This window comes from Plectropomus leopardus, chromosome 8 (assembly GCF_026936395.1).
Source record: "Plectropomus leopardus strain MGB_pleo_1.0 chromosome 8, ASM2693639v1, whole genome shotgun sequence".
Lineage (NCBI taxonomy): Eukaryota > Metazoa > Chordata > Actinopteri > Perciformes > Serranidae > Plectropomus > Plectropomus leopardus.
This window is the reverse complement of record NC_142183.1, coordinates 37,177,049-37,321,227: the sequence shown is the minus strand read 5'-3', so window position 1 is coordinate 37,321,227 and position 144,179 is coordinate 37,177,049. Positions and strand designations below refer to the sequence as shown.

The 144,179-nt window shown below is 40.7% G+C and overlaps 1 protein-coding gene and 2 pseudogenes across 1 annotated transcript in view; all 3 read right to left on the bottom strand.

Annotated features, from left to right (window-relative positions):
• The window catches only part of slitrk2 (SLIT and NTRK-like family, member 2), a 4,454-nt gene extending 4,002 nt beyond the window's left edge, over positions 1–452 (bottom strand). Inside the window, exon 1 of the mRNA XM_042493343.2 lies at positions 1–452. This exon is cut by the window's left edge and continues 4,002 nt beyond it. The gene's annotated coding sequence lies outside the window, so the exon portion shown is untranslated.
• Positions 453–46,815: 46,363 nt separating this feature from the next.
• On the bottom strand, positions 46,816–104,982 carry LOC148189032 (uncharacterized; annotated as a pseudogene).
• LOC148189033 (uncharacterized) lies at positions 60,056–63,264 on the bottom strand (annotated as a pseudogene).
• Positions 104,983–144,179: the final 39,197 nt, after the last annotated feature.

The following is a 144,179-nucleotide window of genomic DNA, read 5'->3' as shown; positions in this document are numbered from 1 at the left end:
GAAGAAAAAGCCGCTTACTGCACCTTTTTTTTTCCTTATAGAGTGCGCCGATTTAGTCAGTGTTTTCACGCAGATCAGCAGCGGCTGCAGCGAAATATTCAGAGAAAGACCCGGTCTGCGGAACGCCGCCTCTCTTCTCCACACAGGGAAGGCGCTTCATTTTAGTCCAGGCAGAGAAACACCACTTTCACTCAAAGATCCTGAAATTATGCGCAAAGACGCACCATGACGCACGGCTGGCTTTCCTCAGCGCCTTCTCCCACAGACAGGAGGCAGGCGAAAGTGAGCTCGATGGGGGAAGAAACGAGAGAAAAGCAGCGCGATGACTGAGAGACAGAGAGGGGAGATAGATATTCCCGGAGCTGAGGCATAACTACTGTGCCGTCGGTCCTCCTCCCCCGCTCCGCTCCGCACACTGAGAGCAGCACCGAGCGTCTGCTGCTGCCTCACTGCGTGTGTGTGCGTGTGTGTGAGAGCGCGCGCGCCCGCGTTCGTGTGTGTGTGTGTGTGTGTGTGTGACAGAGAGAGAGAGGAAACCAGGGGCAGTTACGTCACAGACACAGTCAACATGAACACGCGCGCACAGGGTCTTGGGTGTGAGGTCCACTACACTGCAAAATGATACATTTGCAAAAATCCTTATATCGAATGAAACCTGCAGTGACAGATTCCATCTGTCCCCAAATGATCTGCATTCACCTGTTTTTGTTTGTTTTTTTTTCCTTTTCAGATCATTATTCTTTTTAAGATACTGCAGCATCGTTTCTGTCTGGTGTCCCAGTAGAACACACAACAATAACAACAACAACAACAACAACAACAAAAACAGTTTCAAACACTTTCATTGTTACTGAGATGTTTCCCGTTTTGTGACCGCTCACACAGAGCTCCGGTGCATCGCTTAGTTCCTTTACACACTGAATAACTTCACTGTAAACAAACCGTGATGCCTGACGGCAATTAATTTGCATAAAAGCCTTTCGATAAGCATCTGCTCAAACAGCGAATTGATGTGATATAATCAGTGTAATATCATGCAGATGTAATGCTACACACACACAAACACACACACACACACACACACACATCAATCGGATTGCTGCCACCCCAGCAGTCAGTTTAGCACGAGTTCTTTGCTCTCCTTGTTTTTATACCCATGACGCCACTAGGAGGCAGGAAAGACCTCTTTTCAAGCTATCTCTCTCTATCTCTCTTTGTCTCTGTCTCTCTCTTTCTCTCTCTCTTCCCCCGTTTTTTGTCTTCAGTCTTACTCTCACTCATATACACTCTCCTTATCTTCTTATTTCTCATGTATATATATATATATATATATATATATATTGCTTATATTGCTTGGTTTTTTCAATTTCTTTAAAGCAATATATATATATATATATTTCTTGAAAGCAATATATATATATATATATATATTGCTTTCAAGCAATTGAAAAAAATCAATTATATGCTCTGCATTTAATTGATCGCATACATAAAATTTTGCTGTAAAATTTTTTAAAAAATTCAATTCACATTTTCTAAGCACAAATTCCACTCATTTTTTAAGTCATGCAAGCTCCTGCATTGTCAATAACACAATCCTGAAAATATTTCGAAAATAATATGCTTATGGTCAGCAATTGATGGGATTCCGTCCACAGAGACATTATCAAAGGAATTTTATTTTGAAATAGAAGCAGGGTAGTTGGAGTCAAACAAACATCTTTGTTTTCCCTCATCTCTGTGAGAGAGACTTTTAAACTGAAGTAAAAGTTGGTATAGAGTCTATATAATCATCAAAACACCATTTTCAATGTCTATTTTGCTTACAATCACAGAGATTAATCAGCATTAAGTGTTATTTTATTCAGTGATTAATTATTCAAAATTAACACATAATTTATATACATATATGCCTATAAAATTTATTAACAGATTTTTACAAAGTTATGTCAGTTAAACAAAACTATGTAATGTAAAAAGTGACTGTATAAATATTCACCCCCTTTTAAGCGACTGACCTAATTCAACAGAGGTCCAGCCAGTTGGTGCTAGTAGTCTCACATTTAGTGAAATTGGGATCACCTGAGTGCAGTAAATGTGTCTCAAGTGATTGTAGTATAAAGACACCTGTGTCCGGAAGGTACAGTTACTAGTTAATAAGTATCCTGGCTACCATTATACCATGAAGACAAAAGAACACTCCAAGCAACTAAGAGAAAAGGTTACTGAAAAGTATGACTTAGGGGATAGATACAAAAAAATTCCAAGGCACTGAACATTCCCCAGAGTTCAGTTAAATCCATCATCAAGATGGAAGGAATATGGCACATGTGTAAATCTGCCTACATCAGGCCACCCTCACAAACTGAGTGACCATGCAAGATGGAGACTTGTGAGAGAGGCCACCAAGACACCTATGACCACTCTGAAGGAGTTACAAGCTTCAGCAGCTGAAATGGGGGAGACTCTGCATACAACAACTAGTGCCCGGGTTCCTCACCAGTCAAAGCTTTATGAGAGCATACATTTGACCAAATGTATAAATATGTTGCTTCTGCTACATATATCTATTTCTCTAAAGGCAAAACTGACATAACTTATCCTACCCAGCATTTGACTGACTTCCACTGGAGAATAGAAGGTTTTTCTCATAGCAGACAATATGTCTTGTTATAGTAGTAAACGCAGATAAATGCATTTGGCTTTTTTCTATTCAAATGTCTCACGACAGTGTGACAGTGAGTCAGCATGCCTAGAACCAAGAGCCTGAATCAGAAGCAGCCAAATGAAATGATGCCATCATTCATTTTATTACTTACACCTGTGATTTTCCTAATCTGACATGTCAAGTGTCTTCAGAGAAAAAAGACGTTCAGGGCTGCCAAAACAGCTCACAGTTTTTTCTCCTTAAATAATTATTTCTTATGCACATCTGAAACCTCAAATGTGGTAATGTTGGCAAATCTTTCTGCATTAAGTTTTCTTTTGTCCACAATTAAAGTTTCATCACCTTTTGATTGGAGTCTAAGATATGACAGCAGTCCTGAGATGACCTGTGAGCTGCAGTCTAGGTGAATAATGGCCAAAGCAATTCCCTTATGGAACTTAAAGCAACCCATGTCAAGCCTGATTTGTGATTTGTGAAGGAGTACCTTAACTTAACTCTGGAAGTCAAGTCCGGAGGCAACGTTCTCAGCAGCTGCAGTGGCCTTACTGCAGCCTGACTGAGGCATGACAACAGGCTGTGACAGCAAGCCAGGCGGGCAGGACCAATCCAGTCCCTGAGTTTGTAAAATTACTGTGCCATTAGCATGTTCTATCGGAGGATTTAAATAATTGCATTTCAACATATTAGTGAGTTTATTTCCACTGAGGCAGACCTGTCAATTTATAACACGTTCTGATCCCAACTCATCACATTGCACTGGACTTCCACGTCTACATAAAATTCCCTTCCAGGATGCTGCTACCGTGATGTCGACAAATGCACATGTTGGGATGATACTGCACTTGGTTATGTTTAGGCAACAAAATCACATGGTAACCAATGCCGGGACTTCAACAACCACACACGTTGCCATGGATGGTTAGGATGAGAGGAAGAAGGCACATGGTAAGATGTAGAAAAAAAACATCAGATTCAGACTGGAAGCAAACACCAGACTTCCTCATAAAAGTCCAGGGTTTGTTGTACCAATCCACCACCGTTCCTTCCTGCAGTATAGGCATCTTTGCTATCCATATTTTTTGTTGTTACCAGCAGCGTTTCAACCTTCAAAAAAAAAACTGATTGGTAAATATTGGTTATACATAAACTACTTTCTCCTCTGATGCCCTTTCCCGGGGGCTTTTTTTTTGAGCTTATCGTTTTGTTTTTTGTTTTGTTTTTTTTACTATTCACTGTAGGTAGTTGTGTTCTTTTAATGAAATGTGTCCATTTGTTATGTGTTGTCTGTGGACTGTTTGTGTCATGTCCTGTGGACTGTTCTAAGAGCTGTATGTGTAGCAGTTTGTTATGGTGCCTGTTTTAGGACTACGGATGAAATTCAGCAATTGCGCTAATTCTGGCATATTAACATAGATGCTCAGTACTGATATGTTGATTAATTTGCACTGTCCTTAAATGTACTGAACTGAACTGAACCTGACGCTGACCTGACCTGACCTGACCAGTTCTGTTGGGCCCCATTCTCAAGTGAGACCACCCATGTGCATATCAGGTGGACATGCAAGCTGCCATGCAGCTGTCCACTGGCGTATAATAACCCTGCAAATGGTTCCGTCTGGCAGCGCTGTTAGCTGACGCTATCCAGCAGCATTCCATGCACATTTGAAAGGTGCATTTTGGCACCACATAGTTTAGCTGAAAGCACTGGTAGAGCAGTGCTCACAAGTTTGCAATGAGAAAAAGCTGAAATATAGCATCCTAGCAACAACAACAACAACAACAACAATAATAATAATAATAATAATAATAATAATAATAATAATAATAATAATAATAATAAAACTTTACTTAATTGCACATTTCCAAAATAAAATCCAAAATAAAAACAGCAATCAACAGAATCAAAAGGTAAACAAAAACAACAACAGACGCACCTTCAATTAAACAAGAATTAAAATACAGCAAGGCCAGACTGAGCCATTCTAATCTCTTCTGAAAGGTTGTTCCACAGTCTGGGGACACTGATGGCTAATGCTCTGTTACCTTTGGTCTGTAGTGTGGATTTAGGAACCACGAGGAGAGCAGCACTGCAGGACCTCAGGGCACATGACAGCACATGGAGGGTTAAAAACTCATAAATATAGATTGGGGCCAAACCCTCCAAAGCTTTAAAAGTGATAAGTAACATTTTAAAATCAACTCAAACGCTGACAGGCAGCCAGTGCAAGGATGGCAACATTGCTGGAATGTGTTCTTGTTTTCTGGTACTCATTTCAAATTTTGGCAGTTTCATTTTGGATTAACTGTAGACAGGAGAGACTTTTTTAAGATTATTTTTTGGCATATTTGGCTTTGTTACATAGGACAGTTTTTCAGCATGAAAGGAGTAGAGAAGTGGGATGACATGCAGCAAAGGGCCACAGCGTGGAATCATACCAGCTGCTACAGCGAGGACATAGCCTCAGTACATGGGCCTCCTGCTCTAACAGGTGAGCATTAGGGGCATCACATGAGACTTCGTATTGCAGACGGAGAAAAGGCAGTTGCAATAATCTTGCCACAAAACACTAAAATCATGAATGATTGTTTCAGTTGTTTTAGTAGAAAAAAAGGCATAACTTTATAAACTGTATTAATTAAGAAAAAAACAAAAAAACATGACTCTTGCTTGATTTGATGTGGCTGATCAAAGTGAGGTTCAAATAACACACTGACATTTCTGAAAAGGGGTTAGTAAATTTAGAGTATGAATAATAATAACAATAAACTTTATCAGCATAGCACTTGTAAAAACACAGTCACAAAATGCCATACAGAACAAGATATAAGAGTATACCCTGCCAAGTCTAGCAAAAACATAAATAAAAAGAAAGAAACATAGGCTACAGCCAGATAGAACACAGCATGTATTAAAAATAACATTGATAAAGGAAGAATAAAATAAAAACAATCAACAAATTTAATGTAAAATATCTGTAAAAATAAGTGATGAAATAATTTAATAATTAAAAAAAGTGATTCCAGAGTGATTTAAAAAGAAGGAGTTCTATAAGTTCCTCAGGGAAGGAGCTCCACAGCTGCGTAGCTCTGACAGAAAATGCCCGGTTTCTTTTTGTAATGAGTTGGGCAGTGGGAACAATTAAGACTCAGACTTTATGAATTTAACATCTGCGAACAACTGTGGTCACATATACACAGACGCACACACAGTTGCATTTATAGTACAGTTGCAATCCATGTCAGCAGTGGGCAGTAATGGGAGGCTGCTGACATCAGCAACAGCAGCATACGACAACCAACACCCCGACGTCAACAAACACTCATGCTGACACGGAATGTTAGGATTAGGGGAAGGAGGCACATGGTCAGGTGTAGAACCCCCCCTCCCAAAAAAAAAACCATTCAGAGAGATTCTTTCGGAGATGAAAACTGAAACTTGTTGTAAAATGTTGTTCTAACTATTAATGATCCTGGCCTTTTAGCCCTGCCCTGTGAGCACCCAAAAGCTCCGTCGGCACCTGTTGGTTCTTTATTCCGTTTACTACCAATAACATCGGCTATTATTATCAAAATTCACAACCTGTACCTGATGTTCTTCTGCAATAATCAAATTGTTTTAATTTGTTGTTTGTTATAGTTTATTTGTGTATTGATACATTTTTAAAAGTAGCCTATTTTGAAATGTGTCTTTTTTATCTGTAGTGAAATAAAGCCATTGTAAAATTATTAAAACTTAAAAAACTGAAAGGTATTTTGTCAAGTCTTACTTATTATTGAAAAGCAATAGATGAAAATGAACAACTTACCTGCTTCAAGAAATGGCATATTTTGGCTTATTGTTGCATCAGTGGGTCAAAATGACCCCTCTTGGCAAGATGGTGGTTGTAGTGTTGAAAAGAGATATTTCTGTACTGTGGTGGGCTCTAAAAGCTGATTTAAAAGATTCGAACATTGAGTTGTCATTTATAGCTGAAAGTTAATTTGCATGACTACTCAAGGACTAATGTACGTAAATTTGTTTTTTAAACTTTGTTTAAAAATGACCTACCTTCTTACCTTCTACCTTCTACCTTGTACCCTCTAAAATCTTGACTTTAACTTAGAAAAGGTAGATTATGGGGCATCATTGGCTGAGTGGATAAACATGCACCCCATGAATAAAGGCAGTTTCCTTGCCACAGCAGCCTGGGTTCATTTCCTCCTCAAGGCCCTTTGCTGCATGCCATCCCCACTCTCTCTCCCCCTTTCACGCTATTAATCTGTACTATCTAATAAAGGCAAAAATGCCAAAAAAATAACCTTAAAGAAAAGGTAGATTATATTGTTGAAATCATCTGATGATGCAACAGTGATAATGATGATAAAGAATGATGCCTGTAATGATGAGAGTGACATTCAGCCTTTTATTTGTTTATTTTATTTGATTGAGAATGATGATCGCCTCAGATTTCAGCAATGATTGATGGCGAGAGGGACTGTTGAAGGGAAAAGCCTGCAGGTTTCCACATGAGACCAGGTGGGTATATATGTTGTCAGAGCATTGCTCCACAACACATTTCTCAAGTCAATCACAGGCCTCTGAGGACACGTGTACCTCAAGCATGTGTGTGTGTGTGTGTGTGTGTGTGTGTGTGTGTGTGTGTGAGAGAGAGAGAGAGAGAGAGAGAGAGAGAGAGAGAAGCTTTTCAAAATTGACATGTCTGTATTTGATGAATATATGGATGTGGAACACAATAAGCTTCATCACACCAGCTTTCAAAACAGCAACATCTTATTTATTTATTTTATTTTGGTGGTGGGGGTATTGCCTTTAATTGACAGGACAGTGTGATGGTGAAAGCGGGAGAGAGGAGGAGGCATGCAGCATCGGGCCAAAGCTGGTTACCTACACCGCTGCAGCGAGGACACAGCGTTTATAAATGGGGCGCTGCTCTATTCATGGAGCCACCAGACGCCCCCAAAAAAAGCAACATCTTCGAGAGAGAATATCATTTATCTCACTGGAAATCTCTGTGATCAGTGGATCTGCTAAGTAAACTCATAAATATTTTATGTAAATTTCAACTATCAGTTCGTTCTGTTATTTACCAATAGCATACAACCCTGACAATGATGACCTTTGTGAAAATGGGAGCTGCAGAGAACAAAAAAGAGAAACCTGTTTTGCCACATTATGAGTGAAAAGAACTCAACACATTTCCCTTGTGTCTGGGTTCCTCACACCCCATCACTGCCCCCTCTGACCAGGGCTGGATGAACCTGTTAGTAGGGGTCAGGGCAAAATGTGAGCCTTGAGCCTCGATCAAGCCCCCATGTTCCCTAACTTAGTTAATTAAACATGAATTTGTTGAAAAAATCCACGACGGGTGTGTCTCTTGATCAGTTGTATACTCTTTGTGTCCATGGGGCAGAGGTAGTGGGCTATAGGAAAATGCAGACGTGCAGCCTGTAGCTCAAGCAACAGGCCAAGAGCCAGAAATGGCCTAAATTACATCATTTGGAGTTTTGTCAGGGAGGGAGGAGAGATATCTCAGCACTGGATAGATGGAGGAAAGATAACCACAGCTTATCTACATAACTACACACATTGTTTTGATACAAAGCTGGTTGAAAATCAGCAAAGTATCCCTTTAAGTTTATTACAGAGCCCCTCCATCAAGACAAGACTTCAAGATTAGATGACCTTTCAGAAGACACCTCAAGGCCTTTTCCATCTCAGTTTATATGAATCAGTTCCAGAAACTCATTGACACAGTACATATATTTACAAGAAATTAGTAAAAGATGAAACAATCAAGTGGTAAGTTGATTTTGATGACTGGTTGAGTGTTGATCAGGGAGAGGAAGTATCAGGCCTCATGCAAGAAACTATATACTATATACTACTATACAAATGTTCTTTTTACTTTTTGCTCGTATCGAAGATTTGTACTTACCTTGTTAGTAGCCATTGATTTTTGCTACTCATCAATGTTTTCTAATTTTTGCTTTTCTCTTAGGTAAGAGATAATTTTAGGAGTGGTCAGGATCTTTTATACTAAGATAAGAGAAAAACATCTCGCTTTCACAGTCCACAAATTATTGTCCAACACAAGAAAAAAATTTCATTTTAAATTTAAAAAATGCAATATCATTAAATCAAATTTATATGGGGTTTTGGAGGAATTATAATGACTAGATTATTAAATTTCAGGAGTAAAGGATACGACTGTACTCAGTCTATTGATCCCAGTAGCAGTAATTTCAGTTCTCTCTACCGACCAGAGGTAAACTGTAATTAAGATTTAACATTAACATTTACTCAAGTGCTGTACTTAAGTACAAATCAGCAGTGTTTTGTGGTTACTGTGAGCAGCGAGCATGGGAATAAATGACAGTATATTTCCTCCCTGTTCCCTGATGATCTAAATAAATCGCTGAAAGTTATCTTATTCTGTTTTTTAAAATAACGCTGCTAAGAGGGTATGCAAAGCCATAAATAGTGATAAAGTAGGCAAGTTAGTAGTCCTCTCCTTCCATCACCCTTGGACATTAGATCATCTTGTTTGTTTGATTTTGGACGTGGAAATGTTATTTTATTGTACAACAGCCGTAACAGTGTCCCCTACACTATAACAGTGAAAACACAGATTGACAGAAAATCTCATCAAAGGCGGGGAAAGAGTTAATATAAGGAGCACAAGGGCACCTAACTGGTGGGCAGGAGGGGCAGTGGATGGATGCAACAAACTTGGACTTTCATTCCTGAGTCTGGTGTTTGCTTCCCATCTGAATGTGACATTTTTTTCTACACCTTACCATGTGCCTCCTTTCCCTAATCCTAACCATCCATGCATTTGTTAACATCCCAGTGTTGGTTGCCATGTGCTTGTGGTGTCTATAAATAATGACTCACTAACATGTACTGTGTCTTGGGCATGCTGCAAAGAATGTAACAAGGCTTCCATATGAACTGTTTAAAGTAACTTTTTAGAATCTTTTTTGTTTGTTTGTTTTTGAAGTTCATTGTTGGAACAAATGACAGCAGCAATGCCTGAAAAACACACCTAACCATTTATCAAAACCAGAATAAATCACAATGAAAACATAATGATGGCTGTTTGTTTGCTTTTGCCAACAATCTGGACTTGAATTTAACATGCTCTGTTTTCGGTCAATGGTACAAATACATCTTTTAAATAACCTGTATTGATCCATTATTTGAGTTTGCATACCAGCTTGGGGAGCTCGTTAATGACACTGGGCTTGTTCCTGTCCTAGCATTTTAGCTGTTAGCTCAACAGCGACAGTAGTTTGCCAGTCAGCCCTGTGAATGGAATGTGTGAATCAATGTCAGTTTGCGGTGTGACCAGTACTTTTAAGTGCTGTAATTTATACAGAATAGGCTCATTATTAAGTGTCAGAAATTACTATTGTTTTTGTTATACACACACACACACACACACACGTATATATATATATAGTTTTTTTCCCAGATTGGTGGCTGTGTGCATACCAATGATCAGCTACAGGTCTCCCTTCCTTTGATTTAACACTCCATCACTGCGTAATCCTTTTAGTGTGTGGGAGTGTGTTTGGGAGGGACACAGAGTCAGACTGAGGTGATGGAGAAGTGGACGAGATGAGAACTGGGATTGGAAGGAGAAAGAGAGTTCTCAAAAAAAGAGATTGAAGGATTGCTGTTTTAATGATTTTGACATATGTCTGTGAGTGTAGCCACCGTGCGTGGGTTCACTGAGTGACTGTCAAGGAATAAGCTTTCATAAATGTTTCAAAAGAATAATTTTTGAAAAAAAAGAGAAAGCCACCATAAAACAGAATTTACATGTGCTCTTTGCTAATCATCATGCTATGTCAAAAACATTATAAATGGAACATTTTATTTGAAAAATAACATAATAGTAATATATTTGAAAAATGCTATTTGAAATAATCTACCCTTCATTATTTTTAATGAAAGGTTCAATTTGATTGGACTCTGGGAAATGACAAAAATAGGTCTTTGCTTTAGAATGACTTTATATTTCAGTAGCATGTACTTATGAGAGAAAACTGATGAAAACAAATTCACATTATGAATATTAATTCACTTTAAGACATTTGTGTTAACAACACAACAAATAATGAATATATTTATATGTTCTCTTTTATCTGCACAATAATAACTATTGTCACTGCGTTTCCCTACTTGGTGTCATAGCATCCCTGCCCTATGTGCTGTCAGGTTTAGTCGCACACTGGATAAGCAGAGTACTTCATTTCTGATTGTCTGTTTTGATTGTCGTTGGATTGTTGCACTGTGTCCTAACTGGATGACAGCGTCAAACATTGTGCCACATGGTTTTACATTGCACGCTCTCCGTCCACGCTGCATTTGTTAAAGTGGAGCACTTTGAGGTCATGTAAACTAAACACTTACCTATCAGCTGTGCGCTCAGAGACATAACCACTGAAAAGATGGGTGTGTACTGGTGTGATGGGTGTGAAGTCGTGCTGGACTGAGTAGTTTACAGGTAAGTTTACTATTTTATATTCCCAAACACAAATGTTGTTTTCTGTCATTGTTTATAATGTGCCTATTCAGAACATAATGGTTTGTGTTGGTTATTGTCACTTTTCTCGTTAGTTTATTACATGCACCAATTAAAACTCCAAAAGGTGGAGGGTCTCATGACGTGTGACAGCCAACTCACTGGCTGTCACACGTCATGAGACCCGCCACCTTTTTCCACTCCAGATCTCCACTCTACTGAGTGCACTTTTCTATTTATTTCCTTTCTGCTCAGGTTTGCTTCCTGTAATTGCCATGCTGGCATCTGTGAAACGTGCAAACACATGCATGCCTCGATGCTGGTAAGACCAGACTGCTGCATACTGTGTCGCATCAACAAAAAGTCAAGTACTAGCAGATGCTGATGGTTCCTTGCTCATGGACACCTTTGGCAGAATTCTTTTAAAAATTTTTAAAAAGTTTTTTCCTATATTGATATTACGGCTTGAGACAGACAGGAAAGGTGGGAGAGAAAAGCGGAATAAGACGCAGCAAAGGGCTAAAGGCACTGAGAAGCCTCAGCCATATGGGGCGCACCAGCAAAGCTAGAGGTCGTCCTTGGCAGGATTTATTTAACCCATCAACACTTTACTCGCAAACCCAGTTCGACATTTTTCCACACTAAGTTTAATCATGGGACTCAGCTGTATTCTGTTGTTTTTTTTAATATGGAATCTCACTTCGTGAGTGTCGTACAATTCAAATGCATTTGCTTTAAACTCCTGCTTTCACCTGCTGGCTCGCCTATTGATAAATCCAGTAATTGTTTGTCTAAGCTGGAGTTTCTGCTGGGCTCCCACATGAAAAGAGAACTAATATGTTGTAATGAGACTGAGCTCCAGGGCAACAAAATCAAATTTTCATTTTGGTCCCAGGCTGAATTTCATTTGGATCCCAGACTAAAACATGTGTAAGAGCCTGTGTGCTGAGTGATCCCCCAGCTTGACGCTCAGACACAGAAAAACTTCCTCCTGACTCTCATAACACGGCACTTGCAAACAGGCATGACAGGCTTGCTTTCCACTTGAACTTTAAATGATATGAAGGTGAATTTATTATAGTCACAACATGTTTAAGATGGCATTTATCTTGACTCTCAAGATCACAGGGTCTCTTTTTCAATCTTTTCATTTTTTTCACAATTGTACATGAGCACGCCTGGTGTGGCAGAGCAAACAGTGTGTGTGATTTGAAGGCAGATGAGCAGAAAGCTAAAAATATGCAGAGTGAGCTGACACAGACAAAAAGATTAAATGTCAGGATCAGGAGGAAAAGAATCAGAGCAAAGATAGAAATGTTGAAACAGAGAAAAAGACTTAAGACCAGATTAAAGATAAAAGGATGATGGGAAGAGGCACGCAGGTGACAAACAGAACAAAAGTGAAAAAGAAAAAAAAATAGGAAAATCACTTGCTGAATCAAATAATGACACAACTAAAACCATTTCTCATTATTACTGAAAACTCAAAATAAATGAGTGAAAAATATATTAAAAATTTGGAAATACGGTTGCTTTATCTCAAATATAAAGAAAAAAATATTACAGATATGTGGTGAAAAAAAGATTTCATGATTTTGGAAAACACGTAGGTAATTTATTGTTTTAAAGAACTCCAATTATTATATTGATTTGCCTTATTCCCATTAACCCTTAGTTATCTGCAGGTCAAAATCAAAATCATGGCCTTATCAATATGTATAGACCTTTTAAATGGAGCTTGTAAATGGACCTGCACTGGTATTGAGCTTTTCTAGTCAACCACTCACATTCACATTCACCCATTCACACACTCACAGTCAGACTGGTGGCTGAGGCTACCGCACAAGGTGCCACCTGCTACTCAGTTTTTAATCATTCATACACATTCACAAAACAATGGAACAACGATCTGGAGCACTGATAGGTTCAGTATCTTGCCCAAGGATAAGTCAGCATGTTGACAAGAGGGATCAAACTACCAACCATCTGATTAGAGGATGACCCGCTCTTCCTCTGAGCCCCAGACAAAAAGCATCATGTATCTCAAATACAGAACAGAATATCTTAGATTGTAGCCTAAAGTGGAAAAGCGAATTGGACATAGTAACTGACCCTGATCAATGGAGGGAAATATTAAAATGTGACTTTTTACCCCAAATTAATATGGTAAATGTACTGTACTTCTATAGCGCTTTTCTAGTCTTTTCGACTACTCAAAAAGCTTTCACAGGACATGACACATTAACCCATTCACACACACATTCACACAGTAGTGGCAGAGGCTACCATACAAGGTGCCACTTACTAGGTAGTAAGCATTCATACGCATGCACACTCTGATGACAGGGCATTCGGAGCAAATTGGGGTTCAGTATCTTGCCCAAGGATACTTCGACATGAGGACATGAAGAGCCAGGATTAAACCACTGACCTCGCGATCAGAGGATGACCATTCTACCTATGAGCCACAGCCGCCCCCATTATGATTAAGCACACACGTTTTGCTTTGTTTGAAATAATCACATTAGAATGGCTTTCAAAGGGAAATATATGTTTTATGGAAATTTCTATCAGTCTACTTCAATGACTGTGTAGGTGTAATGCCTCCTGAAATAATAGCTAGATATTTCAGCCAGTCAACGTTACAAAATGTTGGCCGTGACCATTTCAGCTTCAGATTTACACATTTCATATGCATCATTCTTCTAAAGTACATGAGCTGCCTTTGTCATCAGGACATGGAGGGGATGGTGGATGGCACGAAAAATAGGAGATGGAAAACTGCAGACCAATGACTGAGACCAACAAACGACTGTGATTTAACCAGTCATCACTGTTTATCCAGCAGATATCCAGTAACTTATTCAATACAGAAGACAGGTATGATGTGAGCATTTCCTTCTGGTGAGTTGGTTTTATATATACGTAGAATATTGAAAGCAAATTCTTCCAAAGTAATTACAAGAAACTGGAGGCTAAAGAGAAGGCTAACTACAGAGAAACTGAAAAAAACTAGTGGAGCAAATTAAAAGCATGGAGAAAATCATCAAGACTGTCTGTTTTGATGAAAAATTGACTAGATGTGTGTGTGACAGTGCAGCCCAGTCTTGTTTAAAACATGACTGAAACTGATACATAACCCAAAAAGGAGATGGAAGTTAGATGTGTATTACACCTTATTAACTAATATCTATATTTCACTTGATGCTGAAAACATTTTGTATAACAAAGTCTGTCATTTTGTTGTCATTTTGTAAAAGGTCCCTACACAAGGAAACAGTTTCTCTCCAGTCATTTCTCAGTCTTGGAGTACATAATTGAGTCTTTGTTATGTAACAGTGTCAGTTGGATAACTCACAGTGGGTTTTTTTTTCTGTGCCCATAAAGCTGAAATTTGAAGCTCAGGGATTCAATTTCCAATCATCCTTTCCCATAGGGGACATGATTATTAAAGGAGCATTAAATTATTTTCCAATGGGTTTTTCCCGAGGGCCCTTATTAGCCATTAAAGTCAAATAATCAGATGCCAATAGGCTTAGTGACCCATGCCATTATAGTTGCACTTAATAAGGCTAGTTGAAAATAATTTATTGGGTTAGTTAGTCCATCTGTCCAACAGAAAACTGGCAACTTTGGTGTCAACTGTGAATCTTTTGCCTGTCTTTAATGCTTTTTTTCTTATTTTTTTAAAAAGCCACACCAGACTTTATTATAGTTTTCTCCAGTTAAAAAAGTATTTTCTATTTCCCTTTTCAGGCTGACCTGTTTCAGTTTCTATATAATCTTGAATATTTGACATGAGAGCAGAAACAGCATGCTTCAAACTTTGCATCAACCGATTGTGTTTGGCTCCTCACTGTTTCAGTATGGAAGCGCCCCCATGCAAAATTCAGGTCCATAAAGAAATGTTTTTCATGTTTGATTATAAAGAACTTGACTGTCCTCCACAATACTCTAGAATGATCTGGAATGTTGACTGAAATTAGTTACCTTTTTTATTTCACTTCAGTTCATTTAATCTGATGTGTGGGGTTATTTTTCTTTGTCTAATTTTGACCCAAACAGTCAGTAGTTGACATACAACAACCCGTTGCAATAGCTGTTTCAATGTTACACACACTTATCTCCACCTGTGTGGCCATTTTTCTGTCATTTCTTTCATGGGTCTAGCAAGGTAGCTTGCTAGATATGAACGAAGATGATATCACCATTCTTGATCCTGCCTAAAAAGATATAATTGTTAAATGGTTTCTCTGTCTGGTCATAACTGCCTTGAATGGGTACAACAACTCACCTATTGTAGCAGCCGAAGAAATCAGAGATGTGATTGGCAATTCCAGAGCACTGGAACAGACTGGGAGTGTAACCAACATGTCTTCATCCAAAGTTGATATATTATGTTTTAGGTATCCTTCTGCATCAACTCTTTACCTTCTGAGGTGCCACCACCATGATGTCAACACAAGCACATGGTGGAATGATGCAGCATGTGGTTATGTTTTGACAGCACAAGCATATGACAACCCATGTCAAACAAATGGAAGATCAACAAACCCATATGCTGGCACAGGTGGTTAGGATTAGGGGAAAGTAGCACATGGTAAGGTGTAGAAAAAAACCCATCACATTCAGACAGAAGGCAAACACCGAACTCCTGCATGAAAGTCTGCAGTTCCCGCCACCCCATAGATACCCTTGTGCTCCTTATGGCGGAGTTTCAACCTGACGCTGTCCTGTTGTGTTTCATGCAGATTTGACAAGTGCTGTCTGGGTTCTCAAGTGATGCCACCCATGCCTGCAATGGACGTAGCAGATGCCTTTTGGAATTGTGAAATTATGCCAAAAGCACTGTCAAAGTTATGGTATTTTTTGTCAAACTGCTGAGTTTGAAATGAGAACGGGCGGGTGTAATGAGTGTGACTGAATCCAGATGCAGCACCACTAACAAAAAAGAGGTAGGTGCCAGGAAGGTGGGGAATGGGGTGGTTAGGGGTGGAGACATGATTGTGTGATATCAAGTGAAAGACCTCTGTAATTTTCTTTGTTTGTGTATCATGTCAGACAGCATAGTGCTGGGAAGAAGAAAATCAAGAGGAGGGATTCCAAACTGTATACGGAAATTCAGGATCTGAAGGCAAAACTCAAAAAAGAGAAAAGAAAAACTGACAAATTCAGAAAAAGACTTAAAATACAACAGCAAGATTCAGAATCACCCAGATCAAAAACCCGGCACTTGTTAAGAAGGTTGCCTGTGCCTAGAGAAGTACACAAAATGTTAATTTTCCACCATGCTCTGCTGGACAACATACACACAAAGTTCACCTTGACCAAAAACAAAAAACATAGACAGGTAATTGCAGCTGCAGTTTCAGGAAAGATTTTGAAAAAATCTAAGTTCAAGAAAAGAATTCAGGAAACCCTTGCAATTTCTAGAAAACAACAGAAACACAGTGAGTCCTCCCCTCCATCATCAACAAGGTGAAGTACAAATCTCAAACAATTACAAGAGGGAAGTTCAAGAAACAGAAAAGGTTCCTGAATGACAATTTGAGAAAGTTACATAGGAAATTCCTTTTTGAGAACCCTAACTGTAGCATCTCATACTCTTTGTTCTGCTGTATGTGGCCCTTTTGGGTGGTCCAACCACCCACTGCAGACAGGAAGACATGCCTTTGCAAGGTACATGAAAACCTCTCTTTTCTTGTAGAGAAGCTACATTCTTTACTACTTGGTAAGAACACAAACTTGGATGAAATGGCAGAGTCAATATCCTTTTACTCAAACTTGAAGGACTGCATGTACAATGAATGTCCCAGCTGCAAAGATAGAGACTTTTCAGTTGCAAATGCTGGGGATATGCAAGCGTTTTTATCAAAAAGTGGACAACTGAGACTGTAGAGAGAAAAAAAAAACAAGGAAGGCGAAAAGGAAAAAGTGGCTGTCAAAATGACAGTGAAAGAAAGGACAGAGACGACTTTGCATTATCTGCTGGAGCTCTTCCAAGGCCAACTTAAAAACTTCAGAAGGCACCTCTTTAAAATAAAACAACAATGTGCTTACCACCGTGAACTAAAGAGGAACATGAAAGACCATGAATGCTTAATTTATGTTGACTTTTCTGAAAACTGTGCCTGTAAGTACCACTCTGAAATTCAAACTCTTCACTTTGCATCAAACCAGCAGCATGCAACACTTCACACGGAGTTTTACATTTTAGAGGAATGGAAGACCACGTGTGCTTTGGCACAATCAGCTTTTCAAAAGAGAAAGGCAATACAGCAATATGGATCCATCTTGACCCACTTTTCAATCTGGTCAAGGCTGCCTATCCTAATGTGACTGTGGTGCATTTTTTTTAGTAATGGGCCATGTACACAGTACAGACAGAAGGGCAATTTCTATTTGCTTTGTACCAAGTTGCAGGAGTACGGCTTCCAATTGGGCACCTGGAACTTTTTTGAGGCCTCCCATGGCAAGGGTGCTCCAGATGGAGTTGGAGGCCTCCTCAAAAGGACCACAGACAGACTTGTCAGCCACGGGGTAGTAATACCAAATGCTGAGCTCTTCTTCAAGAAACTGGTGGATGCACAGACCTCAGTAAAGCTGTTCTATGTAAGTGAGGATGAAGCCTTAAAGAACAGGTCTCCTAGTGATGCCATCGATCATACGCATTCATCAGCTGGTCACAGTCACTCGGGAACAAATTAGTTACCGTGATGTAAGCTGCCTTTGCTCAACAAGACAGATCCTGGAGTGCCAGTATTACAAACCCAAAACCTTTACCTTTCAAGTTCAGACAACCGCACCCACATAGCAGGATAAGGGTTAGAACGAGTCAGAAATTCCAGGGCAAAACTCAGATATCATCGGCCAGTGGTGTGCTTTGAAATATGATGATGACATTTATCCTGGAATCATACAAGAGGTGAATGAAACTCTGTTCAGGTAAAATGTATGCATCGAATTGGAATCAACCGTTTTTACTGGCCAACACGGGACGATGTCCTGTGGTACTTGTATGAAGATATACGAAGAATGACCCCACCCCCAACTCCTGTGGGCACACATGATGTGGAGATTGACAGAGACATATAGTCCAAGATCTCAGAGCTGTGAACTGTTGGAAAGCAAAATAAGCAGGGAAGAGCTAAAGAGTCTGGAAAATGAAATATACTGCAGGTGATGAGTTGGAACAACAGCATGTTTTTAAAGAAATGTGAACTGAAATCGAAAAAAACATACATATAAGTAAATGTACAAGTATTGGAAACTGACAACAAAGGAAACATGAAATAAACAAGTATTGGACACTGACAACAAAGGAAACAACTATACAAGTATTGGACAAGTTATGAATGTAAATAATTCAGCATTAATGGTACATGATGTTTTTTTTCTTATATATTGTTACATAAATAATTGTTCAATAACTTGGAAGTGGGGAAATAACAAAGGAAGGAATGAAAGGAAAGGAGGAGGGATGGAAGGAAGCATGGACAGATATAACTGAGAAAGATGAAAGGGTTTTCAATTGTCTCACTAATTGTTGAAGGACTGTTGATGAAGGGAAGTAAGGAGAAAGAGAGAGAGGGCTGAAAGGAATGACAGAGGGATGGAGAGAAGAAAGAAAGGAAGAAATGACAAAGGGGAGAATGAAAAGAATAAAGGAAGAATGAAAGGAGAGGATTGAGATGAAAGGAAGAAGGGGAGAAATGACGATGGGAAAAATGAGAGGAGGAAGGACAGATTGAAGGAAGAGTGGACAGAAGGGACTGATGAGAGAATGGGGGGAATGTTAAAAAATGTTGCAATGTTAAAAAGCTTTCTTGATGCAAAGAAAGTACCCCTAATTATAGGGTTAACGCAAGGAAATAAATGGCCTAAATAATTATAACTCTGATCCCTATAGGAATTAGATTTTAAAGGATTCTTCTCTCCCTGTCAGTCTGACAGCTGATAAGCTGTGCAGCATGTCATCTGTTACTGACGTCGCTTTGGACTGACGCTGTGGGACCGAGGATTTCCCAATTCACAGCTTCCCCTCCCCTCTGTCTCCTCCTCGACTCCTCCGCCCGCATACTCTGTGGGAGGGACTACAACAAGAGGAAGGAGGCGAGTGGAGGATGCTTGGAATTGGGTTAACGTATTGGAAAGGACCCATGGTATATCTGCCAGAGATTGTTTTCCTAATACTTTTTTTGTTTTCTTGCTCAAATGCCTTTTTTTACCTACCAGAATCGACATACAGGCAAACTGTTAGCACAGCAAATTGATACTCATGGTTTTAGATTGTTTAGTTAAATCATTTGTTTGCTTTAATTTTTGCTGGTTACTGATTACTGGATTAAATTTATTTTAAAAAATCACCATTGATAAGCAACCTCTATTGCTGATAGAAGTAAAGTGATCGCCATCCATCCATCCATTTTCTACCGCTTACCCGGGGTCAGGTCGCAGGGCAGCAGCCTAAGCAGGGAAGTCCAGGCTTCCCTCTCCCTGGCCACTTTGTCAAGCTCTTCCCGGGGGATCCTGAGGCATTCCCAGTCCAGCTGAGAGACATAGTCTCTCCAGCGTGTCCTGGGTCTTCCCCGGGGTCTCCTACTGGTTGGACGTGCCCTGAACACCTCACCAGGGAGGCGTCTGGGAGGCATCCTAATTAGATGCCTGAGCCACCTCATCTGGCTCTTCTCAACGTGGAGAAGCAGCAGCTGTACTTCAAGGAAGCTCATTTCGGCCGCTTGTACCTGCGATCTTGTTCTTTCAGTCAGTCAATGCCCAAAGCTTGTGAGTATAGGTGAGGGTAGGAATGAAGATCGAAATCGAGAGCTCTGCCTTTCGGCACAGCTCCCTTTTCACCATGACAGATCGGTGCAAAGTCCGCATTACTGCGGATGCTGCACCGATCTGCCTGTCGATCTCCCACTCCATCCTTGCCTCACTCGTGAACAAGACCCCAAGGTACTTAAACTCTTTCACTTGGGGCAGGATCCCTTCCCTGATCTGAAGAGTGCATTCCACCCTTTTCCGGCTGAGAACCATGGCCTCGGATTTGGAGGTGCTGATTCTCATCCCGGCCGCTTCACACTTGGAACCCATCCAGTGAGAGCTGAAGGTCACGGCCTGATGAAGTCAACAGGACCACATAATCTGCAAAAAGCAGCGACCCAATCCTGAGATCACCAAACCGGACCCCCTCAATGCCCTGGCTTAGCCTAGATATTCTGTCCATAAAAGTTATGAACAGAATCGGTGACAAAGGGCAGTCCTGGTGGAGTCCAACCCTCACTGGAAACAGGTCCGACTTAGTACCCTATATTCCTGCAGAACCCCCCGTAGGACTCCCCATGGGACACGGTCGAATGCCTTCTCCAAGTCCACAAGAGGCACTGCCCCCGATGTCCACGCAATGTTGCAGAGTCGTGTCAACCATGACAGCCCCACAACATCCAGGGCTTTAAGAAACTCTGGGGAGGATCTCATCCACGCCCGGGGCCCTGCCAGAGAGGATCTTTTTGACCACCTTACCAACCTCAGCCCCACAGATGGGAGAGCCTACTCTCGAGTCCCAAGCCCTGCTTCCTCACTGTAAGGTGTGTTGGTGGGATTGAGGAGGTATTCCTTCCACCGATCCACAATGTCCCGAGTCGAGGTCAGCAGCACACCGCCCCCACCATACACAGTGTTGACAGAGCACTGCTTCCACCTCCTGAGACGCTGGATGGTGGTCCAGAACCTCTTAGAAGCCTTCCGGAAGTCGTTCTCATGGCCTCACTGAACTCCTCCCACGCCCAGGTTTTCACCTCTGCAACTGCCGTAGCTGCGCTCCTCTTGGCCTGTTTGTACCTGTCTGCTGCCTCCGTAGTCCCACAGGCCAAGAAGGCGCGATAGGACTCCTTCTTCAGCTTCAGCATCCCTCCTCGGCAGTGTCCACCAACAGGTTCCAGTGTTGCCGCCACGAAAAGCACCGACCACATTACAACCACAGCTCCGATCTCCCACCTCAACAACGGAGGCATGGAACATGGCCCACTCGGACTCAGTGTCCCCCGCCTCCACCGGGACATGGTTGAAGCCCTCCCGGAGGTGGGAGTTAAGGCTCCTTCTGACGAGAGACTTTGCCAGACGTTCCCAGCAGACCCTCACAATGCGTTTCCGTCTGCCAGTTCTGACCAGCATCCTCCCCCACCATAGGAGCCAACTCACCACCAGGGGGTGATCAGTTGATAGCTCCACCCCTCTCTTTACCCAAGTGTCCAAGACATGCGGCCGTAAATCCGACGATATGACTACAAAGTTGATCATCAAACTGCAACTCCAGGTTCAGGCATAAGGGTGTCCTGATGCCAAGTGCACATATGGACACCCTTATGCCTGAACATGGAGTTTGTTATGAATAATCTGTGATGAACACAGAAGTTCAATCAAAACACCACTCGGGTTCAGATCGGGGGAGCATTCCTCCCGATCACACCCCTCCAGGTCTCACTGTTGTTGAGCTGCCATTTGGACCATAGACACAAACAACAGTCAGGATCCATCCCCCCACCCAAAGGCAGAAGGAGGCTACCCTCTCATCCATCGGGGTAAACTCCAACATACAGGCACTGAGCCGGGGGGCAATAAGTATTACAGCCCCTGCCTGGCGCCTCTCACCAGTGGCAACTCCAGAGTGGAAGAGAGTACAACCCTCCTCGAGAAGACTGGTTCCAGAGCCCATGCTATGTGTCGAGGTGAGGCCGACTATATCTAGTCGGAACTTCTCAACTCCGTGCGCCAGCTCAGGCTCCATCCCCACCAGAGAGGTGACATTCCACGGATCAGACCGCCAAGGTCCCCGCCTTCAGCTGCCGCCTAACTCACATTGCACCCGACCGTTTGGCCCTTCCTATGGGTGATGAGGCCACGGGAAGGAGGTCCCACGTTACGTCTTCGGGCTGTGCCCGGCCAGGCCCCATTGGTAAAGGCCCAGCCACCAGGCACTCGCCATTGAGCCCCATCCCCAGGCCTGGCTTGAGGGGGCGGTGACCTGCGTCTGGGAGAGGGAAACTTTGAACCATTTATGTAACTCATCATAAGGGGTCTGGTGAGCTACGCTTTGTCTGGTCCCTCCCTTAGGACCTGTTTGCCATGGGTGACCGTACCAGGGACATAAAGCCCCCAACAACTGAGCTCCTAGGATCATTGGGACACGCAAACCCCTCCACCACGATAAGGTGGTAGCTGAGGGAGGGATCTAACTTTTGAAATGGGGTGACTTCTGAATATAGTTTTATGTGATTAATTTCCCTGCTGGATGGTTCATATGAATGTTTCAGATGAGGTGGCTCTGAAATGAAAATGAATGGAAAATGCATCTCTAAAACCATGGCTATATTGAAAGGAAATAAATTCAGTTTTAATGAAGTTTGCCTTAATAAAATGATGTTTACCCCGAGGGCATCTTGCCTGCAAGAATTCCATGAATTGGTGAAAATACAGAGATAGAGAAAGACACGTGAGTGGCCACAGCAATGGACAAGAGGACTTAATTACGAAATGTATGGGGAGATACTAAATCCTGTGTCTGTTGGATCAAACTAATACCATCCCTGTATGTACACAGGAAGCCTTAATCCCCACACTGAGCAGACTGAGAATCTAATCCTTTGGAGTCATTGTAGATGGGTGGCTGCGCTTGCCGGCTTTTCACTGTCAATTTATCAGTCTGCACAAACATGAAGAAGGGTGTTGATGCATCAAAGAGTCTCCATACCCCCCCCAAACACAAGGTCAGATGTGTGATTTTCTTCTGTCCTGTCACATTAAACTGAAGAGGTACAAGAGGTTGGTATCTGTGATTATATGCTATAGGTGAAGCATGGCTAGTAATAACTTATAACTAACATTTGTCCTGTCTGGTTTCATGCGTCTTCTTGGGAGGAAGAATATCCGATGCATGAAGGGTCTGTAAAGTGGATACAATGTGAGCACTCATTCACACAGAATGCTAATTGGCACAAGACCTGTTTGTTGAGGATTTTGTTATAAACCATTGGTCCATGGTCTAATAAACCATTTTTGTCTTTGAGAGATCAAGAGCTTTACTCCCAGTTGTGAAACAGCTAAATAAAGTTAACAATCACTGTAACCACAGGTGATACCAACAGGTTCCCATCAAAACTCACTACTACTATTGTAGCTTCGTCAGTGGACTTTTGCATCTAAATGTTATGTTTTAGGTATCATTCTGCATCTGCTCCTTATGTTCCAAGATGCTGCTACCATGATCTTAACAAATGCACATTGTGGGTTGATAGGCTCAGGTTTTGGCAACAAGGTCACCACGTTTCATGACCTACTCGTCAAATACGTCCGCTCTGGCGTTATTTTCAGCATATGAGCATGACATCAAAAATCACCGTCCGCATCCAACCAGAACACAGCTGGACAGTATCAGATGAGAACGCTCTCTAACAGAGCCTGTGTTGTTGTTTTTATATTTCAGCAGACATTGGACAGCAGTGGGTGTGTCCACATGCAATGCACAAAGACAGCGTCAGATGATAATGTTGCCAGTAACAATGTAATATGAGGTGCATAAATGCGCTTACAAGGGCTGAAAGGGAGGTAAATGGGTCCCACAAACAACTAACTTTTGTGCTGGGGTCGGGAGTATGCTTTTTGTGTGGATGTGTCTGTGTGTTTCTTCTACACCTTACCATGTGTCTCTTTTGCCTAAATTTAACCATCCATGACTTTGTTGCCTAATTTCAACCATAGTGATGTCCGCATTGGTTGCCATGTGTTGTGGTGTAAACTGGACTGTGCTGCTTTATCCCACCATGTGAATCTGTTGACATTACTGCACCAGCATCCCGGAGCGCAAACACCTGATGCAGAAGGATACCTAAAAAGTACACATGGAAGGTCACTGAAAGAGTGGCACCATGTGACGAGTTTGGATTTATTTATTTATTTATTTGTTTATTTGACATGGACATATACTAACATTGGCACTGCTTTGAGTGTTTATAGCAAAATGCTAATTTGCAACACCTGTCCATGAGAGGCTTTTAGAAATTACAAATTAAAATACAGAGAAAGAAGAAGAAGAGAATAAAAATAAAAGAAATATAGGTCATTCTAAATACAGTATAATTATAAGTGGTAGATAAAATACAGATATAAAAGGCTGTGTGAGGAGAATAAACACACATGATCCTATACCTGTTATAAGTGTGGGAACAGAGTTGTTTCTCCTTCAGCAATAAAATTGTTTTGCATTTTTAGCTCAGTGGGTTGATTATTCCAAAGTTCTGCTCCAGTAACAAAAAAGGGTGATTGTCCAAATGATGATGAGAAGGTGTTGAAGTCACAGATGGCTATGATTAGGGAAATGCGGCACATGGGTAGGTTTAGAAAAAAACATGGGGAAGCAAACGCCAGACTCCAGCATTAAAACCCCCTACCTATTAAGTTGTTACTGGCAGTGTTTCAACCTAATGCCAGCCAATGTGGTCTCATGTGCATGTGACAGCTTTCAAGTGAAGCCTCCTATGCATGTATTGGGCAGATGCGGCACATGGTTGTTCTCCATTCTGTCTGGCCATGTTCTCACCTGATGCAATCCAAAAGATGCCTTTTGGTGTTGCTCACTTACGCCAAAAACACTGAGAGAGCTATGGGAAGAATATGGACTGAGAATGGCCTAGGCAAGTACATAGTTTTAGAACACGGGCTGCCTGCTCTATTAGGTGAGCTACTGGGCGCTCCATTTAGCCTTTATTTAACCAGGTCAGTCCCGCTGAGATACAACGACCTCTTTTTCAAGGGAAGCCTGGCCAAGACAGTGGCCTAAATAATATAAAAGTTGCAACAATTAAAGACAAACACCAATTCACACAACAAAACAAATAAGATACATACTAGTTAAAAGCAACAGGATTAAGATTTAGGATTTACATCAAAACAAGAATAAGTGCGGTATGTAGCTGCTTCAAAGACTCTCATATGTTTTTTAAAAGTTCTTAGGGTGATGAGTTCCTTTAAATTCAACGTGTTCTGCATTAAGTTCCACGCAGAAGGTGCAGAGTGCCGAAAAGAGTGCTTACCAAATTCAGAATGAACTTTTGAAATCACATAAATAGTGAGGGAGTAGGCCTAACATTGCTTTACAAATAAAAGTGTACCAATGCGCAAGGCGGTGTGCCGCCAAAGAGGGCCATTGAACTCGAGCATCTGAGGTGCAGTGGTGAATGAGGGCTCTACAGCCCGTGACAAACCTTAAGGCACCGTGATACCAGAGATTGCAGACAATTTGCAGGGACATTCGTGTATGAAAGGTCACCATAATCAAGCGCAGGGAGGAAGGTGGCAGCAACCAACTTCTTTCTGCCAGCAGAAGAAAAATAAGACCTGTGACGAAAAAAGGCATGTTATGAGTTATGAGACAGGCGTCAATGGTTGAAATACATCTCTTGAGTAAACTCTGTGTACATGTCCTTTTAGCATCCAAGCTAGTGTTAAAGTCTGCTAAGTCAATGGATCTAGCTTGGAAAGGTGTTCTATAATTAACACCGTTCCAGCTTCTTGCACCACCAGGAGGTCTGTTGATGCTTTGACAATGTCATGCTGGGACAAAGGTCATTTTGATAAAATGCCAGCTTGTTCTAAAAGGGAGTACTGTCCTGCAGACAATTTTGCATCAGAAAGTACAGTTTGTTTAAACAGTTGAAGGGTTTAAACCAGCAACCTGTGAGTCAGCCATTTTAGAAATAATCTTTTCTCAGACACTGTAAAAAATTTTTAAGGGATGGCAGGACACAGTACAGAGAAGACTTCTGCTGCATGGCTTCTGCTTATATTAGCAACATCACTTCACTGTCTGAAAAAGATGGTAATATCTTAAAAGTCATAAACTAAAACAACTGTCTGACTCTGCTACACCTGACCTGACAGGAAGACAGCAGTAGTAGGGAGGATGAGTGAGTATTAATAAAATTAAATGTAAGCTACAGTATAGATATCAACAAATACTTGTCACAAACATATGCTAATTCAGTTGAAGTAATCTTGTTACGTATTTCCACCCTTTGCCATATTCAGATATATTTTGATTAACTGCTGGATATGGCTTGGCAGTGCAAAATAAGATGGCAAAACATTTTTAAGGGATTTAGAGGTTCAGTAAATCTCATTCCTAACCCTTCATGGCACAGCACTGATCCACACATTGCTGTCTGAACAAGAAAGGAGTCAAATTTTCATCCATTTTATAAACTTATTGTTTTCCCCCTGCATACATTTTAGATAAACCAAGGATAAAATTGAAAGAGACAAAGCAGGGGAAGTAGACATTCCCGTCCCAATCTTTTGGACACACACTTGCTTACTACACAAAATGTAAATTATATGGAAATAGAGATGACAAGAAGTGAATACAATTGCATTTGTTTCACCTGCATTGATAACACCACTGTAATACAAGATAAGAGGAAGAGGACATTATACACCAGACAGGGAGCTGGACTTTGTTAGTAGGTAGGTTTGCAATGATAATACAAAGAGAAATGACCAGCAAATTTGCTTTGTAAAAATATTTCACATCATTATAATAGGACATAGGTCAATTAAGGTCCTAAATAGGCACTCACCATTATACAAATACAAGTAAAAATCAATTTGTTCTTATTCCCAAGTTGTCAAATGCTGATGCTTTTTTTACACCCCTTGGCATCTGATAGCGATGCACATGGCAACCTATAGGATGCCTTTGTGACACAGCTAAAACACACTGTAACATGTAGAGAGGTTTAAAATAAATAACTTTGTTTTATAATATAACATGTAATTATACTGACATCAGTGTGAGACCTCCAGTAAAACAAGGTTTATTTTTGGTTTCACAAGTGACACAAACTGTGGGCTCCTGGGTGAAAGTCTTATTTTGTTTGAGCCATTCGAACACTTTCTCATCCCAAGTCGTCACATGTTGAAACTTTGCAGTGGATTTCATTTACATATTACTAGATATCCTTCTGAATCTGCTCTTTATGCTACAAGATGCCACTACCATGATGTCAGCATGGTTGGATGATGCTGCACATGGTCATGTTTAGGCAGCAAAAGCACAAGGTAACCAACGGCAGGACATTAACAAATGCACAGGCTAGCAGGGATGGTTAAGATTAGGCAACACAATCAGGATTACATTAGATTATGATTAGAATCAGATGAAGGAGGCACATGGTAAGGTGTGGGGAAAATAATCGCATTTGGACAGGGAGCAAATCCCGGACTCCTTTATGAAGGTCCAGGGTTTGTTGGATCCATCCACAGCCCCTCCTGCGTGCCCTATAGGCACCCTTGCATATGCATATGTGGATGCGAAAGGTGGCTTTTGGTGTTGTGATCCACCTCCCCTTTATCCCATCTTATTCAAACTTTGTCAGTCTTGACACAAAGTCAGTTGTTCTCTGCAACAAGTATTACGGTAGATGGTGTAGCGGTTATTAATAACTACGTTAAAATTTGGATTTTGCACTCATTAAAGTAAAAGGGGCACCATTCTCCATTCAGAAGAAAATTAAATCTTAAATTTTGACAGTGTTAAGACATGTCATTACTTTAATCAATCTCATAGTCTGTACCGTTTATTCTGTATACATTGATCTTGTTTCTCTCATGAAATAATATCCACAGACAACGACTTGGCGATAAATGAGGATAATTTATTTAGACTAATAAAATGAAGAGTAAATAGATGAAATAATATGACATATAAAAAGACAGAGAATACATAAAAGGGAACCTACATGATGTATGTTCAGGTGATGTAAATAATTAATTATGGATGATAGTGGAGGAAATACGTGACCATCTAAAGCGTGGATGTGCTCTGAACGGTGACGTAGAATTTAGAAATTTGGTAGACAGCTTCGCTTATACGACATCAACTCTGATCACAAGAAAATTTTATTCTGCCTACTTTTTGTCGACTCTGATAAGACTCCCTCCGGGAGGTCCAGGTCCTCGCGCCACTCCAGCGGAGAGCTGCGCGCTCTTCCAGACGAGGTGACCTGCTGGTGAAACATGGGCGGCCGGGCAGGTGGAGTCGGTGGGCGGTCTTTAACTGGCCTCGGTGTTCGCCTCAGCGAACCGGTAAAAGTCTTTAAACAAAGTCCTTAAGGGCAGGCAACGGATGCTGATAGTTTGGGCAGCAGGTGTTGCTTCTAGATCCGTGGCAGAGTTGATGGCGAATCGCGGAGTGTCCTTCTCAATTAAAACTCGCAGAAATAATCAAAGTAATCCCACTGGTCTGAGGGAGTCACTTTAAATTATTAATTTGATTTTACTTAAAAAACGAATTACCAAAAGTGTCTTTACCAAAAACTGGTATAAAGAAAAGCGTCAAAGAGATTTAAAAGAAAATGGCTTCAAAAGTTAAAGTTCAGCAAAGCTCTGGTGAGCTGTTGCGGCTCCGCTTATAAGGTGGAGAAAAGAAAAGTCACGAGCGCGGATGCACGAGACGCACCGCTGTAAAAAGGAGCGAAGAAAAACTTCAGAAGAGAGAAGAGGAGAAGCCTTGAGAAGAGTGAGCTTAGAGAGAGAGAGAGAGCTCTGAGCTGACTTTAGAGAGAGTCACTCAGTTTTTATCTTTCGATTTGGGGGTGCGGATGGAAGGCAGAGTTAGCGAACTTTTGCACCGAGTGATTGCGCATCTGGTATAAGTTTCTAAAAGACCTAATGTAATTTATGAGACATTTATGTCTCTGAACATATGACTTAATTACGTTAATCTAACCCGTGGTGTATAAATTCACGTATCTCCTCACCACTATAGTCTCGTTACAGTAACTTCAAATGCACGTTAGGAGACCCAAAAGTAATTTGTAACGTAACACATGATTCTGAAGATCCTTTGCTCAATTATGTGAAATATGTGACCACACATAACATAACATTGTACCATGGATCCTAAGAAACTTGTGATTATTTAGATATAGGATTACTTTTAACATTATACAATGAATTCAAAATACAATATAACTACAAAGTTGGTTACGAGCTTACTAATAACTAAGACCACTAGATGGCAGTATAGCTCCATTATAACAAAAGGGAATAAAACGTACTTTACCTAACTCATTCAAATTACATGAGATGACAGGAATGGGAGGTGCTCCTATCTGTTTACTGAAGCATGGAGACAACCTCACCCCCAGTCACAAAGACTAGGGAAAAAGGGAAATTTTAACTTACAACCTTGGTCCAAGTCATTCTGTCAGATGTTTATCACAACACAGGGTTATATAATGGCTTTACCCAATGTTCGACCAATTGGTTATCTCAGCAGGGGAGGCAATACAATGGTTGTTTGGTATTGCTTGGGTGATCCCAGGAGGTCATTCAGATGCCTTACATCCTGTGACATGCTGATGGGACCTTCGAGTGCTTACCTTCCACCATATGTCAGGATGGAGGGTGTCAGATACTAACACTTTCCCTGCGGGCTTAAGAAGCCAGAGCTGCAGTTATAGACATCCCCAGGGAGTATAAGTTAAGTTAATTAACAACCCCTGTTGGATGTTTTGGGTTCAGAAACAGTGTCTCTTGACGTGTCCCCCACTTGCCCAGGGGACATTGAGCTCTGGAGTTCCTCAGAGGGACAAATGTAATGACCACGCCAAGGCAGTCCACTACAATGGGTTTACATTAGAGTTAGTTAGAAGTCTTGTGTATCTCATAAAGAAACTAAAGGGAGCCTTTGGTGGTATTATCACCTGCCAAGGGGCATTAAAAAAGTACAACCTGGGGATGACAACAGACTGGTAAAAATATACTTACAAAAATACTTCATAATTACTTAAATGAAATAAATGAGGTCGCTACACTGCTTGATTACCGGCAGTACTGGTTGTTTACCACAGAGGAGATTTTGTGCTAACTCAAAGAGAGTTTGCCAGTATGTGGCAGCACATTGCCTTCGTAGATCAGAGTGGTGGAAATAAATCTACAGAGAAGTGACACTTCACAGATTAGGAGGTGAGGAGAGATTGACTGCAACACCAACACATATTACATTAATAATAATAATAATAATAATAATTATTATTATTATTATTATTATTATTATTATTATTATTATTATTATTATTATATTAGTAATATTAATGGGAGGGGCAAACCACCATACATATGTCCCAAAGATGGCCAATGAGTAAGGGATTTATTGTCCAATCATGTGTTTCGTGATTTTCATTTTGAAATGTCTGTGGTTTCATCCACTGGTTGTCTGTGGGAGACCAGCCAGGTCAGACGCGAGTGTCAATCAAATGCTAATTAGAGCCATTCAGCGGATGTGCAACGGGATGTGCTCACTCCGGACCTCGATCCCCACCCCTGCAGGAGTCTGTTTCCGACAATTTCTGGCCCTGTCAACCTCAGCAGTGAATGGCCGAAAACGTTTACGGGCCCTTATAGTAACATTGCTAAAAGTACTGATTCTGCAGAAAGATGTCAGTATTTTGATATTATGTAATGTGGTTTTAGGTTATCAATGTGTATTTTACCTTTTACTGTTGTAGCTGTTTAAGTTTGTGCTCATTTTAACTCCCTAATATCCTGTTGGTTAGTTTAATCAACAGTAATACATGACATTCTATCAGATCATCACATGTTTGTAATGTGACTGTACTGTGAGAACCACGAATCTCTAAAAAGTCAACAATAAGTTTTCTCAGCCCATTCTAATTATAAAGTCACCAAATACTGCAGCTTTTGCAATGATATCAGCTTAAGATCCCAATGCCAAAAGCCACCTTTTGCGGTGTTACGATACACTGCTGAATAGACAGATAACACCTGCCATTGCAGTATGATATGCAGATGCATGGCGTCATGTCGAAACACAGCCAGCAAGGACGTCATATAAGGAACATGAAGGTCCTTCTAAGGGGTGGTGGATGGGACTGACAAACCCCGCACTTTCACCCAGGAGGTTGGTGTTTGCTTCTGTAGCGGTTAACCACATTTGGAATTTGGATTTTGCACTTGTTAAAGTAAAAGGGGCACCATTCTCCATTTAGGAGAAAATTAAATTTTAAATTATGACAGTTTCAAAACATGTCATTACTTTAATCAATCTCACAATCTGGACCGTTTATCCTGTATACATTGATCTTGTTTCTGTCATGAAATAATATTCATTATTTATTTTTTTTATTTTTACTTATACCTACCACATGCCTCCTTCCCCAAATTGTAATCATCCATGCCTTTGATTCTTAATCTGAAGAATGTGCTTTTGTTGACATCCCAGTGTTGGTTGGCATGTGATTTTGTTGCAATAACATAACCCTGTGCTTTTGTTGTTTGACGTCTTTGCATCAGTAAACGCATCTTGGAATGTCAACAGCAGATGCAATGGGATACATAGAGCATAATATGAAGATGCAGAAGTCCAGTGCAAAGCTGTGACGTGATGACTTGGGATGAGAACATGTTGAGTTTTCAGCTTTGTGACAATGCATTTTCAAACTGATCCAAGAGGGTTTTTAAAGAGTTGATTCAGCCTTAGAAGTCATTCAGTTCATCACAAACATTTAACATCAACACAGCTGGAAGCACATGGAAATGAAAAATAATGCACTCTGATAAGTACATAAAACTGTCAGAATGTAGAGCAGGAAAAAGTAAAATATTTACTTCTAAGAATCTGAAGTACAAGTATAAAGTAGCACACAATGTTCCTTGAATTTGTACAGTAATGAGTACAGTATTTGATCAAATGTATTAAAAGACATTCCAAAACTGCAAACAGGATCTGCTCGTTGTTTGTGTTTGTCTTTTTATTTTATATAGTTTTATGGCTGGTTGAAACATATTTTGGCCAGTCTTCCCAGCCACTGGTAGACAAACCAAGATGTTAATCTGGATGTTATTGCAGAATGAGTGTTTATTCAGAGGAACATGGAAAGGCAATAATTTATATATCACTGTCCTTACAAAAAGAGTATTATGTATAATATACACCCCCAGTCCTGACCTCTTTTGTTAAAGTGGTGTATAAAATAGCTAAACAAGGGAACACACCATTTTATTCCTGCATAGGCAAAACAAACTTATCCCAAATAAAAAAAACAAAACAAAAACAGAATCAGCAACTCTGCAATCAAACCAACAATGGAAAGTGCCGAGTGGTTCAACTCACTAGTCTGTAAACTCTTCCTTCTTCATGGAAAAGTTGGAGAATGTGAGCACCAGCTGAACTAGCATCTTGTTAGCCATTGTACATGCATTAGAATATAAACTGGACACCCTGATATCATAAACTGTAATATCTTTTGATTTATACAAATTTAGCTTAACAGCATCATTCAACAAGAGGACTCCTTCTCTACATGCCAATCTGACAGAGCAAATGACTCTGCCAAAGAAGTAGAGGAGGAGAGTATTTTACAGTAGATAAGGTACAAGGTAACTTTTTTGTCATTCAAGAAATTAAATATTAAGGTGATCCTAAATCCTGCTACATCTTTGGCGTTGAAGGAGCAGTTGAGGAGCCTCACAGCCTCTGGAAAGAGGAAGTCTCTGTAGTCTGGTGGTTCTGCATACTTCTGTATCTTTTTCCAGATGGCAGCAGGGTGAACAGACTGTGGCTTGGTGGCTGCTGTCTTTCAGTAGTCTTTGGGCTCTGTGCAGACACCTCACTTCACTGAGGTCACTGATGGGATGACTGGAACCAGGGCAGTTTTAATCACCCGCTGCAGAGCCTTCCTGTTCTGGGCCGTGCAACCAGGATCTGGAACCATTGCTCTGGAATTTAGCCTTCCTAAGTTTCCATAGGAAGTAGAGCCTTTTCTGTGCTTTTTTAACCTGGGTAGTGATGTGCGATGATCAAGAAAGGTTCTCAGTGATAGAAATTCCAAAGAACCTATAGCTGTTCACCTGCTTCACCTCAGCTCCACCAATGTAGGGCTGTGTATCTTTGCCTCTTTCTTCCTAAAATCAACAATTAGCTCCTTGGTTTTACTGACGTTGAGCAGTAGGTCCTTTCAGTATGAACTCTCATTGTTGTTTGTAATATGACCAATGATGGTGTTGTCATCAGCATTCTTCACAATAGAGTTCTCTTGATGTCTGGGAGTGTAGTCATGGGTGCATAGTATAAACAGAAGGGGGCTGAGCACATAGCTCTGGGGGGCTCCAGTGTTGAGCACTAATGCAGAGGAGGTGTGAATGCCAATCCTAACTCTCTTGGGTCTACATGTGAGGAAGGCCAGTCCAGTTGCAGAGTGCTGTGCTGAAGCTGAGTGTTACGTTTTCCAATCAGCTTCATGGGAGAGACTGTGTTGAATGCTGAGCTGAAGTCAGCAAACAGCATCCTGATGTAGCTGTTCTTATTCTCCAGGTGAGTGAAGACTGAGTGAAGAGGAGTAGATATGGCATCCTCTGTGGATCTGTTGGTTCTGTGAAAGCATACTGGTGAGGGTCCAGGCTGGCAGGGATGTTGTCTTTGATGTGCTGGATAACTAGTTTCTCAAAGCACCTCAGACTTTCTGGGTACAGGAACGATGATGGCTGTCTTGAGGCAGGAGGGAACAGTCTTGTGAGAGCGAGATGTTAAAAATTTCAGTTATAACATTACAAGCTGATCAGCACAAGTTTTTAGTACTCGTCCTGGAATGTTGTCTTGGCCTGTGGACTTGTTTATATTCACTCTCAGCAGGAGTTTTCTCACATCTGCTGTGCTCACTGAGAGTGGCCGGTCCTTTGAAGGCAGAGTAGACTTCACAGCTGAGTCCTCCTGAGGTCAAAGCGTGCATAAAATGTGTTCAGCTGGTCCAGCAGCATAATCTCACATATGATGGGGGCGCTGCTACTTTTGTAGCCATTTTGAATTGCCTGCCACATATCTTTTGTGCTCTTGCTGTTGAGGTCTCTCTCCAGTCTCTGCTGGTGTCTCCTCTTAGCCTCCTTAATGCCAGCTCTTAGTCGTGCTCTGGCAATGATGTACGCCAGAGACACAAAAGGAAACAAAAGCCATCAGCATATTTGCTGATTTATGATGTCACAGAAGATGCATATTCCTCAAGATTGCTCTTGTTATCTTGAGTGGCAGCATCTTCAGCTGGCAATATGTCAGCAGAAGGAGCAGAGAGATATGTCTGACAGGCTAAAGTGAGGCTGTGGGAGGGCTTTGTAGCTGTCAGGAATATTCGTATACAGGTGGTCCAGGATGTGTCTTCCTCTGGTGGGGATCTGGACATGCTGGTGGAATTTAGGTAGGACAGATTTGAGGTCTGTTTGATTAAAATTAGTGCACTAGAACAAACACAGTACTGACAACTGAAGTTCAAAATGCTTGGGTGTCACGTGACACATGGAGGCTTAGAATAGTTCCCGGAAGTGTCTGGCGGGCCATTTGAATACATTATATGGAGAGACGAAACTCCGATTTTCGCTAAATAGCAGTCAATAACCGCATTGATTTACAATATACACGAAGCGCATTGTATGTAGTTTCATTATTATATTGTTTTTTAAAGTAAAACATGCTTATATTTGAAGATTAATATTAATAGCCAGGGCTAGATTAGACTGATTAATGTCACACTCGAGAGATTCACACATTTCAGCAGCTCAAGAGTCAGAGGCAATAGAAAAGAAGCAACTGCGTGCTAAATATGGGTTAAATATGTTTAAAATACAAAAAATAAAATATATTTTAAAATGCAAAATATATCAAATCTATACACACACACACACACACACATATATATATATATATATACTGTATATGTATTGTACTAAAATGTATAATTACATAATATAAATATGAGTGATGTGGATATGACATATATGGTTATGCTGACATCTTTTAGACTTACCATGGTAAAGGAGCAGGTTGCTGTTTATTGCTTATATATATGTAAATGTGTATTTTATTTATCTTTGTCTACTGACTCACTGCAATTAATTAAATTCATTAATATCTAATAAACTCAGAAACATAAATAGCACATCAAGCAGTTGGTATATGTCCTTCTTTTGTGGTGTCCTCTCAGATAGTCTCCACCACGTTTTGCTGTGCTGCACAGGGACAATCCAGGTGTGAAGAGAAAGGCACGCTGACACAGATGAGTAAAATGTTGTTGAGTAATGCCAGCAGAAGTAGTCTTACACTCACCACAGATTACAACTACAAAAAATATGTAAAGTTATCATTTTCAGAAACTGCATTAGAACATTTTACCCAAACAAAGACCACACCATTGGGAAGCCTTGTACATGGCTTACTAAAAATAAGGAACAGGGAAAGGCTTTCAGAAGACAGGGGCCAGACCAGCTACTATAAAGATTCCATCTGGTTGCTTGGTGGTGTTGCTGCTGATGGCATCTTACAATTCTTGCAGTATGTTTTTTTTAATTTGCATCCGGGGGTATGTATACAGCAACAATATAAACCCTGGTGAATTCTCTGGGCAGATAATATAGACGACATCTTAGCATAAAGAACTCAACATTTGATGAGCACAGTCCATCCACTTTAACTTTGTTTGAGCACCAAGCATCATTTATATAAACACAAAGCCCTCCTCCTCTCCTCTTACTGGAGTCTTGTGACCTGTCTGCTCTGAATTAAGAGCCAGTGCAACAGCTTGATCCAGGATGTCAGGGTTAACCATATCTCTGTAAAGATGTGCACAGAGCAGTCTCTGATCTCCCACTGCTGAGTGAGCCTCTGTCGTATCTCATCCATTTCATTCTCCTGCCACTGGACATTAGTCAGAAGAAGGCTTGGTAGAGGAACAGCTCTTGGTCCAAGATGAGTCAGCCTCGCTTTTATACTGGCTCTCATCCCTCTCTTCATCTGGCGTTTTCTGTTTTGTTTCTCCCCTCTGCTTTGAGCTCAGCGTATGCCGTTTGTGCAGATCCTTTCACGGTCTGCTGCACTCAGTCCGAGCCCCACACAACTTTTCCCAATGTTGATGAGTGCTTCTCTATCGTAGGAAAGTCGTGCTTCAGCAGAAGGGGCCATGGAATTGAAAAAAAATATTGCAAAAGTAGCAAGAATTGAAATAAGAACTGGTTTGACAGAGAGAACGTGAGGTATTGTCCTGTTCCTGCTGTGGATCACTGCTATACACCAGGGTTTCAAAGGCGCCATTCTGTTGAGATCAAGATGCGTGGTTAAATCACTCCACATCCAGATCCAATTGATTAGAACCATCCAGAAACATTGACAATTACAAAGCAGCAGCCAACGATATAAAAAGATACAAAAAACCCCATTAAATTACAGAACACAAGTTAAAGGACCTGATGGTATCACATTTCACTGGAGTTTGATTGATTGATTGATTGATTGTAGATTTATTCATTAATTGATTAGTTCCACCAAAAGTTACAGCATAAGAATGGACAAAGAAAAGATATTTCCATTTCTTTAGTCCAGAGTAGAATAACCTGGATGACCATAAACAAAGTATGAATTCCCCCATTGAGTGCAAAAGATCTTTGGGGCTGCTGACCTTCCAGGTTGCACTGATTTCCAATTACATTTTCATGTTTGCATACCAAATATTAAAGATGCATGGGCTACTTTCATATGATTTACCAAACACATTAACAATGGGCTCACCTTTCAACAAGGCTTTACAAGAAGCAAAAGGTAGATATTTACTGTTTTTTAACTAAAACAAGACTATACTAGAACTGAGATTTCCTTCAGATATTTCCTCCAAAAACCTACTTTGATCAAACTATAACACCCTCATACTTCAGAGTGGAGCTCCGGGAGCTTTAGACTTTCAGCCTTGCTGAGTTTATGCTTTACGCACAGGGTTAATCGGAGTCTTGCTGTAGATGCTTACAGCATAAGTTTTCATTCACAGTTCAGTGAGTCCCTTCAGCTATTGATGGCCCCTCCACACACTTGATGGATGAATTATTCGTGATCAGGCTGAATTATGCTTTAATTATATTCCCCACAGTATCTGTGCTTACGTTCTTTCATTTACTTTCATATTTAATAATGAAACAATCCCACTGTTGCTCATATCACAGACTATTCTGCACAGTTGCTGTATCGATGTTTCAATCATTGTGATAGAAAGCAAGTGAAGATTCGCAGTGGAGGTGGCTGACATTTTTTTTTTAATAAAAAGAAGAAGATTACTGGGCTTTACTGATTACCTAGCTCTTGAAAGTGTTACCCCAAACCTCAGCACAGTAGGTTAAATATGGAATGGTATGTATGGAACTGTACAGAATGTGAAGTAACTTATTATCTAGAACCTGTTTTGCTTTATTTAGTACTGCAATCGTTTTTGAGACCTTGGACTGTAGATGTTTTATGTGAGGTTTCCAATTAAGATTTTCATCAATTATTACTCTAGAAAGTTGGTTTCTGTTACCCTTTCAATGTCCATCCTATCAATTTGAACCTATGTTTGCGTTATTTTTCTGCCATTCCTGAATAGCATTATTTTTGTTTTGCTCAGATTTGATGGTAGTTTATTTATATTGAACCATGATTTTAATTTACTCATTTTTGAGTTAACCAATGAAAGTACTTCATTCAGATCATGACTGGAACAAAATATATTTGTGTCATCTGCAAACAAAACAGGTTTTAAAACATCTGAAATATTGCATATATCATTAATGTATAAAATAAACAGTTTGGGTCCAAAATGTCCAAACATGATGGGAAACTATCTCCTAGCTGGACATAATATTTTCTGTTATCCAAATAGCTGCTAACCCAGTTCAGAACTACCCCCATGATTCCATATAATTCAAGTTTTTTAATTCATATTTTGTGATCTATGGTGTCAAATGCTTTTTTTAATCAATGAATTATCCTGTTGCATATGCTTTTTGATCGATGGCGTTTGTCACATGTTCAACTAGTATTGCAAGTGATGTTGACCTTCTTTCCCTAAATCCATACTGGCGGTCTGTGAGTAGATGATATTTTTCTATAAATTTTTCTAATCTGCTATTGAAAAGTTTTTCAAGAAACTTAGGGAATTGTGGGAGTAGTGAGGCAGGTCTGTAGTTTGTGAATAAATGTTTGTTGCCAGCTTTGTACAGAGGAAAAACTTTTGCTATTTTCATCTTGTGTGGAAATGTACCAGTTTGAAATGATAAGTTACAGATGTATGATAGTGGTTTTGCAATGCATATAACCACCTTTTTTAGTATGATCATATCAATATCATCACAATCAGTAGATTTTTTATTTTTTACATTTTGTAGTTGTTTTAATAATTTCCCTTTCATCTACTGCTATGAGGAACATCGAGTGTTGATTTCTTTCAATAAACCTTCCCACATCTTCCAGTCTACCCTGGTCAGGAATTTCCCTTGCAAGGTCAGGTCCAATATTTACAAAGAATTCATATATGTTATTTGCAGCAACATCCATATCATATTTCTCTCTATCATTGTCCATAAAGTAGTTGGGATAACTCATCTTTCTAGGCCCATTTTTTTCATGGAGTTTTTCTTCAGTTTACCATGTGCCTAAACCGAACCATACGTGCCAGCATGTGTGTTTGTTGATGTCCTGGCGTTAGTTGCCATGCGATTTTGTTTTGTAAATATAACCACATGCAGCGCAGTCCAACCATGTGCATTTGTTGACATAAAGGTAGTTCTATCTTGGAACATAAAGAGCAGATACAGAAGGATAGGTAGAGCATACTATGGAGAAGCAGAAGTCCACTGCAAAGCGGCAATATGTGACGACTTGGGATGATAACGTTTTAGTAAGACAAAATACATCACACAGAACTATGTAACACAAGCTCAGATTGTAAATTGGTCATTACATGTCATAATATAGTTATGACATGTTATGTGTATGAGTTCTAATAATACACACAGAATTCATAACCCACTACTATGCACTGTGTTCTCATATAGGCTGACTGCACTTTAATCCCTTTTATAAAGTATACTGTTATTACAGTAGTTTCCTGAAGGGCAGCAAACATTTGCTTTAATTATTCTGTTATGGGTATAAAACATTGATAGTCTATATCAATTTTTTAAAGTTCTCAATCTGACTTTAATGCAATTACCGACAACTTTCTGAGGCTTTGGACCTCCTCTGAAATCTTTGGAGCCCCCGCAAAGGCCAGCACTGCAGGTTAAATACCAGCGGCCAAATAAATCTGTTCCATCCATCAAATATTGACTTCATGGCTCACATTAAAGGGTGAGTCCTGAATTTTAAGAAGGCTGCTGTATTGATCAGTGTTCAACCAAGACTCTTTGAGGCCATGCAAAGAAGTCTATTTTGCTGTAATATTACTGTTTTTGAGAAACTGGCAGCAGTTTCCTGTTGACATTTTTACCATGGTGTGACTTAAATCATCAATAAAGGCACACTGTTCCATAGAGTTTATTCATCTTATGCCCAGAGCTTTTAGAGGTTGATTTGCTGTGCTGAAAAACGAGTCTTGGAGCAAAATAACTGGTTTCCTTTGACTTGCATCTGAATTGCCATGGCTGTTGAGGCTGCCTGAAACATCAACACAAAAGATGGATTGTCAGGAAGCAGTGTATCTTATATTTCTCTGATTGTCAACAAATCCAATAAAAATTCCATTACTTTGTACCTCTTAATTTTTTCTCCCCTCTGTGGCGCTCAGCCCCAAGCCCATTGGTACTGCTGAATACATACATCTTTGAAAAGGGTCAGGCTGACTGCATGACTCAGTGGTTACAACAGCTGCTTCCCAACCAAAAGGTCCAAGTTCAAACCCTCAGACACCTCACTCAGCATTCTTGTTGGAGTGTCTTGGTGGCCTCAGGCTTTGAGATGCTGACGCTGGTTTGGCATGTCATCCCCCACCTTTCTCCTGACAGCTCTCCACTGTCACTATCTAATAAAAGCAAAAACGCTGCCCAGCTGTGGATAAATACACATTTGGTGAATGGGTTTGTGTATGTGGGGTTGAATCAGGGAAATGCACAGTGTCTCATATATAGCAAATTCTCACATATTCAGTGAAACATCTACTCAATAGATTATCAAAATGAATTTGTACTGACAGTCATGGTTATCAATTAATGTCTTTAAATAACTTTGGAAATCCCTCTGACTTTTCATCATTTCCCATTATCAGGTCAATATTTTACTTAATGACCAAATACCTATAGAAATAATGAAATTCCTTTCAATCTCAGCTGAACTTTTGTTCCTGACAGGCAGACCCCAGGTGATGAGAGGGGGTGGGCACACCTCTTTCACCCTCATCCTTAACACAGGAGCAACCCAGAGCTGCATTCTGAGCCCCCTGCTGTACTCCCTGTACACACACAACTGTGTAACCACTTCCATCACCATCATCCTGTTTCCTGCCGACACAGCTGCAGTAGGCCTGATCACAGATAACGATGAAAAGGTCTAACTGAAAAGCAGAGGACCTGACCCGCTGGTGTCAGGACAACAACCTACAACTGCTGAATGTTAGTAAAACTAAAGAGATGATAGTGGACTTTGGGAAGAAGCAACCAAGGAACTATGCACCCCTTAATATCAACAGGTCCTCCAAGGAGAGGGTGGACAGCACCAAATACCTTGGTGACCTCACTGAGAGTCTGACCTGGGTGCAGCATACTGACTCAGTGGTGAGAAAAGCAAGGCAGACTCTTTACCTGAGACACCATAGGAAATTTAGGGTATCCCCTTAAATACTGAGGAATTTCTACTTCTGCACCATGGGCAGCGTCCTTACGGGGAAGATCACTGCCTAGTACAGAAAAGCTCCAAGCAGGACCACAAGACCCTGCAAAGAGTGGTTCGTTTAGCTGATCACACCATAGGTGCTGCTCTACCCTACACATGGGATATTTATACCAAACACCACAAAAATAAGGCCAGGAGTATCATTAAAGACTCCAGCCACCTGCATATCTACCTTCTCAACTTATTGAGGGTTGGAAGACGGTACTCGTTATACCAGGCAGCACTGAGATGCTCAGAGGGAGCTTCTTCCCTCAGAACACAAGGATCCTAAATGAAGACACTGCCTAAGACTGCCCAGTCTTAAATACATTATGACACTCTTTTTTTGATGCACTAATTGAAGAAGGTGATCAGAATTACACTTCACTGAATTGGATTATATAGTTTTATATTTGTATGATTACATGTGAAAAAATGAATTGATTGATACTTTTGTGCTCATTACAGAGCAAATGTTAGAATGCTTGATGGTGAACATGGTAAACATGTCTAAACATCGCCATATCAATGTAGCATTTAAGGTAAGGTCAGGTAAGGTGGATTTGTTGGTCATTTTTTAAAACAAAGTCTAAAAAACAAAATACCATTGGTCCTTTAACCTTAAAGCATCACTATATCTAAGTTAATGTCACAGAGCTGCTAGCATGACTGTACATTATTAAGGCCCTATTTAAACTCTCTGTAGTGCACAGACTAAAGTTCATGGTTTAATTTCGTACACGTCTAACTCTACTTTGCTAGATGAACGGCACATAATCTGGGAGCAAAGTAAGGCACAAGGGGCAAAGAGATTTTATTTAGTGTAATTATAAGTGTATTTTGGGAATAACATACATTTAGCCAATCAGAGTGTCATCTTACGTTCCCTTTCAAATCTAGGTGTGCCTGTACCTGGTGCATTGCTATTTACAAACTGAAGAAGTGAGCAGTTTTCTGCTCAGAGTATTGCAGTAAAAGCAGTGATGTCACTACAGCAAATCCGGCAAATCCAGCATCAGAGAACATGGACGGACAAAACTGTTGGCGGTGTTCTTATGTGTTGGTGGACAGCACATCCTGCGCCAGCATGACTGATTCACGGAGGGCAGCGCCAGATAAGAACACTGGGCAGAACCTGTTGTGCCACATGATACGCTGCTGGACAATGTCAGTCTGAACCCCGCCAGTAATGACGAATGTAAGGAACACAAAGGTTCCTATAGGGCAGGAGGGGTGGTGGATGGATCCAACAAACCCTGGACTTTCATGTGGGAGTCCAATGTTTGTATACTGGCTTGGGGGGGGGGGGGTTTCTACACCTTACCATGTGCCTCGTTCTACTAAACGTAACCATATGTGCCAGCATGGTTTGATGTCCCAACAGCGGTTGCCATGTGCATATGCTGTCTAAAAATAACCATGTGCAGTGTAATTACAATCCTATGTGCTTGTCTTGACATCATGCTAGTGGCATCCTGGAACGTCAACACCACATGCAGAAAGATACTTAGGGTACATCCCATTTCCTTATCTCGCATCCATGTTTCCCTTACTCGCGTCTCTTCCTCGTGTCTTAATCCCACCCACAAGAGATGTGAGCGGAGGAGCCAAGGATGAGATTCGAGGAAAGGGGAATCTCCAGCTGGGCAATGAGACATCCTTGTCGCTCAAGCGTTGTTGTTAAACGTCACCTGCATATGATGTGTGCACAGCTGTATCAACTGTCACTGTGCTCAACACAAGAGAAATCCTGCAGAGGATGTTATTATAACTTGTTCTTTTTTAGATGCACTTCTGTATTGGATCTTGTAGTCCATGTAGGCATAATTGTACATTGTCACTACACTCTTGTCTTATAATTGTAATTCTATGTCCTTCACATAAGAATGACAGACATTACAATATTGTTTAGGCAAATGTTGGCTTCTGTTTATTCTCTCACATTGAACCATTTGGCATTTGTCATCTACACATGCCCCACAAACCACTATTAAGATCAGTGAGTTATGATCAATCAAACCATTACTGATGATGTAGGCCTAACCATACAAGGTACAAGGTAACCATATTTCACTAGTTAGATGAACTCCCACTTATCAAAGCAGGCCTATAATCCAGCTATAATCCATTAAATTCATGCACATCGAACTCTTCCTAACCTTGGCCATCCTTCTACAGTCCAAACAGCTGATGAGCTAATATCTTGCTGGTCCATTCAACAGCTGATGCCATTTAATGGATTAAGTAGCATGCCTCATTAAATGGTATGTATGTATGTATGTATGTATGTATATATATATATATATATATATATATATATATATATATATATATATATATATATATATATATATATATATATATATATATATATATATATATATGTGTGTGTGTGTGTGTGTGTGTGTGTGTGTGTGTGTGTGTGTGTATAGTGTAACTTAGATCCCCAATGTCCGTGACCCCAACTACCGTGATTGACCATTGTCATAGAATATCATATGTTGTGGACATTTAAACACAGGATCCAGGAAGCTGTACCAATAAGTCACTGTGGTAGGGGTGGGCTGAAATGATCATCAGGTGGGTGGTTGATGACTTGCAACTATGCTAAGAAATGGTGATTGTTACTATTTTGACTCTGTGACTTAGCCTATTAATTATTAATGCATCCAGAACCTGGCACGTCAATCCTGTATTCTAATTAACATATGATCAGACTCAGGAATCTGTCATAATAACAATAATAATACAAAACAAACTAACTTTCTAACAATGCATGCCATATCAACCAAAATACATTTTATAACAGTAAAAGGTCACATTAAACACACATTGTATATCTTTGTTCTGCTTGGTGTGGTTGCAGGGGGAGGTGAGGGAAGTCACAGGCCTGCAGAGCAGAGTGTGTCTGGACCTAACATTATTGTGGGTGTCGTAGAAATCCCATAGATTTTTAAATGTAGAGCTCACAACAAAGAATTAAACTGCAAAAGTGGTAGTAGTAACCTCAAAATAAGGTAAGGCAAGGCAAGGCAGCTTTATTTGTATAGCAAATACACGGGGCAATTCAAAGTGCTCTGAAGAGTAATAAAATATAAAAACATAATAGAAGATACAGATTTACAATAAAAGAGAAAGAGATAAGATAAACAAGTTCAAATCAATTACTAAATTATTTTAAAAAAGTGCAGACAAGAGGTGCAAAAGTAAAAAGATAATTTAAAATGATTTAAAATCAAGTTTAAAAATAAGTTGGTAGTCAGCAGGTGGAGCAGGCAGTGTGAAAAAGGTATGTTTTGTAGCTTTGACTTAAAAGTGGTCAGAGTCTGGGCTTGTCAAACCTCATCTGGGAGGTTATTCCAGGTTTGTGCTGCATAATAACAGGTTTGTGCTGCTTCAGCATGTTTAGTTCTGACTCTTGGAACGCTCAGTAGGCCGGGCCCTGATGTTCTGAGGGTCCTTGAGGGTTCATATGTTACAAGCATGTCAGAGATATATTTTGGCACTGAGCCACAGATTGATTTATAGACAAGCAGTGACAGGTAGCCAGTGTAAGGATTTCAGGGCTGGAGTAATGTGGTCATATTTCCTAGGTTTTGTCAGGACCCTCGCAGCAGCATTCTGAATAAGCTGAGGTTGCCGAACAGCTTGTTTTGAAAGCCCTACAAACAGACCGTTGCAGTAATCTAACCTTCTGGAAATAAAGACATGGTGAGGCTTTCAAGATCTTGCTGTGACATTATTCCTCTGACTCTGGCAATGTTTTTAAATGATAGTAGGCAGATGAAGTTACTGATTTGATGTGACTTTGGAAATTTAAATCAGAGTCCAGGATAACCCTGAGGTTTTTTGCTTTTTGCTTGACTCTGAATTATGAGGATTCAAGGTGAGAGCGGACACTCTGCCTTTCTTTCCGTGGCCCAAAGACAATGATATCGGTCTTATCTCTATTGAGTTGGAAAAAAATTTGATGCATCCAATCATTGATTTGCTCAATACAGTGACACAGATGTTCTACACCTTCATAATCACCTGGTGAAAGTGATATGTATATCTGTGTGTCATCTGCATAATTGTGGTAGGCTACTTTGTTATTTTGCATAATCTGGCCTAATGGAAGCATATAGAGATTAAACAAGAGGGGTACCAAAATGGACCCCTGTGGGACCCAACATGTCATAGTCATCTTCTCTGACTTACAGTTTCCTATTGAGACAAAGTACTTCCTGTCATGAAGGTATGACTTGAACCATATAAGGACAGTGCCAGAGAGTCCGACCCAGTTTTCTAGTCTTTCTAAAAAAATTGTGTGGTCCACTGCGTCAAAGGCAGCACTTAGATCCAGGAGCACTAAAATAGAGACTTTGCTGGAATCGGTGTTAAGGCAGATGTCATTTATTACCTTTATGAGTGCAGTCTCAGTGCTGTGACGGGACCGAAAACCTGACTGAAAGTTATCATAGCAATTGTTTAGTTTTAAAAAGCTGCTAAGTTGCTGGTGGACAACTTTTTCATTAACTTAATTGAAAAATGGCATCCAGGCTGCTCTTCTTTAGGAGAGGCTTGATGACTTCAGTTTTCAAAGCATTTGGAAAAGAGCCATACTGGAGAGTCAGATGAACTATAAGAGTGAGTTGTTTTACCAGATTGCTCAGAACAGTTTTAAGGAAGCTAGTGGGTAAAACATCAAGGCAGCAGGGGGAGGAACTGAGACTGGAGATAATTTCTTCTAGTGATTTGTCACTGATGGCCTTAAGTTGTTCCATACTTAGTAAGTTACCTTGGAAAGTCTGCAGTGATGGCACATTATTCTTTGGCATTGAAGAGTTAATTGCAAGTCTGATGCCTTGAATCTTAATATTAAAAAAGTCTGCAAACTCGTTACATTTGCTGGTGGAAACTAGTTCTGGAGATATTGGAACAGGAGGGTTAGTTAATCTGTCCATGGTAGCAAATAACACATGTGAATTGTTACTGTTTCTGTTGACGATCTCAGAGAAAAATGACTGCCTTGCACTTCTCAAGGTCAAATTATAAATGCATACATTTTCTTTATAGATACCAAAATGAACGTAAAGCTTTGACTTACGCCATTTTCATTCTCCTTTCCGGCACTCCCTTTTCTGGACTGTTACAGAAGGAGTGTTTCTCACCGGTGCCTTTTACTTATTAAGTTCACCTTAACAGGAGCAATGGCGTCATTACATTTGCAATGTCAGCAGTGCAGGAGTTCAAGAGATCATCAACATGGTTTGAGATTGTGTCAGTTTTAAATTTGATGGATTTCTTGAAAAGTTTTAGGAGTTACTAACAGATCAAAAATTACACATAAATGGTCTGACAGAGCAAATCCAGCACAGTGACATTTGAAATATTAACACCTCTAGTGATGACTAGATCTAGAGTGTGTCCTCTGACAAAGATCAAATGTTTCAGGTATTGCAGAAAGTTGTAACGCATTTTTCTCGCAGACATTATCCACGTGTATATTAAAATCACCAGTGATGACTACACAGTCTGTGCAAATAATTTAAAGCATCTCAGTAAAATCATCAAGAAAATTTTGAGAGTATTTTGGTGTAGCTGTAAATCACTGTATAAAAGATACATGGAGAGAATTTCACTTCCATTTTCAATTGCATATATTCAAAAGATAAAAACTCACCAAATGAGAGCTTCTTACCAAGAAATCTGTCTCTGAAAAAGGCACAGACACCACCTCCTTTTTTGTTTTGTCATGCTTCAAACTCAAACCTAAATTTGCTGGGGTGGATTCAATAAGAGCAGCATTTCCATTTTTGTTGTCCAACCAAATATCAGTTAAAAACATAAAATCAAGCTAATAGAGGTTATAAAATCATTGATTAAAAGTAATTTATTACCCAAGTGTCTCATATTAAGTGGGTTTTGAGTCTGGCTTTGAACATGTGTAATGAATCAATGTTTCTGATCTCTGGTGGGAGTGAATTCCAGAGTTGGGGAGCAGAGCGACTGCAAGCTCTGCTCCCCGTGGTACTGAAACGCTCAGAGGGCACTATGAGGTGGAGGGAGAAGGAAGACCTGAGGGGGTTGCAATGCAAATGAGATCAGAAAGATATTGGGGGCTGAGGTTATGGATGGCCTTAAATGTATATAGCAGGATTTTGAAAGAGATTCTATATTTGACCAGGAGCCAGTGAAGCTTTTGGAGGAAGGGGGTAATATGGTGGGAGGAGGGAGTCCTGGTGATGATGCGGGCTGCAGAGTTTTGGACCAGTTTAAGTTTATGGAGGGACTTATGAGGGACACCGAAAAGGAGTGAATTACAGTAGTCAAGGCAGGTGACGAGGCTATGGACCAGGATAGCAGCGGAGTGAGGGGTGAGAGAGGGATGGAGATGATTTATATGGCGTAAATGGAAATATGCAGACCGGGTTATGTTATTAATGTGCGAGTGGAAAAAGTGAGCTGTCGAGGATGACACCCAGACTCTTAACCTGATGGGAGAGGGACACTGTGGAGCTATCAGTACTGAGCGAGAAACTGTCAGTTTTGGATAGGGTGGATTTAGTTCCAATCAGAAGAACTTCTGTTTTATCATTGTTACGTTTAAGAAAGTTAGAGGTGAACCAGGATTTAATCTCTGAGAGGCAGAGGGTGAGGGAGGAGGGTGGAAGAGTGGAGTTTGGTTTACCGGACAGATAGATCTGGGTGTCATCCACGAAGCAGTGAAAATTGATACCAAATTTACGGAAAATATTGTCAAGTGGGAGGAGATAGATCATGAAGAGAAGAGGCCCCAGGACAGAGCCCTGGGGCACACCAGAGGAGACGGGGGAGGTCTGGGAAGTAAAGGATTTGAGCTGGATGAACTGAGTGCGGCCTGTGAGGTAGGAGGGAAACCAGTGCAGGGGGGTGTTAGTGATGCCTATGGAAGAGAGTCTGTTGAGGAGGATGGGGTGAGAAATGGTGTCGAAGGCCGCAACAAGTATTACAAAGAAAATTTTGACACTGTCGATCCAGTAGGTTACATTCTTGACTCAAAAACAAGACGAACCTTCCAGTATATTCCTGTTCTTAAAACCTTAGAGCAGTTACTCAAACAGAAAGATATTCTTAATAAAGTTGTTGATAGTCATTCAGACCAGCATTCAGTACATGGGGAGTATAGATGTTATCAAGATGGTTGTCACTTTAAAAATAACTGGTTTCTTGCAGGTGAGGAATTAAGACTGTCATTGTACCTTTACATAGATGACTTTGACATTTGTAATCCTTTAGGGATGTCACGAAAAAAGCATAAACTTTGTGGAGTTTATTGGATTTTAGGGAACTTGCTGCCAGTCTGTCAGTCATCACGGAACTCAATTTATCTTGCATTGCTTTGTAAAAGTGAAGATGTGAAAACATTTGGCTATAAAGAAATATTTTAGCCTTTTCTGTGTGATCTTGTCACATTAGAGCAACAGGGGATTTTCATTGATCATCTAGGTGTCACGGTTCCTGCCTCTCATCCACCTCCTGCCTCTCTGCCAGTACTTTTCCACTCACCCTCTCTACCTGCTAGCCACGCCCACCTCCTTTGCCAGCTCGACTCACTCACCTCTCAGCTGCAGCTCATCAGCAATCAGTCCAGTATATAAGCCTCTTCAGCACACACACTCGTCACCAGATTGTTCTACCGCATTATGCAAGACTTTCCAGCGTTCTTCTGCCTGAACTCACGAAGCCGACTCTGCCTGTCCCCGACCTGCTCTCCTCGCCTGATCCCCGGTAAACCTACCTGCCTTCTGTCCCCGACCACGAGTTCTGCTTCAGCGTTTCTGGAATTGATCTGCTCCACTGGTAACGACTCCTTCGCCTGGCCCCGACGATTCTCCTGCCTGATCCCTGTCGGTACTGCTGCATTAATGGACTGCTCAGCTGGCTATGAAACCTCCGCCTGTCCCCGACCACTCTTCCGCTCTCTCCTCGACGGTACCTCCACACGTGCCGCCGACTCATCGGACTACGGGGTTTCCTCCTCGCTGACGTCGTTTGCAGTAAGCTTCATCTCTTCCCACCGTCCATTCCCCAGAGACTGTGTTTGGGCGTTCCGCTCGAAGAACGAACACTATTCAGTACTGCTTCACTTTGATTCGTGCCTTGCCTGTGTTGGTTTAAATAAACGTCGTTACCAACTAATCCTGTTTGCCGGTGTACTGCATCTGGGTCCACACCCCACCCGTTACACTAGGAACATTCATCAGAGGTACTGTTCTGTGTGTAGTTGCCGACAACCTTGGAGCGCATGGATTAGCTGGGTTCGTGGAGAGTTTTTCTGGAGATTTTGTTGGTTTTGTACTGCTACACGCGGTGAAATTCAGTCACAGTGTCATGGTGTATACCTACCTGCCTGCCTCCTCCTCCTTCTCTGCTGCCAGTACTTTTCCACTCACCCTCCCTCTGCTCACTCCACCTGCAAACCACGCCCACCTCCTCAGCCTGCTCACCTCACAGCTGCAACTGATCACCAATCATCCATGCATATAAGCCACTCCAGCACACTCACTCTCTGCCAGATTGTTCTTCAGCATTATGTGAGACTCTCCAGCGTTATTCTGCCAGATCTTCCGACGCCGACTCTGCCTGTCCCCGACAATCCCTCCTCGCCTGATTCCTCGTGTACCTACCTGCCTTCCGTCCCTGACCACGTGCTCTGCTTCGGCGCTTTGGAATCCTGACTGCTCTCCTGGTTACGTCTCCTCCGCCTGGCTTCGACAATCCATCTGCTCTCTCCTCATCGGTGCTGCTGCCTTCATGGACTGCTTTCACGGTTATGGAACTCCTGCCTGCCCTCGACTATCCCTGTGCTCAACCGACGACGCTCATTCACCACGTGTTGTCGGCTCGACGGGCTACGGGGCTTCCTGCTCTCCAGCTGCAGCAACTGCAAGGTTCGTGTCTTCTCTTCGTGGGATTCCCAAAGACTGTGTTTGGGCTCTCAGCCTGAAGAACGAACTTTCCACACCGTTGACTCTGAGCAATATTGACTTTGATTGTGTTAGGTTAAATAAAGTTTATTACCAACCGTCCCTGAGCATCAGAGTACTGCATCTGGGTCCAACACTCACCCGTTACACACAGGATGTCAAAGAGGGTGGCTTCAGTCTCAGAACTAAAGAGCTACATTATGCACACGTAGCAAGTGCACGTGAACAAGGTAAGCCTTGTTTTGGAGTCAAAACTACATGTGCTTTAACTGAGAGCCTTTCGTTTTTTGAGGTTACAGCAGGTTTCCCCCAGATCTGGCACATGACCTTTTTGAGGGGATAGTACCTGTTGAGCTTGCTGAATGCTTTGGATTGTTGTTGGCCAAAAAGTACTTCACTTTTTATCATTTAAATGATCTAATTCAGACTTTCCCATACAAGTGGGGGGATAAAACCAATCGGCCTCAGTTATTGCCATGTGACTTCCAAATTAAAAAAAAATATTGGTGGCAACTCACACGAGAATTGGTGTTTCTTAAGACTAATACCACTGATTGTTGGAAAAATAATTCCAGAAGACAAACCAGCTTGGCAGCTAATTTTAGATTTGAAGGATATTGCAGATCTTGTTGTTTGCCCTGTACATACCAATGAGTCAATTGCATACTTGGAGACTAAAATATCAGCGCACAGATACAGGTATTGCACACTTTTCCCAGAAAGAAAACTGTTACCAAAGCACCACTATTTGGAACATTATCCAGCACTGATCCTTCTCTTTGGTCCACTTGTTTCTTTCTGGAATCTGAGGTTTAAATCAAAGCACAGTTATTTTAAACAAGTTGTGAGGCATACCAACTGTTTTAAAAACATAACACTGTCTTTGGTCACTAAACATCAGCCCATGATTGGCCATAGTATGTTTTCATCAAGCTGTGAAAAAAACTCTCTCGAGGTTGCACAAGTCTCAACAGTCCCTCTTGATGTCCTTAAAGAGGAGGTAGCAGTTAGCCTCCATCAGAAGTACCCTGATCTTACTGTTGTTAATCTAGCACACAATGTATCTGTTAATGGCATCAACTTCAGAAGTGGCATGACAACAATGCATGGATTTGTGGGTGGACTGCCAGACTTTGCCGAAATTGTACAGATGTGTGTTTTGAAAGATGGACTTGTCTTCATAGTAAAGAAAATAAGCTCATGGTACAGAGAACACTATAGATCCTTCGCGTTGGATCCTTCTCCAAGGGATGTTTGTGTGATTGAACTGAGTCAACTTCTGGATCGTTACCCCCTCTGTGATCACAAAGTTGGCACTTTACAGATGGTGACTTTGAAAAGATACATACATTCTTCAAGTAATACAAAGGAATCCTTGGGTGTTTTGAACAAAATGTTTTTCTGACTAACCCAAATGTATACAATATATTTAGATACCATTTTCTCATCTGTACATCCATTGATTGATTGACTGATTTGATACTGGTTAGCATTCCATGTAGCTTGGCATAAAGTCAGCAAATCTATAGGTGGCAGTAGCATACCTCTGACAAAGTGAAAAAATAAATCTTCCATATCACTTGAAACATTTGTGTCTCAGCTTTTCATGATTTAGCTAAGTTTGTAAAGATGTCACAATACCTGTTAGTTAGCGACCTGAGCCGCAAGGTTTGCAAATGTGAATAAACCCCGGAGGGGTAGAGTCATTAAGTTGGGAAAAGTCACCAGGAAGTTGCCAAGTCTCAGTTAAACAAAGAAAGTCAAGCTTGTGGTCCGTAAGGATATCCTGGACGAGATGTCTATTGCTTGTGAGGGAGCGGATGTTCAACAGACCAAAGTTGACACTGCTGAGAGAAGGATTAGCCAACTGAGCCAGGCTGGCAAACACACCACTTGGCCACTTTAACTGCCACCATTCAAAAGCTCAGACCATCATCGAGTAGGCCTTAGGAATGCTGAAGGCATGCTGGAGGTGTCTGCTCTTCAAGACTGTGGAAGAGAGGCACACTTTTGCCCCCACTGGACAGCGGGGGACATCCTGAATCCAGTTAATGATGTTGACGTCTGTGTGCCTCGAGCACGTCTAGTAAGGGAGGGAGAACTGCAGAAAGGGCTGGCGAGACAGATTTTTCTCGCCCAACTGTCTGCTCCAACTGGCCAGCCTGAAGAGTTACAGGACCATGATTATTTGTGATTTAGGTCTGTTGTTATTATTCTCTTTTGGCACATGGATCTTGAGTGTATTAAAAAAATGTGATTTCAAAATAAAATGTCTGTGCTCAAGTAGCCTACTGAACCCCTACAAGACTCCAGACCATTATTTCATTTTGTAATGCTCATATACTGTTCATGTGTTCCATTTCAATTCATGTAAGATAACATGTTTCATGTTCAGACTTTGGCTTTGTTGCTTTTCAAGTTTTCAGTGTCATAGCCCTGTGTTTAAAACCCTTTCACATGTCCATTGTGTTGATCTTTGATCCTTAAAGTGATCAATTCCCCTGTCTGAGTCAATAAGACGGCTTCATATATTTAAATGGTAGCACTAAACTCAATCTGGCAGCGTCGTGTAGTGAGGAACAGTCACACAAACCCAATATACATTACATGAATAAAAGGAACAAACTAATTTGAAATTAGGGTGTTTATACCGGGGTGGCGATGACACTTCAACGTAGGCTGCTCTCTTGTATTCTTGCTTCCCTCTACTCCGAGGGACTTCTCCTTCCTCAACTCCCCGACTCCTGCCAGTGCATTTGAGAAGTTGGGATGTCCTTATGTCCATCGGTCTTGATCAATTTCCGGGTCAAGTGATGGAGGATGTTGAGGAGGGACATTGGGACACGCTTAGAGTTTAAGACATGACTGCTTGGGAACAAACCATCGACATTCCGATCAAAGGGTGACCCTGAGCCACAGCCGCTCAGTGCTTAATGTAAAGTAGGGCCTTTAGTCTTCGGCAGTATTCAGCTAACACTGAAAGGGTTTTTAAAAGGGTTGTCTTCCTTTTTTCTGATTATCATATATAAAATACCTGAAAATACCCAAATCCACCAAAAATGTGTCCTATGAACAATGCTGTATCTCTACACAATACTGATAATAGAATACTCTGTGTAGTCAGAACTTTATATGCTATGCAACAAAACTTGTTAGCTTATGACATGAGAAACTAACAATAAGTAAACTAACAGTAAGTTCCCATACTCAATGATCCACATATAATGTTTATGTTAAGAATGGCTGAACGCATTCAGCTGTACTCAGCCACTGCTGCCCAGAAGCTATGAGCCTCCAATATGGCTGTCAAAGTGTGTGCTAGAGTAAGAGAAAGGCTCATATAAGCAAAATACATTTAAACACAGCAGTTCAGTGACACGGCTCTCTGAGGGTAAACACAGTGTACAGCATCTGTAACCTCTGCTGGGCCCTTCATCACATTCAGTGTCAAGCCTCTCCTGGGCTGCTTCACGGTAATAACTCTCCTATCCCATGGCAATCTGTGTGAAATGGCCTTGACAGCAGTGTGTGTGTGTGTGTGTGCGTGTGTGCGTGTTCGTGTGTGTGTGTTTGAGATTCAATTCTAACTGCAGAGAAAGATTTGGGAAAAAACTTTAGCCTTTGTGCACCTCAGCGTGTGTGTGTTTATATGTGTGTGTTTGTTTTGGGACTAACTTTTATTCAGATTGTGCAGATCCTTTGTACACAAACACAAATGCAAACAAGCAAAACTCACTAAGTCACGTTAATTCCTCAGTAGCAAGTATATTGTGGACAACTGTGATATGCTGGCTGCTAGGGGTGATAAATTGTGACACACACACACACACACACACACACACACACACAAACATACGCGCACACACACACACACACACACATGCTAGTCATCTTCAGCATGTTAGTAGTGGAACTCAGGATTGGTGGTGGCTTGGTTGATGGATAGCAGCTTTATGATGCTCCTGTGTGTGTGTGTGTGTGTGTGTGTGTGCGCGTGCGTGCGTGCGTATGTGTGTGTGTGTGTGTGACAGCTCTGTAACTCGTGGGGTCTTGGGGATACTTCCATAGCGAGTTGATGTATAGTCTGGGGAATGGCCAATAGGAAAAGTGCTGAGGTTCAGTGTGTGTATGTGTTTGTGTGAGAGAGAGAAAGAGAGAAAGCAATACCCTGCAGAGGAGAGCAGGCAACATGAGTGATGGACAGAACCCCTCGGTTACATCAATCTGCTTTACTTACATACACACAAGTGTGCACGCACACACACACACACACACACACACACACACACACACACACACACTCCTCCCACTTAAACACACACACTTGCTAGTCTTGCATTTCTTACTTCCTACCCTCTTGTTCTCTTGCTGCACAAGCTCCTAGGAAGTGTGCCATGCATTGATGCAAAATTTACATAATGGCCGAAAGTGGAATTACACCGTTTGAGTCGGTCACGTGATGACACTGGCCCAGAAAGACTTTTCCCCATTGATTAAAATGGGGAAAGAGATGTCTGTAAATCAGTACATTTTTTTGTAAGCATCAAAACCCCTGCGAAACATCTTCTATCCCTATCTAGATGTAAACCATCCAGTTCGATATTATTCGGAAATCTAAAAGAGCTGCAAGTAAAAATGTTTTAAGCCGCCATTCAAGCTAGCCAAGGCGCTAATCCGGAAGTCGGTTGCTCCACTGACAGAAGTTAACCACTCAGCAGCGCTCAGCCACACTTGTCCATGCTCGGCAGCGTTCGCTGCTGTTAATCTCTACTACCTGTGCTCTATGGGCCAGTAGATCTAGGTATTTTACACATTTCAAAACCTTGAAAAAGATTTTTCTCTGCTTCATGCGCCACTGACTGTGCAGCTCTCATAGGAATGAACAAGGCCTGCCCCATGGCTGTATCCAGATTTCACTATAATACATCCATGTTGCTGCAGTCTTCTCCTTCTTGAGCCCTCTCTCACACACACACACACACACACACACACACACACACACACCGTGGGATAAGCAGCTGTAGAGCTCCTGCTCCATCGCTGTGGCCTCTATTCTCTTGGCCATTGAAGTGAATGTGATACAATGATAGAGCAACACTCCCTCAGCCTCTACTTCTCTCTGTCTCGGGCTTGGTGACTAAACAGGCCATGAGGACAGGAGCAGCAGGAACACAAAGTCTCTTCAGTATAAAGTGGAATGGGGCAGAATGACAAAAAAAGGAAAAAGATAGTATTCTTTAAGGGGAGGCATTCAGTCATATATCAATATGGTGCTGTTAAATGAAATTATCACTTCACAAATCAGACAATGAAAGTGTTTCTTTGGGAATATCCACTGGCTGTCAATCCATGAGTGAGATAAGAACATCAATAAAACTCGGATGTCTGTGCATTAAACCTGTACAAATGATTATTGGACATATCATCAGCTTTTAGGTTATAGGGCAACCTTTTCATTGCGTATTTACACAACAAGTAGTTACACAGCAAAGTTTTTGTTTATTGGGATTTGTGTTTACATTTATCCCCACTGAACGTAAGGACAATATTTTAGCTCTGTTTTTGGTCTCCACCAATTCTTGTGGGAATAGCCAGCCTACTCACATCACAAAGTCATCAAATACCGACACTTTGTTAGTGTCTTCAGCATAAGATCCTGACGCCGAAAGCCACCTTTCCCATCTGCATGATACACGGCTGGATGGCGTCAGCTGAGTACAAGTGCAGCCAAGATTGCAGCCAAGATTGCAGCCAAGATCTGGGAAAACTATGAAACAAGGGAGCACGAATGCTCTGGAGAGGCAACCGAGTTAGTGTAGTGCAGTAAAAAGACAAGGGTGTTTGCAGATGGAGGGAGCAAGAGAAGGAAACAGAAGCTCAGTGTATCATAGAAAGTTCCCCGGCAGACTAAACCTATGTCAGCCTAACTAGGGTCTGTTCCAGGCAACATGAGCCCTAATAATAGGTTTTATCAAAGAGGAAGGTCTTAAGTCTATCCTTAAAAGTGGAAACGATGTCTGCCTCCCTGACTGAAACTGGAAGATGGTTCCATAAAAGAGGAGCGTGGTAGCTGAAGGCTCTGGCTCCCATCCTACTTTTGGAGACTTTGGGAACCACAAGTAACCCAAAGCAGCAGCATGTGATGAGTTGGGATGAGGACATGCTGGAATATCAGTCTCTTTAGCTGCTAAATGCTCCACTATTGTGACCAGCGAGTCTCTAGCTGTGTTTGTGTAAACAGCTTTTTCAGTAAAAACAGACTCTTTTATGTGCAATAATAATTATTTTTACTAATACTAATTAAAAGTTATTTGTACTGTTACATTTGTATTGTTTTCTGTACCTTATTTGTCGATTGTTTTATTTCATCATATTTACCTTTTGCCTCTACTGTTTTAGTGGTGTCCTATTTTGTTGTTGTTTTTACCTGGACCGCAGCACTTAGTTTCGTTCCCCCTCACGTACCCCATGTTTTAGAATGAAAATAAAATGTCTTGAATCTTGAAAACAACTGCCTGCTGCAGCCAAAAAAAGATGCTATGAGAGCTTTGATTGAGTCACATCGTCAATATATACATTGTCATTATGAGTCCAGTATAACTTCTCTCAGTAATTAGCTGGAGTAAGCATGTTTCTCAGGACAAGAAAAAAGACTGGAGGCAGGGAGGAAAATCTAGGTTAGCTCGCTCCTAAATGACAAACAAACATATCAACACCTCTGGAGCTGTCTTACACTTTAAATTTAGTTTGTTTAACCATTCATGAACTGAAATGACAATTTATAGTTTAAAGTGGTAGCTTGACAAACTACAACTCATCCATGCACACCTTCAACATCAGTGAACTTTTTTTGGAGCATCCCCGGCAACAGTGGCGGTTGCCCAGTAATGTGTGGTCAGTGAATACAGGTTTTCTGTTCTCTATGCAGGAACAATGTCACACACCTTATGGCCGCACTGTGACAAGAAGACTCCAGGAAGCTGCTTATCCTCTGTGCCCAGCTGTTCCATGCCACTAAACAGTTAGCACTTATCCACCTCTAAAACTACAAGTTGTTGACGTGTTATTAATTAGTTAGATCTGCCAGCAGACATGTCTTTAAAACATGAGACAATGCCACGGTAGCTGCTTTGGTTCCAGTGGTAACTAATGGCGCTTTTTCACAACATGGTACCGGCTCTACTCTACGCAACGCTACTCACCTTTTTTTGGTTTTCCATGAGGAAAAAGTACCTGGTACCACCATTTTAAGTACCTGCTCTCCCTGGGTTCCAAAAGCAGCCAAGCGGGTACTAAGAGGTACAAAAAAAGATGACATAAATACACTGCAGACCACTGATTGGTCAGACAGAAACGTCAGTGTGTCATCAATGCACGGCACACACAGAATACCCTGAACAGTGCAAACAGCAAAGCTATTGTAGCAGCCAAAGTTTTGTATCATTTTTATCTTTCCCAAAATGGTAACCAGAAAGATCACGCCATGGTCGCTTGAGGAGGCGCAAAAGTTCCTTAACGAACGTATTCAGCGAGTGTGAGTCTATGCATATGCATAGTTCAAGTTACAGAGAAGCTAAGGGAAGCTCGGATCCCCTGAAAGCCTCCCTCGAGACGCTCAGGGGGAGCACTAAAAAATGGTTCACTTTTGTGTTACAGATTATGTATTTTTTGCACATAATGGTTCCCGAAAAAATAAAAAAAATAGAAGTGTTTATTCGCTCATTCCATTCCATTTCTGAACATCTGTCTCCACTATTTAACTTTTGTGTCTATTCCTGCTGTAGACATCTGTGCATGAAAAAGTGCTGCGCAGTCACCTGAACTCCTCATCATCTGACAGAAGGGACAGAGAGGTAATGTTACTTGTGGTGTTAACTGCTTACAGTGGTATTAGAAGAATCTTTTTCGCAGTAACCTTGTTGTTGACTTTAAGCATGTGACATGTTTTAGTAGTGGTGTTTACCGGAAAATGGGGCTCTGATGAAAGCCACTGTGTAATTTGAACCCAGTGTGTATGTGTGTGTCACGTTGAAACTGACGTGTCATGTCTAGGAAATTATCTTGATTTGCTTTTTGTCGTGTCTATGTTGTCTCGTGATTTCCTGTTTTATTTTGTAATTCTAACTCTCCTCTCGTTTCAGGTGACTTACTTCCTCTCTTTGTGTGTTTTCCTGCCAGTGTGAATGTCGGCCCTGCCCTGATTGTCTCCACCTGTAGCCCCTTACCTTGTGTATATATAGTCAGCGTCTCCCTTTGTCCTGTGCTAGTTCGTCTTGTCTTGTCAGTCAGAGAACCAGTGCCATTTCCATGCTCAAAATCTATGTCAAGTCATGTTTTGTTTGTTGCTCAGGTCAAGTACCTTGTTTTGTTTGTTACTTTGTTGGTCTTTTGTTCTCTTTGCTAGTAGTTTATTCTTCGTCAGAGTGATTTTTTTGTTGTAACTTTTGCCTCCTTGTCTGAGTGATTTTTTGTTGTAATTTTTTGCTGCCTCATCTGACTGATTTTTTTGTTACTTTTTCCTACCTCTTCAGAGTGATTTTGATTTTGCTTTCCTCTGTGAAAAACTTTTGTTGCCTTTTAATTAACTTATTTTTTGATACTTTGATCTCATGTGTCATGCATTTGGGTTCAGCTCCAAGTTCAGTCTTGTCATGATGTCATGGCAGTGTCCCCTGGCGTTGCTATGACGGCCAGCTATAGTGAGGTGGTATTATCTTCTAACGGAAAATGACCTCCAGAAAAGTACCCAATACCAATAGCGTAGAGTAGAATAGCGGTGGTACCATGTAGTGGAAATGCGCCATAACTCACTGACACTAAACATGCCCTGACTTCTCAGTTAATGCACAGACATGAGATTGATATTCATTTTCTCTCTATTCAAAAGACTACGCAACACATATCTTTTCTAAAACGTTGCTTCTTGTCTTCTCCTTTTCTCAATCTGCTTTCAGATCAAGAACTACACTTGACTGCCCATCAGCTAATAGCAATTAGATTTGGTAAGAACTGAAGAGCTTTCCATATAATAGAACCATTCAGCCATATTGCCATAGATCTAGTTGTGCAGTGCCGGGAAGCTTTAGCTTTTTCAGAATTTGCCAAATACAAAATATACAGACACTGACAGAAAATAACTAAAAATCAACAACAAAAACAAACCTTTCGATTGCTTCTCTGGGCAACCTGAGATCCTGAGGGATGAACCATCCAAAATTACACCAGGTTACACCAAAATATTAAAATCTCAGCTTCTGGCCAACTCTCGAGGGCCTAATGCTGTAAAGCTGTTAGCTTTACATTGATCCAGCAGATTCCAAAACCTTGGATTTAACTTGTGGCTGGACAGTTGTACAGACAGAGCAAACACTTTTTTCACAAGCTGATAACAGCCAAATCTTTTTACAAAGCAATATGAGGGTGGATCTTTTGGTCAGAGAGTTCAGAGAACACACAGATCAGCACGCAACTTCAGAATATTAAAGTGTGCTTTTGGCCCATACACAAGGGTGGGATGGGGGAACGTTGGTATTTAATTAATATAATTCAATGTTGAGTCAAACAAAAGCCAGACAACACCACCCCAGAATTTTACAGAGAGAATAATTATGTTTCGCCAGTACCAATATGAAAAAAGGCACTCGGGTTACAATGGAGCCAGAGACATGGTTCAATTTAAGTTTTGCTTTATTTAAACATACCAAAATAGTAACATTTGTTAAATGACATTTACACCAAAAATCTAAGGGGAAAGAAGAAGGGAGGGCCGATCAGAGATCAGGCCTACCGGTAGAGTACTGGGTCAGCGGGTTAGGACAGGGTTTATACAGCAATCCTTAAGTTAAATTTAATACCTTTTAATACCTTTTTCACTACCTTCAGATTTTTTTTAATAACTGTCACGGCACTTAGTGTCAAGTGTTAATCAGGGACCTTTTTAACATTTATACAGATTTTGACATATATAACACTATACAAAACAGATTTATAGACTCACTGATGTTGACCAGATATTTCACATTTATTTCACTTTGTGAATGAAAATAAAACAGACTGCATAAAATGTGCAATATAGATAATTCCAGCACACTGGCGGGCATTCACTGCATGAACAATTCATGCATTACAAACTGGTATCTGCTTTCTGAACTGGTGAACTGCTAATTAACATAAACCTGTGCTATAGGGCTAATATGACCTCAAGAGTGAAAAAACAAAAAAAAAAATATGGCAAGTGTCTTAGTTGCATTGCCTTTTCTTCAATAGTTTTGTCCATTTTAATCAGTTCCTCTTTTTTCTCTTTGTATCTCTTTCTGAGTGTATTGGATTTAGTGATTAGCTGGGCCATTTTTGACCGAGCCTTCCCCTCTGCCTCCTCGGCCAACTTGTTGGCATCATTTTCAAGAATGGTGCAGACATCACTCTGCGTTGATGTCTGAGCTCCTCCAGTTCTTCCTCTGCAGCCTTCCTTTTCACTGTCTGAGCAGCACTTTCTTTCTTTTTGCGTTCTTGCTCAAGGTATAGTCTGTACTGGGATCTTGCTGAGGCCACAGAGGCCAGCAGGTCCTTGGTTAAGGGCATTTTGAGGACACCACCACAGCTACTGACATTGTCACAGATTAACCTCAGTGCCACCAAAGATTCACCTAGAAGGTTACAGGTTTCCACCTCCTTATTTATGGAGAAGCCTCTCTCCACAGTGGCTTGTCCATGTGACAGAAGCAAAAGGCTCTGGCAGAACCTTAAGAGGTCAGCATAGGATGTGCTGAGCGTTGAGTGTAGAAACACATCTACACGCTGCTTCAAGGGCTGAAAAGAGCGGAAGCGTTCATCTCTGCCCTCAAGAGACAGCAATGACGAGAACTGCTGAATGATCACATCACCTACAACATTGACACAGAAATTAAGGTAACTAATAGGGCATTTAAATTCAGTAGTCACCCATTTGACATATATCACAGTATCATGTTATGACATCTACATAGAGCTAGGAATGTGTAAGACCTTTTCAGAACGTATTAAGCATTGACACTTCCTTACTATTGAAATGAGAATGCAGAAAACCAGCTTACTAATGAGACTTCTGACACACGGCTAATCAACCTGAATAACCTATGCACTTTGACTGTCCCTATGCAATATTTTCTTACCAGCTGGGATGCCACCTGCCAGCCGCTTGCCCTGGAGAAATGTTTGCACTATGCCCTTCATCTGTCTAATGCATCAATCAGGATCTCTGTGCATGTTTGCTGGATCCAAGCAAGCAATATGCCTGACCACTGGGAATTTCAGGGGGCTTTTCTCCTGTAGCTTCACAACCACCTTAACCAGGCCCTGCAAGCATTCTCGCCTGAAGTTAAGCACAGAAAGCTCACCAACCTGCTCTGAAGGTCCTAACAAATGATGAACATTAATCATTGTTCACTGCAAATGCTCTAGAAAATCATCTGTTTTACTTTTTTATCCCCATTTCTTTTTCTTAGTACTATTATTATCATTATCAGTAGTAGTAGTAGTACTAAATGACGAAAGTTAATTTTACAACATACATCCTGGTTCATTGTACAGGCAACCCAAAACAGATGTGCATCTCTGAAAAAAATAAAATAGGATGTCAAAATTACCTTGATGGCAGATTCAGCACCCAGGCCTATTTCTACACTCTTGGGGGAGAGCAAGTTCTTTTCATCCGTCAGGTCTTTTTTGATCAGCTGCAGGGGTGTGAGGTCCTGGAGGTGCTCTTGTTGAACAAACCGCCTCAGTAGACTCTTAAAATAGCAAAACAAGCAGTCAGTAATCAAGTTATTTACATACAGATTCATTAAATGCATTAAATTCATTAAATCAATTATATAAAACATTTGCAGTGATCATTACCATCAGCAGCTCAGTCAAATCTTTGGCCAAGTAGGGCAGCACTGGTTCATTAGTTTGGAACTTTGTCAAGAAGGGGTTGAAAGTCCTTGCAATTGCCAGAAAGAACTGGAGTTTTGCAATAATGAAAGGATCCTTTTATGCTGCTACTATGGTGTCATATGAGGCTGTGCAGGGGGCTGGAACTCTCTTTTTCTCTGCAGCATCCACATACGCCTTAAGCACTGGCCAAACTTCAACTGCTCTCTCTGCCACAGGAAGGTTTTCGACCCATCTATGGCCACAAAATGGTAAGGGAAAGCAGGTGGACCCTGTCAGGCTAGTAAAATCTTCTCTCCTAGCGGGAACATTATGAAAGAGGAAGTGCATGGCTCGCAGAAGTTCTTCCAACTGCCACATAATGAAGCCTGCCTTTAAAGCATTGTGACAATCTGAGCACCTCCGTAGAGCTCTGCGTGCTCTTCCTGGAGAAGATCCACCAACATGAAATTCATAGTAGTTCCCTCATATTCAGTTGTTTGACACATTCCTGTGAATCGACACAGGAGAAAGTCTGTTTCAAAAATATCAGATACAATAAAATGGATCAACATTCACAAAGCTTGGCACTTGGGGCTAAGGAGTAGCATTACTGCATGCACATTTGATTTAAATTATTAGTTGTTATATTAACAATTAATTATTTTGTGGTGTTTTTCCCCAACAGCAAAACTTGAGTCAAATATTACATTTCTGTTAATGTGATAGGTTACTGAACTTAACAAATTTCTAAAAATGTGTTTAATAAATGCAGGTATGCCTGCTCAGTTTTTATTCAGGCATTTGGTCAATTTAATCCTTTTTTGTAGCTAACAATAAATTTGCCAGCATTGTGCTATAAGACATAAAAATAATAAATATCTCTTCAAATGAGTAACCACAGGATATCACATAAATAGGCTTTTTTCATCGATGTTTCGAGGGTTTAAAAGCAAAAAAAATCTTCTGATTGATGACAACATCCACTCTCATAAGTTTGCATCTGCCACTGATTTTATCTTTTATTTTTATAAATATGAAAAGAAAATCAAACTACAGAGAGAGAGAGGGGTGTGTGAAGAATATTACCTTACCTTGATATGATGATATGAAGTCATTGGCCCGTCCATGTCCAAAGAACTGTGATCCAAAATATCTGGATTGAACACACTGATTGAGACTCTCATCGAACATCAACATGTATGGCCCGGCTTTGTTGATCCTGTCGACAAGCTGTTTTTTGAAAAACGGCGCTAATCCAAACTTGACCACGTACCCGGTTTTGTCTTTGCCACAAATAAACGTCTTCACAATGTCGGAGTCGGGAAACAATGCTTTGAATAGATCCGCAACTCCTTCATTCGAGTGGAAGGAGTGGTGTTTGACAGCTGTGTTCAGACACCACAGAGCCTCCGCGTGCAATGTTGGTGTGGTGCCCATAGTCACCCGAAGGTCAGACGAAGTTGCAGGAGGAGCAGTAATGCTGGCTTGACCCATGGCACTAGCTTGTGATGGTTGTGGTGGTGGTGCAGCAGCACACAAAGTTGAAACATCCAGAGTTGACTGCTGTCGCCGACCGCGCATTGCATTTGTGTGTTTCGAGGATTGCATGTGTGACCTAAGTGCGTTAACTCCCATCCAGTTGACGTTTATTGTTTTTTTTACAAACTGAACAATAAGCTTGCCAGTTATTTCCAAGAACAGGCCTCAGCCATTCCTTAAATGTTGGGTCTTGCATCCAGCTGTGCGCAAATTTGCATTTCCCCATCACGACGACTAGGTTGTCTGGCTGTTGAAGTAAAAAGCGTGAGCCAGTCCACCCTTGCTGGTGAGCCGAGCGCGCGCGGAGTGAATCGACCACAGAATATAACGTCAGCATCAAACATACAAAGTAGATCTTTGATCTTTGATAAGATCTTTGATTATGTGCTGAAGCCCTCTCTAACGCGAACTTTAACAGAAAGAATTTCAATCAAAATAGGACACATCGTAGTCTGAAAAAAATACTACCTATTTTTTTTTAAAAATAATACCTCTAAAACTAAATTTAACACTTTCAATGGCCTTAAATTTGGCAATTTCGATTTATCACTTTTTACTACTCTCTCAGTTTCTGAAAGACAAGGGACAAAACATCAATCAGCAGGGTCACAACAACAACTAAAAAAACCCCAACAACAAATGTAACTGAAAAGAAAATAAAGCAAATTTACCACTAAAAGAAAATAACTAAACAAAATAAGAAAAATCAATTCAGAGCAAAATAATTATCTGAAACAAAATAATTACAAAAACACAATGGCAAGCAGCTTGCTCAAAATAATGACTATAAACTCAGTAAAGTTAAAACAACAAAAAGAAAAACAAAAAGTAATCAACTATACAACAAAATAATTAAATAATTTAGTCACAGAACACAAACAAATTGATGAATGTAAGTCAACCCCACATTCACATTCACACAGTTTAAGGCGGCTCAGGGTAAGAAAACTACAAAATTGCTGCTTCCATAGGCCACCATACAATGGAAAGTCAATACTGCAGCACAGAGCAAAGCAACACGAAGCAGAGCATGTGAAGCAGCAGAGCAAGCAAAGCAGAAACAAGGCTAACCCTGGGCCAAAACAGGCCACTCCAGGCAAAGCAGCAGAGTTTCTATAGGGGGCTTAGCGTAGCCATAGGCGACGGCACGGTAAGGCTTGGTTGTGCTACAACCCTATCAGAAATTGCCTTCGCCCCACCTTAGCCCTACCATTGAACAACCAAGAAAAGTACCATATCAGCTCCTTTCATTTTCATCGATGTTTGCCTGTACACTCTGTTCTCCCACTGACAAGGTCCAACAGCACCTCCGTATCCTAGCAGCATGATGCAGTGTTGTGTTGTGATGGTGACAGCTTCACACATTAAACTGATCCAAATTCAGGAGTAGAATCGTCCTTCATTCATTAAATTTCCTGGTTGGTAACTAGTGTAAGGTTTTCACTGACTTGAGATCAGTTGGAAAGCTCGGACACGTGTCACTGATGTCACTCGAGTCCGGCTGCGCCTTTACAAGCTAACATTTACCACTTACCACCAGCATAACTAGCTAGTGGCTAACTGAATTTAAGTTTTTGAAACTGAACTGTCAAAATGGACTGTTTCATTTTCAAACGCCCGCGGACAGAAAATGTGCCGGGCATGTTGTATAACTTCCCTCGGGGAGGAGCCCGCTTCCTCCACCTGCCAGAGTGAGTGAGTTTGAATGTATTTAAATGTATATAGAATGTATCTGTCTCTCTCGCTCTCGTTTTGTGTGTGTGTGAGTGTGACACATGATTTAAAAAGGTTTAGGGACTGGTGTGTACCTAATTGCCCAAAGAATAAACCGTCCACATCTGTTGCACTCGGTGTTGTTTGTGAAAAAGAAGTCACTGCAATAATCTCAATTTGTGTATTATTTCTGGCTGTTTTCATGCATTCACTAAAATTTTGCCATTGATTTGAGTCCCACCAGTGTATGGATTAGCCAAAAAAGAATTGCCTGCCATCACCACTGAGTATAGCCGCCACACAGCGTAGCCACCACGTAGCATAGCCGTCACGTAGCATAGCCGCTGTTCCCCAATGTTACGATTACCTGCAGACTGTCATACATAAAAGAAACATAGGCTATTAAACTTAAGAAAAGTGGCTAGAAATTAATAGAAATGCCATATGGCTCACATACGGGGCAAGGGGAAGCATTTGTGGTCGTACTGCCACAATAATGCGCGGACCGCCCATAACAGCCGTTTGGCACACGTGCAGCATTGTAATAGCACAACACAGGAGAGAAAGAGGACCTACTGGCACAGTTAGCATCCAGGACCACAGAATCCCACTCAAGGATCTTTAACAAACAGTACAGCCCATTTAATCAGTATCGTGCTAGACAACATGTGATCATAAACAGCGCAGCCAAAGCTAACATACCTGCTGCCAGTGCGGAAGAGAAACATCTGCATCTGCTCTTTATGTTCCACAATGCCGCTACATTAATGTCACCACAAGCACAAGTGGTAATGTTTAAGCATCACCAGCACATAGCAGCCAATGGTGGGATGTCAACAAAAGCACATGCTGGCACAGATTGTTAGGTTTAGGCAAAAGAGCCACATGGTAGGGTGTAGAACAAAACACCACCTTATGGTCTTGGGAAAATATGTGAAATGAGTTCTTGCAAAGTTACATAAGTGAAAATTTCTGAATCAATCCTGATTCGATAAACTGAATTTAGTTTTTTGGTTGTCAAAACTTCCATACAATTCATCACAGTAGAGATTGTTAAAAGAGACAAGGCCCTTCTCCCTCCATAACCTAAAAACTGGATCAAGAGTAGAGGGTTAAAATGAGTGATTGTTGCAGATAGGAGAAAACAGAACAAAGTTTTAATCCAAAATGTTATCTAAACGGCTTCTAGATTGTTAGTGAAGAAAGGACAACTGGGTTGCTAGTGTATTGGGATGGACACATTGCGAGAGGAGCAAACGGAAATGCAGGAAGAGAAGATGAAATGCATGAGTTGGCTTCTACAATACATCAATCAATGTCAGGGGAATAACACCAATTTTTGTGAGTTGGCAGCCCAGTAATACAGCAACATGTTGGGTAAGGCAAAGCCCCCATCCTGTTCGGGCCTCTGAGGGGTTGCTTTTTGAATCCTAGCGGGCTTGCCAACCCAAATAAATGATAACATAGTGGTGTTAAGTAAGTAAAAAAAGACTTAGGGAGAAAAAGTGGAAGAGTCTGAAAAAGAAATAGGATTCGAGGTAGCACGTTCATTTTGATTTTTTCAATTTGGCCCACAAGAGAAAGAGGTAATGTTTTCCATCTCTAATCGTCCATTTTATCTGTTCAGTCAACTTCAAAAAGTTTGTCTTATGGAGTTAGTTAAGAGAATACAAGATGTTGACACCTAAGTATTTGAGGCGGCTAGGAGATAAGTGAAAAGGCAGCAAACCTTGAGAGATTATTTGGCTGATTGATTGACAGGATAGCAAACACTTTTGGCAATACTTAGTTTGTAACCTGAAAATATTCCAAAGGTCTTTAACACATTCACTATTTTCTCAACGTAATATAACTGGATCTTGTACATATAATAACAAATCATCAGCATACAATGCCAATCTGTGTTCAATACCTCCTCTGTGTATGCCTGAGAACAATGTCGAACATTTCAAAGCTGTAGACAGGGGTTCTTTAGCTAGCACAAATGGAAGAGGTTATGGGGGCACCCAAGGTGGAGAAATTTCAGAATTAGTTTTAACACTTGCTAATGTAAATAAATACTGCCATTCTACACGGTCAAACGCCTTCTCTGCAACCAGCGAAATGACCATTTCAGGAATTGGAGAGGTGGAGGGAGACAAAATAACATTCAAAAGTCTGCAGACACTAGATGACAACTGACGACCTAGAATAAAACCTGTCTGGTCCTCTAATATGATATTAGGGTGGCAGGTCTCAAGTCGGTGTGCCAGCACCTTTGCTAAAAGCTTGACAGTAAAGTAAACTGATGCGCCTATAACTTGCACGTAAGTTAGGGTCCTTATCTTTCTCTAATATTAGAGCAATCAGGGCCTGGTTCAGTGTTAGTGGTAAAACACTCTGCTCTAGAGAATCATTAAAAACATCTAATAACAATGGAGCAAGTTTTGTGGCAAACTTCTTAAAAAACTCCACCAGGAAACCGTCCAGGCTGGGAGATTTACTGTTCTGCATCAAAGAGATGCAGGTAATAATTTCTTTCAAGCCCAGAGGTTCAACTAGCCTCGCTGCCATTTCTTCACTTACAATTGGTATGTCAAGATTTGTAAGAAATGACTAGCTGATGGACACGTAAAAAGTTGCTCCCTGCCGGTCGACTAAAACCCCCTAAATTCAACAAGCTTTCCAAACTAAAATTGGCCTAAATAACCCGGGAGATGGAAGGGGGGAAGGAGAAGGGTCGTGGTAGGTCACAAAGAAAAACTAAGAAGGTAGAGTTTGACCGAGACGACGACGCCATGGAAAACACGAGTGCAGGAGAAGATGGTGGCGAGGAGGTACTAGCTAACAAGCTAGGAGAAGAGTCCGCAATATTGACTACCATAAGAGAAGTGATGAAAGGCATGATAACGGAAATCAGGACGGATATCGCAAAACAACTGTCTGACTTTCAACATAGCTTCCAGTCGGATATTAAGAAACAGTTGAACGAACTGAGAACCGACATGAATCAAGAGATAGAGGAGGCAACAGGGAAAATCGACCTCGCAAATGAAAGACTCGAAGAAGCTGAACAACGCATCGGGGATATGGAGACATGGAGTGCTGATGCAAAAGATGCAGTGACCTCATTATTGAAAACGCAACATGCCCTCCAAGCTAAAGTCACGGAGCTAGAAGGCCACTCACGCAGGAATAACATCAGGCTATACGGCGTAAGAGAAACAGCAGAGGGCACCTCCGTGACCAACTTTGTGGAGAAACTTCTCAAGACCGAATTGGGTGAAGACATCGCACCTGACATGGACTTGGGCATTGAGCGGGCGCACAGAGCCCTGGGCTCGCGGCCCCCGGACAACGCAACACCAAGATCCATAATCATAAAATTCCTGAAATTTACAATTAAGGAGAAAGTTATTCACGCCGCCTGGAAGAAGCCTATCACATTTGAGGGCAAACGGTTAACTTTTGATCACGACTACGCAACTGAAGTGCTGTCAAAACGAAAGGAATACACGACAACAACAAAACATTAAAAGAAAAAGGCATACGATTCCAAACTCCACTAACGAGGATGCGCGTATTCCTCAAAGATGGAACTGTCATATACCACAGTGCTGACCAAGCGGCGAAGGATTTACACGCAAGAGGTATTGCAGTGCCCCACACCCGGCTGGCCAGGGAGACGCTGTACACCCCTCTCCCATCGTGGGAGAACGCGAAGGACCGCCGCCGCAGAGACTCGGCAAAATTTCAACGAAGCGTCCGAGAGAAACTGCGGGGATTTCAAAGACGCACCGGAGAGGAGGACACTACACCTGCCGGCGACTGAGAGAGCTCGGCTGCTTCACTCTTGACATGACCTGCTTCTTTTTTGGGATTTCGTTTGGACTGCAAAACGGGGAAACGTAAGTTAAAATAAATGACTGATTATATATACGGCCCCGTGGATACTAAGATTTAAGTTCTGAACTTTTACTCGACTCATGGTGCCAGTGTCGTTTAATTATAGAGGGATCTTTTTTCTTTATCCCCACTGTTAATTATTGATGTTTCTTTTTTCTTTGGGGACAGAATAATAACGGACCCTAATGGAGCAAATTCACTTTAAAAAAAAACACCGGTCAACATAGAGCAAGCCACCAGTGAACTACTAGTCGTAACTAGTCTGGGGCCCCACCTAGTGGCTGGAATATACCCCACCTCAGAGGTTGGATTAGTCTGTACCTCCAAGTTGGAAGCCCACTCATTTAACATGTATTATAGTTATGTTTGTTCTCATTCTTCAGTTGTCTTTCTCTGTTACTGTATTTTGAGGTCTCAGAGGGCATTGTCACAGGAAACAAGATGGTTTATGGTTGTCGGTTATGAGTAATAGGGAATTTCAAGTTGTCACACTCAATGTAAATGGACTTACTAGCCCCATTAAGAGGGCTAAGATGATAGCTAAGGTGAAGAAGGAGAAATCACAAATTGCATTCTGGCAAGAAACACACTTAACACATTCTGAACATGAAAAGTTGAAGAAAATGGGATTCAGAAATACATTTCATTCCTCTTACAAAAGAGGCCGCAAACGCGGAGTTGCAATTTTGATTTCCAATTCAGCTAACTTCGAATTTATATCAGAGATTAAAGATAAGGAGGGAAGATTTATTCTGGTTAAGGGTAAATTGGACCACAAAGAAGTGACCTTATTCAATATATACGCCCCTCCTGGGAGCAACAAGGTTTTTTTCAAGAAAATCTTTGACCTGATCACTTGTGAAACCCTGGGTGTTCTCATATGTGCAGGGGACTTAAATATGATACTTAATCCCAAATTGGACACAACTAGCCAAAAAAGGAAAAAAACTAATTTAGAAACGTGGGTTAAAAAAAGATTACAGGAAATAGGTCTAGTAGATGTATGGCGAGATTTCCATAAACAAGATAAACAATACACCTTCTATTCTGCACGCCACAATGTGCATTCTAGAATTGATTACTTTTTTATGTACTGTACAATTCTGAAAAACACAGAGTAAAAGAGTGTAAGATGGGCACAAGGGATCTTTCAGATCATTCTAGTTTATACTTAAAGTTACACGTAGATAGCAAGCATGAAATACTCTGTGGAGAATAAACACAAGTTTATTAAATAATCCAGAATTCAAAACAACTATAAAAGAAGAACTAAAAATATACCTGGAGAACAATGACAACGGGCAGGTAAACCCAGCGACACTATGGGACGCTGCAAAAGCTGTCCTTAGAGGTAAAATTATTTCAATAACTGCCTTTTTAAAGAAGGCAAAAGCCCAAAGACTGATTGATCTGCAAAATAAACTCCTAGAATTAGAGCAGCTACATAGTAAGCAGAAAACGCCCCTCCTACAGCAACAGATGAGGCCAATTAAGCAGGAAATAGATAAAATCCACAGTGAAGAGTTAGAGAAAAAGCTTCGGTTTATGAGGCAAAAATATTATGAGACAGGTTCAAAAGCAACAAAGCTCTTAGCCTGGAGATTGCGTAAACAACAAGCTGAAAACACTATTCATGAGATAAGAATTCCCAATACCAATAAGACAACTTGTACACTGGATGGCATTCAAAAAGCATTTGAGACATATTATGAGTCCTTGTACACTCAACCAGACAGAGCGGAGACATACACTGTAGAACAGTTTTTAAATCAGCTAGATCTTCCTTCCATTGGAAAAATACACAACGAAGATCTTACAAAAGAAATAACTATTGAGGAAGTTGATAAAGCAATCTCCAGTCTGAAAGCAGGTAAATCACCAGGTACCGACGGGTTTCCGGGCGAGTGGTACAGGTCAATGAGAGAACAAATAACTCCCCTACTTTGCGAATGCTTTAATTATACCCTAAAAGAGGGTCTCCCACCCCCATCATGGAGAGAAGCTATCATATCTATAATCCCAAAAGAAGGCAAAGATAGAAAGAAATGCAGTGGATACAGGCCAATTAGCGTCCTTAACCAAGATTACAAATTATATGCATCCATACTGACTAAAAGGATGGAGAAGGTGTTACCACTATTGATAAATGAAGACCAAACTGGCTTTATAAGCAATAGACAGACCCAAGATAATATAAGGAGATGTCTACATATCATAGAACAAATAAACCATGAAAAGACTAGTGCCATCCTGGTGAGTCTAGACGCTGAAAAAGCGTTCGACTCAGTGGGGTGGGAGTATCTCTACCAGGTAATGGAAAAATTCGGCTTCTGCAAGAAATTTATACAGAGTATTAAAACATTATATACATCGCCAACAGCTAGAATTAAGATTAACGGACATTTGTCCAAGACTATACACCTACAACGAGGATGCCGTCAGGGCTGCCCCACCAGCCCTGGACTCTTTCATTTGTTTATTGAACCATTAGCACAATTAATAAGACAGGAGACAGCCCTTGAGGGCATCACAATAGGAGGAACTGAACACAAAATATGTTTGTACGCGGATGACGTCCTAGTAGCTTTGAAAACACCAGCATCAAGTATACCATTACTTATGGTTCTACTAATAATGTATGGTACGTTTTCAGGTTATACCCTTAACATAGAGAAAACTCAAGCTTTGGTTTTTAACTTTGACCCCCCACAGGCCCTTGAAAACAGGTACAACTTTAAATGGAATTCTGCAAACATAAAATATCTGGGAGTAAAATTGACAAAGGATACATCTCATCTCTACAACGAGAATTATGCAATGGTTAACAAAAACATAGGTGATGACTTTAACAGGTGGGGCTCACTCCCTCTTGACTTTGGCAGCCGAATAATGACTATCAAAATGAATATTTTACCTCGATTACTATACTTATTTCAGTCATTACCAGTCAAAATTCCCGACACTCAATTCAAACTATGGGATAAACAAATATCAAGGTTCATTTGGGAGGGGAAAAAACCACGCATAAGATACAATACATTGCAGCTGCCGAAGGAAGGAGGGGGGATGGGCCTACCATGTTTGAGGGATTATTTTGTAGCAGCACAATTAAGACCCTTGATTCTTTGGTGTAACCCTGAATATGAAGCCAATTGGAAAAACATTGAATTGTCGATATCCAGTAGACCTGTACAGTCCTCGTTGGGCTGCCCTTTCATTATCAAAGACTTGTTTGATTCACAGAATCAATGGGTCTGTTTCTCTTTGAATGTGTGGCTAGACTTTGTGAAGAAATCCCAGATCCAGAAGGAAATAAAAATATTGAGGTGGCCTGCATATGACCCAGACTTTAAGCCAGCATCTCTAGACTTAAAATATAGACAGTGGATAGGGTATGGAATTACATCTTACTCTTCATTAGTAAAGGACAGGAAATTAATGGACTTCCAGTCAATGTCTGCAAAATATGGTCTGGGAAGACAAGATCTTTATAGACACAGGCAAATCCAACACTACTTCCAAAACGAGATGAAGGGACAGTTAATGGAAGAACAATCTGGGGTTATACAAATGTTTATGAAAGCATACAACTCAGAGTCCACAGGACGAATTATTGGGAAACTGTACTCAAGTATTTTATTGATCAAGAATCATTCAACAGATTACATAAAACAAAAATGGGAAAGAGAGCTGGACATTGCAATCTCCCCAGAGGATTGGACTGCCATAATACACACCCAGATGACGACCACAAACTCACAGAACTGGAGAAACTTTTGTTGGAAAAACTGTGTGAGGTTCTTCATTACCCCACAAATAAAATCAAAACAAACTGGCCAACAGACTCACTGCTGGAGACAATGTGGACAATTAAGGGCAGACCACACACATATTTTTTGGTCTTGCCCTGCCTTGCAACCCTTCTGGACTCAAGTAGAAGCTGCAACAAAGAAGATTCTGGGATTTGATTTCGATTTTACTTGTCTAACATTTTACCTGGGGAAAATACCTGAGGACCTATTCAACAGTGATCGCTACTTATTAAAAATTCTCATGGCAGCAAGTAAAAAAGCAGTCACCAGATGTTGGCTTTTAAGAGAACCCCCCACCCTGAAACAATGGAAAAACATAATAAACACTATACACAGTATGGAATGCATAACTTTTACTTTGAGATTACAGGAGGAAAAGGGAGAAGAATACTGGGCTAAATGGGCCTCATACTTAGATGCAGAGTGTGATGACTGAAATTGTCGTTTTTTTTTTTACCTTGAACTTTGAGTTTCTGAACCAGAGTGAATTACCCTGTGACTGGTACCCTCTATACGTCTGTTTTATTTAATGTGAATTTAATATGTGTTAATGACCTCATGTTTGTGTTATAAAAAGGAAAAACTAAAGTTTAAAAAAAAAAAAGATTTGTAAGAAATGACTCAGTAACAGAAGTATCAGAAGGCTGTGATTTGTAAAGGTTGGAATAAAAAGAAGAAAACTCAGAATTTATGGTTACTGGATCTGTGATCAGGTTATGAGATGGGTCATATATTTGTGATATGAATTTACAGGAGCTTTGATGCCTTAGCTATGAGGGTAATAGTCAACTCGTCCTGTCCCCATGCTCATAGTAAGTTGCCCTTGTCCGTTGTAGTAGATGTTCTGCTTTACTTGTTGACAACAAGTCAAATTCAATTTGCAATTTAAGGTGTTTAGCCACAAAAGCAGAATCTGGTGAAGCGATCAGTTGTTTGTCTATGTCTAGAATGGCGTCTGTGAGTTGTTGCTGTCTCTCTACTCTTCTTGTTTTAGCCAAAGTGCACTAAAATAAATTATACGTCCATGTACCAAGCCTTTAGCGTTTCCCATAAAAGAGATGGAGATACTGAGTCAGATCTGTTGGTATCTAAAAAGAAATGAATGTTTGAGGATACGTAGTCACAAAATTCTGTGTTTGCCAGTAGTCCAGTATTTAATTTCCATCCTCCTTGATGTCTATGTGTACTTGAGGGGAGATTTTTGGATCTGGTTAACGCATTTGGTTCAGTGCCACATAGCCTTATTTGGAGTGCTTTTGAGTATTTTAGGGTGCCAGGAATAGTTGTCAACTTAGTGAAAGCATATTTTCACGACAGACTGGCAGAGGCTAGAGATAGGTATTATGGCAGGATGTACAATTTTGCCATTGGCATTTACAGTGGCGATGGAGGTAATTATCAGGGCATCCAAGTGGGTTGTAGGTGGAGAGAGACGTCAGAATGGGACGTGTCTTCCACCAGTTAGGGCTTGCATGGATGACATGACACTAGTTACTGGAACGGTGCCATGTACAAAGAGGCTATTAGAGAAGGTAAATAAGAACCTCAAGTGGGCCAGCATGAAAATCAAGTCAATTAAGTCTAGAAGAAGCTCATTATGTAGAGGGAAATTAAATGATAGGAAATTTATCATAGATGATGAGGAAATTCCAACAATTAGGGAAAAGTCAGTGAAGAGCCTAGGTAAGTGGGACAATGTGGATTTGAATGATGTGCAGATTGTGCAATTTAGAAAAGATGGATAGAATAGATGGCTCCCAGGAAAGTTGAAGTTGTGGTGTTTGCAGTTTGGGTTATTTCCTAGGTTAATGTGGCCATCTATGAAGTCCCAGTATCTGTTGTGGAGAGAATGGAAAGGGTGGTTAGCTCATATATTAGATAGTGGTTAGGCACTCCCAGGTCTCTAAGTAGTGTGGCATTGTATGGGAAAGGAATACTTCAGCTGCCAGTATCTAGCTTAACAGAGGAGTTCAAGTGCACCAAGGTTAGGGCAGAGTTGTTGTTAGCCGGGAGTAAGGATGTAATATTTTAGAATGTGGCTCCAAATCCTTCCAAGGGGAGAAAATGGAACCCAAGAGTGGCTGTTCAGGACGCAGAGGCTGCTCTTAGGCATGCAGAGATAGTAGGTAATGTTCAGTTTGGCCGGGGAGGCTTGGGGCTTGGGCCAGGCAAACCGGTGTGGAATACAGTAGGCCCCAAGGATAGAAGAAAACTGGTAGTGGAACAGGTACGTAAGCAGGAGGAGACTGTAAGGTTTGCTAAGGCAGTGACTCAGGCTAAACAGGCTCAGTGGTTGAATTGAGAAAGTGTAGAGAGGGGGAAGCTTAGCTGGAGGGACCTGTGGAGTATGGAGGAGAGCCGCATTCGATTTCTGATAAGGGCTACATATGATGTGTTGCCAACCCCCCAGAACTTGAAGCTCTGGGTAAATGGCAACCCATCATGCCCATTGTGTTCAGGTACTGCAACATTAAGACATATTTTGTCAAGCTGCAAAATTATTTTATCACAGGGTCGATATACTTGGAGACATAATCAGGTGCTGAGAAGCTTAGCTGCAGGTATTGAGGTGAGAAGACAACACGTGAATTCAGGTTTTGAAAAAGAGAGTCTAGATATCCAGTTTGTATGTGAGAGGGAGAAACATAGAGGCAGTGTCATGGTTCCTGCATTCTCCTCCTCCCCCTCCCTGCCAGTAACTTTCCATTCACCTTCCTCTGACCTGCTCTACCTCCAAGCCACGCCCACTGCTGCAGCCTGCTCTCCCACAGCTGCAGCTCATCAGCAATCAACCCGGTATTTAAGACACTCCTGTTCAGACACTCATTGCCAGATCGTACTCTGCAGCATGCATGTCTTTCCAACACTCTCCAAACAGACCCTCTGGTCCCGACCTGCTCTCCTCGCCTGACTCCTCGTGAACCTACCCGCCTTCTGTCCCCGACCACGTGCTCAGTTTCGGCATTCTGGAAATCTGACAGATTCCCTGGTAAAGACCTTTCTGCTCTGCTTCGACGATCCTCCTGCCTGATCCCTGCTGGTGCTGTTGTTTCCGTGGACGGACCTCCCGGTAACCGAACCCCTGCCTGCCCTCGACCACTCCTCTGCTCGATCCCAGATAACGCTCACACACGTGTTGTCGGCTCGCGGAGCTACGGGGTTTTCTCGTCACCAGCCACAGTGGGTACAAGTTTCGTGTCTTCGCTTCGTGTGATTCCCAGAGACATTGCTTGGGCTCACAGCCCGAAGAACGAACTCTCAATCTGTGTTCTGTTTACCATTTGTGTTGGTTTGAATAAAAGTTATTACCAACTGCCAGTGAAGCGTACTGTACTGCATCTGGGTCCGCCATACACCCGTTACAGGCAGTAAGTTAGGGAGGAGGCAGGGGTGTGGTCGTCTGGCGGGAGCTTGTGATTGGGAAATGCAGGTAGGTTTAGGAGGAAAGCTTGTTATACCCCAGGAAATAGTCTGTACTAATTTGAGGCCTGACATAGTGCTGTGGTTGGTGTGTCAACAGATTTATTTCATTGAGCTTACAGTCCCTTGGGAAGCTCCAGTCGAAGAAGCCTATGAAAGGAAGAAACTGAGGTACATAGACTTACAGGCAGAAGCTGAGCAGAAAGGATAAAAAAGCTAGGATTCACCCAGTTGAAGTGGGATTCTGATCCTGATCCTGCTGGATCAGCTATCTCTCTACTGGGGGAACTGGTAATGCGGGGACAGAGGTTGAGGAAGACAGTGAGGGAAATGTCAGATGAGGCAGTTAAATCCAGTCAGTGGATTTGGATTGGGAGGAACAATGGTAGTTGGGGACCAGCAGGGGGACCCACTGAACGGACAACTCCTTGAGATCAGAAGGAGAGATCCACTAATCAGTCCTCTCAGGAGAAAATCCAGGAAGTGTGAGGGTATTTAGGAGTGGGAGTGGCCTGTTTGAGTGTCTCTTTGTGTGAGACCATGCTGCCATCCAAGTAAGTGTGTTTGTAGATCCAATTCACTCTTATTTCCCTTAGCTTGAGTCTTGTATGTGAGTTGTAGCATATTGGCAATTGTGATGCATGTGCTAGGGAAGGTAGCATGAGCACAGTCATTACTTGGAGTCTGCATAAATAGAGCCTGGGCCTGTTGAAGGTGGTATTGCTGTTTGGACTGTGATAGCATGTGATAGCCAGCCTAGCTAGCTTAGTTAGCTCAATTTAGCCTCCTGGGGGATAGCCTTGTGTTAGCTTAACCTGAGCCTTGTATCTGTGATAGCCATGTTTTAGTGTAGCTTAGCCTTGTGACTGCGATAGCTTTGTAGTAGTTTAGCTTGTATCTGTGAGAGCTTTGTAGTAGTTTAGCTTAGCCTTGTATCTGTGATAGTCAGGTGGTACTGCCACTACCTGGAGTTTGCATAAACGGAGCCTAGGTCTGTTGAAGGTGGCAGGGCTGTTTGGGCTGCATAGGAGCAGTGAGGGCTGGCACTAGGGGAGTTGCTTTGGGACACCGGAGTTCACTGCCTAGCCTCCTGGAGGTGTTGTTGGACCAACTAGGTGAAACACTGATGAAAGGAGGTTCCCACCTGATGACCCCAAAGATGTGTTAGTCTTCACTGCTCTCTGATCTTTGTATTTAAGCCATAATAGCTGATTGGTGACCCTAGTTTCTTTAGTGTGTATATTCCTGTAGCACGAGTTTCTTGTACAAGTTTCTTGTGCTCAGTTGAAATCCCTGTCCGTGTGACCACCCCTGCCCGATCCGGCAGGGGTGGTTTTTAGTCAGAACTGCCACCCTGGCTCTGCTTCCTGTTTCCTTTGTTTGTTTTTTTTCTTTTTCTATTACTGCTCTCTGGCATTCATATTTAAGTCATAATTGCTGATCAGTGACCCTAGGATCCTCCTGCTTATCCTTTTCTGGAGCACAAGTCTCTTGTGTTTTAGTTGAAGTATGTCAGCAGCATGATTAGAGATAACTATGGCAGTGTATTCTGAGGATCTGACTGAAAGTAGAAGCGCCCTATCAATACAGAAAAAAAGCAACATGTGAATAGACTTGATAGATAGCAGAGAAATAAGAAAAATCTTTAGTGGAAGGGAGAAAGAGGCGTCAGGGGTCAACACACCCCATCTGGTCCATAAGTGCAGATAGGGTCTTAGACATTGCTGTTGGTGTGGTTGATTTGAACTGAGAACGGTCAAGGCTTGGGTTAATCACACAGTTGAAATCTCCGCCTACTATTAAATGATGAGTGTCCAAATTTGGTAAATGGGAAAATAATGTGGACATGAAGCTTGGATTGTCCCAGTTGGGAGCATACACACTAACTAGTACAACTGGTGTTTGGTGAAGAGAACCCGAAACTATGATATTATGACCACCGGGATCCGAAAATAGGTGATCTGGAGTGAATATGACTCGTTTGTGTGTTAAAATTACGATGCCTCTGGATTTACCGTTGAAGTCGGTGGAATATTTGTCTGAACCATGGTTTGAGGAGCCTGACAAGGTCATCTATACGCAGGTGTGTCTGCTGTAGTAAAGCAATATCGGAAGAGAGGTGTTTTAAGTTTGAGAACACTCTAGATCTCTTAATCTGCCCCCCAGGGCCACGAACATTGCAGGTAATAATCTTAATAGGGTGACCGTTAATTCCACCTGACATTAAAATAGCTTTTGTCAATTATTATACACGAAGCAGACTGAGCATAATTCTTCTAACTTGGGACCATTCAAGGTAATAATAATAACATCCCTGTATCACAAACAAACCTTGAGTGAAGTGTGAAGAAACTGAATGGAGATAGGAAAAATAAATAATTTTAAAAAAGTTAAAAAATAATAAATCATATAAATAAATAATAATGACATAAAAAAGAGAAAAAAAACAAGAGAAGGACAAGAGAAAGACGAGAGAGAGAAGAGAAAAAAATCCTCCTTAGGACATGTCCACCACCTCCCGACCCCCAAATATTCCCCCCTAATATTCCCAGAAAAATCACATACATCAACTGAGAAAATATAAAACAGCTTGTCCATTCAAAAACTGCGAGTATAGCCAGAGCCAATGTCCATACAACCGATTTATCATGTAGTGTTATCTGCTTCTTATATTGTAATTTCTATACCCTGTATTTACAACCTTACCACAGAAGGGAGAAGAGAGAGTAAGCTGACTGTGAAAAATAAAGTCCATCGCAACCACAGGCCACAAGGTGGAGATAAATTACAGCAGATAGCTGCATAGAGGTGCTTTCACGTGTCAGGCTGTACTGTAGTAAGTTAGGGCATTTAATAATAACCAAATCCAACCTAACCTGTAATAAAAACAAAACGTTTTAAGGGCAGTGTTAACACTATAGAGGAAATGGTAAGATTAAACGATAAGGCCCACCGCTACCGTAATTGTAACAACAAATCGTCAAAATAACAATTTTTACAGTAGACCGAACATGTCCCATTGCATGGTAATAGTTAGCTGGTTAGGCAAAATAGTGTCACCTGAAGAAGATAAAATTTTACTTTGCAGCTGAATCTGCCTGAGATGAAAAGTGCTGTTGGTAGAGGGTCTCCGCGGCCCCGGGGGAGTTGAAGATGTGCTCCCGGTTGTTGTAGGTGACCCAGAGCTGGGTACAGTGTACCAAACTTCACTCCCTGCCAGTAGAGAGGCCGTTTTATCAGGTTGAATGCTGCTCGCCTCTTTGCCAACACTGCGCTGAAATGTAGGAAGAGTCCCACTTCAAGACAATTTCTTTTTCTATATATCGATGAAATCTGATGATGACAGGTCGCGGGGGTTCCTCTGGTCGCGGCTTCAGCTGCAGACTGCGGTGGGCACGGTCTGACTCAAGTGGCCCAGAGAGCAGGTCTCCCAGCAGGTCGGAGAAAAACCTGGCCATGAAATCTCTAGCATCCTTCCCCTCACTATTTTCCGGCAGTCCCAGTACTTGGAGATTTTGATGTTTTGAGCGGGATTCTAAATCTTCCACTTAAGCTTTGAGCATTGTGTTCTCCTGTTTTGCTGAGCCAAGGTCGGACTGGAGCCTACTCACATCAAGTTCAAGCTGTGTTATCCTGTTGCTGTAGTCGGTTAAGCTGGTCTCCATCTCCATGATAGTGGAGGCTTGAGTCATCAAGGTGTGCTGAAATGACTCAACTGAGGACTGTAATGGTTCCAATGAGCTGTTCAGTAGAGCTGTGAGTTTGCTGGTCATACTCTTCCTCAGTTTTCCAAGCTCTTCCACAAGCCTCTCCGTTGTTAGCGGTGGTGCAGCGTTATCCGCCATGTTGCTAACATTAGCGCCTTGGTTTGAGGCCCACTTTTGATGATCTGCTCATTCTGTCTGTCAAAAAGGCAATGGCTTTAAAGTGAGGATACAATATAAGGTGGTGAATGGTATTTTCTGACAAAAATGGTATTGAGCTTGGACAATGTGCCTCTTAACACCACATCACATAACCTGAAGTCCAGCCCGCTGTGTGCTTGTGCTGACATCATGATATTGGCATCCACAAACATAAAGAGCAGATGCAAAAGGATTACTAAAGCAGTATATGTAGACCCAGAAGTCCACTGCAAAGCAGAAACATATGATGACTTGGGATGAGAACTTGCTTGTGATGTTGACGCCCTTGGTGATTACAGTTTGCAGATCATACAGTTTACACCATACAGTGTGAAGATTGACTTTTTAAGCCCTTTTTTGTCAGGGTACTGCTCTGGACCTCATCAACCTGATGCAAAAAATGGTTTATCTAGACATGGATGTATTATAGTGAAGTCTGGATACAGCCATGGGGTCGGGGCCTTGTTCATTCCTATGAGAGCTGCTCAGTGGCGCATGAGGCAGAAAAAGCTATTTTTTTGGGTTTGGAAGTGTTAAATACCTGGATCTATTAGCCCATAAAGCATGCGTACTAGAGATTACCGGCAGCCAAACTCAGCCGAGTGTGACTGAGTGCGGCCGAGCACGTAACTTCCTCTGGTGGAGTGACAGAAATCTGGATTAGTTCCTCGGGTAGCTTGACTCGCGATCTAAAAAATTTAAAGTTGTGGCTCTTTTAGACTGTCCAAATGATATTGAACTGGATGGTTTACATCTAGGTAGTGATAGGGGTAGGGTTTTGACACTTACAAAAAATTGTTTACTTCTATACAGATGTCTCTTTTCCCATGTTAGTCAATGGGGAAAAGTCTTTCTGGGCTAATGTCATCACATGACTGACTCAAACGGTGTCATTCCACTTTTGACCACTATGTAAATTTTGCATCAACGCATAGCACACTTCCTGGGGGCGTGAGACGAGTTCACAAAAATCTGAACAGTTAACACACTTCCTGGTGTAATACTCTTTGGCTTAAAAGCTATCTCATGCAAAGTTTTTAGGGGTGACATATATTGACATTCTATGATACAAATATTTGGGTCTGGAACTAACACTCTAGAAAGGAAATCATATTTCATTAGCAGTGGGCAAATATGACATTCAGGGACCTGTAAATGTTTTAAACACTAGAGTTGTTTGTGTATGAGTGGAAAATGTATGATTATGAGTCAGTCTTTGTGCCTGTTGGTTTGCCTGCCTAATCCTTTAGCCTAATACAATGCCATGAGGGGCATGGGGTATGTCCTTATTTGGATCAGACGTTTAATGTTACCAGTGAAGGACCCAGAGGTCAGCAAAGGCATTGAAATTCTAGTGGCATTATGTGAAATGTGTCCCAGAGAGTCCAATTTTTGATAAGGAGCGGAAACATTCTTGTTCAGTCTTTCTATAAAAGTGATGGCCTTTTGTCATTCAGACACAGGGCATAACCACTGTAATGTTCCTTATGTTCCTTTTTTTCCACAGATGACAGCACATGTACACAAAGAGCCTCAATACTTGCATATTTGTCAACAGAACAGCAGTAGTGTTGCCTGTTCTCTCACAGGCTGCGGATTATGGATTTTAAAACATATGTTGTTGCTGAAGCCTTTTTCCTAAAAAGCATACCTCGGGTCTTCAGAGTCCCAGGACTAATTCCCTTATTTTATTCAACATAAAGCCTCTTGGAAGCCAAATCACCAAAAACTTTCTTAATATGTACTTACATGTAAAATAAAATGCATCAAAAATAATTAGACAATAACCTCAATCCAAATTTGAAATCTTGTCACTTTAGTTTTTTTCACAGTTTCACAGCATTCAGAAACACTCACTCTGACACAAACTGGACTGTTGGTAAATTCAGAACACTGTTGGAATGTACCATTCTGTTATCCAGAGCAATGCACTCTGGGAGTGTCAGAGAGCACTCTGTCTGAGAAGAAGAAGCAGCAAAGCGCCTAACGGACTGAATGTGCGATGTACTTAACCGTTGGTTAATTCATGGATAAACAGAATGCTCTGTGGCTTTGATCAACAGTTCTCTCATGTTAGTGTTGGATTTAGGAATGCAGCCAGAGTCAGAGGGCTGGACCAGATAGAGCTGTACCACGCTGACTCTGCTTTGCTCCATGACTGTCGTCATGGAGACGAGAGACAGTTGACAAAGGTTGAATCCAAGGAGCTGTCAATCAAAATCTGATCTGCCATGCCCACACAGTCTGGAGAAACACTGATATCTTCAAAATGAGCTGTTTTTTCACTTGGTTTTCTAATATTTGGGAGAATTTATTTTCACACTGAATTTTGTAGATACTTAATGAGACACTCTGTCAACTTTGATATAATATGTGCATTCTTACTATTTCAAGCCACATTTCCAGAGGCTTTAAGCAACTTAATGTAGAGTCACCAGTCGGTTAAACACTATTTGTTTTTATGTGATATTGTAATTGAGTGATAAAAGTATATCTGTGCTTTTAATAAGGCAAACAAGACATGCATTAATTGTGTGTTTAATCTCCGTGTATTTAAGCTACTGTGGCCATTATGTTCATCTGATACTTCTGCTGTGTTGAAAGTGATATGGTAATGTCACTATCTCAGAGCAAGTGAAATTGCTATTATTACCTTATTATTACCTTCGCAAAAAGTACCTTGGTTGCTTTTTCAGATAAGAGCCACATCCAAGATTAGCAACAAAATTATGGAAGCAGGTGCATGGCTGAAAGGAGCCAAAAGATGTCAGAGTGCAGTAACGTAATAGAGGAGACACTATACACCATTCCCCCAACCAGCATGCACATTGGTTTTTCAAACAGGGTAAACACTAAGCTACAGACGGCTTTCCCATTGACAGTAGAGCAGAGTTGTGTACACGGCTCTGCAGCAGACAACTGTGCCTTTTGTGTATGTGTGGGTTGTTTTGGTGTGTCCGTGTGACATCACAGACTGGCCAGAGAACAGGTAAATGGTAGACAGCATCATGTACAGAAGTCTGTTAAAACTTTACAGTGGTTACCTCTCTTTATATATTGCTAACTTTTTCATTCTCTCTTTCAAACTCTGTGTAGACTTAATTTGGTAATCAGTGTTTTAGTGCTGCTTAGGAGGAGACGCAGGGTAATTAGTGGTGGTGCGTCATTGAATCTCCCGGTTAAGGAGGTGCGTTAAGTGTTGTGTTTCCTTCAATGCCAATCAGAGCCAGAGAGGATACATTTCTGGGCTTCTGTAGAGTCATTTGACCCAGGTGTGAATGACCAGCCAAGTCAAGTCAAGTTAAGTCTTTATTTAAATAGCCCATAATCAAAAATCACAGTTTGCCTCAGAGGGATTTACAGCAGGTGACATCCCTCTATCCTTAGACCCTTACATTGTTCACAGCCTGTTCTCATGCCAAACTTGCATGAGAGTGCTGCTTTGGCACCTTTCACATGTGCACGAAATGCCGCTGGATGGCGTGTTATTATACACCAGTGGACAGCCCCTCCCGCATAACTTGACATCTTGGCCAGACAGAACTTGTCTCGCACATATGAAACACTGCCGGTAACAACGTAATATAAGTATCGTCCATAGGGCAGGCAGATCAGGGTGGTGGATGGACCATACATATGTGATGTGTTTTTTTTTTTTTTGCTGCACCTTACCATGTGCCCCCTTCCATCCATGGCATCCGCGGTAGCAGCATTCTAGAACATAAGGAGTAGACGCAGAGAGATACCTAAAGCGTGCTATGTAGACCCAGAAATCCACTGCAAAGTGGCAATATGATGACTTGAGATGATAATGTGTTGGAATGTGGGGTGTACACATTACCATTGCAATAAAAAGGTAGATGTTAATGTCTGTTAGCAGGTTTTTTATGCAGTCCAAATGAGGCTTTAGAATGCAAACCCAGTGGTGTCTTTTACATTATAGCGTCTATAGACTAGCCTGAAGAACTCCGGTTCTGCAGTTTGTCAAACTCAGCACTAAAAAGTGAAGCTTTGCAGCTTTCTATTTCATTCATGGGTGAGCTGACAAAGCATTACAAAGTAGTCAGACAGTCAAAGTAGCCCTGAGGTGATTCAAATAAACATGCCTGTACATGATGACTTTAAATCTTATCCCATCATCTATGAGAAAGCTTTTCTTTTTAAACATTTCCTTGATGTAGATGCAGTTTTATACAGAGTTGGAAAAGAGCTCAAATTAGAAATGATGAGTAAGCTTTGAATCCATGCATTTACCTCAAATAAACCTTGATGAATCTGGAAAAATCTTGGTGGACAGTATAGTTCATGCATGATGTATTAGCAAATGCAGATCCAGTTAGTTAGAGTGTAAGCTGTGCTTTAAGATTGCCCTCCTTTTGCTGCCCTTTTACAAGGAACAAGACAGACTCTCATTCACCAATATAAATAATTTATTTGCCGATGTAATTACTTTCCTGTTTATTGGGTTTGCACCAATTGTATACAAATGAGAGAACTTGACTTGAACATGATTTTATCTCATTGTGAAACCATGTCTGATAGAGGTTAGTGTTTTGTTGTCAAATAACTCAGCAAAACTGTAGCAAATTAAAAAAAATAAAAAAGTATGTAGATGGCAGTAAGATACATGATCAGTTAACCCTTGCTTTACTTTTCAGTCAGTTCAGACAGTTATCAAGCTTTTTAAAAAAGGCTTTCTTCATAGTGGATTTAGATCACAGCTGTGATCATTTAGGAGATGGAGTGAGCTGTAACTAAAGACTAGAAAGATGGATCACAGTCAGAATCACAAATGGTTCATTGCAGACTACAGTCAGAGGGAATTCTGCTCATTTGATGCATAACAACATATATATATATGAGTAAGTAAGAACATTAAGTACTCCTGGAGGAGCCGGGGATCAAAGTGACAACCTTCCAATCAGTGGACGACTGACTCTACTTACTGATAAAAATTTGCTCTGTTTTTAAAATTGTGCAGGGATGTGCAAATGCTTGTTCATGGGATGTAAAAGTCCACAGTGTATGTATAAAAATAACATGTAAGAGGGGACACAGTAAAGATGTTTGTTAATGTAATGTCAGGGGTGGATCTAGAGATGAGTCTGTGGCCTTGTTGATGAGCTGACCAGCTGTAGTCAGGAAGAAACTGCTCCTGTTGCCTAAGGTCCCCCTCTTCCATATTTTGTAGAAGTAAAAGTTAAAGTTGAGAGAAATGTAAAAACTCAAGTAGTCCCAAAATAAACAGTACTGAAAGTACTGTAATGAAGTTTTACTTGTTAATTTACACCACCAAGATTCAGCTGTTACCTAAAAAGATACAACTCCCAACCACTGACAAGATCTTTTTTTCAGACATATTAACATTTGATGAAATCAAAAGGAACATTGTACACATGCATTAATGCAGTGCTGGGCAACACTTCCACGTTAACTATCTCACTCTGCAATCGGAAACACGTGATTAAAGGCTATGGCAAAATTAAAACGACAATAATGGCATCATTTTGGATATATGATATGTGTGCATAGAGCTATTATTTGACAGTATTACTTGCAGAAAGCTGGAGTTTTTGTTTACCACCACACCCCTCCACTGCTGCTTTCCAGGTTTTGTTTTTGTCCAGGTTCTGCCCAGGGGAATACATTGTTTCTCTCACTTCCCTGTAGCTCACTCTGTTCCAGGATACTGTTGTACTCCACTCCAGTCACGGTCTTCAGTCTGGTCTTGAGGTCAGTGGTTTTGAAGTCTTGCTCTTGACTTGTGCCCTGTTGGACTTGGAATTTTTTTTTGAGTTTTCCAATGTAAGAACACTACATACCAGAAACCTGCTTAGAATCAGTATGTTACAGGAAATAGGGACATGATGTACAATTTTAACAGACCCATGCGCACAGTGTGACATGCAATACACCTGCAAAAGGTGGAATGTGGATCTTACATCAAAAGCGTGGCAAAAGTGGTGGTTATTTGATGACTTTGGAACAAGAAGAGGTTGCAGTGGCAGAGGAGATGCAAAGCTAGGACAAGGCTGGTTACTCTAATGTAGTAAGAGAGAGAGTCAAAACAGTTTTTTGTTCCTTTATCTTTTCAGATAGGATATAGAGGAATATGCTGTCAGAAATATATATATATATATATATATATAAAAAATTCAATTCAATTCAATTTATTCCAGTTCAATTCAATTCAGTTTTATTTATAAAGCCCATAATCACAAAACACAGTTGCCTCAGAGGGCTTTACAGCATACGACATCCCTCTGTTCATAGACCCTCAAATTGACTAAGGAAAAACACCCCCCAAAAAAACCCTGTAATGGGGAAAAAATGGTTGAAAACTCAGGAAGAATGATCCTCCTCCTCCTCCTCCTCCTCCTCCAGGATGGACAGACGTGCAATAGATGTTATAGTGGAGTAGATTAATAGTGAGGCATGACACATAAAAATGGCAGTAGACACAGGTGCAGCCTCAAACAGGATCACAGCAATAGCACAACCAAGACCACGATCCAGGCTGAGCTGGAGGTACAGCATCAGTGGAGCCACAGCACAAGCATGGCCAAAGGCAGGGTCACAGCATCACCACAGCCATCACCATGATCCAGGTGCAGCCAAGATTGCAGCCAAGTTTGCTGCCAAGATCTGGGAAAACCACGAAACAAGGGAGCACAAATGCTGTGGAAAGGCAACCAAGTTAGTGTAATGCAGTAAAAAGAGAAGAGTGTTTGCAGATGGAGGGAACAAGAGAAGGAAAAAGGAGCTCAATGTATCATAGAAAGTCCCCCAGTAGACTAAACCTATGTCAGCCTAACTCAGGGCTGGTCCAGACAACCTGAGCCAGCTCTAATTATAGGCTTTATCAAAGAGGAAGGTCTTGAGTCTCCCCTTAAAAGTGGAGACGGTGTCTGCTTCCCTGACCGAAACTGGAAGATGGTTCCATAAAAGAGGAGCATGGTAACTCAAGGCTCTGGCTAATAGTCTGGGACTTTTGTGGCAACCGGAAAATAGGGAGTTACAGTAATCCAACAAATGCATGCACTAATTTTTCAGCATCTCTTTGAGACAGGATATGTCTAATTTTTGTAATGTTATGCAAGTGAAATAAAGCAGTCCTTTAAGTTGGTTTTATATGGGAGGCAAAAGATAGATCTTGATCAAATATAACTGAGGTTCCTTACAGTTGTGCCAGAGGCCAAGGCAATGCCATCTAAAGAAATTATTTCCTTAGAAAAAGAGTTCAACATCAGAAAATCGTGGGCTTCCTGGCTTTTGAAGGCATGCTTTAGTCTAGATAACTGATTAGTTTCATCTGGCTTCATAGATAGATGGAAATTGATTAAGGTGATTTCTAGTGATGTTGCCTTGGGGAAGCATATTTAAAGTGAGAAGCACTGGTCCAAGCACAGAACCTTGTGCTACTCCAAAGCAGACCTTAGTATGCATGGATGATTGATCATTAATATGAAAAAACTGGTAACGATCTGATAAGTATGATTTCTACCAGCTTAGTGCTGATCCAAGGCCAATTAAGTGTTCCAGTCTGTGGAGAAAGATTTGATGGTCAATGGTGTAAAATGCGGCACTAAGATCTAGTAGGATTAATACAGAGACCAGTCCTTTATCAGAGGCAATCAATAAGTCATTAGTAATTTTTACTAGGTCGTCTCTGTACTATGATGAACTCTGAATCCTGACTGAAAATCCCTGAATAAACTATAATCTTGGAGAAAGTCGCAAAGCTGATTAGCAACTACTTTCTCAAGGATTTTACAAATAAAGGGGAGTTTAGATATTGGTCTATACTTTGCTAAAACTTCTGGATCGAGAGTGGGCTTCTTTAGAAGGGGTTTATTTTTTTTGTAATGTTTTATTTACATTATTCAACATTTATACAGTACACATCCCCACAGCACAAAACAGAATCCCCCTACCAAACAAAAAATAAATTAAAAAAAACAACAAAAAATGACAGCTACTTTAAAAGGACTGTGGTATAAAGCCTGCTAATAGAGACAATTGATTATATCTAACTTAGATTATATCTAAGAGTTCTCAGTTAGGTAAAACTTTCTTAAGTAGCCTCGTTGGGATGGGGTCTAAACAGGCATGTTGATGGCTTGGATGTGGAAATTAAGTTGGTGAAGGTCAATGAAAAAAAGTCTAAATAAATTTCAGGCCCTACTGCCATATCCAAATTACCTGTGTCAGAGGTCAGATCGGTTGAGGGTAAGAGGTGATGGATTTTATCTCTAATAGTTAATAATTTTATCATTAAAGAAACTCATAAAGTCATCACTACTGAGGCCCAAAGGAATACAAGGCTCTATAGAGCTGTGATTCTGAGTCATTGTCAAAAAGAAACCTGGGATTGTTTTTATTTTCCTCAATTAATGATGAGTAAGAGTTCACTCTGGCATGGCAGAGGGCTTTTCTATATGTTTTAAGACTGTCTTGCCAGACTAACTGAGACTCTTCCAGGTTGGTTGAACACAAATTTCTTTCAAATTTTCACAATATTTGTTTTAATTTGCGGGTCTGGGGGTTAAACCATGCAGCTAATTTGTTTCATTTTTGTTCTTAAACGGTGAAATGGAGTCAAGAGCTGATCACAGTGAGCCAGTAGCACTGTCAACAAGACAATCAATTAGAGAGTGACTTAAATTAGTATAAGTGTTCTCAGTCTCATTGAGACATGGTAATGAGTTCACACAGAAGGAATCAATTACTTAAATTTAGCTACCGCACCATCGGACAGAAATCTAGTATAGCTCTTGCTGAGAAGCGTGTAATCGACTAACAAAAAATCGAAAGTTATTAAATAATGGTTTGACCAAGTGGGATTCTCAGGGAAGACTATTAAATCTTCAATTTCGATGCCATATGCAAGGACAAGATCTAAGGTGTGGTTGAAGCAGTGTGTGGGTTTATGTACACACTGACTGAAGTCAATTGAATCCAATAGTAGGAAAATGCAACACTGAGGCTATCATAATTAATATCCACGTGAATTTTAAAATCACCTATGATAATAACTTTGTCTGATGTAAGCACTAAACTTGATATAAACTCTGAGAATTCAGATAAAAATTCAGAGTATGGGCCAGGGCCGTGGTAAGTGTACCACGGCCCTGGTACACTTAGAATGGGCTGTAGAGTTTTCAAGGATGGGTGAGAAAGACTAAAAAAAGGCTTTCAAATGACTTATAATTTAGGTTAGCTTTAGGATGAATTGCAAAGCTTGAATCAAAATTAGCAGCAACTCCCCCTCTTCGGCCAGTGTCTTGAACAACGTGACTATTAATATGAGCGGGAGGAGTGGATTCATTCAGGCCAACATAATCATCAGGAACCAAGCCAGGTCTCCATGCAGCAAAATAAATCAATATGATTGTCCAATATTAAATCGTTGACTAAAAGAGCTTTAGACGATGGGGATCCAATGTTCAAAAATCTGCATTTGATTCTTTTGTAAGGATGCTCTTTGACAGCAGATGTGTTAATTTTTATGAGATTTTCTTGAACAACTCCCCTTTTTCTTTATTTTAGATTTAAAAATTTAAGTTGCCGGGGAACAGACACCGTTTTTATTACACTATGCTGAATTTTAAGTCAAGTCAATTTTATTTGTAGAGCCCATTATCATGAAACACTCTCGAAAAAGAACCCCTGAAACAGGGAAAAAAAAAAGGAAGAAACCTCAGGAAGAGCAGCAGAGGATGATGAGGGATCCCTCTTCCAGGACGGACTGACGTGCAATAGATGTCATAAATAGCAAATGAAATACAATTGTGGCAAAAAGGAAAGAGAAAGAGAGAGGGGAGAGGGGGAGAGAGGCACAGTAATAATGTAAACAGATTCATGTCATAATACAATAACGATAGGTGCGAAATTATCAAATGCACTCTATGATGATATTATGGGTCATTGTGGGTCTATGATGATATTGATAAGAGTCTCATGCATATATTGATATGGAGGTGTCCAAAGTCATGATCACAGGAGGGAATGTTCCGGAGAGGCAACGGGATTAGCTTAGTGCAGTTCAACAGAAACAAGGTGGTGAACAGTAAAAAAGTGGTACATAGCCCGTTAATAAAGACACATTCATTATATCTAATAAAGAATTGTCTAATAAGGGTAAAGCTTCCTTAAGTAGCCTAGTTGGGAAGGGGTCTAGCAGGCATGTTGATGGCTTAGATGCAGAAATCAAAGTAGAGAATCGGCGAAGGTCAATGGAGGAAAAATGGTCCCAATAAATTCCAGGCTTTGCCGCCATATGCAAGCTACCTGAGTCCGGGGTCAGGTCAGTTAAGAGCAAGAGGTGATGGATTCTATCTCTAATAGTTATAATTTTATCATTAAAGAAAGTCATAAAGTCGTCACTGCTTAGGGCCAAAGGAATACAAGGCTCTATGGAGCTGTGACTCTGAGTCAGCTGGCTACAGTGTTAAAAGAAACCTGGGATTGTTTTTGTTTTCCTCAATTAATGATGAGTAATATTTTGCTCTGGCATGGCGGAGGGCCTTCTTATACATTTTAAGACTATCCAGCCAGACTAAACGGGACTCTCTGGGGTTTGTTGAACACCAATTTCTTTCAAATTGTTTTCGCAATGTTTGTTTCAGTTTGCGGATCTGGGGGTTAAACTATGGGGCTAATTTTCTTTGTTTCATTAATTTCTTCTTAAAAGGTGCAACAGAGTCGAGAGCTGATCGCAGTGAGCCAGTAGCACTATCAACGAGACAATCAATGTGAAAATGAGAATGAAGTTAGTAAGAGCATTGTCAGTCACTGTGAGACATGGTAATGATGTCAATGCAGAAGGAATCAGTTTCTTAAACTTAGCCACTGCTGAATCAGATAGACATCTAGAGTAGTAACTATTGCTGAGAGGCCTGTAGTCGAGTAGTAAAAAATGAAAAGTTGTTGAATAATGGTCTGACAGAGCGGAATTCTCAGGGAAGACTTATAAATCTTCAATGTCGATGCTGTATTCTAGGAGAAGATCTAGGGTGTGGTTGTAGTGGTGGATGGGTTTATGTACACACTGACTGAAGCCAATTGAATCCAAAAGTGTGGCAAAAGCAGAACTAAGGCTATCACTATTAATATCCATGTGAATGTTAAAATCCCCTATGATAATTACTTACTGAGTTGCACTAAACTTGTTATAAGCTCAGAAAACTCGGATAGAAATTCAGAGTATGGGCCGGGGGCGTTTTTCGGGATGGGTGAGAAAGACTAAGGAAAAGGCTTTCAAATGAACTATAGTTTAGCTTAGCTTTAGGGTGAGCTAAGCTTGAATCATGAATAGCAGCAACTCCCCCTCCTCGGCCAGTGTCGCGCGCAACGTGACTATTTGTATGACCAGGAGGAGTGGATTCATTCAGGCTAATGTAACGACAAAGCCAGGTCTCAGTGAGGCATAATAAATCAATATGATTATCCAGTATTAAATCAGAGACTAAAAGAGCTTTGGTTGATAGGGATCTAATGTTTAAGAGTCCACATTTAATTCTCCTGTTATGATGCTGTTTGACAGGAGATGTATTAATTTTTATGAGATTTTTTTGTACAACTCCCCTTTTATTTATTTTAGATTTAAACAAATAAACAAAAACAGTTTTTATGACATCTACATTATGGATGTGTGACTGTGCTAGAGGAAGCTCAGAGAAGCGTGTAAGACTGCGACTCTGCCCCCGATCCCATCTCTGGTTTGTCATGGCTTTGAGCCTCTAATAAACTCGGCCAGATTCCGAAAGGAGAGTGGCTCCATCCCACTTTGGATGTCCATCCCACTTTGGAAGTGGAATGGACATCCAAAGTGGGATGGAGCCCCTCTGCCATCCCTCCTGATAAGACCAGGTTTTCCCCAAAAAGAGTGCCAATTATCTTCAAAGCCCACAACCGCCAGCTGTTGAATGACATGCGGCTAAACATGTCATCACGAGTCAGACTAAATATATATATATATATATATATATATATATATATATATATATATATATGCGTGTGTAAATACACATATAACAATGTTTTCACAAGTGTATATTCACATGAAAGACTGAAGAATTGTCACTTAGTCCTGCACATCCACTGAGTGTCCTTCACACTAGACTTTTAACTTCACCGACCTTAATTACTGTTTCTTTATTTCTGCTGATTTTCATGCTTTGGTTATGGAGTTAGATCAGTCTCATAATGAATGAATGCACACAGAAGGATTCACAAATGTATATTGGGATTTATTTATAAACATCTCTCAACACACAAATATTTTTCAATGCACACACAAATATTTCTCATTCTATGTAAATGTAAAACTAATACACATAAAGTGCTATAGTGCCTGTTGATGGTAGGGTGAGACCGGCCATGAAAAGGTGATTACTTGTATTTATCCTGCTATAAGAACTTATGGTGTTCCACACTCTTATTAAGCATTTAAAGCATTTAAACAGGCACTGCCCCCAGCACTGACTGATGTGCTCTCTCTAGATGTGGTTGGGGCAGAAGACAGCTCCCGGGCCAATAACTGGACAAAAGTCTGAGCTGCTACATCGGCTTGAGGCGACAGACCTTGTCAAACAGTCATTACATTTACTATAACTTCAACTTAATTGCAAGATGTTAACTTAACCTTATTAGCATGCGGGAATGCTAGCATAGCCCGTAGGCATAGCGCGTTAGCATACGCTGCTAGCTGACGCTATTATAGCTCGTTAGCTCATGAGGCTAGATACACAGTTAAACCGCATAATTATTTGCACATTTCATACAATTCTCTATCTGCGCAAACCTCACAACTTAGGAAAACTAAGTAAACCTGTATAATGTTTCACATACACCTCGCGCATCATCACCACCGGACACCATGTTCACGTTGAAGGGCAACCTGTCTGTTGCTCTGGTAGGCATGTATAGCACTGTGCGTTCAGATGCGTTCATATGATTGGCTGAAAAGTACATCCCACCCCCACATGGGATACATTCTTGTGATTGGCTGAGAGGAGGTAGACATCTGATTGGCTACAGATTCTTCCCTGTTGAAAAAAATGCATTTGTGGATCCAGACATGGCAAGTGTCTCAAAAAGATTCACACACAAATGCAGTGAAAATCACAAATCTCAACCAGTTTGTAAATGCAGATTCAACAATTTCTGAATAAATGTCACAATATACATATATGATTTATTCTTTTAAATTCTTTTTGAATTCTTTGAATTTTAAATAGAGATATTTATTTTACGATTTCCATTATATATATTTAAAACAAGTTATATTTGTCTGTGCATCAGAAATACATGTAACCATTTAAAATTAATACTTTATTAATTTATATGTGGATTATTTTTACATTTATATAGAATGAGAAATATTTGTGTGTGCATTGAAAAATATTTGTGTGTTGAGAGACATTTATATATAAATCCCAATATACATTTGTGAATCCTTCTGTGTGCATTCATTCATTATGAGACTGATCTAACTCCATATTCGGTACTCAGAGGAAAACCATGTTGTAAACCTAATCATTATGTAAAGCAACTACCAAAGGAGGAGCTTCAACATTTTCATTTCTGCATTTTTATATATGCAGAAATGCAAGGAATGTATTTCTCTTCCCTTCTTTCCAATTGTATGTATAGACTTGACATTTTGGGAATTAACTTTTCAAGGCATGAAGCAGATCACCGTCAAAATATTTGACATCCAAATTGATGGAGTGTAAACTAAAAGGCTTGAGGCTTACAAAAGCTCAGCTTTGATAGTATCTTGCTGGCGCTCTTGTGACCACTATGATTTGAGAGAATCACATGTCTCTGTGTAGGGTAACAGAGACTAGAAGCAGATTAGATTCCCAGTTCATTGTAGACTGCAGGCCCTCGGCTAGCTCTGGGAAATCATTACAGTAAATTAACTGTGCAGCGGAAAGTACCTCCAACAGATGAGACATCCAAGTCCTCACAAGATTGTTAGCGACCAATAATGTCCCCTCCAATTTATTTTGGATATTGAATAACTGCTGATCTTTGCAGTCGGTGTTCTTATTCCTTTTCAGTGTGATGTCTTCCCCCTATACTTTATTTATCTTTCCGTCATGTCTTTCTCCAAGGCCTGTGGGAGCAAAAAGGGATTATTGATATTTTGAGTTTGTGAAATGATGAATGAAATAATTTTACAGCCTACAGTTATATATCAACTTTTGTGTGCATGTCAAAACAAATGCATGCATGTATCTGGATAAGTAAATAAAGTTTTATTTAACACTTTTTTTTTTTGCACAGATATGTATTTTGCATGCGTGAAAAGTTTTTGTAGCTGTAAAAATATTTTGTGTATTGTAATTAAAAGTTTTGCAGAATATCAACATTGAGGTTTTACAAAGACTGAGAGTTGTTCACAAATGTCCTATCTGGAGCACGTTGCCCACTGACCATCCGATGAGCTAGCTATCCAGTTAGCAGAATGTTCTTTCGTGTTGGGAATTTAGTATTCCTGTAGTCACATCGAGTCAATGTTTGATTTAGACAAAGGAACACCTGCAAGAGTGGCAAACTGTGGCTTCAACTTCCTGTTCGCCTTTGTAGGTTTAGGTCTTTAACACGTTTTATAGCTATTTGGCATTTACTTCTTTCCAAATACACAATCAATAAATCAATCAGTCAGTGTATTTGACACATGAAATACGACACACCAGTGTCTGAATGCTGACTTAATTTCAGCTTGATATGTATGGCTGGGGTGGGGGGTTGCTTGTGACAATAAATTCAAAACTGTTCAAATTTTTTAAAAAGTTATTAACGTATAAAATAAATATAATGTATAAATAAATATTTTTGAATTATTTTATTGCTTTTGTTTTTCTGTCTTTCTGTTTCAGTTTATTTTTTGTTTATTCATTTTTCATATATTTCATTTTTTCTCTTGCATAACTTAAACTTTGTAGTAATGAGTTGCTGATGATAATATGCTCAGGAAAAGGGTAGGTATAATAAGCCCACACCTTTCTGATCTGTACTTTTTGTTTTCCTTTGGTTTTCCATTTAATTTAATATTTAAATGTTTTTATTCTTTTAAAGCGTATTCCTCTTGGAAAATTGTTAATGATGACCAAAATAAATTACCATAAAAAACAACAATAGTTGGTGATGGACTTGGCATTATCAGTGGAGTTTGTTTACCATTGTCATTAAACACACCTATTCCCCAAAGTCATAATTGCTCTCTCTAATTTCCAAAAGCCTCTGAATACATTTGGGATGCAAGTATTGTTTTACCATCCATCCATACATCCATCCATCCATCCATCCAACCATTGTCTGCTGCTTATTCGGGGTCGGGTTGTGGGGGCAGCAGCCTATGCAGAGAAGCCCAGACTTCCCTCTCCCTGGCCACTTCGTCCAGCTCTTCCCAGGGAATCCTTCGTTCTCAGGCCAGCTGAGAGACACAGTCTCTCCAGCGTGTCCTGGGTCTTCCCCGGGGCCTCCTACCAGTGGGACGTGCCCTGAACACCTCACTATGGAGGCATCCGGGAGGCATCCTAATTAGATGCCCAAGCCACCTCATCTGGCTCTTCTCAACGCGGAGGAGCAGTGGCTCTACTCCGAGCCCCTCCCGGACAACCGGGCCTTTTGCTGCATGACGTCCCCTCTCTCTCCCCCTTAATGCTTAAGTTGTACTATCAAATAAAGGCAAAAAACCCTCAAAAATCTCTAAGGGAGAGCCCAGCCACCCTACGGAGGAAGCTCATTTCAGCCACTTGTACCTGCAATCTTGTTCTTTCGGTCACTACCCAAAGCTCATGACTATAGGTGAGGGTAGGAATGAAGATAGACCGGTAAATCGAGAGCTTTGCCTTTCAGCTCAGCTCCCTCTTCACCACGACGGATCGGTGCAGACCAATCTGCCTGTCGATCTCCCGCTCCATCCACCCCTCACTCGTGAACAAGACTCCGAGGTACTTAAACTTACTCACTTGGGGCAGGATCTCCTCCCCAAGCTACGCTTTGTCTGGTCCCTCCCCTAGGACCTGTTTGCCATGGGTGACCCTACCAGGGGCATAAAGCCCCCAACAACTGAGCTCCTAGGATCATTGGGACATGCAAACCCCTTCACCACGATAAGGTGGTACCTCAGGGAGGGTGGTTATAATGTTTTACCTTGCACATTATTTTATTTTAAAATCGACTATATAACAACATTTCAAGCATGTTTGTCAATAAGTAGAGTGTTGGTGGGTTCATTTGATTTGATTGATTTATAATTCTTAAAGCTCTCTTCTGCAGTATGAAAAATTGATTAGCATTGTTCTGTATGTGTTTCCCCATAACCTCCACACAGTATGGAACTATGAGAGCATAATACACTATATACTATAGTGACTCTGCATCAAGATGTCTTCAGTTTTACATAATATTTCAGTGGTTTTATACATTTTTGTCTTAACATTATATGTGGTTTCCAACAACATTTATGATTGTCACTGAATGTATGGATATGTTTTCAGACAGTTGTTCTACTTCAACGTCATATTATTTTTACTTTTTTTAGTGACTACATGTTCCAGTATGAATTGCTAATGAGTTTCTCAGTGGTAAACCCTCCGTACCAGTCCAGATGGGGGACCATCCATGTTTTCCAGTATGTGACACTCCGAACAGACCAAACACTCAGTCTGCTGTCCTCAGGGGCGAGGTCACACAGCGCCTTGTACAGCTACACTTTGATGTTTGAGTCTGACAGCTTGTTATGAAACGTGAAGTTCTTCATAATGTGTGCAGATATTCTGGGACGTCTTTTTGGCTGACGGAAATGTTCTCAGATACAATGGCTGACTGAGATCTAGTACATAACATCCCTGGCTCCCTGGAGGCTGAGAGAAGACAACAGAGCTCGTCTCAGCCAAAGTCTCTGCTGTCCTCATTGTAGTTCACACAAGGCTGCCATAGCCTGGCAACTGCTGAGGAGAAAAGGTTGTAAACTGGCAAAATGTCCCTGAAGGGAGTCTCAATCAGTCCATCATTTATTTGTCACATGAAATCAAACAAGAGACGGCTCCAGTGAAGTGAGATCCCATCAGCCCCTTTCACTTGTGCAATCTAATTTCTCATTTTTTGCCTCCTTACACCTTTTGGGCTGCTGCTTTGTGTTTGTTCATGATTCCAGACTGGCTGCAGTGTGATGGTTCTGGTAACGCATGGTTTCAAGGTGAGGAATGACTTGACTGTAGTTGCTTCTGTTGTTTTACAAATTAAATCCACCACAGACTCAGTGAATTTGTTTATGTCATTGCTAACGTCAACAGAGGTGTCCTGAAACATGCTCCAGCCTCTGATTGGCTCCATCTTTTGCATCACTGGAGGCATGCATCATATTAGCTACTCTGTAACCAATAGTGTCTAGCATTGGGTTTTGATGAAGAAGTCCAGACTAGGATATCTTTGGAGGCGTTCTCCATTTATACTGATAAAAGAGTCAAATAACAAAATTCTCTGTCTCCAAAGATGTGCCCTGTGCCCCACTTCCATGGAGTACAACAGCGAAGTAAATTAAATGAAACTGCAATGTGTTAACGTGCCAACTAGCAGGTGCACTTGTTAATGTAGTTGATGTAGTTCAACAAAAAGTCTAAAATGTGGAAATTTCTACGACAGCAATGTTGTTTACTTCTTCCATGGAGTACAACAGCATATATATATATATATATATTTGTATGAGTATATATATTTGTATGAATTGTATGAGTCTCCTGGTCTGCTCATGAATCCCTGTGTTGTTACAGCAGAATTTTAACATTAGAGCAAACTCATAAACCTGGTGCTTGGTGCTATCATTAGCTGACGTAAAAATAAAAACAATTAATGAACAACTTAACACTAGAACTAACAAGGCAGTCATTTTGACTGCTTTCAAAATTTGCGACGTCATAACTTGGTTTAAAAAAACCCTGACTTTTCCTAAATGTGTGTATATTTTATTCTAACATTGTTTTATCATTAAAATCCAAAACACAAAAGAGATCTGAGTATTACTACCTCGAATGACCATAGCAGTCAAATTGACTGCATGTTTTTTACAGGGGGTGTCATATTTCACTATTTGCTACATTTTCCCGCCCTTTCTCCTGATCTATTGTCTGTTTGTTTTTTATGCTCTGTGAAGCTAAAACCTAGTTATAGCTTCACTCTAAACCCAAGAGAGACAAAAATGACAAGTAGAAAGAAAATGTCTGTTATGGAGGCTTTAGCCTTGCTTCAGAGTCTTGATGAGGAAGAATCCGACAGAGGAGCAGGTTCAGAGAGTGATGTCTCTTAGTGTTTGGAAGAAGCTTCATCTAGCTCTGAGAGTGATTCAGAAATCATTTCAGAGATGCCCACTAGCAAAAAAAGACGACTGGAAACATCGAATTCCACACTTGCTGACATCCCATCTGCTAATTTTCAAGGTATGAGGTCTACAGGAGGACTCCTTATTATCATCATTATTATTAGGCTATTGTTTGCTATAATGCATATTTCTGTAATGAAAGCCTGTGCTAGTTTTATGTGATCTTGTGAGCCTTTAGCCTTAGCCTTAGCCTTTATTTAGGTATTGCAGGGGGCCTCCAAATAATTTACAAAACAGCATGATTTTCTGATAGACAGCTTTTTGGTCTATCAAGTGTGCCATAAATTGGAAAAGGTCAATTAAATAAATAAAACACTGATTCATTATAGTTTTCATTTAGTGTCTTGATGTGTTTTTTACCTATTCCACCAATTTATTCTTAGATGTTTTTAATGATAATCCAAATTATAATCAAATAATGTCCGAGCAGTCAAAATGACTGCTATGGTCATTCTAGTAGTTGCAGAATTCTGGTAGACCGAGTGTTAATATAATGCCAGCCACTAATGTTACCATAACTGACATTATTGTAGCGGCAGATATGATCACTTCATAGGACAGAACTTTACCACAATCAGTTAAAATATGTTGACACATTATTCCAGTGTACCATCAGTCACACCCATATAAATTACTGCCTGCACTGACAACTCTGTAACATGCAGGAATGTATAAAAAAGTTGCCGCTTGGTAATTAAGGGACATTAAAATAATTAACATTTCTGTCATTCAAGCTTCATAGTTTACACATTTGATGATGTGTGATTTTTTTCTAAAATGCTTGTCATAATGACAAAATTACATATTTGTATAACAATAATATTTTTGAAGGTTTTATAACATTTTTGAACGGTTATTTTTGAAGATTTTACTTACATCAGTGCACTTCCTTGTCATGTTTCCTTGTGGTAGCTCCATTCGCAAAGCATCGTGGTCATTTGTCTCTTCCCCTCCATTTGGAGTCTGCATCTAGAACCGCTTGGTTTGGAGGGCAAGATCACCACTACCCCTTGATCCCCAAAAGAAATGGGACACCTCTGCAGGCAAGCGTAAAATGGAGGGGTAGGGCCAAGTGGGGGAATTGGGACAGGGCCATTGGCTCTGGAAGCTCTAACATGTTGGGCTACACAGATTTTGTGTAATTTTAATACCACACATAACTAATAGTTTTTTTTTTGTTTTGTTTTGGTTTTTTTTTTACTGTGTTCCACATACTGCTGCTGTACTTTGTTACACAGCCCCCTTTGAATGACGTATAGCAGTGATCCAGAATGGGGTGTGGGGCGAGGAGGAACAGGACAGCACCTCACATTCCCACTGTCACACCTGTCCTTATTCACATTAATGCACACTCCTCCTCTCCTTCTCCCAGAGTCCTCTGCCCTGTCAGATCAGCATTAAAAGAGAGTCACCTGGATGAATGCTGTCCCTAACTCCAGGATTTAGCCAGGTTTCGTTGAAACTAAAGACATTTCAGTTCCTGATATCCTGTTGGAAACAGAAGCAGCACGGTGGTGGTCCACTCTGTCCATTCTTCTTTGTCTTTTCCCTGATGTTTACATTTGACAACTTTGAGTAGGCCAGCTGGCAGAGACACTGGTGAGGTAATGTCCTCATCCCCATGAGTGACTTACAGCCAAACCCCAACGCCATCCAACTCCAACCTACGTAGCCTTCACTGCGCAATGAAGCAACATGCTAACATCAGAGAAACATGTAAACTCGTTTCTAAATTTTTCCCCAATTTCAGGTGATATTGCTGCTGGGACATTTCTAGTTGTATTCAATGTTTTGTGATTGTGTGCCTCTGCTCTTTTACAGGAGGGCAGATTAAAGAGACAGAAACTAACTGCCGCGTCTCAAAGAGTTGATTGGGGTGTTCCAGCACAGACAAAATGAGGAAATTAAGGCTTTTTTTACACTATTAAAATAAGCATGCTGCAGTAGAAACCTTAAATAAAAGTATGAAACTAAGGATGAGCATTTATGAACAAAAATGGATCACAATAAGAGGGCTGCATGAGGTCAATAGCATTACTCTAATGTATAACCAGTATGATTGTTTATATGCATCATCAGCAGCAAATAATGTGGAAATAAAAGGGGGAGTCTTGTATTCCATAAAAGACATTCAATTTGATTCTCAAAGTTTCTTTTCATTTTATGTGTTTTTAAAGAGTTTAATGTTCCTCTTAATAACACTGTAACTTTATATATGGTAGGTGCTTTTTAGAGGGGGCTTTAATAAGAGGTTAGGGAACAAATTGCTGTTAAGGAGGCATGGATTTTACCATGGCGGTTTTGATTTGTCACTTTATCTGCCAGGTTCAGGATTTTTTTTTTTAAAGATTTTTTGGGGTTTTTTGCCTTTATTTGATAGTACAACTTAAGCATTAAGGGGGAGAGAGAGGGGGTGTCATGCAGCAAAAGGCCAAGGTCAGAATCAAACCCACAGCCACTGCAGCAAGAACATAGCCTCTGTACATGGGGCACCTGCTCTACCAACTGGTTGTAGTGGTTTAAATAGGGGATATATTAATTAATTAGCAATTAATTAAAATTATTAAAGTTTAAAAACTATTAATTATATCAGAGTGTTTTGACACCGTAGTATTACACTTACTTATTTTTACACATATTTGCTATGTTTGTTAAACGTGGTTAATACTGTTTTACTTAGTTAATGATCTGCCAAAGAATTATTTGGTTTTCTCATAAGTGTTTGGCATCAATCAGCAGAGGAGAGCATCATGGTTTCACATATTGAAGCCTGTAGTAAATTTTATCAACACTTTAGGAAGAAATTAGATGTAGACAGTTAAAACAGTTGAAGTGATAGAAGGGAGGAGTGTATTTTTCCTGCTTTGACGGTCAAGCACCACACCCCTTTTTTCACCGGAGTTATAACCCCAAGTCGAAGGACTTTTGCACTTTTGGACTTTTGGGCTTTTGCCTCTCTCGGGGGGAAAAAGCTTGCCTGCTTGTGCTGCAACCCTGAGATGCTGTGAGCTGCTGTTAATCTACCTTGAAAGAATGAACTTTTGAAACAGCCCGTGCTAAATGACGATTTAGAACCAGAGGACTTGACATGGGTAATTGGCACGAGAGAGACTGTGAGACAAAGAGAGACTTAGAATGAGACAAAGCCTGATAACCTGTCATCGTGATCTCATCTCAGCCACATGAGGTGTCAGAAGATGATCCAACAAACTCAAGCCGAGTTTGCAACATTCAAACCGACCGAGGCCAGCCACCAGAACCACACGAGTGTAACTGAGCTAAGCATCAAGTGTCACAAAAGCTACACTGCAACTCTGCGTGAACCTTTTTCCCTGGCATCGAAACTTCTGAGGAAGGTGAAACGATCTATCCTGTGCTTTTATGTGGTTGATGTTCTTAAATGATAGAGACACATAGAAGTGTCAGACTGAGGTTAGAATCTCCCATTAATAAAATTATGGATTATTTTCCGATCACGCCTCTTCTTTATCTTTTCCTTGTATGTTTTATGGGATAGGTTGCCTCTCTGCTGTTGATCGATACTTGACATTGACATTTTTTCTTTAATCTTAAATTTTCATCTGCTTGATCATTTTGCACTTTCAGTGCACCTGATCAAGTCCAGATGTCACATCTAATTCAGTTCCTCACTGGTTTTCATCCCCTCATTTTTATTGTTGCTTAATTTATTAGTTTGCTGTTCATTTAGTCATTTTATTCACTTTGTGACTTTACTGTATTTACGGTTTCATCATTTATCCATACTTATTCTTAAACTTATTTATTTGTAGTCTTTTAGGAGTAGTTTTGCTGTGTAGTGAGTAGTTTAATAAACCTTTCATTTATAAAGGCACTTGATCTCTTTGATGTGTGTGTATAATGTTGAGTCACTGTACACCTGTAAAAAGAACTCTGCAGCAACCTTCAAATTATGAGACTAAATTAATTAATTAGGCAAACTGGGCTATCAATCTTTCTATTTTGATGGGTGGTGCTCTGAGGTTTCTAGACTCTAATTTTTATTGTAAACTTGTTCCCGATGGTTGAAGTTGAGTCCCATCACTCCACTTCATCTTTATACCAATTCATGTTTCTTTGCATTATGAGTTATAGTTACATATTTTGGTATTGATTTATTTATTAATTAATAATTTAAATTAATTGCTAATTAATTAATAAATCCTCTATTTAAACCACTACACGACTGATGTAAAAATGCACCATTCTTGATTAGATTGGAATTTCTTAATGAGGATTGAGTCAGGGCATCAAGAGTGTACCACGTTCAACAGGCAAACCTCGCTTTAAAATGGTGTGCTAAGGTGAAGACATTGCACTGTTGCCTACATTGTGTCAGCAGTGTATGTGCTGGTTGTAATTTCACACCTGTGGACCAGCAGACCATGTGGCAGGCTGACAGATGGTTTCTGACAGCATGATACGAGCTGCAGCTACCGACAGGTGACAGGAACAGTGTGTTTCTGTGTGTGTGTGTGTGTGTGTGTGTGTGTGTGTGTGTGACTGTGTGTTTGTTTGCATGCGTGCATGCATGCGTACGTGCATGCGTGTCTTGTGGTGGGGGTGGATGGTGGATATGTTTTTTCTGTTTCCTTTCTTCTTCCTAGTAAGCAAAATACTAATGTCTAACATTCACTTAATACCAACAACTGCCTTTTTGCCTTTTTGACAGGCCACAATGTAGACAGTTGGTACTTTATTGTTTTGTACTAACACTTAACAAACTAAATGCATTCTTTTCCACCCGTTGTATTGTCACTTAGAGCATAAAAAATTGCTTTTAAAAAATCTGGCAATTAAGAAAAAAGTCCACAAGCCAAGCCTCCAACTACGGTGCAGAGACAGGTGAGACCACACCTGTGGTCAGGCTGCACAGATGGCCCGCCTCACCAGGCACAAAAAGTGGAGAGCTGCAGGGAGACCGACATGAATTAGCAAGGCTGCCCCCCCATAAAGATGAGGGCCTGAAGGGTACCTCAAATCCCCCCAAACTGCATACAAATTACACAAAAATAGCTTTGCCTCTTACCACAACAATCCGACCTGACAAACTATGCACTCAACTCACTCCAACTCAGCAACTGTGGTACCTGGAAGAAGCAGATGGAGGGAGTAGGAGTGTAGAGTAGGAGGGAGAGAGACCTCACCGCAGTAGACATTGATTGGGATTTTGCAAAGTATTTAAGAATGTCAATGGATTGCGGTCCATATAAACTACGGGGGGTTTAGCCCCACCTACATAGACCTCAAAATGCTGCAAGGCCCAAATGAGAGCCAACGACACTTTTTCCACAATTTAATAATTCAACTGGTGAGAGTTGAATTTTCTAAAGAAAAAGCTGACAGGGCGATCAATACCATCAGGACCCGTCTGTAACAGCTACAGCACACACATTGCTGGCATTTACCTGATGCTGAAAAGGCTCATTCAGATGAGGAGTGGCCAAAACACGAGCAGAGGAGATCAAACTTTTAACATTTTCAAAAGAACACTGACACTGGGGGGTCCAGTCAAACTTTGCCTTTGAGCTCAACAGTTTAGTTAGAGGTGTGACTACTGGGGAGACATTTTTACAAAACCCCCTGTAGTACCCCACCATGCTGAGAAAGCACAGCTCTTTTTTGTGGACCGAGTTGGAAACCTAATCAATGGTGAGAACTTTGGCTCTAACAGGACAAAACTGACCCTGGCCAACCACCCTTCCTCAGTATGTAACTGTACCGTGGGCAAACTCACATTTGGTCATATCAGTGGTGAGGTTTGCCCAGGCCAGGCATCCCTCTAATGCTGCTGTTACTTTATTCATTATTTGTTGAAAGGCCCACCTGATCAACACAATCCTGCGTATGAGGAAATGGATAGGGGTCTAGCTGTGTGTAGGGTCTAAATGTGTGACCTGGCTTACTGACCAACACACATGGGGAAGCCCAGCTAGATCAGAATGGCTCTGCAATGTTGTGCTCTAAAATGTATTTCATCTCTGACTCCAGCTGAGTATGTTTTTCCTGAAAAACCCAGTCAAACCTCTATGAACTGGCTCAGCCTCCCCCAACATCAACATTGTGCATCATAAGATGGGTTCACAGGGGAGTGTCTGAGAACAAAGAAGGAAACGACAAAATAAGGTTAGACAACTCTTTCCTTTCAACCTCAGGCAAATGACCCACCAACTTATTCAGGTTACTCAGTGACTTTTTGAGTCTGTCTCGAATTGCACCATCATCTTGATCACTGATTTCTTCTTCCCCACCTTCCTCCAATAAATATGGAGAGGACACAGAACCAACCAAAGCCACCAGGGCCACTGGCTTTGTTTCCCCCACTGGAACAAGGAAAAAAGGGTTTCAGTATATTAAGTCTTACGTCTGTCAGGAGTGGAAATCAGATCATTCAAATCTGAAACCTGTCGCACAACAGAATAAGGGCCTGCAAACTTTGCTTGGAAAGGAGAACCCACCAGTGGATGGTTTGCCAGAACTTGACCTCCTGGGCAAAAGACATGTACTTCAGCCCAGCGATCATACAGGTCAAGTCAAATCAAGTCAATTTTATTTATAAAGCCCATTGTAGAGGGTTGCGTCAAGCATGATCACGGCATCGGCACAACCAAGACCAAGACCACGATCAGGGCGAGCCGGGGGTACAGTATCAGTGCAGCCACAGCACGAGCACAACCAAAGGCAGGGTCAAAGCAGCAGCACATCTATCCGGGAAACTACGAAACAAGGGAGCAGGAATGCTCCGGAGAGGCAACGGAGTTAGCGTAATGCAGTAAGCATTATGTAGTAAACAGACATGAGCATTTTCAGATTGGGGGAGTATAGCAAGACGTAAAAAGGAGCTCAGTGTATCATAGAAAAGTCCCCAGGCAGATTAAATCTATGTCAGCCTAACTAGGGGCTGGTAAAGGCAACCTCAGCCAGCCCTAATTATAAGCTTTATCAAAGAGGAAGGTCTTAAGTCTACCCTTAAAAGTGGAAACGGTGTCTGCCTCCCTGACCGAAACTGGAAGATGGTTTCATAAAAGAGGATCGTGGTAGCTCAAGGCTCTGGTTCCCATCCTATTTTTGGAGACTGAGGGAACCACAGGTAACCCTGCTTTGCAAGCACTTCATTTTTCCTTGCACTTTTTCCAGATTTGTTTATGCCATTTTTCCTGCTTTGTACAGCAGTCTTTTGAATCCACTGACATAGTGTGTGAGATTTGAAGGAGGAGCGGCTCCTTCCAGTCAGCCTGTAACACAGCTAAAGGGCCACGAACATTATGACCAAACACAAGATGGTTTGATTTAAAAACAGTACTTTCGGCATTTTTGGACTTTTAGACAGTCACGCGCAACCCTGCTCCGCTACAATTCTGGATAAATCCTGAGAAACCTTGTTGACCCTGCTCTTGAAAATTGTAGGTGGGTTTTAATCTCGTTAGAGAATGCCAAACGTTGGAAAGACGAGGGGGAAAACACCGACACAATCGAAACTGACTAATTTTGGGGCACAGAGCATGGAGCAGAGAGCTAGCAAGGAGGCTAATGCGAACATGGAGGCCACGCCAGCGCAAAGTGGAGGCGAGCTCACCGGGGCTAAGGAAGAAATACTGACTGCAATAAACAGTTTGAAGTCTGAGTTTTCCACGAGACTTGATGGGATACTGTCTGCCATTGAAGAAACAAAGAAAGAGCTATCCGACTGTACTGAAAGGATGACACAAGCGGAGATACGCTTGTCAACAGTAGAGGATGAACAAGCCGGAATAAACGACATGGTGCAGAAGCTGGAGAGACGGAATAAAGTTTTGGAAGACAAAATTATTGACATGGAGACGAGATCCCGACTGAACAATTTAAGGTTGGTGAACCTGCCTGAGGGAGCCGAAGGCTCTGACACCTGTTCGTTTCTGGAGAACTGGATACCGGAGGCGCTGGACATGGGTCCACAACGATGTCCAATAGTGATGGAGAGAGCACATCAGGCCGTCAGCCAAGAAGAGATGCTGATGCTCCACCGAGGACTTTAATTATGAAGTTCCTGAACTACAAGCAAAAAATGCTCGTCCTAAAAGCTGCTAAAGTGAAGAAAGACACTCTGTACAAAAACCAAAAAGTGAGGTTTTATAACGATCTCGCCACTGAAGTCCACAAACAGCGGAAGCAATATGACTCGGTGCGCCAGGAGCTGCGGAGCTTGGGACTCAGACACGGCATAATACCACCGGCTAAGCTGGTGGTGACATACAAGGAGCGAACACACACCTTCAGCACACCATCGGAGGCACAAAACTTCATAGACAAGATCAAAGAAGAAGCGGGATGAATAGGAAATAGTGACTAAGTGGTAGCTATTAAACACGGACTCAAAACATGAATCATTTCTTATACCGGTACATTACTTCTGATGAGAAGCTGCCCTCACGGTAAGAGCTTCCCTGTCCTCTAAATGTTAAAGAAATGTTAAAAAAAAAAAAAAAAATGTAATTTCAGTTGCTTGAATAAGGATTCCAATGGGCAATTACTTCATTGTTACTTTATATACTTAGGCTATTATTCATATTATTATTATTTTTATACCCATTGCAGTTTTCTTTCACACGTTTAATGTTAAAAGATGTACAATATCAACAGTCTGACAGCAGGGTAAAGAGTGAGCTAATTCTCTTTACATTACAGTTGATGCAATGGTGTTTACATGATGAAAGTGATTATGCAAGCTTAGACTATAAAGACGTATAATCTCTATTACTTTAACGTGGCCTTAACCAAATATTGGCCTCACCTTTATCTATCTGTTTATTTTTACTCCATAGCAGTCTCCTTCATATGCTTTAAAGTTAAAAGCTTTCACTGAAAAACGTAGCATGGAGCAGGAAGGGTTATGTAACTCAATTTTTGTTACTTTTCTCTTATTTCATTTTATAACAATCTTAGAGAAGGCCGAGTGGATTGATCTAGGGATCTGTCCACAACAGAAGCTGGAAGTAACAAGCAGGGGGGTACCATTCATTTGGGAGAAAGGGATTAATTTACTAACCATAGTTCATTGGGTTCATAGTATGTTCAAGTTTTTAAATGTGTTTAAATGTGTTAATCTTCTCAGACACTCCATTTCTGTTAAAGGGACTAAGTTTTATATTCTGTGAATGCCTCAAGGGATAGAACTTAAATGCACTTCCTGGAATTGCCGAGGTTTACAAAAAATAAAAAAAATTAAGCAGGTTATGAACAAATTGAAAGAAACAGATTCAAAAATTGTTTTCTTACAGGAAATTCATACATTAAGCAATGAAAATATAAGAATTAGTAGGAGGTGGCAGGGGAGCATCTATGTAGCATCATTTACTTCGCAAGCCAGAGGAGTAATGATCCTTATTCACAAATCGGTGCCCTTTCAGGTTACTAATATAATTGAGGATAAATTTGGTAGGTATTTAATTATCCAGGGATCTCTTCTCTCAGTTTACTTGAATTTGGTAAATATCTATGGTCCTAATACAGATGAACCAGGCTTTTTCACAAATTTGTTTCTCATGCTTGCATCCCTCACAGGAGATTATATAATTGCAGGTGATTGGAACTGCACATTAGACACAACCAGAGATAGATCTTCAGGTGCTGATTTAACACATAATAGAAGTAAAACAACAATACATCATTTTATTAAGGAATTAAATTGCTAGACATTTGAGGCATTTGAAGCCAATGATATAGCCTACTCTTGCTATTCTAGTACTCATAAGACACACTCACGCATAGATTATTTCTTAATTTCTGCAAGTTTGGTTTCCAGGGTAAAGGACTGCTACTATGACAGTATATTGATATCCGACCATGGACCATGTTGTCTTGTATATGTGGATAGAAATCTTGTAAGAGATCCTCCTAGATGGTGTCTGAATCAGAAATGGCTACAGGATGAAGAATTTGTTAAATATGTGGGGAAAGAAATAGATAATTATTTTAGCGATAACACAACACAAACAACGGCAGGTATTAAATGGGATGCTTTCAAGGCCTTCTTAAGGGGACACATAATTAGTTATACCTCATCTAAATCAAGAGAAGCACGGCAGAAAAGACAACAATTAGAGACTAGAATACAAACTTTACAAGAAGAGGTCTTTAAGAATCAAACCCCTGCAACAGAAAAAGAATTAATGCTCCTAAGAGCAGAGTATAACAAGTTATCTGCAACCAGGGCAGCTGCCGATATTCTTAGAAGCTTAACCAGTCATTTTATTAACAAGGGGAAAAACCCAGCAAACTTTTGGCCTGGCAGATTAAAACAGCTAGAAATCCAAAGAACCGTAACCTCAATTACAAAACAATAATGGTGATACCATAGTAGACCCTGCTGAAATAAATGAGGAATTTAGAAAATATTACGAGAATCTGTATGACTCACAAGATAATTTCAACCTGCAAGCCCACAATACATTTCTGGACAAACTGAATATTCCAACTATATCTGATGAATATAAAGAAATGATGGAAGCAGAACTCAGGAAGAGGAGATAGGCAGAGCCATTGATGACATGAAATCTGGTAAAACGGCAGGACCAGATGGACTCCTGTTGATTTGTATAAAAATTTAAATCAAAACTTCTGAAACTGTTATTAGAAATGTTTTTAAGCACTCCATAATGGTAGTCTACCTAAAACAATGACAGGAGCATTAATTACATTGTTGCCCAAACCAGGAAGGCCTAGCAACAAATGTGGGAAACATGAGGCCGATAAGTTTACTAAATTCCCCTGACCTTAAAATTCTGTGCAAAATTTTAGCAAGACGGCTCCAAGAAGCACTACCTAGTGTAATACATAGAGATCAGAATGGATTTATTCTGGGACGCCAAGGATTACACAATGTTAGGAGGGTCCTAAATATAATTCAAAACTTGGAGAACCACTCAGATAGGGCACTCCTATCCTTAGATGCCAAAAGGCTCGATAGGGTGGAGGCTTACTCTTTTCAACATTTTGGAAAGATTTGGTTGTGGTAATACATTCATAAAATGGGTGCAGTTACTTTATTTAGATCCTACAGCAGAGATACTGACAAATAGAAACATATCAAAACCAATTGCAATCAAAAGAGGATGTCATAGGGATGTCCACTATCCCCATTATTATTTACGCGATTGAACCATTTGCAATAGCTGTATGGACATACCCAGAGATTACAGGAATAACGATTGGACAAGCAGAACACAAGCTGTCGCTATATGCAGACGACATTATTTTGTTTTTGTCGACCTTAGCAGAACGATTCCTGTTCTGCTGGAGCTACAAAAGAGCTTGGTGATATCTCGGGTATGTAATCAATTACACCAAGTCCGCTATTTTATTACTCGATAAGACTGAAAGTGAGAACCCAACTAGAGAAGCCTCCCAATTTAAAGTGGTAAAACAATTTTCATATTTGGGAATACAGATCGTACCAAACTTAGATAAAATTGTTAAAATCAATTATGAACCTTTAATGGAGGAAATAACAGAATCAAGCAATAGATGGATGGCCTTACCTATTTCCTTGATTGGCAGAATTAACATAAAAATGAACATACTTCCTAAAATACTGTATCTGTTTCAGAATATCCCCCTGCCTCCACCTGATGATTTCTTTCAGAAACTTAATAAGTTATTTCTAAGATTTATATGGAACAATAACCGTGCTAGGATTCGAATGCCCTTATTGCACTTGTCATATAGCAAAGGAGGTCTGAAATGTCCAAACATGCTTTGGTATTACTGGCCAGTGCAACTTAGGTCTATGAAATTTTATTTGTAACAAGAGATATTCCTCAGTGGAAAGAAATGGAATCGGAAGGTTTAAGGCTACCCCTACCTTTTGTACCTATATTCGGATACATTGTAAACTTGATTAAACAAACCATTAACCCAATTGTTAAAAACATGATTAAGGTGGTTTGAAGTGAGAAAATTTATTAAAGAACCTGGCTCACTCTCACAGTACAGCCCTATATGGGGAAATCAGCAGTTCGCGCCAGGAAGAGTAGATGCTATATTTAGAATATGGGCATCTAAAGGATTAGAAAAAAATCAAGATTTATATCCACTTAACCAGACCATTTGATGACATTTGAAGAGATGAAGCACAAATATGATATTGACAATAAATATTATTTTAAATACCTTCAACTTAGAAATTTCATTAGAACAAGTCAAAATAATGTTCTAACTAAGCCCTCAAAGTCAAACTTGGAGAAAATAGTGTCTAAGGATAGTTTAAGTAAAGGTGCTATTTCAGAGATATATAATTTATTACTATCCAATTCAAATGAGAATTCTAATTATAAACGGAATGCATGGATAGAAGACCTTGAAAGAGATATATCACAAGACGATTGGGAATCGGTATGTAAGAAAGCCCATTCTCAAACAATCAATACTCGATTAAGACTGTTACAATATTGGTGGCTGATGAGAACATATATCACTCCTGTTAAGCTAAACAAATATAATAGTAATATTCCAGATTTATGCACAAAATGCACTGAGGCTAAAGGGACACTGTTTCATTGTGTTTGGCAGTGTAGTAAAATAAAAAAAATTTGGGAGGAGGTTAAAAAAGCACTGGAAAAGATTCTCGCAAAAGATGTTCCATTAGACCCTGGTTTTTTTATCCTAGGGTTGTACCCAGAACACCATAAGTATGTCAAAAGTGAACGAATAATAATCGATTTATGTCTCCTGCATGCTAAAAGATCGATTGCAATGTTTTGGAAGAAGACTAGCAGACCAAGTATCACATATTGGGTCAGCCAAATGTTAACAACTTTTCCATTAGAAAGAGTGACGTATATAAGACAAAGGAAGCAGGATATGTTTGAAAAGTGTGGGGACCATTCACTGTTTTTGTTAAAAGTATAGATTTACCAAATGATGAAGAGGAGAACTGAATACTACCTGAAGTAAACCTCGCAATGAGATTACCTTGTGTTTAATTATAGGAAGACTATGATGGATTTTGAATTTAAATAGAACTAGAGGACTGTATATGTACTTAAGATGTATACATAAACATGTGTGTATATATATACTTTTCCCTTTATCTGTCTCTCTCTATATTTGTCTGAGAAGGTTTTTGTTCATGTGTCTCCATGTGTATTTTGGTTGAGGATGCACAAATGTTTTTGTTTTGTTTTTTTATTTATTTATTTATTTTTATGCTACTATAAACATATGGGGATTAGCATGTGTATGTATATGTTCAAAAACAATAAATATATTGTTTAAAAAAAAAACAAAACAGTACTTTCCTGAGTGACCTCACAAGCAGCTAGCATTAGCCAGGGAAGCCCTTCCAGACAGTCAGCACCCAGCTTAGTACAACATAAGAGTAAGGGTGTCTTGAGACACACTCGATAGCTCTCTGGCTTTCTGAGCGATAGGTAGTTGACTGGGCATGTTTAATATGAAGGTTTCTGTTAACATGTCTGCAAACATTCCTGAAGTAAAATTGGTTCCCCTATCACTGATTTGCTGTGAACAATACAGTCCACAGCAAATCTGTGGACTGTATTGGTCTTGGGGTGGCCCCGCAACTCCCCTGGTAGAGTCCAGTGAGCGGAGTCCTTCACAGTAACTCTTTGCTGCATGCCAACCCCTCTCTCTCCCCTGTTTCATATTTAGCTGTGCGTTCCAATAAAGGCAAAGGGCTGAAAAAAATCTATAGACCATAAGTCCTGAAAAATGAAGTCTTAAATTTAGCAAGCTAAACATCAAAACCACCCAAAGGTCACTCAGCAGACTGCCAGATGGGCACATAATTTACGCCTGCCATAGCCAGGTCAGATGATGTTACTGCTCTGTATCTATTGCATGTGTAGAGACAAAGGCATTCCATTCCACATTCCATGCTACATTTTTGCTATAAAGCTTGTCTTGGCATAACACACTGGAGTGGGAACTTTATTGCTGCACAATATGATCATTATGTAGGCCAACCTATTTTAAACTACTACTGCTACTACTAAAAATCATGGAAGTGGGTTAAATAATATAGTTTTGACAGTTCAAGAGTAAAAATGTGTGGGAATCCTGTCAGGCTATAGAAGAAAACTCCCTGTGTGGATTAGAATGAGGCCAGTTGTAAGTTGTAAGTTGTAACTGTAATTACCTGTACCTATTCACCTTATCCCTAGCCCCCATGATGCCTTGAATAAACTATTGGTGTGACTTCTGGCATTGAACCAAAAAAAAGGTATTTTCCAGGGGTAAAGATACCTAACAGTACACTCATCCTCTTCTGCAGAGTAATTGTGTTATAACACACTGCTTACACCTTAGAGTGGATAACATGAACATTCCTCTGCTATCTCTGATGGCCATTTAAAAGCATTGGTTATTTTAATTTTTAACCAAGCACGTTGGCGATTGGCTTGCCTTGCTACGCACTGAACATCTACTCCTTTTAATAGATGATTTATGAATTCATACAACTCATAAACAGACACTAACACATTTGGCATACATATACATCATTCAGTATTAATTTTAGCTCCATGTAATATAAATGGAAGTTATGTTTCTCAGCTAATGTTCCGCTCTTTGGCCGTAACAATTTAAACACATTTACATTTTTACCTGATTTATTTAATCTGAGTTCTAATTATATTGAAATGTTATGCTGAATTTTGCAGCAGATATATGTACTATCCTTAATATAAAAGCTTAAAAAAAAAAAACTTTGGGCATTCATTTTTTGATGGAAATAAGACCCTCAGTGCTGATCCTCCAGTTTTCTCTCAGCTGTCAGCAGACACATTACCTTCCAAACATGTTAAGTTGTTATGGTCCGACTCCCCACTTGAACCACAGGGTAGACTTAATGCTATTAATGTCATCAAAATGTTCCAGGCCCCAGCAGATCTGCAGTCAGAAACGTCCAAAACATAAAATCAGCATTTGAGATTTTCAGGACACCATCAATTCATTAAGATTTACTTGAGAAGCCATATTATTATTATCTTCTCTGGATTTTCTGGAGGTTTAAATTGGTGAAGTCAAATTGAGCCCAAGGACTACAATAGACGTGCAATAGATGTCATAAATAACAAATGAAATACAATCATGTGGGCGGAGAGGGAGGGCTGGAGTATTCCTCATGATGGTGACAGCAGTGGGGAAGAAACTGTTCCTTAGGCGTGAGGTTTTGGTCCTGATGGACTGCAGCCTCTTGCCAGAGGGGAGGGTCTCAAAAAGTCTGTGTCCGGAGTGAGAGGGGTCTGCCACAATTCTACTTGCACACCTCAGGACGCTGGAGGTGTACAGGTCATGGAGAGAAGGCAGGTGGCAGCCAATCACCCTCTCTGCAGCGTGGATGATACGCTGCAGCCTGTTGTTGTCCCTCACCATTGCTGCAGCGTACCAGACTGTGATGGAGGAGGTGAGGATAGACTCGATGAAGATGGTGTAGAAGTGCACCATCATTGCCTTTAGCAGGTTGAATCTCTTCAGCTGCCGCAGTAAGTATGTCCTCTGATGGGCTTTCTTTGTGAGGGAGCTGATGTTCACTTGAGCTTCTGGGTGATAATGGTCACCATGGTCCCAAGGAGGTGGAAGGACTCCACAGTGGAAACTGGGGAGTCACAGAGGGTAATAAGGGCGGGGGTGTGGGCGGCGCCGATCCTTCTGAAATCCATTGCCATCTCCACTGTCTTCAGGGCATTAAGCTCTAGGTTGTTCCCGCCAGGTCACCAGATGGTAAACCTCCCACCTGTGGGCGGACTCATCCCCACCAGGGATGAGTCCAATGAGGGTGGTGTCGTCCATGAACTTGAGGAGCTTGACGGACTGATGACTAGAGGTGCTCCTGTACAGGGAGAAGAGGAGAGGAGAAAGAACACAGTGCTAATAGTACTAATATTTTTAATATAATTCTGCTGTAAAAAACATGTTTCCCCAGCTTCACCTGCTGCTTCCTGTCAGACAGGAAGTCTGTGATCCACTGACTGATAGTAATGTTACAGGATCGGACAGTGCAACGTGTACCAGAGCTCCGCAAAGACATTTTAGAAAATACTAATTTAACATTACTTAAGAACAATGCAATATTTGCAAAACTGAAGGCTAATTACTTTCTAACTAACCCTAAACCCTAACCCTAACCCTAACCCATGAATTTAGGGTTACTAAACATATATCTCAGTTAGAGGTGTAATCTCACACCAGAACAGAAGGTGGCGCAACTATCCGATGTCTCTATGTCTGAGCACGTTTTCAGTGTCTCCTCCTTTTCTGGTGCAGACGTCGTTCTGAAAGGCTGCTCCTAACGAGCTTAAGATCTCCCGGAACTGATTTTTGTGTGTGAACGTGAACGTGAGGAGCCGCATCTGTCTTGTTGGTCCTCTCGTCGTGAGCTCCGATTGGTTTTATTCTGGACTAGGATTGGATCAGTCTGAAATCTGAATCCTGTCGGGTTCAGTGGCGAGCCAACCCCAAGAGACCATAGATTGCAGACGGACCGGAAACCACGGTGTGGCCAGCTGTAGGTCCGCCCTCAGAGGACATCAGGACCATCAACTCATTTCATTCGTTCAGGAACCAGATAAGAACGAACACATTAAAACTACCCGGGTAGTGTTAGAACAGTGTGCACACAACGACAAGTTAAAGAAAAATTGCATCTCCTTTCCCTTAAAGGAGAACTTTGTCAGAGGGAAACAAACTTGGACCTTTCATTTATTAAAGGACAATTTCACAAAGAAAGGACACTTTTATTTGAACTTTATTTATTTTGTTTTTGGTTTTTTTGGCAGTTGAAAGAGCTCTATTTTGTACATTTCTATATTTTATTTTATTTTTTCCCATTTACTTGCAGCATTATATGATTGTGCTGAGGCAATAAATGTTGTCACTGTTAACTTCACGTCTACTCCCCTCGTGAGTCAGTAAAATAATTCCAGGTATCCATTCCCGAACCTAGGTGAATGCTAGCGCTCTTGATCATAGTCCTCATCAGTTCGGTAAGGCTAGGGGCGCTACATCTACTTTCACTTTTTGTACAAAGCCAGGCTAAAGATGTCATGAATTGACTGCAGTATTGAACTGAGGTACAAACTTGAAATTAATATTGACCCTTTCTAACTTTTGCTGAAGCATGGAATGAACACATTTTCCAAAATGTTGGTGTATGCCTGTAAAAAGAGTAAAAGAAGGGTTGAAGAGGTGGGCGAATGAGTGGTAGCATTGATGATGAAAAAAGAAAGACAGAGATGTTGATAGATTAAGGGGGGGGGGGGGTCAGTTATAGAGGATGGTGATACCAGCAAAAAGGGTGTCTGTACTCTCCACCTGAGAGAGTAATCGATTTCAGGCTCCCAGGCTCTTTTGTTGCCCCTCAGACTGGATGACTGGCTCTGAAATAACTCTCTGAGAAAGAAGGAAAGAAGAGCAAAGATACTGTATATAAATAGCAGAGAAAAAAAGAAAAAGGACTTTAAGATAAAATAGACAGTAACTGAGAGATTTGGTGCTGGAAGACATCTTATTTATAAAGGTGAGGTGCAAGAGACACAGAATGGAAGAGCAAAAATGTGTTTCCATACTGACTAATATTTCCTGAGAATTGCCTATTATGACATTTCAAAATCAATTAATCACCTGTCTTGTTAGCACTGAGACATATTTGCTCAGAACTAATGTCTGACAGTTTGCTTTTGGCAGCAGTTTTTCCTTTCTTTATGATATAAAAGCACAAATCAGAAGGCCTCCTTCTGTGCACATGATTTAAACCTTATTCCACAGTGTGTGGGCTGCTTTCAAGGGCACTTATTAGCTCTTGGGGCAATTCCAAGGAAAGGGAGAGAACAACAAGAAGGATCTTCTTTGTGATAGGAAACAATAGGCTTTATGGGATATATGGTCCATCCACTCATGTCCTACCCCTATGTTTCGGTCTTACGGGGGTTCAGCTCACATTAGCCTTGGCAGTTGAAGTCGATTAAGGTAGGCTGCTCTGGGCTGCACATAGGCCAACATGCACTTGGGTCACTTCAAGATAGTTTAAACATGTATTTCTATACATAAAACTTTAATTTATACATAATTGTTCCCAACAGAAGTTGGATCAATGAGTCACCTTGAAGAAGCAGGCTTTTAGCGTGCAACCAGCCCCGCCCTTTAACAAAGCAAGGGGTTTTGCAGTTGGGGAATAGCTACATCAGGTAGTTGTAAGTTGTGAAACATGACACAGGAAGTTCAGTCTGAGTAACAGATACATGAGTTTTAAGGTTTAAAAGACACCAAAAACACTTTGTAATAGTTAAGACAAGGCAGGAGGGTGCCTACAGGGCGGGCAGGAGGGGCAGTGATGGATCCAACAAACACTGGACCTTCATATGGCAGTCTGGTGCTTGCTTGCTGTCTGAATGTGATTTTTTTTTTCTACACCTTACCATGTGCCTACTCTCCGAATTTTGAACCATCTGTGCCAGCATGTGCTTTTGTTGATGTCCCACATTGGTCGCATGTGCTTGTATTACCTAAGCATCACTAAGTACCGCATCAGACTCAGAAGGATACCTAAACCATAACAAATTCACTGCAAAGTGACAACATATGATGACCTGGAATTAGAACATGTTGTGAGTCCACATGTTGAAGCCCAGATTGCTCCCCTGGCTGTGCTATTGGTGTGTGAATGTTTAAAAACTGAATAGCTGTTGGCACCTTTTGTGGCAGCCTCGGCCAGCAGTGTATGTGTGAATTGATAAATGTGAAAAGTAGTGTGAAAGCAATTTGAGTGATCAAATGAGTGTACAAGTAGGAGGCACTTACCATTTTCCCTGACTGAGCTGGTGGTAGACCGGCAGCTTCTGTTGTCAGTGAGGTAAAAGTTCTGTTCTTTGAGGTGAAGTACTGTTTTTGTCAATGGAATCTGGCTTTGAAGAGAACACATGACTTTAACTTTTCCCTATTGGAAAGTGCTATCAGGGAAGTACTGAGCACACGATTTTTTCAGTTAGAGTTAGACTTTGATTATTATTTTGCAGCTTTTCAGTTTTTTGTTTTCTGTAATGCAAATAACAGCATTTTTTATGTCACTGAAATGCATCCCTTAGGCTTTCTGATAGATCATTTTAATCATGCTGTAAAGGTTTAACTTATTTTTCATTGTCTTTTTTTAAAAAAAGAAATTAATAAATCAAGTGAGAAGACTTCAGAATAATGACATGGATCGCAGTCTCAGGTGGGACCCCTGAGGCAGCCCAGAAAGTTTGAAGTCAGCCTCTGCACTACAGACAGGGATGTAGTTATGATAGCTCTTTCACACCTCTGCCTCCTATCTGTGCTCTTCTGTCTCTTCCTGTGATGCCCTACTTCCTGTGTTACCTGCCCTCCAAAGAAAATCACAGCAGAGTCTATCAGCTTTAAGTCATGGTTTACTGTGGAGGGCAGCACCCTGTGAAAAGATGCAGGCACATGGGGAGGGAAACAGAGATTAATACTGTCTGGTCAAAAGCTAGCTCAACAAGGCTGTCAGGGTGAAGAGCCAGTTTGCCAACAATGACTCAGGCTCAGAATGGATGGCTGGCAGCCAACACAATCACAGGCTACAAGGAAAGAGCCTTCCTAGAATACCCCTCCCTCCTCGGACGTGTCAACAACCACAAAGTTCGTTCACTGCCAGTTAGAGCTGGGGACACACTACAGTACATCTTAAAGATGCTAAGTGGAACAATTTAGCATTGATTTTTCTTTGTCACTTCTTGAGAGATTTTTTAATTTTTGAGACAGTATAATAACTGTACACATAAACACTTCTTGAAGCCAAAACTTTTAGTATCACATTGTGTCTCAGTTAATATGTTAGGAAAATGCATCATTGCTTTACAACAAAAAGAAAGAATTGGTATATGGCACAAAATAGAGAAGGTTGTATTGTAATTGTTAAAAGTTTTTTTTAGATTTTTATGCAGTTGCCTGCCAACTTGTCGTTTTCACATAAAATGCATCAGGATAGCATCAGATTAAAACGCAACTGGTAACAACGTAACGTATGGAGTGTGACAACACCTATAGGGTAGTTGGGAGGACTGGGGAATGAGTCCAACAGACCTGGACCTGTGATGTTTTTTCTGCACCTTAACATGTGCCATCTTGCTGTATACCTAACCATCTGTGCTTTTGTTGACTACTACGTCATCCAGCCATGCCCATTTGTTGACATCACAGTAGCAGCATCCCAGAGTGTAAACAACGGACAAAGTATATCTAACTCATAATATGGGGTCCACTGACAAAGCTGCAACATGTGACAAGTTGGAATGAGAACATGTTGGGACTCCCCAATACCAGCTGGCAGCCTCTCTGTCGAATGTCTGAAGCATTGTGTACACCGTTCTGCATTTCTCATTCAGCAGCTGTGATACTCAGCTTTGAAGCCTCTGGTATCTGCTCCTTCATAAGCCAGTCATCTGATCTGCACAAGGGAACATTATCATCACTAACAGAGCCAGTTTATCAATCGAGCATTTGCCAAATTTAGTCCATACTGTTACAGAGAGTGAAACAGAATGTTGAGCTCATGTCATCAGGATGGCCTCACCAGGCTAATGCACAGCAGGTCTGTATGGCTACAGCTAAAACTGAAGATAGTGAGTCACAACTGTACCTGTATGTAGAGCCGGTAGCAGCGCCCCTCCATCCTGCTGGCTCATAGGAAACTGTTTCAGTGTGAAAGGCCTGTTGTCATGTCTGCCATCAGCTTTGAGTGCTAATAAAATATTGACAATAGGATACTTCCACAAGAGCAAGAGTACCACCATGTTCCATTAACATTCAACAATTATACCTGCAGACAAACAGAGAGAGAAAAGTGTTTACCCAGTGCTGTTGCCAGAGGCTGTTGTTACATCCTGCATTGTGCTATCAGTAGTAATCTATCTTCTCCTTCTCCTGACAGCTATGGGAGATGCTGCTCCTTTGGATGAGGTTCCTCTGTAATCACCCCCACCGGGCTTTAAGAGTGGACCCCTGGGGCAGTTGGAAAAGCTTAAAGTCCCAGTGCAACACACCCAAAGGCTCTCTCATGTGGGGTTAACAGTGTTTTCACACTTTCAGACACAGTCAGCACTCACATTTTTTTCTGTCAGTCTATTGATCAGAGCATTGTCAGTTACACTGGTGCTGCCCCTGAATGCACACAGTGGGGAGGAAGTCATTTTCCACTTGGATAAGGTCAACAAAGATTAGAAACATGTAGCAGAAAATGAATAGAAATGCAAGTGGACAAACTTCGAGTCAAGGATGAACTGACTACATTTTGGTGGTCATAAGTCAAAGGTAAAGGTCACTACGACCTTGTCTTACTCTTTCTTGTGAATGCGATTTCTTCAAATTTGGCACAAACTTTTGAGTGGACTCAAGGTTGAACAGAGTATAATTTGGTGGACAGTTGTCAAGGACATGGTGACTTTGCATTCGTCTCATTTCTATGAAAGTGATATCTCAAGAGCACATCTTTTGAATGTCAATTTAAAATATTTACTAATGTAGATGGATTCCAATTCTTCTGGCATAATACAGGATGCTGTACATGGTACCCATTACTTATGCATAGGAACATATACATCCATCCATCATCTTAGTGTGCACAATGAAAGTGTTAGAAGGAAGATAATAGCAACAGATGCAGAAAATGGAAGAAAAAAAGAGAGGAGCCGGGGGAGAATAAGACAGGAAAAGGGACACATGAAACACATCAAGGGGACAAGGTTTGTTTAGAAAGGAAAGAAAAGAATAGAAAATTTCCACAAAAAAAGACATTTGTAGCATGAGTCTTTTTAACAGCTGTATTTCAGAGCTCAGGCTCAGAGGGGTAAACAAAGAAAGAAAGAACTTATCAGAGACATGCACTGTTGAAATGAAGACTTGTCTCTGAATGCAGATGACTGCAGATATTATTGTGCTGTGTTATAATTAAGTTGACAGATGTTTGTCTTCCAATTATTATGCTTCCAATAAATTTTCATTGATTGAAAAGCAAATTATTTCACTATTTTTGTTAAAATCCAAAATAAATTATTCTGCATGCAGACCAAATTGTTGTTTTATGAGGCTCATATAATCAAGTGAAATTAAGAACACAGTCTTATTACATGATGGATTTCATCAAATTGAATATATTTGAGCCCTTCTCTGGCTGTCTAATGTGGCAGTTGGTTTTTGATGTTGAACAATGTCCTTTTTTTATACCTGGTTGGTTAAAGTTCAGGTCAGGTGAACTCTTCTTATCCACAGTAAGTCAAAATCAGAATAGTTTTTTCTTCAGTGGGGATGGGTGTGGTTCAAGAGGTACAGCAGGTTGTTCTCTAATTGCAAGGTTGGTGTTTTGGTCATGACTTCTCCTGTCATGTCAAAGTATCCTTGGGAAAGACACTAAACCCCAATTTTCTTCTGATAGCTTTTCAATCGGTGTGTGAGTGTGTATAAATGGTTTAAAAGTGAGTACCAGGTGGCACCTTGTTGTGACCATTAGTCTATGTTTGAATGAGTGAATGTGACAAGTAGTATGAAAGTGCTGTGAGTGGTCGGACAACTAGAAAAGGGCTACACAGGTACAGGTACATTTACCATTCAGTGTGAAAAGGAAAAAAAAAGCCTAATTCAAGCTAAAATATAGATTGATATATTATATAAACTAGACCATGAAAACAGACAGCAATGATTAAACATTTCCCACAAATGCAACCTCCACAATATTATAAATGCAACCCTCACAAATTTTGAACTGAATGCAATTCTATACTGGACCTTATGATAGTTTTTAAGGGAAAAGCACCTTGAGCTGTGTGTTTTGGTTCGACTGGACTCTTTGTCTAATAATGCATTTATAACCTCAGCCTCTCAATGCACAATCAAGCTATATACATCTTTTTTTTTTTCAACCTGGGGTATCAGAATATTTAGGCTGCAGTGATGTCACTTGAATGTACAAATAGTTATGAGACCATAAGGAAAAAGAAAAAACAAAATGGAAATTGAATTTTACAGATCTTTATTGATAAATCGCACAAAAGTATTATGTACAACCTTTTTTATTGTAGAGAACTTTTCTCCCAAGTGTTGGGAATCAGAAAGTGAAAAAATAAACATTGTAACTATTACAGTTCAAAAAATGGACACACTTCCCAAAAAAAGTCCTATCGGGTTTTTTTTTCTTTTTCTTTTTCAGTTTTTTGTGTATCCCATTATCTGTGCCATTCTGCAAAGCAGTTCCTATCTGTTATGATGCCAAGGGCCACATCACACTCATGACACCTCCAGGGAGTGGCCTGATCCTCCCCGCCTGGTCTGCTTGCAGTGAACACAGGGTTTACCTGCATATGAGGCCCTCCGGCTTGTCTCAGTTTGTTCTGGGGTAGGCACAGGTACATGGTTAGACTTTCTCCTGACAGTACGGACACTAGCTGTGAAACCACACAGCTGGGCTGTCAGCTCCTCCAGGAATGCCCTGTGGGTCATGGGCTGCTGCTGCTTCCCCTTACAGAGCTCCTTGTGAAGCAGGAAGCTGTTGGTTGCAGCAATGTCCAAAAAATGAAAAAACAATGTCCTGTACCACCGCACTGTTTAGTGGTTGACTGAGTAGTAGTGAATGAGTTGATCAGACAAATCAACACCTCCCATGTTTTTATTGTATTCCAAGACAGGGGGTTGGGCATGGGATGCATTTGGTGTGCCATCCTAAGTTTTCATACTCCTCTGCACAGTACCTCCAGAGAATGCCGGGTGAATTGTGGAGCAGACAGCGACCTTGCAGGTGTCCATCCACTTCACAAAAACCAGTGGGCCATCATGGATCCACCTGATGGAGCCTCTAGGGTCCTTTTTAGTCATGGGGTTCAAAGTTGTCCACGTATAAGTGATAACCAGTTCCCGTGTGTGCTGGCTTTATCAGGGACATCAAAGAGTCGTAGGCTAGTCCTACACATGAGGCAAAGTGTGACTTGCCCGTATACACAGTGAAGTCCAGAATGCAGAGTGCCATTGCTACTGTTGCCCAAAACAAACAGTTTGAAGCCCCAATTGGTCAGCTTCGCCTTCCTGTACAGTGTCATGCCAGTGTGGGCCTAAGTTGCAACCATCCTCTCATTAGTGGAAAGGTTCTGTCGGAGGTGGTAGAAGGCTTTACATGCATGTGTTATGGTGTCCATGAGGGGATTCAGCTGAAATAGCCGGTCATTATCTGGTGTCCCCTTCTTTTTGTCATGTTCAGCATCTTAATCAGAGTCACTACATTTGGCATTTCACTGAGTGGGAACTGAATACTAAAAATTGAACCTTTTCTCCAGTAATCCTTGATGCTGGAAATTCTCACTAATGCAAAGAAGAAAGTCAGTTCCAAAAATTAGAGAAAGTCTGGAATAGCGATGTTGGTCTATGAATATTTTCTTCCTTTGGCAATGTTTTTTACTGCTTGTTTGTTTGTATTACAGTGTTTGAACTGCATGATCGCTGAGAAACAGCTTGAAGAGATCCAGTGGGGAGTATGTTGAGGTTGCGTTCAGCTGATGTCCTGGTTGTCTTGCTGGGAGAAACCTCTTTGGGAGGGGAGAAACATCTGGATCTCTCTCTGATCTCCAGGCTGATGTTGAGGCTGCTGGCTGTAGCTCAAGAGGGGACTGAGATCTGGAAGAGCGTGGGCCTCTTGACACACTCCGGGCATGATGGGACCTCGACCGTGATCTCGATCTGCCATATTGTACAGACTGTGTCTGACCTGAATTCGTCCATGTCTGGATAGCTGCTGTCTTCAACCAAGACTTTAGTTTTGGACCAAATAACCTGCCAAATTAATTTTTATCAGTCTAAGTAATACTTTTAGTCTTATGATAATCACTCAGATTTCACAACAGTTCATGTCTAGATAAATATGTATTTTCATAAAATTATCCAACATGTATTCATCCCAAGTCGTCACATGTTGCCCCTTTGCAATGGACTTCCACATCTACATATTTTAGATTCTAGGTGTTTACGTTGCAGGATGCCTCATTTTTTTTTTTTTTTTACCTCGGTAGAGCCCCTGAAGTACTGAATGCTCTCTCAGTTTGGAAGGCCAGTGGGCTTTGTCATGTAACATTATATTTGCAGCGACTATACTACAAAATTTTGAAGGCCCTTTTCTAAAAATTAAGGCATGGTGACAGCCATATTGTAACTATAGAATGTATAAATAATTGGTGTAGCTACTTTGACAATTTGATTTGATGCCTCTTGTTCAGCATGTCAGACATAGTTTTTTTTGTCACCAGAAGTGACCATTTTGGACGAGAGGTTGGAGCTGGAGAGGAGCCAGAGGTGGATCTGACTTGCAGACTGTAGCATTGCCTCATAGACACCCTGTCATCAATGTGCCCCGCCCTTAAATATGCATAGTTTTAAGCCTTAGAAAAAAATGTAAGCGGGTGAGTCATATAAAAATTCAGCCCAAATACAGTTGTAATGAATGTTGAACTTAGCTATTGATACTAGGCTTGCTGGTATCACAGTATTACTGTATACCAGGATATTTAGAAATCCCTCTTTCTATCAAACTCGTTGTATGTAGTGCACACCAAACACCAGAGCTCAGTCTCTTGTCTAGTGGTTGAGGGAGAAGTTACAAGACTGTAAACAGCCAGCGGCCAGCAGGCAGAGAGAGACTGTGGGGATCAACAACATGTTTTTTTTAACATCTGACTTGGTGAATTAAGGATTTCTTTGAACCAAACTGCAGCTGGTGATTGTTGGAACAGTGGAGTTACTAACCAGATCACTAACAAGAGTAAAAAAGGTGGTCTGGTTGAGTTTTATTTTGTTCCTCTCAAGTTTAAATTAAGTGTGTTTTATGATGAGGTATGCTGAGGTCTGTGACAGGGAGAAAGTTGAATTCAGAATGAATGTGTACAGTTGTACTTCTCTGTTTAACAAGAAAAATATGTTTATATTAGGGTTGTCAAACGATTAAAAATTTTAATCACATTAATCACAGTTTAAAAATTAATTAATCATGATTAATCACCATTCGAACTATGTCCAAAATATGCCTGTCAGCGAGACTCACAGTGATGCTTCTCTGTAAGATGTGAGCGATACAGGGCATGTGATCGAATGGTAGAATACGAGCCGCAGCAATCATATTGCGTGCACTGTCAGTCCCTACTGTTGTAACCTTTTCTTCAATTCCCCACTTGCATGCTACAGTTTGGAACTGTTCTGCACATGCCTCCGCAAAGTGACGTTCTTCTGTTTTCATTATAGTTAGTGCAAAGGACATTAATTCCCATGCTTCAGTGATATGATGTGCAGTTCCTCCAGGTAATTGGCATTACTCACTGACGTCCAGTTGTCTCCTGTCAGGGCGACATATTCCACTTGAGCTAAAACCTCTTCTTTTTTCTTTTTCGGTTTCATACAGTTTGTGGATTCTAGTCATTATCGTGCCTCTTGTTGGTAGCTTGAAGGACGTGTCAAGGGACGAAACTTTCAAAACATTGGCGAAGCCCTTGTCTTCAACGATGCTAATCGGTCTACAGTCCTTTGCAACCCATTTAGCAATTGTGTTGGTTAATCTGTCCAAGGAGGACTTAATTGCAACGAGGTGTGTATGAACCCAGATGCAGTACGCCAAAACTCAGGTTGAGTTGGTAATAACTTTTATTTATACCAACACGAATGAAAATCAGCTCACAGATATTCAGTTCGTTCTTCAGGTGATCAGCCCAAACAATGTCTCTGGGAATCCCACGAAGTGAAGACACGAAGCAGGAACCTACTGTGGCTGGATAGCAGGAAACCCCGTAGCTCGACGAGCTGAAAACACGTGTGGGAACGTTGTCGGGGATCACGCTGAATCGTGGTCGGGGACAGGCAGAAGATCCGTAGCCGGGAATACAGTCCAAAATAATCACAGTACCGTTGAGGGGCAGGCAGGAGGATCGTCGTGGTCGAGCGGTGAGGTCTTTGCCAGAGGAGCCGTCAGATTTCCGGAACGCCAATTCGGAACACGTGGTCGGGGACACAAGGCAGGTAGGTACACAGGGAAGCAGACGAAGAGAGCTGGTCGAGAACAGGCAGGGTCGGCAACAGGAAATCAGGCAGAGAAACGCTGGAGAGTCATGCATAATCGCAGAGGAACAATCTGGCAGTGAAGGAACGTGTTGGAGTGTCTTAAGTACTGGGTTGATTGATGATGAGCTGCAGCTGTGGGAGAGCAGGCTGCAGCAGTGGGTGTGGCTGGCAGGTAGAGCAGGTCAGAGTGAGGTGAGTGGAAAGATACTGGCAGTGAAGGGGAGGAGGAGAATGCAGGAACCATGACATTAATGGCCTGCGTTCATTCAGGGTGGTCTGACGCAAGCCAGGTGTTGCACTGGAAGCCCCAACAAATGCATGCTTAGCATTGAGATGATACTTTAAGCTTGAACAGCTTCGGTGAAACTGAAACTCCTTATTGCAGTGTGTGCAAATTACTATTTGTTTATTTGTAGCTCCATCTTTGTTCTTTTGAAACTCAAATTCCCCATTCAGAGGGCCAACGTGTTCTTGCTCCATTGTTGAGGGATGCAGTGAGTTGAGTGAGTGGAAATATGGGATTCATGGAGCGGGTCATCTGCGCATGCGTTGAATGCGTCAAATATTTTAACGCAATTAATTCAAAAAATTAATTACCGCCATTAACGCGCTAATTTTGACAGCTATAGTTTATATATATATATTTTTTTAAAAAAATATATATATATATTTTGTGGGTTTCTAATATATATATATATATATATATATATATATTTTGTGGGTTTCTATTAGTCAGAAAAACCTAGCGCACTCGTCGTGGAGAAAGTGTTTATTTTATTTATTATACTGACACATATCGTATACCCCAGTGAAATTTCAGGAAGGGTCTGAAATATATTACACACATTACATAACAAAACATTTTTTGTAAAAGGCTGTAAACATGTTTATTTGTGCTGTAAAGTTGGGCATTTTAACATGGGGGATCTATGAGGATTAACTCACTCTTGGAGCCAGCCTCAAGTGGACATTGGAGGAGCTACAGTTTTTGACACTTTTGTATTAGCCTAATTTTTTCAACCTTGGAGGTTGCCACTTGAATGTGACATATTTTGCTCAGTATCTGCAGTACATAAACATTATGCATATCATTAGGAAGTTAAAATTGCCCTCCTTCAAACAGTGTATAAACTCTTGGGTTAATGTTGTAGGTTAATGTCACTAAAAATAATAGAGTACATCACATGTGGTTCCTTGAAGTTTTTATTCCATCCAGTATTACGTCTGTGTTATATTTTCTTCTATCACCCAGCAGGAATTTTATGTGTATGTTTTATCCTAAAATTGTTTAGCACCTTACCAATGAAGGACCGACTCTAATAGCCTTTCTCCCTCTTCATTCTCTCATGTTCTCTATATTTTGACAAAACTGCAATAAAGAATGCATAACTTCATCCACATGATCTCTCCCTTCTGTGTCTTCAGAGTAATAAATACATAACGCAATGCTAATACTTTGATCCTCACTATCTCCTTCTGCCTCCATTCTTTTTCCCTCCCACTGAAACTTGATTCACTCTGCCTCTGTGATATATGCCTCTTCCCCCCTCTCTAAATATCCACTCTTCTATTCAGCCGCTGTACACAGTAACCGTTTACATTCAGCTCTTGTATTGTGGCTTTGTAATCTTTGTTGGTATTCAATGCTCGCCTCAGTAGTCTGTCTCTCTGAAGCTTAAGTTCCTCTTTCTACTCTATTGCCCAGTCTGTTTACAAAGGAGAGGCGTAGCATATGTTTTCATCTAGAGGCAGGACAAATTAAGTCCTATCTGGCCCAGCCACGCTTGCAGGGAACTGAGAAAGGGGGGGCTACAGCAGGATGGAGGTGTGCATGAATGAAAGAGAGTGTGTGTGTTATATAAGTGCAAGAAAACATTTCAGTGTTTGTGTGTGTGTGAGGGAGATGCCGTGAAAGACAGACATTGAGGAGTGTGTGCGTGTGTGTGTGTATGTGTGTTGTACAGCAGGGTTCATTGCTTTAATAGACCCTGGTAGTGAATTAAACAGTTGGAAGCTTTGTGTTGTTTACGCATGCAGGCTGAACTGCTGTGGGTCAGCAACCTGGGACTCAGCTCTAAATGATGATGTGAAATAAAGTTTTTTTTTCCTCTTACTAAGATGAACAAAGTTTCTGCTTGGAGTTGTAAGAATTGAAGAAAGAAATTAAAGGTCTTGCTTTTGGCTCGGATAGGCACAAGGAAAGAACACGGATGCGCTGAGTGAAATCAAATTTCTGCTGCTTATGTATTCTGTTGCAGTGCACACACAATAAGAAGCACTGCAGGGAGGTGACGGGGGCTTTGGTTTTAAATTAAAAAAGGAAGAAAGCTTACAATGCGATTTTCTGCTTTGAATTAAGATGTAAAATACAGTATGTATGAAGCTGGACTTTTTGAATTAAGGGTGCAATTATGTTATGTAAAGTGCCAAAAACTGGGCCACACAGCTGCAAGTTTGAATTAATAAGTAGAACATTTGAAAGGTGCTATAGCAAACACAGCACCAGCTACCTGGGTGATTACAGCTGTTTTATTTATAGAATAGGGGTTTTACATTTACAAAAATCCACTGGGTAGGGTGATCAGCAATGGAGTAGGAAACATGTCATAGCTTAATAATGGACATTTTCAGTATTCAGAAAGGAAGCAACTTGCTCGAAAATCATCCCAACACTGTTTGAAGGATACATTTGTATGCAGCACCTGTCCTTAATTTTTCAAAACAATTTACCCAATTTGTTCTCAATCCAACATTGTCAAATGCTGCTTTTGCAGTGATTTCAGTGTAAGATCCTGACACCAAAAGCCACCTTTTGCATTCACACATTACAACACTGTGCGGTGTCAGCGGAGAGCACAGCCAGACAGAATGGTTTGCCACTTCATTATACATTGCTAGATGTTCAGACTGCACCTGCCGCAGCAGCATGATATGAGGACAGATAGCGTTAGGGTGAAATGCTGTCAATACTGATATAATATAAGGAGGTCCCTATAGGGTGAGCGGGAGGGGAGGTGGATGCATCCAACAAGCCCTTTCATGTGGTCTGGTGTTTACTTCTTGTGGGAATGTTTTTTTTCTGCACTTTACCATGTGCCTCGTTTGCCTTAACCTAACCATATGTTGCTATTTGCATTTATTGCCTAAATATAACCATCTGATGTGTAATCCCATCATGGGCGAGTGTTGACATCATGGTAGCAGCATCCCAGAATGTCAATAGCAGATGCAGAGGGATACCTAGAGCATAACTTGTAGACACAGTTAGGTTTAAGAAAGAACATCATGGTTTGGCTCTTCATACATACAGAATACCAGGCTCGCTGATGAAAGTCAGGGGCTTGTTGGACCCATCCACCGCCCCTCCACCCGTCCTATAATGAACCTTGCACTTCTTATATGAAGTCATTACTGGCAGCAGTTCAACCTTAGACCATCAAGCAGCTTTTCATATGGCCATGACAGGTTCCATCCTGCCGTGTAATCCACGTATCACAATGCCTTTCCAGGTGCTGTCCATCCCAGTGGTGTATTTCAGTACCACAAAAGCTTCTGTCCATCTGTGTTTTAAAGAGATGCTAACCAGTGATGTATCATACTGCAACTACAGATGGCTTTCGACATCGGTATCTTACACCAAAAACCCTGACAAAGTGGTGGTACTTGATGGCATTGGAATGAGAACGGGCTGCGTTTACGCATGGCAAGCAGCACAACATCACTGATTATTTTAGGGGCTTTTTTTCCTGATTCCTGCATCAAATTTATAACTGATTGAACACACCCTTCATGCACTTTAGACCACAGGCTATAGATCATTTAAACAGGGCCCTGTAAGATCCTGTAAGAGATCTTAGCATCTTATCAAAATGTTTTTATTCAAAAGCTAAAATAAACACTGCTGTAAACACAGCCCAACTTCATCAGCCAATGAAGTGCTAAGTTTCCAGTTCTCCTCAATTTAACATATAGCTGCAGTGGTGGGGGATAAATATGTACAGTGGCAGATATTAGCATACTTGATTAAAATGATCCCACCTAATGAGTCCACATGTTACAGTGACCATCAGGCAGCCACTGCTGGAAGTGCTGTGTGAATTATATAAACATTTACAGTGTGTTGTATGTGATTGCATGTGTTCAGTGTCATAAATCATCATATGCTGCAGATCCAACATGCAGTGTTATTTGTAATGAGATACCCACAAAAAGAAGTTAGGTACAATTCAGCTCTCTCTAACTTCACAATGACAACAGTGCCTGTAGATGCTGCAGCCTGTGGCTTCTCAAATCCTTGCTTTTTTTCTGCTGTATTTGTCTTTTTTTTTACACCATGGCCCCCTCTGCTGAAGCACAACTCTTCTACAATAGAGAAGCACTTATCAGCATCATGAAAAATTGTGTGGGTCTTGGACTGAATGCAGCAGACCTCGAGAGGGTCCCCATCAGCAGCATGTGCCGAGCAGCATGTCAGACCACAGGGGAAAAATGAAACTGAAAGCGCAAGACAAAGAGAGGGGAGGAGAGCTGGCATTAGGGCAAGGCTGACCCTACTTGGACCAAGAGTTGTTCCTCTACCAAGCCTTCTTCTGGCTAATGTCTGGTCACAGGAGAATAAAGTGGATGCGATGCGATTGAGCCTCACACAGCAACAGGAGATCAGAGACTGCTCTGCACACACCTGGTTAACCCCTAACATCCCAGATAAAGCTATTGCACTGGAAGGTGGGACCTTGTTGTGAGCCATAAGGACACAGGACTCTGATGCAAATTTAAAAAAAATGCACTGCAGGAATTGAATGATTCCACCAGCAGCAACATGCCCAGGTAACCGGATGGAATTTTCACAGTAGCTGCTGATTTTAATCAACTCATCCTTCAACTCCAAAGATGTAGCAGGATTAAGGACAAATGTAATTTGTTTTTTAAACTTTGTTCAAAAAATGTCTAATAAATATACCTTATATTTTCAAATTTGGTTCCAGCTCAAGCTCATCTAGACAGTGACACATTTCCATTGATATAAAGTCAGATTATGTATTACATTAAGATGCTTCACTTTTGACTTTCAAATTAAATTAACAAAAAACGAGTGCTGCATCCTGCTCTCATTTCTAAGTCTTCAAATACTGCCACTTTAGCAGTGCTTTTGGAGTAAGATCCCAACGCCAAAAGCCACCTTTCGCATCCACATGATAAGATGCTGGACAGTGTCAGCTGAGAGAGCAGCCAGACAGAACCATTCATTGTGTTATTATATGCTGCCAGATGGCACCAGCCAAGGCTGCATGACGCTGATAGACCATTGGAGTCAGTTAAGAAGGCAACTGGATGGAACCTGTCATGTCCACATGATTCACTGTGAAACAGAGTCGGCTGAAATGCTGCCCATAAGTAATAGTAATATAAGAAGCTTGAGGGTGCCTATGGGTCCGGCAGGAAGTGGCTGTGGATGGATCAAACAAATCCTGGACTTTCAGGAGTCTGGTATTCCCTTCTGAATGTGATTTGTTTCTACTCCTTACCATGTGCCCTTGTTGCCTAATCCTAACCATCCGTGCCAGCACGTTCTTTTGTTGATGTCCCGGCATTGGTTGTCATGTGCTTGTGTTGTCTAAACAGAACCTAGAGTGTAATATTTTAAGGTGGATGTCTGCTGCAAAGCAGCAACATGTGACAACTTGGGATGAGAACTTGTTGGGAGCATGTTGCAGTACAGGTCTGCAGGTCTCTGTTTGCTCATTTGTGAGTAGGAGTTTGAACTTTAAAACATGTTTTGTCTTTAAGGGCTTTTTAGGTCTGATAATAAGTTTTTTTATGGCAAGTGCAGTAGAGTAGTGCATGGAAGTACAATCAGTTGCTTTTCAGGAGAGGCGCCTCACAGGTGTAATACACAGTGCATTGCTGTGGTGCAGGTCAACCTGAACTTGTTGTTTTGACCGACGAATTGGGGATCTGTGGTACTTACATGGCTGTGCAAAAATGGGGTAGGAGTCATTAGGACAGTGGTAAGGAGTAAACAGTAAAACATTTGGTTTACGATCTAAGGTGATCAATCAATTAGTCTAACACCTAAAGCCAATTCTATCGCTACGGAGGGAGCTGTTTGTTTTAAAGTTCTGCTGAGGAAGATGTTGGTGGGGTCCCTATGTAGAGGGGAACAAGTTTGTCCTACACCAAGAGGAGGATGGGCACACAAACGCAAAACTGAACCAGCAGCTAACTAACCTGACACACACAGGGAAACAGGAGTGGTATAACCCATTAATCCTAAGGCCACCTAAAAAAACAACCTCTAAAACCTATGCATTGTTTCAAAACAATCTCCCAAAACCTCAGGGTTTTCTGAAGAACTGCACAAACTGTCAACATTTACTTAATTCTTTATTTCTCAGCCTCTGTAGCAGATAGAGCAAGGAATACAAATAACTTTTTAAAGCCTAAACCCTTGACTTTAAGGTTAGACTACTACCTTTGCCCTGAAATTCATTAAACATTTTTAAAATATCAATAAACAACAACATAAAAACAGTATGAACATTCAATTCATCACATTTCTAAAGTGACGTGATGCTACTGGCGTTGCATGCTTATATCCTTGTTCATTTGCTGCTTTCTGTTACTGTTTCTACCTTGTATTAAACTACTTGAATCATTTTTTTCTTTTTTTTTTGTTGAAATTGTCAAATTCATTCTCAGTATTAATGCTGTATTCGGCCTTTATGTCATCCCGTCACTCAGGTCGTCCCACATTGTGTCACTGCTCAGCTTTTTTTTGGTAAATTCTTCCATGTGTTTGTATTTTCTTTCATTGTCTGTAAGGTCTTCCGTGTGTTTTTTTTTTCCCTGTCCACCTTCCACATGTGGATTTCAACGAATCCCGTTGCATTTCATTGGTCACATGTCTAACTGAGCAAATCAAGATGCAGTTCATTGGTTCCCGTGCCTTATTTCAGCGAATCACATTGCATTTTAGTGGTCATATGTCTCAAAAAAGGATGACCTCATCCAAAATGCACAGACGTCGCTTCCGGCAGAAAAGGCAGAAACGTTTGTCTCATCCGGCCTTAAAGGTATATACCATGGATGTATTATAAGGAAGTCTGGATACAGCCGTGGGGGCGGGGCCTCATTCATTCCTATGAGAGCTGCTCAGTAGCGCATGAAGCAGAGAAAACTCTTTTTCCGGGTTTAGAAAAGTGTAAAATACCTGGATCTACTGGCCCATAGAGCATGCATGGAAGTGATTAATGACAGCCGAACGCAGCTGAGTGTACCCGAGCATTGACTCACTGGCTCGCTCACTAAGATGCTCAGACTCAGACTATTCAGAGGCTTTATTTTCTAATCCTAAAACTCAAGTACAAATAAAGGCGTTACATTCAAACATTTATTTATTTATTAAGTACTATTAGCAAAATGCACTTATAGTATTATTTGTGATTACCAGTTCACCAGAATGGTCTCTTAATTATACTTTATAATTACAGAAGAATTTGGAATTTACCTGTAAAATTGTCACATTTAAATCCAAATTATATATATATATATATATATATATATATATATATATATATATATATATATATATATATATATATATACACTACCACTCAAAAGTTTGGGATCACTTGCAAATTTCTTTGTTTTCCAAAGAAAAACACATTTTCATGCATTTCACAAACATTTTTTTCCATGTCACAACGATTTTTTCCATTTCACAAACAAGTACAATTAATCAGATGATTTTCAAAGAATGATTGACATTTTTGCATAGAGGCCTACTATCAGCAGCTGTCAGTCCTCTGCACCAATCTCCTGGTATGGCTGCTAATCCAAGTTAATCATTTTATAAGGCTAATTAATTATTAGAAAACCCTTTTACAATTGTGTTGCACAGCTGAAAACTGTTGAACCAATAAGGGAGCACAAAAGGGAGCATGGCATTCTTTAGGCTAGTTTAGTGTCTGAAGCATCACCAGTTGTTTGTTTGTTTACAGGCTCAAAATGGCCAGGAAGAAAGAACTTCCTTTAGAGACCTGTCAGTCTATTGTTGTGCTTAGAAAGGAAGGCTATTCAATGCGAGAAATTGCAACAAAAAACTCTCTTACCATGCTGTGAACTACTCCCTTCAGAGAGCAGCACAAACTGGTTCTAACAAGGACAGAAAAAGGAGTGGGAGGCCCCGATGCGCAACTGTGCGAGAGGACAAATATCTGAGAGTGTGTAGTTTAAGACAAAGACGCCTCACAGGTCGTCAACTGGCAGCAGCACTAAATAGTACCTGTCAAACACCGGTGTCAGTATCAACAGTGAAGCGGCGACTGATACAATGTCGGGTGATTAACCCGTATTTCTGGTCATGTGATTAATTTGCGTTGATAAAAAAAAAGTAGCGCATTCAAATCTCTGAATCAACTACAATTGTTGACAGCCCTACTTTTATCAAAAAGTTAAGTTTTTATGATGGTTCCTTGATGGTTAAAATATCCGACGTTATAAGCTGAAACAAGCTAACGCTAACTGAAAACATAAATACATTTAAAAGTGAACTCCTCACTCGGGTCTCTGTTACTTGTCACCATGGTGACAATTTTTTCAGCATTTAACGGCAGCACGTAATGACTCTTGGGATATGAGAGGCTGCGAAGGATAGTAGCGGTGTATCCTTCAAAAACAGGCAGGTGAAGGCTGCATTTGTGGGCTGCATTTGGAGGAGGGACAGACTTCGTGCGGCGTTGTGGCGTAATCGGCCTTGAAATGCAGCCTCCGAAGGATGCAGACCCTGAATTGGGACTGACAACACCCGCTTGCGCATGCGCAAAGTGGGTGTGTGTCGTCATTGGCTGTGTTCGAAATCACCCCCTATCACGGATGTAGTGCACTATATAGTGTGTTCGCCATTTTGTAATGTTGTTCGAATTCTCCGCGATTAATTTCATCCACTATGTAGTGGACGAGAAAACACCCACAATGCACTGCAAAATTGAGTGAACAAGCAATGTACACTACTTTGTGCTGCGTATCCCACAATGCAATGCGGTCGTGTTTTGGAAGAGGAGAAGAAGGAGACGATGGCCGCCGCACCAACCGCCGCTTTTGTATATAAATTTAAGTAACATTACAATATACACATTTGATGCGTGTAATACTTTAGTGGCGTGGTTTTATGCCTTTTAAGGGTTGCGAATTGTCATAACGAGCGGATTTGTTGGTGGAGAAGCATCCGGTTTGTTATTTGTATCTGCGAGCTAACGCTAACGCTAAGGCTAATGCTAGGGCTTGCCGGTAGTTGCAGCTCTAGCTAGGAGCAGACACCCGCACACCCGCTCACATCTGATCATAGCGTTTTGTTCTCTTTTCCCAATTGGCGGTGTGTTAGAAAAATAAATGCTTTTCTGTTTCTTGTTCCAAGGGACTGATGAAGATGTTGAGAAGCTTATTAAGCTTCGTGTTAAGCACAACCAGCTGTTCTCCGGCCGAAGAAATGCGGCTCTGCATGGATGGGATATATTCTAGTGGTGCATATTCATCAATAAAAGAAATTTCAGAATTCATATTTGTCATTCCTGATTGAGCATTACATTTGTATTTTTTAGTATGATGGTATTTATAGTTGAATAACCATGGCGCATCTGCTGACGCAACCACGTTCAGGAAATTACCGTGTAGTGTCTGAATTCTCCTCCCGTCGTCGTTCCCTACATTGTGTATATGATGTAGTTCACTACATCATATACATGATGTCGTGGATAGGGAGTGAGTGAATGAGTGGATGATTTCGAACAAAGCCATTGTCAGGCTAAACAGGTTTTGACCGGCCGTTCGGTTGACATTGGCGGTAACAGCTACAACTGTATAAGGGTAAGTAAAGTTTTTGAAGTCACATTTTATAATAAGCCCATGACGTCGTGTACGCTTTGGTTAATGGTTAATTTTGGACATACAGCCAACAGCAGCATTCGCCAAGACTAGCAGTGCTAACTAAGTTAGCTAGCGGAGTGCATGCATTCCAGCTCTTGCTAATACGTGCTAACGAATGTTAGCACGTGTTAGCAAGAGCTTTGGGGGGTGTTATGGGGAAAACGCTTTTCTACCCGCCTGGTTTAATTTTTTATTTTTTTGTCCAACATACAGCAGTAACGGGTCTATAGTATTTTCAGCTGCTGACACAGCTGGAATGCATGCCTGACACGGTGTTACAGTTCATAAGTGTGGATGCTCACATCATCTTTATCGGTACAGTTATTGAAATAGTTATCATTCTTAGCGTGGACGGCCTTTCACATACCTATAATCATAATCATATCTAGATCCAACCTCTCTCTGTATTTTACTGGTGAATAGGATCCACCGGTGTGTAAGATGCACATTACTTTTCAATGAAAAAAAGGTGCGTTTTATACACCGGCATTTACAGTATTTTTTATAAAAACATGTACAATATTTGTACATGGGCAAATCAATATTAATAATCAAATGTAGAGAGTTATTCAACAATATGTTAATGAGTAGTTACATTTATACAGTCTTACAGTTCCAGCCGGCCCTTCAAGGACAAGCATAATGCTGATGTGGCCATACCCCTGCATTAAAGTAACTTCTGTCGACCACTAGAGAAGTGCTAATTATAAAAACGTTACTGCCACTTATGTCTCGCAGTTTTGGCTGCGGTCACACAAACATAACGTTAATGTAACATGAATGAGGCACTGGCAAGAGCAGTAACGCTAATCTGATGGTGAATGTGACTGCGAGGGCCCCAAGCTCGCCCTTTGTTACGATGTCTCTGTTGGTCGAACATGGCATATTGACACACTTTTCTCAAACTTTAAAAATAAGGTTGAGACTTCACATATTGCCTATGCCTTCTCTTTTCCAGAGATTTGGAAGAACACGACCTGAAAGTCTCCTTCAACGGTGAGCTGTCCCCAAACCTAACCCAACCATCTATTTGAATTTGAAAGTACCTTACTGTAACCCTTAAAACTAAAAAAAATCATTTACATTTTTTTGAAATTTAATTACAGGTTGTTGTGGAAGATATTATAAAAAATGATGAGCACAGCCTATTTGATTGAATGTTTTTATTATTTTCAAATTGAATGATTTTCTTTAAAAAACATTTAGGCTTAAAAATATTTATTTTGTTTAATTTTCACTCTCAGATGTATCACAACATGACAAAATGCACAATTACGTGTATTGGTGGAGTCTAGTGACTCAGATGAGAATCCAGGTCCCTCTTTTGCTGATAGCTCAACAGACCTACAGACACAGGAGCAGTCTGATATAGGAGAAGACGAGTATCGAGATGATCACCACCCGCCAGACAGTGATGGTGAAAGTGATTCAGAAATTGGAACTTTGTCTGAGGAGGAATCAAGTGATCTAAGAAGTGATTAGGCAAAATGGGCTGTAAAAAATAAGGCAACGCGCACGTCGGTTGATGAGCTGCCCTTGGTGTTACTTAAAAATGGCCACCGGCTGCCAAAAGATGCCAGAACTCTGTTAGGAACTCCACCTCAAATAGAAATCAGGGATCTATGTGGTGTCCAGTTCCTCTACTTCGGTGTGGAGACGGGACTTTTAAAAATGTGCTCACAGTATCCTGATTTCTTTTCAGCAGAAAATGAGATACTGCTAAATTTCAGTGTAGATGGTGTGCTACTGTTTAAATCATCCAATGTACAAATGTGGCCCATTCTCTGTAGTGTGAAAAAGTTTGAGCCATTTATCGTTGTGTAACAGAGTTTGTATATAGTGTTTGTTTCCACTTGCTGTAATGGCTGGATGAGTTAATGAGAGACGTGACCGAGGTGAGTTGTGGAACCCAGCACTCTGTACAAATTAAGTGTGTTACTGTCTGGTTACTGTCCTGTATAAGCATAAGTGCACTTTGACTCATGGAGATGTTATTGTGAAGAGTTACGAGTGAGTCGCGGCACTGTTGCGCACCGAAATGTACATTTAACGGAATAATGCACTTTCTGAGTTAGCTAGTTAGCCTTTGTGCTAACAGGCGCTGTCCCTTTTGTAGCATGCTGCGTGTGAGCTGCCTTTTGAGCCAAACTACATGACTGACCAGTACATATCCTGTTCCTGTTCAGGTACACATTCATTGTTATTTTATTTTATATGTGATTTTGTATTGTGAGAACACGGCCAGTTAATGAGAGACGTGACCGAGCATGCTGCGTGTGAGCTGCCTTTTGAGCCAAACTACATGACTGACCAGTACATATCCTGTTCCTGTTCAGGTACACATTCATTGTTATTTTATTTTATATGTGATTTTGTATTGTGAGAACACGGCCAGTTAATGAGAGACGTGACCGAGCATGCTGCGTGTGAGCTGCCTTTTGAGCCAAACTACATGACTGACCAGTACATATCCTGTTCCTGTTAAGAATAAACGGCAGCATGAACTGTAAGCGAGTATCCTGTCCATCATTCAATACAACACAACGCAGAGTCCGGGTTTGAACCAGCCGGCTTCAGAAAAGTGTAGCTGCGCATAGTTACAGTTGCACTGTTTTGTGGAACTGCAAAGCCAAACAGCATTACTGAATACACGTCTAGTTTTTTAACAGAACTAAAGGCACTCCAACAACATGGGGTTGAGTTCCAAAATGGAACGTTAAATGTAAAAGTGAATGCTTTCATTTGTGATGCCCCAGGGTGAGCATTCCTAAAATGCATCAAGTCCCACAATGCCGACAACAGCTGTGAGCGGTGCACCATTGAAGGACAGTATGTAAGTCACAGGGTTGTATTCAACTACCAGTCACAGGAGAAGATTGATGAAAGAACAGAAGATGACTTCAGTAAACAGGCATATCCCATCCACCAAACTGGTTGTTCACCCCTGATCACTGCAGGCTTGCAGTGCATAAAACCGTTTGTGCTGGACTATATGCATGTTGTCTGCCTCGGAGTTGTCAGACGATTGCTGAACTTTCTAAAACAGGGACCTAGAGAGTGTAGGCTGTCCCCAAGGCAAACTGGAGAAATTTCAGCAAAACTCTTGTCCCTTAGTGGAAAGCTGCCAAGAGAATTTGACAGCCACGAAGTCTAACTGATCTGGACAGATGGAAAGCGACGGAATTCAGGCAGTTTTTACTCTCTACTGGACCTGTTGTTCTCCGAGGCATTCTGCAAGACAGTTTTTACCATCACTTTTTGACACTGTCAGTTGCAATGTCTGTACTGTTGGACTCCAATGACATTACACGGATGTCATCCATTGGCTACACTGAAGAACTTCTAGTATATTTTTTATAGAACATCTACCAAGCTCTACAGCCCAATCTTTCCATCCTATAATGTCCATGCCCTGATCCACTTGGCTGAAGATGCAAGGCACTTTGAAATATCTTTGAATGACATCTCTGCCTTTCATTTTGAAAACCACCTGCAAAAACTCAAAAAAAGTGTCAGAAATGCAAAAAACCCAATTGCACAACTATCAAAGAGGATAGCAGAAATGTACAATGCAAAAATTCATGTCTCACCAGCAGCACTTGGGACATTTGTGTCAAGTAAGAAGAAGGACTCCTGTTTTTTCTTGGGATGTGCTTTTGCCTTGGTAAAGGAAAAAAGGCCAGAAAAGACGTGTGTGTGATGTGTACAGTCTCGACGCTTTGGACAGTTTCTTCACCAGTCCATGTGACTCAAAACTGATTAACATTGCTGTACTGCGTGGTGAAAGAGGGAACAGGAAACGAGAACTGATTGAGGAGAAAAAACTGAAGCACAAAGCAGTTTGTCTACCATACAAAAGTGGCTACATATTTATGCCATTGCTTCATGGTCGTGAAAGGAACTAACCAACCTAGGATAAGTGACAGAAGAAGATGAGAGTTAGTCCACTTATAGCTGTTAATCTTTCAATGATAGAAGTTTTTAGTTATAATGTAAAGATGGTTATTCACTTTAACTGTTGGATAGCATTGTTCTGAGTTTTCTCTCTTGTTTTTTCTACAGACCAGAACAATGTGGACCAGAGTGGTGTGGAGAGAGGAGACCAAGGAGATGGAGGAGGTGATGTTGGGTTAAGAATGGTGATGTATAGTGGCCTACACAAGGAGCTGTGAGAGCATTGAAGGCCTGCAAAGAACCAGAAGAGTCATGGACGAAATTCCCGTTAATAAAAATTAAGATTCAGTCAGGTATGTGTTTTGTAAGGCACTTGAATAACCATGGCGCATCTGCTGATGCAACCACGTTCAGGAAATTACCGTGTAGTGTCCGAATTCTCCTCCCGTCGTCGTTCCCTACATTGTGTATATGATGTAGTTCACTACACCATATACATCATATACATATATAACACTTATGTCATATATGGACTTAAGGAGAATTTCAAACTGTCAACACATACATAGGGACATTTCTTAATTTTTCTGTTTTACATGAACTTTTAAGTATATCTGCCTCTTATGTATGTTTGGTAATTTCTGGCCTGCTATAATGTCAGTTTTGTTTGTGTGTATTTTGGGGAGACTGTTTTATTGTTTGGTTTTATCTCAAACAATAACAACAACTAATAACCATACAATTAAAAATAACACAACACAAATAAACAGTCTCATCCAGAAGGAACAGGGAAAGATAGAAAGGGAGAGGGAACAGGAGGAAGCAAAAAGCTTATTTAGTCCTGCCCCTTCCTCACAAAATCATATCATATGCAATAAAAAATCATATCCGCTTATACAAAAAATGAAACAAGTAATTTATAATAGCCAAACCTGTATTTTTACCCAGTTACTGTTATATATTAAGACTTACTCATTTGTATGCATTTTACCATTGCTGTATGTACTTTCAGATGACAAGAATGAATGGGAGAAGTATGATGTTACAACAACTGCAGAATTGAGTGGCTCAGAAGAGGAGTTACCAATGAAGAGGAGGCCAAAAAAAATATATTATCCTGACTACCTAATGGGTATGTTGTGCACTTTTACTACTCTGATCATTTGTAACATTTTCAATGTTGTAGAATACTGAAACATTTGTAATTGTCTATCAAAGATTTATTGACTTTTTCCTTTTTTTAGATGAACAGTCTGTCAATAAAGACAGTCAAAAAGAATCTGCTCCAGGTCTTATGATAAAGAGTACAGGTATGTAATAAATTACATGTTTTGGTTTTCACATTTATTTTCATATCACAGCAATGTGGTTGGAGCAGGGTTTTCTAACCTTTTTTGTCAATTCAAACTAAGACAGTCAACACAGGTATGTCTAATTGTTTGAAAGATGACTACTGTCTTACAGAATGTATATTGCCAATTTTAGGTGAAGAGGCTACCAAGAAGTCTCGAAAATGTATTCCTTGTGAAGGTATGTCTTAATTTACAGGAAGCAATGCACTGAAGGCAATGTCCACTTGGCCCCAAGGCCTACATTATTGTAATATTGTATTTCTAGAGTAAACCAACAAAATCATCTCCTTGTGCACAGCCAGTGTGATCATCAGGTGCAGGTTGGTAGCAGGAATGTTTAAAGAAAAACAGTGAAATAGACCACCGCATGCTGAAAAACTTAACAGAATCTTTGTGAGCAAGCGACATGTTTTGCCTGTAGCTCCCTCTGATTGTTGCTCACTCAGAACAAAGATTCATTAAAGTTTTTCTGTGTGTGGAGGTCAAATTAGCGGCTTTGCTTTCATTGTATTTTCAGAGTTTGTAATAACATAATAGTCTTTGTTGGAGTCACAATGGGTGCTTTTTGTTTTTGAACACTGGTTCATTGTGGGGTATGCCACACCTAAAGGGGGCAGTGACACCTTGGTGGTGGGTCATGTCACACAGTCATGTCATATAAAGACACGGCTGGGCTCAGTATGTTTGAATCATAGGAGAGATGTCATGGTTCTTACTGCAAACTCACAACTAAGTCACACTTTTCAGTAAATATTGCACAACTACTAATACAAAAAAAGAAGCCACATCCTGCAAATACAAGTAATGAGAATCAAGCCAAGGAAAGAATAACAGGGTTAAGGTTAGGGTTTGTAGGCACTGCAGCATTTCAGTCACCACCATGGCTATGTCACATCTGGCCAATTAGTCACTGCAGTTTTGAAAGTACTTTTTTTTATGACTGTTGACTATTTATTACAGATGACTTTGTTCTTCCAACTCCTCCCAAAATGATCCATTCACAGTCTGGTAAATATTGCAAAACTTCCAACACAAAGAAAAGACGCCGCATCCTGCATCCTGCAAATACAAGTAATGAGAATCAAGCCAAGAAAAGAATTACAAAAGGTATGCACATCCAGAACACATAATTGTAGCATTTTAATCACCACGTGGCTATGTCAGTATTGGGCCAATTAGTCACTACAGTTACTAGTTAAGTAGTTTTTTTATGACTGTCGCTTATTTATTACAGATGACTTTGTTCTTCCAACTCCTCCCAAAATGACAGATGCACAGTTTGGTAGGTGGTTGTGTGAAACCAGTTTTGTCTTTGATTGGGTATCAAATATTTTGAAGTTTAGAACCAGAACTGAAAGGTTACAACTTGTATTGAATGCCGCAAAATATAAATTTCAATTGTCTTTTGTGTTAATGTTAACTGTTAATGTTGCTTATGTTGACTAACCAAATACGTGTAATTTTGAATTATTGACATATTAACTCTTCCCAGTATCTAAACTCTCTAAAAACGCAGAAAGAACCCCGATGGACAGCCCCTCAAGCCCTCAATCTCGATCCTTGGCACAAAGTGGTAGCAGGAGTCCCTCTGAGTCTCTTTCTAATGGTTGAAGGTATTTAATTGAAATATGATCAAAAGTGCAATATTTCAGTGCAAATGAAGCACTGTTATTATTATTCTTGTTGTTGTTATTAGATTTTATTTGGTATGGACATCACAATTACACTGGACAAACCAGATGCACTGATTGCGTGCTTAAGCATACATGCTAATTATCAACACTTGTCCACAGGGGGCTTTTAAAAAAGTACAATGAAATAATACACTGTAAAGCTGCAGAGTGTGAACTACAAATCTCCCAGATGTAAGAAAATGTTTGTTGTACTGACCCCAAATGTCACATGTTAATAATATAACTTTTTTTCCCAGTAAAAATAGAAATTGTTATGCAAAATAATCATTCCCACTAATTTGACTCACTCCCACTGCATTTGCAGTACCTGCTGTAGAAATTTTTCCTTATTTTTATTGTTTTTTTTTTTTTTTTAAGCAGATCGTTCAGCCCTGGCCAAGAGAGTCTGTCCGAATCCCTTTCTCAGAGACAGCGTGGCAGTTCCTCACGGTCTTCCACTCATGGACGGAGGTATTTAATTTAAATATGATCAAAAGTACAATACTGTCAGTATGTATAAAGCATTGTAAAGCTGCAGAGTCTGAACTACAAATCTTCCAGATGTAAGAAAATGTTTGTTATACTGACCTCAGCAAATGTCACATGTTCATGATAATTACTTTTCTAGTAAAAATACAGATTGTGACACAAAATGATCATTCCCACTAATTTGAATTATATTTCATTTGCTATACCTGCCATAGCAATTTCCCTTCTTTATTTTATTTTTTTAAGCAGATCATTCAGCCCTGGCCAAGAGAGTCTGTCCGAATCCCTTTCTCAGAGACAGCGTGGGGGTTCCTCACGGTCTTCCACTCGTGGATGGAGGTATTTGATTTAAATATGATCAAAATTACAATATTGTCAGTATAAATGAAGCATTGTAAAGCTGCAGAGTCTGAATTACAAATCTTCCAGATGTAAGAAAATGTTTGGCATAGACCTCAACAAATGTCACGATATATATATTATATATATATATATATATATTATAAAAACTGCAATGCAAAATGGTCATGCCCACTAATTTGAGAATTAGACTTCATTTGCAATAACGGTCATAGCAATTTCCTTTTTAATGTATATATTTTTTTTAACCATATCATTGAGCTGTAGCCGAAGCAGTCGGTTCAAGCCACTTTTGCAGAAACGTGGGCGGAGTTCCTCAGAGTCCTTCTCATGGCTGCAGAAGGCTTCTGAACCCACAAGGAGCAGTAAGAGGTGAGGGTGTTGTGAGGAACATATTCTGGCATATGGGAAAAAAATACTGGAACTCTTTGAGATACTTGTATCTGTCTTGGGTGTATGCTTGTACATGATCGTTATGGGTTGCATAGTATCTAACCCATTTTCTCCATCACTGCAACCCCAAGAACGACTATCGACCGGAGCCTTAGGCAGCCTCCTGAGAAGTCTATGAGAGCTGAAAGGGATCCCCCAAATGCAGCCGAAGCAGTGTCCACGCATGCACGCTCAAACAGATTGAGGAAGGAAGACTTCCCGATGTCTGAAAAAAGTAATGTTATTCTCTTATTTTTGCGGACAAATTATTAGGAGTCTTCCAGCGTCCCTAGCTGTCCCAAAAGTGTCAGTTGAATCAGATTCAGCAGTTCAATATGCCACTTTGCTGATTCTTCAAACTAACCTGACTTTTCACATGGGCACATGGTAACACATGTAAGGTTTTTCTTTTGTTTTTATTACAAGCCAAAAGAAAAAAATTGTTCCACTTGCAGATTTTTCTACTTATTTCAAGTGAAAATTTGTGTGAAACAAGTGAAAATTGATATTTTGAGTGTATGAGA